Source organism: Anolis sagrei, chromosome 4 (genome assembly GCF_037176765.1).
Source record: "Anolis sagrei isolate rAnoSag1 chromosome 4, rAnoSag1.mat, whole genome shotgun sequence".
Classification (NCBI taxonomy): Eukaryota; Metazoa; Chordata; class Lepidosauria; order Squamata; family Dactyloidae; genus Anolis; species Anolis sagrei.
Window position 1 is genome coordinate 193,950,355 of NC_090024.1, and position 144,179 is coordinate 194,094,533.

The following is a 144,179-nucleotide window of genomic DNA, read 5'->3' on the forward strand; positions in this document are numbered from 1 at the left end:
TAGGCAAACTATAAATCCCAGCAAGTACAAACTATAAATCCCAGCAACTTCCAAATGTCAAGGCTGAAGCCTCTCGAGCCCCCCCCCCCCCCCCCGGCTACATGCCTGCTAGGCAAGGTTCAATTCCATTGTTGGTGGAGTTCAAAATGCTCTTTGATTGTAGGTGAACTATAAATCCCAGCAACTACAACTCCCAAATGACAAAATCAATTCCCCCGCAACCCGACCAGTATTCAAATTTGGTTGTCTTGGGTATTTGTACCAAATTTGGTCCAGAGAATGAAAATACATCCTGCATATCAGATATTTCCATGACGATTTATAACAGTAGCAAAATTACAGTTATGAAGTAGCAACGAAAATAATTTTATGTGTTGGGGGTCATCACAACATGAGGAACTGTATTAAGGGGTCATAGCATTAGGAAGGTGGAGAAACACTGTGTTAATAGAAATCAAAACAACTTTACCATCTGATGTCAATCTTTTGAAAGAAGAAGAAAAAGAAAACAGAAATCTATGTATAAGGACTTTATTATTAAATCTGCAGATAAAGGATCAGCAGTTATTATATTAAACACTGCTGACTACATTTCTGAAGGCTTCAGATTAACTAAATGGTGTAAAAACTTTGAAACTACTTCATAAAGATATCATAGAAGATATCAACAGGCGTATCACAAAAGCCACACCATGTATTAAAAAGAACATATTTGACATGGAAATAGCTGGTCTTGTCATCAATTGCAGATGATCTCCTGATGTTCACTTTTGTGGCTAGAGAGACATTAAATGGAAAAAAATGTTCAACAGTCCAGTGTCATAGATAGAATTGCAGATAAACCTAGAAAGCCTGATTTAAAATTCAAACAAGCTACACTCAACAGTTAATAATAGAGAAGGATCCAACAGTAGAGGACATCTGTGGACCTAGCTCTACACAGGTAAGTTTACCAATTTCACCTGTTATGAAATATGATGTTATGTTAAATAAGGGTTTTGATCTGATTCCACACACTGTTCTTCAGTTCTTAAACTCTGTCGCACTTTTTAAAATTAGATGAGCTCTACTCATTATATCACTACATTGGAAAACATATAGACATTTCATACCACTAAAATTACTTTTCTCTGCATTTCTACTTATTCTAAGCCAGATTTTAGACAATACTTTTTAAAAAGAATTAATATACATGATATGTTGAAGCCAACCATAACTAAGTAGTGAGTCCCCAAAGCATCTTCCAACCATTGCTCAGTTATGTCAGGCTTCAATGTGTCATTATAATCATTCTTAAAAGAAACTCTCCAAGTTCTCTTCTAGAGAAGCAATTAGAAATTCTGCATTTATAATGCATGTGCTCTAGCAGTTCAGACGTTATGTGGAAACTCATTGATTTTACATTTGATGGTAAAAAAATGTCATTGATATGGAATTTCTTTGGGGTGCGGGTGCTGTGTTGGACAACATCACCACACTTTATAATGTGCTTAGCCTGCACAGCCAAGATCAATATAAGCCCCTACTTCTTAATCACTAAAGGCTTGTTTACACAACCGAGTTTCAATGGTTGTTATCTGAGAGTTATTTCAGGGTTGTCAAACTGAGACGTCAGTCCCTGACTGCAACAGCATGGAATTTGCAGCCATTCTTGGCTCTCTTTATGGACCATAGATCCCATTCCCCTCCACACCCACCAGAGATAAACCCCATGATTGTATAGAGGTGTTTACTTAATCCTAGATGAAAGGGAGATAAGAAATTGGTCACTGGTCATCTTGCCAGTGTTTCAGCTCATTGTAGTTTCTTAAACACTGAATCAACATTTTACAATTAAAGACTGAAACAGGGGCTTTGAGGTTGGGGAGCAATTTCCTACCACTGGGACCCATGGGTTCATGCAGATTGCCAAAAACACTGAGAAATTCTATGTGAGGCAACATAATGACAAAGACATATTGGGTTTGAGTATAATCAGTCCCAAAGTCACAAACAAGATATGTTCTGTAGGTTTTAAGTTGAATTTGTATGTAAGTTGGAACAGGTACATTTTAAGTGTAACTCCAGCCAGAAAAAAAAGTATATTTTAGCTTTTTATAGCATAGCGAAGGGTTAACACCTCATGACATTTGTTTTGAGATCTGTGCCCTTGTTCAGAAGATTTCAGCTCACTTTCTGCCCCTGTGATAATTGTATTTTGAAAAAATTGGCTTCTTGTGGATTGGCGATAAAACTTCAGTAGAGACACCCTTTCCCCATGATAACTTTTCCAGGAATGAATTTCCCTTCCAAGGAGTAGATTTCTCTCACTTTTTGTTGTTTCACTCCTATTCTTAATTATGAGTTGTTTGTAAGTTGGTTGTTTGTAACTTGGGGATTCCCTGTATATTCTAAGAATAGGCAGAAGGTAAATATGGATGTATTGATAGATCACTGGGTAGTTTCAACTAGATCAGCAAGAATTTCTGACTCACTGTTTAACAGTATCAGTAACAAAGTGCCTCCCTTTACACTCTCAATTTACACTCTGAAATGAACAAAATGCATTCCTTTTCTGGATATGCATTGCAGTGTTCATGCTTGCTACTGCTCAGAAGATAGGAACTGGTAACACAAAGAACAATTCATTTTTTTCATACATGGAAAGATGATGACAACTTTCCTTTTTATACTGTAACATGAATTTTACAAACTCAATTCATGTGACTTCTCTGATTTTTGATTTTTTTTTTTAATCAGTGAGAATGTTGTGTGAACAGTGTTCTGATAGTTATTTGAAAAGAGTCAAATATGTGGGTGTAGTTGTGGGAGAAAGATTTATTTTTATGGCCCACTGGAAAGAAATCATTCTGTAGTACATTCATAACCACTTCCACACAACTGATCATTTAGTCTGAACATGGTCAATAATTCTTTCTGAAGGCTGAAGGCACTTCAAAAGCAGTATTTCTGGTTGTCAGTTTCACACAATGGTCTCACTTCCGTCTCTGACCAAACAGGATTTGCAGGTGATTTATACTGTTTAAAAACATAGCACAGCTTTTTAGATCATCAATTATAGTAGGTAAAATAAAAAATTGTATGGAGACCATAAAAAGCAAAATGAACCCCTAGTTTCTAGGAAACTTGTTGTTTACCTCCACCTTTTTGTTGTGAGCCTTTCAAAGGCTGGGATCTTCTTGCTGCTTTTAAATGAAAGCTGCAAACTGGAAGCATTTCAAAGCATGTGGTTGTTTACCTTTTTTTTTGCTCTGAAGTGTGCATGAATAATAAATACTAATCTTTAATGAGAAGGACTAACCATTCTTCAGTGGGACTTCTGATATTGTCAGTGTTAGGCTATATAAATATGTGTTTATTTAAAATATTTATACCCTGCCTTTCTGTCTGACAACAGGGTCCCAATGTGACTGAGAAGAATGGAGGATGAATAAGGCACTATAAGCTTATCTAAAAAGAAGAGGTACATTATGAGGGCTATGTGGGAATGATGATGGAGTCAGCACTCAGTCCTTAGATGATGTAGATTCTCACATTACTGTAATCACTCAATGTCACATAGGGCTGTGGGCATTTGAATGTGAGGAAACTATTCACTCCAGAAAAAATGGAGCAAGTCTGGACTGCCTAGATAGGGATGGAAGACGAATTTGCCACTGCCTCTATAATTATTCATATGGCAAGTGAAGTTCTGGTAAGCAATGTGATGGGGCAGGGGTTAGAGTAGACAGACATAGGATCTCTATGGGGCAAGGCTCTTCTTACATTGTTATGGCCCAGAGTAAATTACATTACATGCTCTCCATCTCTGGGTAGCCCTAAGCCAATGCATTATCCAACTCATCCTACATTTTTCATATGCCACAAGATCATTGCCAAATGGCTCCAAGCTGAGAACCTTTTCACTCAATTTAATGAAGTGAAAGTCCCTCAGGCCCTTTCATGGGATGTTTTTGCTGTCAACAGGGTAGGCTCTCCTGCTGTCTCAATGCCATGAATTTAAAAGTGCATTATGTAGCAGACATTCTAAAGCTTTAGCCCTCATGCAGACTAATGAATATTCTTATAAAGCTGTATTAAAGCCATGTTTTAAAAATGAGTCCTTACTGAAATAGCCTAGCCAATGAGACCACCTACTGGAACACATCTGGTCTGTGCTGACATAACTTGCAAAGCTCAGAAATAGAAAATACACTAAAATGAGAGAAGCTTAAGGATCTATCATGGTTAATTTTCATCACAGCTCTTTCCTTTGGAGGAAACAGGTCATCTGTGGTCTGCTGAAACGGTTTTGTCTCAGTAAGGTAAATCAATTTATCTGAAAGCACTGAAGCCTCAAATTATGGACACACGATGATGAAATGAACCCCTTAATTAGTTTTCCCCAGATCAGGTTGCTGCCAAAAGTGCTGAGGTTTTTGCTTCAGGGAAATAACCCAAAATAAATAGAGAATCTTATGTTCTGGCTGAGAACCATTCACAATAGGCTCTGATGAACTGCATAGGATGATTATACTCTTTGAGGATTTCAGGCTCTTAGAAAAATAATATGCATTTTCATTATGAAATTTAATCCCATTTTAAAACTTGTCACTAAAATGTTCTTGCTCATGGAACTATATATTTTCAACTTATGTGACTAACATTACACTATTCATAAATCAATTAGCACTAGCTAAGTTATGGTCTTCTGCAGTAGTTCAAATGAGAAGAGGAAAAGAGTTGAGATGAAAATGTAAACATAAGTAACACAGTATATTTTTTAGGACACTTTGGTTGGTTTTCAAGCTCTGAATAACTTGTATGTGGATAATAGAAGACAAAAGAGAACGGAACAAATCCTATGAAAAGTTTCAAAGTTTGTGCCTTTCGGTTGTCATAAAAGGGTTACTACCACATGAAAGGATTACTACCATATAAAATACAGTTTGATTCTAAGATATTTTGCTGCCTGAAGCAGAGCATTAAGTGGTGTTTCATCCTCATTCTAGGATAAACATTTTATGGTTATAATCCTGTAACCTACACTGTAAAATTGCAAACTTACATGATTAGTCTACACAAGGTCTTTACTCCACTTTCTCCTTTTTAAAAAAATATCTTGCCACTGAGTTCAAGGCAAGAATGTGACATATATTTAAAAGAAAGAACGCAAAACCCAGGTAGCTCAATTTCAAGATGTATTCTACTCCCAGTAGCACCCCATGTGTTTTGTTTTATTGAAAAGTGGAGTGGGACAGAGGTGTTGTTGTTACTATCTTTGCCAACACACACATTCAGCAACATGATACTGCCCCCAGGGGGTTTGTGGTGGTGGTGCGAAATGCAACCATCACCTTTGGAAGTTGCTTTCTCCTGCTTGGTATACTTAAATGGGAATAATTATAAACCTAACTGAAATAATAGGATTTACTTCTGAGTACACATGTATAGGGATGTACTCTGAAAACTATGGTGCACCGTTTAGACATCAATGTCTTCCTTAATCAGATTCATTTCTACCACCCAAAGCACTTTGTATTATTTTGCTACATGGTAGGACCAGTCCTGATCAGATACAGTGACAGTCATAATTTCCACTTACAGACTCTTGAAATTGATTTTAATTACTCTGAATGGATGAAAGTTGCTCTATTTCAGCAAGGTGTAGCCCTCTGGTGGTGCAAGGGGTTAAACCCTTGTGCCAGCAGGACTGCTGACCAATAGGTCAACAGTTTGAATTTGGGGAGAGTCGGTTGAGCTCCCTCTGTCAGCTCCAGCTCCCCATGCAGGGATATGAGAAAAGCCTCCCACAAGGATGGTAAAACATCAAAACATCCCGATGTCCCCTGGGTAATGTCCTTGCAGACAGCCAATTCTCTCACATCAGAAGCAACTTGCAGTTTCTCAAGTTGCTCCTGACACATACCAAAAAAAAAGCATGGTGAATTATGTTGCTGCAAGGTGGTCATCCTCAGACACTTAAGCTACTTAATTGTATTATACATCACTACAATGTGAAGCTGATACCACATATGTAGTTGTATAGCTCAGCTAAAGTCACTTTGCAAAAGTAGATATACTCACGTCCATATGACATAATTATAACACTCTGATTCTACTTTTGCGGCTAAAGCTGCATTACTTGAGATCCTAGGATTTGTAGTTTGGTGAGCCGCTGATCTCTCTCACACAGATTTCTAAAAACCTACCTTTAAATTGCACATTTCAGGATTCCACAGTATGGAGTTGTGAATGTTTAAGTGGAGTGATGATACTGTAGCTGTTCCATGTGAATGAGAATCCTAGCAAAACCGAACAAATAGCCTACTGCCATTTGTTACATGGTCTTGTTCTGCCCAAACTACTAGATATTTTAATGCAAGTCCTTGCAGATGTATAGCAGTCCTCAAAATGGAAAAGTCACCTAAATAAACACCTTTCTTCAAAAGCATAATCATATTGGTATTTCTGAAGTTACAACTGTCTCTGCCATAACTAATTTAGGATGACAGGTTGTATGCTACAAAATATTAGGCAAACAGAATATTAATGCTTTTTATTACAAATGCACACACAAACCAAGAAACACTGATATATGTCAGATGACAAAAAGTGATCAAAAAGTAATGCCATTTCAACAGGCTATTATAAGCAAAATAATATTGTATTAGCTGTAGTGGTTAGCATTTTTTCTTGTAGTCCTCCTTTGCATGTTGCCCTTTGCTTTTATGATAATATAGGTAAATCTAGCTCAATTGCAAGACAGGGATAGAATCAATGCTTCTTAGGCTACTTGATGATTGTAGAGAACTAGCCATTTCCCCTTCCGCATGTGCCAGGGACTTGCTTTATATTTGAGTCTGTTGGGTACAATTGTTTTTTTCTTTCTTTCCCAGAAACTTACTAGGAAAGAAAGGAGATGCCTAAAGGACTTGTACAAGTTCATGGACCTTCACTTTGAGCAATAATACGCTAAATTACAGAAAGCTTCAGAGCTTGGAAAACACATTTAAAAAAGTAATTCACATTACAATGTTAGAAATGTGAATCTTTTTTACACATTGTGATGAGAGGAGAAAAGGCAGCACAATTATTACTTGTTAGTTTCTCTTGCTTTTATAGAGCCAACAGAGAAAACAGCATAAATCCTGGGGGAAAAAATCCACTCAAAATGTCAAGAAAAATGCCCATAAAAGGAAACTTCACAAAGTTACTAGAAAAAAATGTTACTTGTTACCCTAAAACAACAGCAATAACAGACACACCATTTAATTCCCATTCATTATGTTACTTTTGGAGTGCTTACATCTTTGTCACTAAAAATATTAATTTTCACAAGATAGCCTATTATCTCTAGGATATGATCTGTCCATAACTCATAGCAAGGAACAGATAACACATTTTCTCACTGGGATTGTTGTTATATTTGTCTGGGACTATGATGCAGAATGCAAAACTTTATCCAAAAATCTAATTATGTCTAGCTGAAATGTACTGTATTAGGAATTTAATTTTGAAAGAGAAGGAACATCCAGAAGATTTAAATTCTTTGCTATTTCTCTCTTTTTTTTCCTTTGCAGATTTGGGAAGAACACTTGCGAGGAGAAGGTGGGTTATCAGATGAACTGAAATGGATTCTTTTTGTTCCTTACTTTCATCATGTACCCTCCAGTTAGGGAGACACCCTAACTGGGATGAGATTGTTTTATTTCTCCTATTTGTATAGAATTGTGCGGAGAGTATTTTGGTCTCAATTCTATACACCAAGGAGGTGTATGTTGGCTCCCAAATGTTATGCTCCAGCTCAGACAGTATCGAAATGGTGATGGAAATGTTTTACAGCAATATCAGGTGTTGGACTGGATGGCCCATGAGGTCTCTTCCAACTCTATGATTCTATGAGGCACTGGTGCTTTTGGCAGAGAAGGCTCAAGGCCTTGTAATGCTACAAATCCCAGGATTTCATAGCATTGAGCCATGGCAGTTAATGCGGCCTCAAACTGCCTCAATTCTACAATGAAGACGCCCCCCATGAAACACCCATGTATTTCGTGTTTAGGTTTCAATCTCAACTCGCTCTCAATAGGTAAATATTCCCAAACCGGAAGGAAGCCTAATTCCCCAACCCTTCTGGCCTCCGAGGCCTTTGGGGGTAAGGGATGCTTCCACCTGATACAAAGTACAAAGACAGGGCTGGTAGTGGTGGGAGGCGGCGGCGGCGGCGTCCCCATGGCAACGGGATGACTGACGTGATCCGCTGCGAGGGGTCCAAAGGAGGCGCATCCTCCTCCTCCTCCCGCCTCCTCCCCTGCAAAGCCGCAGCCCAGTGCAGCACCATTCCCCTATTGACAGCTCCTGGGAAGAGAGGAAGGGAGGGGGCCTGGAGGAGGAGGAGGAGCTGGAGGAGAAGGCGGGGCCGAGAGGAGCCCCCGGCCAACCGAGCCTGGGAATGGCGCGAGGGGCTCGACCGCCGCTGGCTCTCCAGATCGGGCTCACCTCCTGATTGGCCGGGCCCGGCTGTCAATCCCCGCATCCAAGCCGGCTCGCTGGGGTTGGGTGGGTGAGGCGGAGGGCTCTGCTCTGGAAGCTCCGGGCTCAAGAGAGGCACAAGCCAAGCCGGCCAGATCGCCAGCCAGACAAGCAGCTGCCGGACCTATTCAGAGGGAGAACCCAGGGAGAGAGACATGCACTCATCGGAAGGGAATCTGCAGCCCCGCCAGGCGCTGAGAGCAGGCTGGCTCTTGAGCTTCCCTAACCAGTGAGTAGAGGCATGGGAGGGAAGGGGCCCTGCGTAGATGCATGTCAATAACACCCCCAAAGACCACCACGGGCACCTCTTGTGGCTTGAGTTTGGGTTGGGGCCCGGGAGGGACTCACTATGACAGTGGCTAGAGCTGGAAGAGACCTCAAAGGTCATTTGACACCATCAAAGCCCTCCCGACAGATAGCCATCCAGCCTGTGCTTAAAAATCTCCAGGAGAGGAGACTCCAGCACCCTCCCAGGCAGCACATTCCACTTATTGGCTTAGATGGGGTGTTCTTTCCTGCCATTGGAATCCCACCCAATGCAACCAGTTTCTTCTCTGCCTAGCTTCTTCTCTGCCCAGCTTCTTCCTCCGGTCTGCTTCTCTGTGCATTTCACAGCTCGATGTTTGGGTGGGAACCCGGGAGGGATTCATTATGACATTGGTTAGAGCTGGAAGAGGCCCCAAAGGACATTTGACACCATCAAAGCCCTCCCAACAGATGGCCATCCAGCCTGTGCTTAAAAACCTCCAGGAAAGGAGACTCCAGCTCCCTCCCAGGCAGCACATTCCACTTATTGGCTTAGGTGGGATCTTCTTTCCTGCCATTGGAATCCCACCCAATGTAACCAGTTGGGATGGAGGCTTCTTCTCTGCCCAGCTCCTTCCTCCGGCCTGGTTTTCTGTGCATTTCACAGCTCGAAGTTTGGGTGGGAGCCTGGGAAGGAGTCATGACATTGGCTAGAGCTGGAAGAGACCCCAAAGGACATTTGACACCATCAAAGCCCTCCCAGCAGATGGCCATCCAGCCTGTGCTTTAAAGCCTCCAGGAAAGGCGACTCCAGCATCCTCCCAAGCAGCACATTTCACTTATTGGCTTAGGTGGGATCTCCTTTCCTGCCATTTGAATCCAGTGCAATACAGCCAGTTTGGATAGAGGCTTCTTCTCTGCCCAGCGTTTCCCACTAGTCTGCTTTTCTGTGTATTTCACAGAATTTCACAGCCCTCTCTAAGCAGGCTATGTGTGTTTTTCTTCTTCTTCCACCTTTCTCTCCCCTTCCCCCCTTCCTTCCTTCCTCTCCTTCATTTTGGCTGCTTTCAAGGGTCAAGAGAACCGGCTCGACCTGCCCCCCAGCATGAAGAGGTGCAAATCGGATGAGCTGCAGCAGCCGGAGGAAGACCCCACTGGGGCCGAAGATGCCCCCATCCTGCCCACCATGGATGCCAAGCCTGGGGATGCAGCGGCCGGCCAGTCAGATTCGGGGGCCTCCAATCCCAACCCACCAACCCATCCTGTCACCCGGAGCAAACCTCCTGATCTAAAGGTCAGCTTCTTTGCAATTCCCCGGCTTCTTGGCAGGGGGTTGGACTGGATGGCCCATGAGAATCCAACTCTGTGATTCTATGATTCCATGATTCTATGTCTACCTGTTCTGCTTTTCCTTGGAAAATTGCTTGTTGCTATTGTTGTTGATGCTGCTGCCTCGAGACAGATGCCTAACTGTCAAGTGGGAAAGGATTGAATTATTTAACGGCATCAATATTCTGCAAAAACGCCACAGGTCTCACATATTCAAGGAGCACCAATCAACCCTCTCTTTGCATTATATCCAACTGCCAAAAAAAATTCCTGGTATTTGATCTTCTTATGAATGTAGACCAGCATGGGTGAACTTGGGCCCTCCCTCCAAGTGTTTTAGACTTCAACTCCCACCATTCTTAACAGACTTAAGTGGATGGGGGGGGGGGGGGGGGAAGGACCTGAGGCTGTTAGGAATGGCGGGAGTTGAAGTCCAAAACACCTGAAGGGAGGGGCCAAGTTTGCCCAGGCCTGATGTAAACTCACAGTTAACCTTAACCAGAACTCAAGCAACATGGAACAGTAAGTAGACATTTCCAGCAGCCCCAGGTGGCATAGCCGATTAAACCGCTGAGCTGCTGATCTTGCTGAACAAAAGGTTGGTGCTTTGAAGCCGGGGAGCTGAGTGAATTCTCACTGTTAGGCCCAGCTTCTACCAACCTAGCAGTTGGAAAACATGCAAATGTGACTAGATAAATAGGTACTGCTTTGGCAAAAAGGTAACAATGCTCCATGCAGTCATGCTGGCCGCATGACCTTGGAGGCAACTACAAACAATGCCAGCTCTTTGGCTTAGAAATGGAGGTGAACACCATCCCCCAGAGTTCCACATGACTAAACTTAATGTCAGGGGAAACCTTTATCTTTCATCCAGTGGTATTCTGCTTCCAAAATGTCATGGATCCCAGTGGAGTTCACATGAACTTGATCATCAACTATCATTTTCTGTGTATAAACACTCCATGCCCAGTAATATGTTATGGGGTACTGGATAATTAATAATAGCGAGGTATTAGACATACAAATAATTCAATATCTCTGAGAAACGTGGGTTCATCAAGAGATGGCTTATTTGATTATAAGGGATGGTTCTATATCTTATTTCTCCAAAGCATGTGATGCTAAATAGTTAGAGATATAATACTGGATATAAAGTATTGGGGTGAACCAGAAGGGATACACATAAATTTATTTGTTGTAGGGCCAATACAAAAAACATACTTTATTTGTAACCTGCCCTAACTCCCCAAGGGTATGATTTGATTTTTTTCCCCTCTTACACTCCTCAACAGAGCCACATGTTTATAAAATATGCTCAAATAAATCTTAGGTAAAGGCAAAGGTTTCCCATGACATTAAGTATATTCGTGTCCAACTCTGGGAGGTGGTGCTCATCTCCATTTCTAGACCAAAGAGCAGGCGTTGTCCGTAGACACTTCCAAGGTCATGTGGCAAGCATGACAGCATGGAGTGCTGTTACCTTCCTGCAGAAGTGGTACCTATTGCTCTACACACATTTGCATATTTTCGAACATGTTTTGTAGCCCAGAGTACCAGCTTCAGTTAGTGCATCTGCTGGTTGGCAGAAGTTGGGGCTAACAGTGGGAGCTCACCCTGCTCCCCAGATTTGAACCGCCAGCCTTTTGATCAGCAAGTTCAGCAGCTCAGCAGTTTAGTTCGTATTCCCAACTAAAATGTAAAACATAAATAAATAAAGCAAAATATGTTTCACTTGCAGGGGTTTATATTAAGGGTCTTTGACAAGCAAATTCTGTATGGAGGTCATATTCTGTATGGAGGTTCAGGAGTTTCCCAGTATTCCCATTGGCCTTCTTGTATACAGTCAGTCATTTAGCTTCTGTAAAAACAGTGATGTTTCTTAACCTCTTTGGTAGAGTCAAAGTGCATAAATGGACTAGAGGTGTGCCTGGGTTCGTAAGTTAGAACATAATGTTTTTATAAGTTTGGGAGAAACTTTTTTTCTGAAGTGATTAGAAAGGGTCTTTTGTAAACCTGAAGAAGGTTTTCCCTGTTGCTTTTTTAGGCCACAGGTTTGTTTGTTTGTATTTCGGCTAGTAATTTCCCTGGACTTGTTTGAGAAGCTACAGGACTGCAGGCTGATTTTTGCTCAGTGTTTGTTCTTGTCAGTGACCTCAGTTGGAGAATGTGTTCTAACAGAAAGAATTCTGCAGAGACAGCTCAGAAGGTGAGCAGATTTTGGTCTTGGCAGTCCTTTTTGCAATTCTGCACAAATCTCCTTCTACAGCCATTCTGAGGACCTGTAGCTTCAGACGTGGACGACAAAGGAGAGCACCATCAAATTAAAATATACAAAAGATATACTTGACTCCCACCTTAAGAAATTAGCTTTGTTTCTGCTATAATTCCCAGCATGCTTGCCCTGCATTTGGCTCCTATGCTGTGTGCTACTACTTCTCCTGCATTTCTTCAACTTGCCTCTATGTTAGCACTTATTTACTCCTTCACGTCAAGTGATTGGGCCTGCACAAGTTAAACACTCTTTCTTTTGGGCTTCCTTTTCATTCTCTCTACTTTTCTCTTTTGACATTTCCAGGTATATGTGATTATTGCAGCTTTGAAAACCTCTGAATCATGTCTCTTTCTAAATCAGTAAGATATGCAACATTATTTTATATTGGCGCCCCATGCTCTGCATAGCTTCTAAAACTCTCAGTGGTGGTGAACGTGCATTATGCTTTTATGATTCATATTCAGTCCTTGGCATGTAAAGATTCTGATAGCAGATGATGTAAAATATGTCTCTCTATGTGAGACTCTGGAGAGCAGACTGTAAAGAATTTGATGGACAAACCGACTGACAACATGGTAGAGTTTTATATTTGTATAATAGTCAATCATACTTAACAGACATTTTCTTCAGTGTAATTCCACTCCTGCTCTCCAAATTGGTATGGCTCTTATTAAATCTGCAACTATCCAAGTATTTGGCTGCAGTGGGTCTTTCTTGAAATATAGACAGGTTGAAGAGCACTTATGCTCCAAGCCTAACCTGTTGAATACCCTGTAGTAACCCACTGCAGCAGGCAGTAAGTAGATCAACAAAGAATGTTCATCTCCCCTAATAGGATTAAATGCATGTGCAATGGAGGGAAGGCCCCTTCTCATTCCTCCAGGAAGCTTTTGTGTGCGACTACAAGGCAAGCACACAAATATAACCAATGGCGGAGAGGGGTGAAAATAATAGTTTTAGAAAAGAGTATTCAGTCAATTCCATTGCATTTATTTTTAATGTTTCTGGTAGGTGCAACAGGCATTGCTACATTTCAGGAGCATGAGCAAACTTAATTAGCAATAGACACAAAATGTTCCATGGTTTAAGGGAAAACAGTAGGAACAATTTTCCAGTTTTAGTATTTGTCTGGAATCCTAATAATCATTTCTCCTTTCTTGAAATGAATAAAATAAACTACAACTGGTTTTCCCCCTTTAAATTAACCTAATTAAATGCTAATATGTGTAAAAATGTTCTTGTCTGCTATTGACAAAACAACAGTGAGTAATAACAATCAGCATTTAGAAATAACAGCACTTTAGTACAAGTGGTGCCTTTTGTCTTTTGGCTATGTTGTGCAAAAATGAAGGAGCATCTGTGGTCTCCATTTTGTAGTATGAAACACTAATGCAGCAGCAAAGCAAGAAACACAGATGGCTATCATTCCTTGTATTCAGAAGAACTGCACAGGCTTACACTAACTAGAAAGAGAACCTGAAATACCAAAGGCTCAACTGTGTCATACAGGAATCAATTATTAATACCGGTGATTTTCTCTATAGTCAGTAAAGTAATTGCACAGTAACACAAGGCCCCTGTTTATATAGCTGTTGATTCACACAGATCTGGACTTTTAAAAATTGGACTTCCTTGCTGAAGTTATGGCTTCTAAACTGTGAGGGTTGGCAGTCTAGATACAAGAGAACAGCAGGTAAGCACATCTTGGGAGCAGCATAAACTCCACTGAAACAACAAGATTAATGGTTTTACACAGCCAGACTTAACCCAAGCTACTTTCCTCTTTAGAAATTAACCTGTTGTCCATTGCTGTATCATTTATCATTGATGCATTAATTTGTTTGTTTATATCGCTATAGCCCCCAGCCCTCCAAGGTAGTTAACAGTAAAAGATCTTCAATTTCCAGAAGCAGATGGGTCAAATAAAAGATGGAGGGCAATCAAAATGAGAACTTCAATTCTGCTTAATATTTTCTCTTCCTCACTGTAGAAACAAGACCTAAAGACAAAACATATAGCTTCCGAGAGTATAAGTCTGAAAGAGTTTGCCTGTGTTTTACTTGGGCATCATTGAGATTGCAGAGTAACTATCATTCCCAAGAGATGTCAATGGAAGAAGAGAAACAACAAATTTCCATTGTGCCCCATGATTCTCTAGGTTTGGGCTGAACTCTTAAATCTGAGTTGCTTGTAGACTGTGCATTCTCACTTATTTTTTCCCTCAAGACTATCATATTTTAGATTTAAGATTGATTCCTTTTTTGTGAGTACATATTTGACATGGTAGATTTATATATGAGACCCCGTGTGGTGTAGCATTTTAAGCAATGGGCTACGACTGAAGAATAGAGTTCAAATTACTGCTTGAGCAACGAAATCCTCTGGGTGACCTTGGGCAAGTCACACTCACAGCCTCAGAGGAAGGCAAAGACAAACCCTCTCTAAACAAAGCTTGCCTAGACTTTAAAGCTTGCCTTGGCTTTAAGGGACCTAAGTCTGAAACTACTTGAAGACACACAACAAAAACAAGATTTATAAATGTATTTTATATATACCTGTCAGGCAGCACTCAGCATTTTCCCAGAAAGCTATTCAGAAGCATAAAGCCGAGTATATATCAAGAAGATATACAATTTCTGATCAAAAGTGAAGAAACCACCAAACCTAGAAAATGATCAGCATTATTTTTGAATGTGTCTTTGTACCATTTTTATAGATAATTATGCAAATGTCTTGAACTTTTGAAGGATTTTAACAAAGATTTATTTTAACATTTCATCATGTATCAACAAGATATTAGGCATGCAGTTGCATGGTTGGACAATGATGTAGTGATAACTTCATACATGTGGCCATTCTTCTTGACAATTCCCATAGTCATATCCCATTTCCACAAATGAATCTAGCTGTATTGATCCACAACCGTGAATTGCTTCTATTAGTTTTTGTATTGGCTGGTAGCTACAGGTATTTTGTAATACTAGAAAAACCAAGCTGCTCCAAAATATTTCGTATTGTAACCAATATAGTTCATAATATAATCCTGCTGGGAAAATGCATCCCTCAAACTACTGTGAAAATTGCACCTAAGTTCAGAGAGGATAAAGAAGTCTGATCAGATGGCTGCTGTTGCTGCTGCTGCTGTTGTTGTATCTTTTATGACATAGGATGACTCTTAAGGAAAACTTATTGTGGAATTTGCTAGCCAGGATTTTTTCAGAGGACAGTTTTCATTAGCCTTCTAAATGAGCTGGAACTGTCCAAGGCCACCCAATGAGTTTTCATGGCTGAGCAGGGATTTGAACCAGTGGTTCTCAACCTGTGGGTCTCCAGATGTTTTGGCCCTCAACTCCCAGAAATTCTAACAGCTGGTAAACTAACCAGGAGTTGTAAGCCAAAACATCCAGGGACCCACAGGTTGAGAACCACTGCAATAAACTGAAGTGGAATCCTAACAAGGCAAAGGCTTGGTGAATCAGTAGTCCTTGGATCCAGGAACTGGTAAACACCTATTCTGGACTGGGTTGGACTCCCCCTGAAGGAGTAGGTGGGAATGTAGCTTGGGAGTACTCTTAAATCAATTTCTGTCACTAGGGATCCCAGCAGACTTTGTAGCCCAGAATGCCAGCTTCAGTTTATGCATCTGCCGTGGCTTTTCCTGAACTGAGATAACCTAGCCACAGTGGCAACCACCTGATTGAAATGACTGTATTGTGCACTTTGAGGGGCTGTCCTTGAAGACAACTTGGAAGAGCAACTTGCACAAAATGTAGCAGCTCAACTGATGACTGGAGTACCATATAGACAGTGTTAACAATAAAATATATACTTATTTATTATTTACTGTTTATTTACCATATTTGTATCACACCTTTCTCAACCCTGAAGGGGACTAAAGGTGGCCTTTCAAAGGCAACAATTCAATGCTGCATGGATGCATATATCAACGAATAAACAAAGCATTAAAACCAACCAATTAAAACATAACATTAAAAAAACAATTAAAATCACATAATCCAGGTCATACTTCCAAGTCATTTAATGCAAAATATTTTTAAAATATTTGCTTCTAGCCCAAAAACTTAGAACAACCCGTTTTTAAAAATAATTCTTTGACTGCTGTTTTTTCTCTGTATTATTTTATAGTTAGATAGTTAAAAGAGTTGTTCTCTTTTTGAAGTATGTTTTTAATTAGGTGGAAGTTTCCAGCACAGGTGTTGTCTTTATCGTCATCATTAACCTATCTGTAAAAAGCAATCCGTCTTTCAACATTCCTCTTTCAATGTGGTGTATTTCATTCTGAAGGACAAACCAACCTCACCTCTGTTTGGGTTTGTCATGGCTAAAAATTTCAATTGTGGAGATTGTGTACTAAAGTTTTCTGGAATCAGGGTATGTATTCCCTGGAAATGAACAGCCTTTGACTTTCAATATTCCAAAATATGCAGTGAATTTAGCCGTATTCATGTTTTTCTGATAAGCAACGGATTGACTACAGAGCAAACAGAAACTTGGATTAAAGAGGCCTTTAGCAAAAGAGGAGGGGGAGGGGGAGGGGGGGGAGGGGGGAGGGGGGAGGGGGGAGGGGGGAGGGGGGAGGAAGTCAGTACAAAACTGAGTTGTTTGGTTTGCCAGAGTTTGTCAGAGTTGCGACCCTGGCATATGTCTGATCTGCCATCTTCTTTAACTGCCTTTGTATGAGAAGATCTCTCATACAAAGAACCCATGAGTATTAAAATGGGAGTACTTTTCATATACTACAGCTTGTAGAAAGCTCATTTATCTTTTTTTCTTATGCCTGTAGATTGTAAAGTAATAAGCAGTTGTGTTGAGCAGCTATTTGTGTTTTAATAGGACCTCTTAAAGGATGCTCCCAGTCAAACATATGCTGAACCAGTTACACATTTCTTCTAGCTGAATTAGTAACAGTAATTTCTTCACATCAGATAATACAGGTTGTGATTGAGGATGCATTGATAGAGAAAAGAGCAAGTAAAGAGCAAATCGGCCGTAAGCAGTCTTTGTGACTTTTAATTTCTCTGTCTTTGTGGGTTAGAGTGAAAGTGGGTTGTGGTAGTAGGCATTACCCTTTTGTGTTTCTTTAATTTTGTCCTTATCCTTTATTACCTTGCTTTATTTCCTATGATTCTTCATCTTTCTGCTCCCCCCCCCCCTTTTTGTGTTTTCTTCACTACCTGTTGGTTAGTTCCAACTAGAGTAGGCCGATTGAATCAGTAACTGAATTGTAATGCAACACATAGGTAAAATCCATCAATGTAATAGGTCTGTTCTCATGAGGAGTAACAACAGAATGTAGGTTTGTCTTTTTGGATTGCTTGTTTTGCTTTCTTACCTTTTTCTTTACATTTGTACTTACATCCTACTCCCCTGCAGCTTTTGTGACCTTTAGAAAAAGTATGAGGCCGTATCATATGGACACCTGCATGTGTGCATATGTAAATAAGATGTGCTGAACAATCCTTTGTGAGCATAGTAGGACTAAGCCCCACTTTATTTAATGAGGATACCCCTGTGTGAGCAGTGATAATAATGCATTTGTATAAAGGACAGGTGAAGGAAGACATTTATGTGTGTACATGGAAACGGGGAAATAAGGCTAGGAAAAGGTAAAAGAGAATAGACCTGCATTTCTTATAGGTGAGTAAAAGATATTTCAGCATGTGTGGCTTGTTATGCTCTGTGTTCCTTTGTATCTAGCATTCCACGAGGATTAAGTTCGATCAGGTGTCAGTTTCAAATTTCATTGTAGTTCAGAAGTGTAGCTATGATTCGCTCTTCCTGAGTCTATTATAGATCCTTTTTAAAAAGATAGTGGCAATATATTTATAAATTTATACAACAGAGTTTGGGTTTTGGTGGAATAGAGAAATGTGGGTTCAAATTGTGTGGTAGAAAGCAGATCCCACCTTTGTCTTTTGACAATGTTGCTTACACTTTAGTCTTCCTTTGCTTTTTTCCCCTGCGAACTAGATTTATGTTGGAGCAACCACCTGCCAGATCAAAGGAGCAGTTTTGTGTTGTAGTGCTGTTCGCTCTCCCTTGTTTTCTGTCCAACCAGCTGCCACTGCATTTTGCCTATTCTAACCTGTCCAAGAATAGGTCTTGAACACATCAATGTAAGCTGTCCCATTATTGGGTGTGTGTATATGTTTTCTAGACATTTGCAGAATTATGTTGATATCATGAATTATGCAGGGTTTTCTTAAGCAAGAATACTTGGAGGTGGTTTTGCTCGTTCCTTCCTCTGAAAGAGGGGTTCCCAACCTGTGATCCGTGAACCATCAGTTGTCCGCAAGAACTAAAATATAGTCAATGGTGTCACCATTACTACACTGCTGCAACGAGAGTGACTGGTCTCGTGAAACCCTCTTATAGTGTCGAGGATTATTAAACATGTTTTTCTGTGGGTGAGCACATGGTGATTACTGGATGGCATATATGTTCTGTATCAGAAACTAGAGCTGATGTGGTCTATTCAATGCAGTTTTCTGAATCAGCACCCCAAATAACCAAACCAAATCTAAAGTTGAACAAAAACCGATTTGTAATCCCTTTGGTGCTAATGTTGGCGAATGGTCCTTGTTGAAAGTGGTCCCTAGTCAAAAAAAGTTTGGGAAACACTGCTCAAAAATATAGCCTACACCATCTGGAATTCATTGGTAATTGTCAATCAAAATACTTACCAGGCCTGACCCTGCTTAGCTTTCAAGATCAGGAAGCCCTTTCTGCATTTAGAATATTTAGGCTGGATGTTCCTTTAACTGGCAGCTTTGAAGACTGAATATGGATCCAGAGTCTTGGAAAGTTGAAAAAGTAAATAATTACAATTATAGTCCCAATTACTCCCCTGTGTAGTTGTGGTTGAAAAGTAATCTTTTTCTCCCTCACTATTCAGAAGTAACTAAAATAGTTTACCCCACCCCCAAAATCATAGTACTCCAGCCTGGGGGTCCATAGTAGAAAACACAGCAACACACTGAGGCCTCATATGTCATGTAGCTATAAAACAGTTACAGTTCATTAGTCTGAAGTGATCCCACATTATGTTGCCATCATGTAATTTAATTATTATAGGACACAATGAAGTAACTAAATAAAAGTAGTTATACCTGGCTGTGCCTTACATTGTCACATATGCTTCTATTACAGTATCATTTAGGAACCCCCATTCACAATGAATAAAATTGGGTTCAATCTGCTTTTTGGGTAACAAAATATATTAATATATATAAAAAAGGTTTTGATGTTCTGCTGCCATATTTGCATAGATGAAGAAGAGTGTGTTGATCTGTATGTACACTGCATGTGAAAGTAAAAGTGTGGTATTGTATATATTATCCCCCCTTCAAGTACCAGTTCAGTTCATCTTTTTGTGAGTGAGCCTTTCATAAGGGAAATGGACCAGGAAGAGTGTCTGGCAAGAAGCAACAGCAGATGAATGGCCTCATTCTGCCTGAGATGTGCTGAATGGCTGGCAGTTATGTGCTCACCAACAAGATGCCTTAATGAAATATATATATATATATATATCAAGTCACTTTATTATCAAGAAAGGGGGGGGGGGGTTAAAGCCCTGTGGAGAACCGTTTCCTAACTGTCGGGCTTTTTACTGATTAACAATCAATATGGGGTTTTGGCAATGTTCTTTATAACATCTAAGTACGATATCATTTTTCAAGCAGCATGTTGAAATTTCTTCAACTAAATATGTGCATGGAATCACTGTAGGGTGCTTCATGGTTTTTCCACTAAGGCATACATACAATGCTTCTACAAAGCAAACAGCTGTTTCCATCTTCAAGCAAGCTGATGCTCCTATCTATCTATCTATCTATCTATCTATCTATCTATTTCCCCACATACTTCTCCAAAAGATATTATTCATGCCTTGGAGTAAGCAGCTTCTAGAAAGGAAACAAGCATTCCCAGTATGTTAGCTAATTTTGTTAAAAACAGGAATAATTTAAAGCAGGGTTGAGATGTTATTAAACTGCAACATTCCCAGCATTTCTCACTGTTGCCCATGCTGGCTGGGGCTGCTGGGATTTGCAATCACAGTCATACAGTTCTCACCCCATGTTTAAAATGAGTGCAACTTAGACTGTTTGGGAGCCCCCCCCCCCCCCCAGTAGCACAGTGGGTTAAACCGCTGTGCTGCTGAACTTGTCGACTGAAAGGTCGCAGGTTTGAATCCAGGGAGTGGCGTGAGCTCCCGCCATTAGCCCCAACTTCTGCCAACCTCACAGTTCAAAAACATGCAAATGTGAGTAGATCAATAGGTACCACTCTGGCAAGAAGGTAACGGTGCTCCATGCAGTCATGCAGGCCACATGACCTTGGAGATGTCTACGGACAACGCCTGCTCTTTGGCTTAGAAATAGAGATGAGCACCAACCCCCAGAGTCAGACATGACTGGACTTAATGTCAGGGGAAAACCTTTACCTTTTTACCTAAAGACTGTCTGAGGATGATCACTATTTGTCTCTGAGCAATTATTTCACCCGTTTTGCCTCCAGATAAATGGAGAGGCTTTCTCACCTAATGAAAGCAGAAGTCAGGTTAATCCTAGCTGTGTTTAGTTTAAGACAAGTTAAAGTGGCTTGGTTGTCAGTATGGATGGAAATATGGCGGTGTTTTAACTGTCACTCTAGCAGTAGCTGGTGAATGATATATAGTGAAATCAGAAGCTGCTATTTTGACTAAGGAGGGGGAAAGCCTAAACACTGTGACTGGCAGCATCATGAATCTTTGATGGAGGCACATGTCAAATGAGGACTATATAGGTATATAGACAAGTTTTTAGTTTTCTGAATTTTTAAAAAGTAATTGCCATATTTACAAGAAAATAAACTGAAAAGCAAATAATTATTTTTAATGCAATTATAATGACAGTTTACACTCTTTGAGGCACTGGAATTGTAATAGTTAATTAATTTTGAAGTTTACATTCCAAGCTTTCATTTCTCATTATCTACTGCCTGACATTTTGAAACTGGAAATGGTCAGATACCCAATCACACTTTGTAATTATAGCACTATCATTCTATTAATTGTGCCATGATTACATCCTGTGGAATCCTGGGATAAGTTGTTTGATTAAGTACTGGAGCTCTCTGGCTAAACATTATACATATTCATTTCTAAATTGCATATCCCAGGAATATAGTCATAGCCTTTTAGGTAGAATCATAATGTTGTGACTGTGTAGTTGATAACAAGGAAGTCCTTTGATATGACCTCTCTTACTCCATTTTGCAAGCTGTTGTCTGGGGACAGAATAAAGTCTTGTATCCAAAGTGAGAGCCATTTAAAACAGGCAGAAATCATGTGATCCTCAAGATGTTGTTGGGTTGCAACCCCCAATGTTTCTGAGATTTGACTGTATTGGTGGGAATTGTGGTCCAACATTGGAAGGGACATATGATTCCCACACTTGATATAGATCAAGAAGCTTGAGCAACATGTTTCCATGTCACAGGTTAGCACTGGCAATCTTACAACATGTTTTCTTTTAGTTTCTTTAGTCATATAGAAACATAGTCTTTTCCATATTTTTTTCTTTTGCATGTGCACTCTCAGTTTGTAATAAACAGAAATGGTAATGCTTTAGATCAGGTGTCCTCAAACTAAGGCCCAAGGGCCAGATACGGCCCTCCAAGGTTATTTACCCGGCCCTTGCTCAGGGTCAACCTAAGTCTGAAATGACTTGAAAGCACACAACAACAACAACAACAACAACAACAACAACAACCCTATCTCATCAGCCAAAAGCAGGCCCACAATTCCTATTAAAATACTAATAAGTTTATATTTGTTTAAATTGTTCTTCATTTTAATTATTGTATTGTTTTTAAGTGGGTTTTTTTTTTGCACTACAAATAAGATATGTGCAGTGTTCATAGGAATTCATTCATGTTTTTTTCAAATTATAATCCGGCCTTCCAACAGTTTGAGGGACTGTGACCTGGCCCTCTCTTTAAGAAGTTTGAGGACTCCTGCTTTAGATAGTAAAATCATTTTGTTTGGCAAGAAGGTGTATTCTTCAAAATATGTCCTTAACTGTAACAGAGTATTGATTGTGTCCCTTTCAGATCCCTTGCTCCTTTTTATTTTAGCTTAGTTTTGCAAACTTCCAATTCTTTTATATAACTGTGAGCCACGTATAACTGTAGTGCATTGTAGTGTGATGTCAGAATTCTTTGCAAGCTGAGCCCTTAGATTTTGTGCTGTGGGGGGAAAATCCCTCCTATTAAAATCATGGGTTCAGACATTTCTCCAGTGTAGTAATAGCATAGTTGTTAATCCTATTTTCACTCGCTGATGAGGGCCAAACTAGATGTATGTTCCATTATAAAGCTACTGAGTTTATTTTAAAGTTAATTTTAGGTGAGGGAGGGAACGTTTCAGTGGGGCTGCAGCACTGAATACATGTACATTAAATTCAGATGTTTTATGTGTTTTAGGTGCTTTGAATGCAATTTTCCTGCTTCTTGGCAGGGGGTTGGACTGGATGGCCCATGAGGTCTCTTCCAACTCTATGATTCTATGTTCACATTTTATTTTAGTTATAATTCTTGATAGATTATGTTTTTATTAAAGTTATATATGTCATGTTTAAGCTGTCCTTTTATGTGGGGTTATTCTGGGTTATTACGTTTGTACTTATTGCTATTGAGACATTGAATGTTTGCCTTTTTGTTTGTTGGGATCCGCCCTGAGTCCCCCTGGGGAGATAGGGTGGAATATAAATAAGGATGATTATGATTATTATTGAGGAGTAATCTTTTTTCTGCCTTAGACCTATTGAAAAAACTCTCCCTCCACCACTGGGTTTTTTTATAAAATGAAGAGGAAGTGTTTTTTATTGGTGCTGGAGACCACGAATAGCTCACAATCTGAGGAGGGAGAACTGGAAGTTTGTCTTGTCCAAACTAACTGAGTTTTTACTTTGTTCCTGATGGCAATATCAGAAGCAGAGGTAACTAAGGTGAAACTAAGGTGATGCCTAAGCATGAGTCTAGTGTGGTTTGTTATGAACTGAAGTCAATTTAACTTCCACTTATGACATCCCTGTGAATGAAAGACCTCCAAGTCATGCTATGATCTTGCAGACTCAGGGCTGTTGCTTCTGTCACTGAGTAATGCACACACACACACACACACACACACACAGAGAGACTGTGATCTTCCACTTTTCCTTCTACCTCATTGTCTTTTCTAGTGAGTTATGTCTTCTCATGATATGGAGAAAGTACTATAGCCTCAGTTACAGACTTGAATGTATCTCATGTCACCCTCAGTGTTGTTTCTCATCTTGAAAATTGGAACAGTGGTATACTTCACGTGTCTGTTGTAAATTACATGCTAAGTAAAATAGTGTGGGTGAGATTGGAGGGAGTCCAGAAAGAAAGCCAGCTAATTCTAAATTGGCTTCAGACTCTTCTAAAGTCTTAAATTGTGCTACTCTGTACTCACTTTCTGTCCATTGCATTCTGTCCACTTCCCAAATTGATCTGACTGCAGCAGAAAGGACTTGACATAGGGTTGAGCTAAATTCTATGGAATGTAGTTCTTATTTAGACTAAGATCAGCCTCTAGGATAAGAGTGTCAAATTCATTTTTACCCAAGGCTACATCGGATTTTTTGGTTGCCTTCAAAGAGGCATTTGTAGTTCTAAGATTGTATAAAATTTAACTACATTGCCCTGGCATTGAAAGCTTCATGAGCCACATAAAATAACGCATTGGGCTGGATTCTTCTGCAGGGCTTGCATTTGACACATATTATCTAGGGAATTTGTGGCTCCAGATATAAAATGAAATACAATTCTCAGTATTCTGAAGCATTTACCATGTTGGTTGGTAATGAAAAAGTTGGGCCACAGCTTCTCCACTGTACTCTCAATACGGCTCCCACTTCCAGAGACCACTGTGACTCATACCATCAAAGCCTGGGTGTGGAGGGTATTGCCATTGAATTATGGGAGGCAGATAACCGTTGTGGGAGGCAGACAACCGTTGCTTGATTTGGGGTTTTATGAACGGTCCTATTTGAAAATGGACAACTATGTGGCTGAACTACAACTCCCATCAGTCTGGGTCTATTCCTCCTAAATTCTACAAGTATTCAAAGTTGGCCATGTTGGGTATGCACGCTAAGTGTAGTACAGATCCATCGTTGGTTGGGTTCACAGTGCTGTGTGGAAGTTAGTGAATTATAACTCCTGAAATTCAAGTACAATTCCAACCAAACCCTGCCAGTATTCAAAGTTGGCCATGTTGGGTAGTCATGCCAAGATTGGTCCAGATTCATCACCAGTTGGATTCACAACACTTTTTGGATGGGAGTGAACAATGCCTCCCATGATTCAATGGCAATACCCTCCACACCCAGGCTTTGATGGTGTGAGTCACAGTGTTCTCTGGAAGTGGGAGCCAATAGGAAATGGACCAAAAACATACTCCCCCGCATACATATAAATATACATACATACATACGTTCACGTTTATCAGATAGATAGAAGATAGAAAGAAGAAAGATAGATAGAGGTTAGATTCAACATGATATAGTAGTTTGGAAAGGCCCTTTTATTGGATCATGCATCTGGAAATCAGGGTTCAAATTCCTACTCAGAGGAAGGCAAAGGTAAAACGTCTCTGAGCAAATCTTACCAAGAAAACACATGGTTTGCCTCAAGATTACCATAAGATAGAATGATTTGACGGCACACAACAACAACCATAATCTTTCTCCTTGTTTCTGATCACCATGGATTAGAGCTCTGTTCTATTAGGCCAAAAGTTATCTGGGATGGAATTCTGCTTCTTTAAATGGCCAACTAGTTGTTCATATGAGTCCCCAACAATAGTAGATTCCTTCTTTTGTTCCCTAGCGGTTGCTTTTCAGAGGTATGTAATCCTAGTGGTGGATAGTAGCTATAATAACTAGTGCACACTGACTAGTAACTATACTTAATAGCCTAGCATAGATTAACTATGTTCAGTGTGATGATTTTACTTCCCTTGAAGATTAGTTGCTCAAGCCTTCTAACAACTTTGGTTGCATCTTTTGTTGTTCATCCTTTTTTCTGTTTGTTGTGTGGAACTATATATAATTTACAAAACCACATCATTGCCTGTTTGGTTCTTGGAACAGAAGAAGGTTAAATGTGGTGCTTGTCTTTTTGTGATCCTGGTGATGATAACCAGTGTGCAGTAGGGCCTAGACTTAGAATGGGCTTGAATTAAAAAGATCTAGTTTCAAACATCCCTTAACAATTGCACTGGAAAAGCCTTTTACCTGAGTCTATTCCAAATCAGTATATGTTTACATATCACTACTATATTTCTTGGGACACTTAACAAATTAGAATAATATTCCAGAGATTTTGAAGCTAAAAGAACGTACTATTTAATATTTCTTTCCAATTACATAAGTGAAAATATGCTATAAGGGTAAGGGTGAGGAGAAACGAGTCTTCATTCTCAAGGTTCTTTGGAAAATAGGATTTATACATCAATTTTTGAGGCTATTTCTGTATCTTTCAAAATGCTACTTATTTCTAGAAATGCTCACGTTTTTATTGCAGCAGCTCTGTCTCCAGTCCCACAAAGTCCAGCTGTATTTTTTATTTTTAGTCACATATTTCCAGTCTGCATGGTGTAACAACAAATATTGTAAACTGGATTGTAAAGACGATGAAGGGCTTGAAATAGATGAAAGTGGGATCAAATTTGTTATGCATTTTCATCTTCCACAGTCTCTAAAGACATTGTAGAGGCTGAGTCATGTCTTTCACATTTAAAAGGTATGATTTCCAAATATAAATTGTACAAGTGCAATGCTTCTAACCATCAGTAATGTGTCAGCTAACATCTTCATCAAAACAATACCAAATTAGGTTAATTAACAGCCATCTGACTTCTATTACATTTTGAATTTAACACAAACATATGAAGTACTTTCTATCCTCACCTTATCAGACAGAAGACCCCTTCTCCCATCCTTCAAAATCTGCAAAGAAAAATCCTTCTGAAGAAGCCACACACAAAACTCTACATTAAAATGTTGTGTGAACTGTCATATACTTTATTTAGCTCAGTTTCAGACCACTGAATCTGCTTGGTTTCTATTCAAGGGAGACTGTTTTGGGATTTTATTTCAGTAGAGAGTAGAAGCCTACTGTCAAGATATGTTTCTGCCTTCCCTTTTGGGACAATAGTAGTTTGAATCTGATAGGTTATCCTTTTTAAAAAAAAAAATGTAAAGGTTAGAATGTCCAGAGTTCAAGCTCCTGCGTGGTACGCTTAAATATTATGCCCTGGAGGAAGGGTAATGTATTGCTTTTCAGTTGCGGAAGGACATGGTCAAGGTGAGCCAAGGTCCCAATGGTTTATCTGAATATATTTTCTGTCAGGTAGTGTGAGCTGAAACAGCTTGAGCTCTGGAATGGCTGGATTACTGACTGCCCTGCATAGTCATTTAACAGCCGCCATCTGACTTGTTACAATGGAGTTTGTCTCCTGTCTTGTATGACTGGTGATAGATATAGTGCACGGGTGTTGATGCTGTAACATGTCCTTTGGATTTCAGGCACCATGATGCAGTGTTTTGGAGCAGGCCCCCAGTAACAATGCACACTTGTTGGATAGACAAAGACATTTTGCTGCCTCTCACAACCACCATTCTACATACAAAATCCAATCAGATTTTACATGAACTCTGGTCACAGTACAACAATCATGACAAATCTGTGGTTGACAGTATGTCCCCCATCAGCATCTGCTACCTGAGACAGCTGCCTCATTCTGTCTAGGAGTGAAGTTGCTCCTCTCAATGGATATCACAACCAAACACTTAACCATTTTTGCCATTTCCAGTTGCTGCAGAACAAGTAGCAAATATTACTACTTTGTATTACAATTTGGATTTAATAAGAAAAGTGGAATGTGAATAAATTAACTTAGCAAACTAACAAATGCAACAGTATGCAACTCTGCCCAATCAGTTGCTTTCTATGACTAAGAGACTCCTACAGCTCCTAGACGGCAGCACTGAATTGACATCAGCAGGTGCATACAAGAAGCCATGAGCAAAACTAATTTTTCATAAAATCAATTTTATTGAGATTGAGAATGCACTGACATTTTGTTGCATGCAGCGTGTGGCATTAAGATGCCTTGAAAACCATATGGTTAATTATGCTCTTTCCATTTGGTCAAATGCTTATCTTTTTAGAATTCAAATTGGAACCCATAGTCATGAGTCTGGCAATACAAAAGTAAATTTGGTGTAGGAGGGGCAAATGTGTTGCTCATGTGTGACTCGCTTCTTCAGATCTTCTGTGAATCTTTCATGGTGTTAGACCACTGATGGCTTGTTGGAAACTACAACCTTCTTCAAACCTTCTCTAGTAATGTTTATCTATGATCCTGTTGCTTACTGTTTGTATGTATGTTCTGGTATGCAGCTTCCTTTAATCCAGTGGTTCTCAACCTGTGGGCCACGGCCCAGCAGTGGGCCACAAGAACAAAACTCTGGTCCACGAACTTTCTTCCTCTTCATTTATTTTATTTCCACTCCTTTCTGCTGAGCTGAGCACCCCCCCCCCCTTTTTTTTGGTACTAATGTTGGAGAGTGGTCCCTGGTAAAAGTGGTCCCTGAGCAAAGTGGATCCTGGTCAAGTGGTCCCTAGTCAAAGCAGTTCTTGGTCAAAGTGGACCCTGGTTAAATAAAAGGTTTGGAACCACTGCTTTAATCTATAGTTCCAGAGAAGTTATGAAAGGGCTACAGACTGCATGATCACTTCAGACTACAGCAGACTGCAGACAGACTATAGACTACTTTAGACTTCAGACCACATGTTTGCTGTTTTGTTGTAAGAGATGTCCTGGCCAGATGGCACAAATAATTATCTCAAACATATCTGAAACTGGAACTTTCTTCTGGGCCTTATAGTTTATTAACTGTGGCCCTGTGTTGATCAATTCTTTTGAAAATTCAGAAACCAGAGTCTGACAACCCTGTGCTTGATGCTTAGTGCTTAAATTCTATTTAGATGTGCGTATTTTCCTTGGTTCATTTAGTGATTACATTTACATATGTTTGCATGTGGGTAATTAGATTATTTCTAAAACATTTTGCCTAGTTCCTTTGCTTTGTAATAATGTACTTTTGTTGTGACAGGAATGTTCTTAGAAAGTTGCATTGCCTCCGAGAAGAAAATGGGGAATGTTGCTTTTAATATGATGCTTACCACCTGCAGTTTTTATAAGCACTTGTAAAAAGCTGCTGTATGATTAATCAGGGCCACCTTTTAAACCTTAATTGGCTAGACTGCTTAATTTTTAAAAAAGTGTAATTAACTAATTATATGTTGCAGCCCTAAAGAAAAAGGTTTCTTTCTTGGCAAGACTGTGGCTTCTCGTGCAAAAGCCTCTCACGCTTGTAGTCAGTGGTGATTGGGTTAACTATGAGTAGCATGTGGAGAAAGAAGGACTCTTGCATCTCAGTGGCACTAAATACACTACACTGAAATCAATAGAATATATCTCATCCGAGCATATGAGAATGTGCTTGTAACACAGAGCAATGCCTATATCCTTAGTCTTCAGCCTCTTTATGTGTTATGCTTTAAAATAATTGTTGCACATTAGCAAACATTCATGTGTTAATGTATCTGTCATAGCACATGAATACTTGAAAAGTATTGAGGGGTACTTCCAGGGGGGTAAAATCAAAGCAAAATTCCACACAACCAATAGAGAACTGAGCCTGTTCAGCAAACTTGGAATGCCTTTTGTTGGGCCAAGATTGGAATTGAGTATTCTAGAGAAAAACACAGGTAGCCAATTGGACAGAATAAGTAGGAGCACTTGACAACATTTTGTTGAAAAACTCACTGCATAGGAGTAAGTCTTATTAAAACTGGGGTTACCTGCAGCTATTTCTTCCAGTGGGTTTAGTTGTGTTTTGATACAATCAGTGTTAGCTATGGTTAGATGTATAGCACTTCTTTTTCAGTCAAGATTCTTATTATAATCGCAAAGGACTTTCTCTTTCAAATAAGGTTATAAGGGCTTTGTTTTGGTTTTTAAAAAATACTGATATTTTTAAACTCATGTTTGTAGCGATGGAATGATTTTTCACTGCTGATGCTGCAGCTGCCAAGATTTTTTTTATTGTGTAAAAGTTAACAAATTCGATTTCATGTACATGTATACTTTGTTTGCCTGACCTCCAGTGGTCAGAATATATACAAATCCTGTTTTTAAAGTGCTTTGTTGTTCCATCGTATAAATCAAATGTTGCCACCTGGACATACATGCCATACTATCCAACATTTTACAGGCAAAAATGTTACAGTGTGGTCAAGATGGCAAGACCTATTGATGAAAAAGAACATACAAGCTAGGAGAGATGGGCAGCAGTTTGCTTTTGTCTGATTCCGTGGAGAAAAGAAATGTTTCTCTCCACTCTGCTGAGTTAACTGAGTGCTTACTACATTTGGACTTTGATCTTGGTTTATAGCAATTAAATTAACTAAGAACAAAGAGGAAAAGTGGGAGGAAAAGAGAAAAACTGCGACATTTTAAAAGAAGCTGAAAAAGTGAAATGACTGAGGATTAATTGGGACATTTTAACATGGACAGTTGGTATTATGTATTATGGGAAACTGCTGTAGTAAAATCACTTAATCATAGAATCAGAGAATCATAGAGTTGGAGGAGACTATCCAGTCTACCCCCTGCCAAGAAGCAGGAAAATCGCATTCAAAGCACTCCCAACAGATGGCCATTCAACGTCTGCTCAAAAGCCTCCAAAGAAGAAGCCTCCACCACACTCCAGGGCTGTGACTTTACCATGACCATGTCAGACATGTGAATATTAAAACTTAGTAGATCCAAAGCAAAGCCATCATCATCTATAACAGAGATGGGGCAACTTTCTAACTTGGCGGCCGCATGGTGGGCCAGAGCAGGGTGGATGGACCAGGAGCAAGGAGGGGGGGGGTCCTTCCAAAGTCCCTTACCTGCCCTTTCCTCTCCTTCCTCTTCTTTCGGAGGCAGAAAGTGAAGAAAAGACAGGAAATGTTTGGATCCTGAAATGGTTAGCCTTGGTCAGGATGAGATGGTGAATGGGAGAAAAAAAGTATATCCATTAGACCCTGTCTTACCTACTCCTGATATAGAATCCTAGAGCTGGAAGAGACTCCCAAGGGCCATCTAGCCCAACCCCCTGCCATGCAAGAAGGCACAATCAAAGCACTATCAATAGCTTTTTATCCGCTCTGGGAAACAAGGTCAATTGACTGGATGTTGGTGGGAAAATGTTCCTGCTGTGTATCTAGATATTACTGGGATGCAGCTAGCAGCCTTCCTCACCATTGACAATGCTAGTTGCTGGGAGCTGCAATCCAAAAACACATGGAAGACTGCATGATTCCCACCACTGGCTGGATGAACATTTAGCATGAATGAATAGGGCTGTTCTGTTGTTTTTCAGATGTCTCCTGTCAAAATTGTCAGCTAGTCTCCATTTGTCTTGTTATGTCCGTCTTCATTGCCCTGAATGGAAACATTGAGATAAAGTGAGCCACGGTATGCTGCAGTGAAAATAGCCTATTTTTCTTTTCCTGTCCTAGCTTCTGTTTTAATGTTTTCTTTTGGTTATTTTTAAAGTGTGGGAACTGTGCATTCCGTTTCCCAGGAGTCTTTTTTAAGGGCAAATGAGAAATCTAAATATGTTCTGTACAATGATGGAAGAAATCTGTGGGTTTTTGTAGTTCTTATCTCTCTACCTTACGTATACTCTGTTTCCATAGAGACTCTATAAATAGATTAAACTTCAAATCATTATGGCCCAAAGCAGCCGCTCAGTACAGTAGGATGGGCTTATTTTGGGTAGTACATTTCACAGGTAAGCATCCCTAGCATGCTCATAGTATTTTCATTGATTGGCTAATGGGAAAAGTTGAGAATATTTGCCCTCCTATGGTGTAAATTAATCGCAGGTATAATTACCAATTAATAAAATGAGGCCCAGGGATTGGAGTACTGGTAGGATTGGGAAGACTTGAGGTTCCTTTACACAATATGATAATAGAGGAAAGGTTCTTTACTTTCAATTAAGCTTTGGGATATTGGCAAGAGTTTGAATTGTCAGTTAAATGTAATGGCTATTCTGATGCATGTAAAATGCTTCTGTCCTTATTCTCTAGTGAGATAAATTTTGGATTGTGATCCAATCTCTCAGAAAAGATATAAATTACCTGAAAAGAGGTCACAGAGATTCAGGAAGAGCTCAAAGGTTCTCTTATCCTGAGGGAAGGATTCCATGAGAAGGATCATAACTCAGAGTTTATAGTACATGCTTTGCATGCCGAAAGGTTTCGCTGCTGCCAGCCGAAGGAAGCTATCTGGACCAAAGGTTTGGCCTCAAAAAAAATCAAGTGGAGTTTTATATTTATATGAAAACATATACATGTCAAATGGGTTAAATTTACCCAGGGGAAGAACTGTGTTGTGTTTGTATTTATATAATATTTTTATCTCAACTTTCCTTCAGCCATACAGCCAGGATCACATTGAGGTATTGACCAGAACCAGAGTCACTTCCAGAAAGGCCCTATATCCCAGGATCTGATCCCAGGTTTTCTATTTATCCCTGATTATCTGGCAGTATAGACTAATGTAATCCAGTTTAAAACAGAAAACCTGGGATCAGGGCCTGTCTGGAAGGGCGGGCCCCTAGACATCAATGTTTGTATCTTGTTTGCCTCCAATGAAGTATGCCCCTCAATCTTCACAGCAATGTTATAAGGTTCATTAGGCTGATAGAATGGCTCACGGTTTACTTGGTTAGCTTCACTGCTGAGTGAAGGTGTGGATTTGTATCTCTCAAGTCCCAGTCTAACAAATTTACCATCACATCAGACTTTCTTTGTAAACTACTCTTAACTAGTTTCAACTAATATGTAGTGGTATAATCTTTCATACATAGATATACTAGAATGGGCTAAACATTGGCTTTTCTTGTTCAGAGGGGAGGGTTGTGTAAGATTCAAAAGCAGGACACCTGTTCACTCACAAAGCATAAGCGTGTAAGACAGATTTATCTATCACTAGCTGTGCCCTGCCACGCGTTGCTGTGGCCTATAGTAAAACTTATCAAAGTTGAGGTAGATATCTGGACTATTATGAAAGAGAGGTACCTATCTATTCCTTCCCCCTTTTCCTCCCCCTTTCTCTCCTTTCTTCCTTCTCTACCTCTTTCTTTCTTTCACTACTTGGTTTCATCCTTCTCTCTTTCCTTCATTCCCTCCCCCTTTCTTCCTTTGCCAATCTTCCCTCTTTCTCTCCTTCTTTCCCTCCTTCCTTCCTTCCCTCCCATCTTTCCTTCTCCTCTTCTTTCTCTATCTCTTTCCTTCCTTCTCCCTTTTTCTTTCTTTTCTGCTGTCTCTCTTTTCTTTCCTTCCATCTTTCCTTTTCTTTCCTTTTCTTCTTCCTTCTTTCTCTAACTTTCCTTCCTTCCCCCTTTTTCTTTACCTCCCTTTCTCTTTCTTCCTTCTTTCCTTCCTTCCTGTCTTTCCTAGATTTTGACAGGGCGGGAAGGGGCGGGGTGGGGTTTGGAGGTGGCGTGAAGTAAAAGGAGGTAAGATTGGGGTGGGGGAGTGTTGGAGCATGGGGTTGTGTGTGTGTGTGTGCAGCGGCGGGGGGAGTGATGGAGCGTGGGGTTGCGTGTGTGTGTGCGGCGGCGGGGGGGAGTGATGGAGCGTGGGGTTGTGTGTGTGTGTGCGGCGGCGGGGAGAGTGGGGTTGCGTGTGTGCGTGCGGTGGCGGGGGGAGTGATGGAGCGTGGGGTTGCGTGTGTGTGTGCGGCGGCGGGGGGAGTGGGGTTGCGTGTGTGCGTGCGGCAGCGGGGGAAGTGATGGAGTGTGGGGTTGCGTGTGTGTGTGCGGTGGCGGGGGAGTGGGGTTGCGTGTGTGTGCGTGGCGGCGGGGGGAGTGATGGAGTGTGGGGTTGTGTGTGTATGTGCGGCAGGGGTGTGTGTGTGTGCGGGAAGCGGCGCGGCGGGGCTTGGAGTGGGCATGGTTTCCGCAGAGGGAACGTTGGCCGGAAGGGCATGTGCGCACGCCAGGGAACTTGCGGCTGGGCGCCAATGCGCATGCTCAGTTGTTTTGCCGTTTTGTGAGTGTGTTGTTGTGTTGTTTTTCATTTTGAGTAGATACGTTTGTACCTTGTGGGTTGTGTTATGGGCATGAGAATTTTGGTTAAGTTTCGTTGGGGTTTTTTTTGAGTTTTGTTTTTTTGCCGTTTTGAGTGTGTTGTTGTGTTGTTTTTCATTTTGAGTAATATGTTTGTACCTTGTGGGTTGTGTTATGAGCATGGGAATTTTGGTTAAGTTTCGTTTTTTTTTTAGAGTTTTATCCTTTTGCCGTTTTGTGAGTGTGTTGTTGTGTTGTTTTTCATTTTGAGTAGATATGTTTGTACCTTGTGGGTTGTGTTATGGGCATGGGAATTTTGGTTAAGTTTCGTTGGTTTTTTTTTTAGTTTTAGTCTTTTGCCGTTTTGTGAGTGTGTTGTTGTGTTGTTTTTCATTTTGAGTAGATATGTTTGTACCTTGTGGGTTGTGTTATGGGCATGGGAATTTTGGTTAAGTTTCGTTGGTTTTTTTTTTAGTTTTATTCTTTTGCCGTTTTGTGAGTGTGTTGTTGTGTTGTTTTTCATTTTGAGTAGATATGTTTGTACCTTGTGGGTTGTGTTATGGGCATGGGAATTTTGGTTAAGTTTCGTTGGGGGATTTTTGAGTTTTGTTGTTTTGCCTTTTTGTGAGTGTGTTGTTGTGTTGTTTTTCATTTTGAGTAGATATGTTTGTACCTTGTGGGTTGTGTTATGGGCATGGGAATTTTGGTTAAGTTTCGTTGGGGGGTTTTTGAGTTTTGTTTCCTCGTTGGATGCCCCTAACAAATTTATATATATAGATAGAGAAAGACGTTAGTAACATAAGCTTTTGTAGACTGGGTCTACTTCATGAGATGCATAGAGTGAAGAGCCTATGGACAAATATTTATACCCATGGGTGACCAGGTTGTGTGTGTGAATTGTAACAGAAGTGCAATGTTTGTGGGTATGTTGAAGTTCAGTTTTTAAGATGGACGTGAGATACAAAGATGGGAAGAAGGATAATGCCTAAAGTGAAGATGAGTAAGAGTCATATGGCTGGTGGAGGGAGTTCCTTTCCTGTCTTTAAACTATCTGTGATACATTAGTCTTGAGTATAAGTCTTGTCTTGATAGCTTTTTGTGTATATATATTTGATATGGTGTAGCTTGAAGAATGCTTGTTGTAATTCCATCCATTTGACATTCATGTCTTATGTCTTGTCACCTCATCACTATATCTACAGGTTTTGCATTTCTGTTATAGTTAACATATACACTTGCCCACATTCATGGTAGTTTTAAAATAGTTTAGCATTGTTAGCAGCTTTGAGTCTCTTTTATGAGAGGAAAGCAGGATATTATTATTATTATTATTATTATTATTATTATTATTATTATTATTTGAAACACAATAAGATGAGTCCACAGCAGACAAGATCACTCTGCTGGCTGTTGTATTGGATCACACGTCGGACACTTCCCAAGTGTCTAGGACTGTGTGATGTATCGGAGAATAATGAGTGCAGATTCCAGTAAGGTGGCCTTCTGCAGCTGGCAGATGGTAATTTTGTTAGTGCTGATTGTGTTTAAGTGCAGGCCAAGGTCTTTAAGCACTGCACCCAGTGTGCCAATCATCACTGGGACCACCTTTACTGGCTTGTGCCATAGTCTTTGCAGTTCGATCCTCATATCGTGTCAGCTTTTCCAGATGTTTCTATTATTATTATTATTATTATTATTATTATTATTATTATTATTGTTATTGTCATTATTATTATTTTACTGACACAAAAGCACAGTTATGTCACAGCAAACGAGATCTATATACTGGATTATTATTATTATTATTATTATTATGATACACAACAAGATTAGTACACAGCAAACATGTCGATTCAGACTAACACGGAGATGACTTTGAATCAGGCCCGTAGCCAGGATTTTGTTTTTTTTTGGGGGGGGGGGGGGCTAAAAAAATTTCAGGGGGAGTTTCGGGAGGGGCTGAGTTTCGGGGGGGGGGCTGAGTCTGAGTGAAAGAGGGTCTAGCCTAGCAAATCTTTTGTATCGTTACCCCAATACCCCCATGCATATGGGATATATTGAGTATGGTGATCAGATCATGATATGAATAAACATAACAGTTTAAATAATGCACCAGTAAGGCCTTTTTGCGAACCACCATGAGAATTTCGGGGGGGGGGGGGGGGCTCAAGCCCCCCAAGCCCCCCCCCCCCCCCCCCCCCCGGCTACATGCCTGCTTTGAATTAAACCATCATAGATATTCTGATAGGAAAAAAACACTTGCATCTTGTTTCTGAAAATCCTCTTTTGCTGCAGTGGTGCCAACAGTGACAAATGTGCTGCATATCAAATTGGTTCAAGTGACTGGGAAGTGGAGTCCAGCCAACCAGCTATCTGTTTGCCAGGTCCCCATTTTCCTTGGGAGAGGAAGACATGCCTGAATAGAGTGAGAGGGTAGTATGATATGACCTTTAAATGGCATATTGTGGAATCGCATCTGAATCTGCACATACTGATATGTTGATTTATGCATGTTATTGAGAGCACAGGATTCCAGTTCAGTTGCACAGTGATTTTGTTGCTGCATTTGTTATGAGGATGCAGCATCATGGTGGTAGGCTCACAGGTGTGAGGAATAAAGGAAAGGATTTGGTAGGATGTTGTAATTTATTTGTTTTGCTAGTTATTGTAATATTTGTTTTTGTCTGTTACTTGTATACAATAAAACTACAAATTTACACACACACACACACAAAGACTTCTAACAGTGAAGAGCCTTGGATCTAGCTTTACTCTCTTTTTGTATTCTTTGTCCAGATCTGAAGGCAAATGCATGTCTGTTCAGCAGAACATACCCTGTACTTTGTTTCTGAACCCTGGACAGATTTTGCTTTGCTTCACATTCCTGTACTTATTTCTCTTTTTGCTCCTGTCCTTTTTTGTTAACCTTGTTTGCTGGCAAAGTATACATGGTTAATTTCATCATGTTTCTATTCTGTTTGACCTTCACATGCACCTATTTGTCTTCATAGAAGACCCTGCAAGGAAGTGCTAGGCCCAATTAACATGTGACCTGAGATGCTAGATCAGGATGACTATTTTTGCACCATCAGTGGATTCCTAAATTCCTGGACTGCTCTCTTGCATAGACACATGAATTTAATTAGAAGAGAGTGCTGATGAACAATTATTATCAGTGGTTTGATTAGGTGACATTTTCCTAAATGCTTTTCAAATTGCAGCTCCTGTTCTGTAACCATTTGTCAGATTGGTGACACAAGAGGAGGCCTCTATTGTAGGGTTTTTAGTTATTGATGGCTTCCTATTAACCAGACTTAATATGGGTTGTTAATAATGAAAGAGCATTTCAGGTTAATCTTTCCACAAGAAAGGCAGGCTTTAAGATGCATCAACAAGATCCTTAACCCCTTGGAGAATCACATTTACAGAATTTTCTGACTTCATACTTCAAACAATCTGAACCCATTGCCCATTCCATGCATTTTACAAAGGCAATTAGAACATATTTCCTCACAGTTTGTTCATGAGTAAATTCCATGTATTTCTTATGAATTGGCTAAGGCCTTTGATTTTCTCCATATAAAATAGTTATCACTTGGATTGGAAAATAATTTATTGCTTAGGATATCAGATCAATGTTTAGGACAACAGTTTAGATTCTCTAACCAAACCATATTTCATAGTCCCCATAAACTGATGAATAGATCATAGGTCACCTGTGTTCACAAGGTAGTTCAGGATGGAAGCAAAAATTACAGGAGTTATGGGCTGGACTGTTAGAATTTACCTTATTTCTCTCCTTCTCAGAGATCAATTGACATAATTCTCCATATGTCTTGTGTAGAGGCTTAGAACAATCAAACTAGGACTTCATATGAGACTGTCCCAGCTGGTCAAGTTGTGGGTGATGCAAGGGAAATTTGTTCTTTCACAATCAGTCTGGGTACTTTCAAGTGACCACTTCATCTGACATAATGACATCTGACATCAAAATGATCTTTCTGTTGGGACAATTCACTATTTGAGTGCTTTGCTTTCCTAGTCATTACTTCATAATTTTCATTTGGTTACAACTGTCTATGTTGAAGTAAACTCCTTCTAGAAGTCATCAGTGGTGAAAACTGTTGCCATTATGAGCAGAATTTAAACCAGTCAATAGAATTCTAAGATGCTAATATTGAATTTTTAAGCAAAAGAATGATAATGCATTTTTGTCTGGTTTTAGGTGAGGATGTGATCCCAGAACAGCCTTGGTTGCTGTGATAGACAGCTGCTCTAATGAAAGACAGAAAGTGTCACCTTTCCAGATCTTTCTAAGTTTCTCAGTGGCTTCTGAAACCACTGCTCATGGTATTTGATGAATTAGTTCTGTCACATAGTAGTGAGAGGCACTAGGTTAAATTAATAAGGCCAGTTTCAGAGTAGCAGCGGGGACCCTTGTCATTGATCTGTGGCCATTAAACTGTGGGATGCAGAATTCTACTTGTCTCCCGTACTGTTCAGTGTCTGTATGAATCCATCGGGAGAAGTCAGTAGGAGTTTTCTGGTTTAGTGTTACCATCTAGTTCCCCTTTTCATCAGAGATGACTGGGGCTATGCAAGTGCTAAAGTAATTCCTGTATGCTATATTGGACTGGGTGAGGCCAAATAAACTGAAGCTGAATCCTGATAAAATTGAGACTCAGTGGCTTGGTGAATTAGATAAGCAACCTGCCCTAAAGGGAGAAGGTATATAGTTTGCGTGTTCTCATACTTTGTTAGGGAGACCCAGAAGTAGTCTATAGCTCAGAAAACCTGGGGATATGTTTAACTGATTTGCCAGATATGGCCTTTCCTGGACATGTATAATTTACCCATAGTAGTTAATGCACTGGTACTTTCTGACTTGTGTAGTGTACTCTTATGTGAATCTGCCCTTGAAGATGACCTAGAAGCTGGAGTAATACAACATATAGCACCTAAATTGCTGAAGAGAACATCTTTCAGGAACTACATGATGCTGATTTTAAAGAAATTACACAGGTTGTCAGTATGAATTTGAATTTGGGGTACTTGTGATGGGATCTAAAATCCTTCATTGCTTCAGTCTCAGAAGGAAGACTTCTGTCTATATCAGTGGTTCTCAACCTGTGGATCACCAGATGTTTTGGCCTTCAACTCCCAGAAATCCTAACAACTGGTAAACTGGATGGGATTTCTGGGAATTGTAGGCCAAAACACCTGGGGATCCACAGTTTGAGAACCAATGGTCTGTATACTCCTGCCAGAGGACAGAGATCTGCTGCAAGGACCTATTTTGTTTTCCATTAATGAAAGCAATGCAGTATGTGAGGACTCAATTGTGATGCCTCAGATGTGGAATGCTATCACCTTAGAAACCTAATAGCACTGACATTGGCTTTATTTCAGCACCAAAATTAAAGCATCACTTTTTATTAAACCTTTTCAGAGAACTAACAATTTTATCTGGTTTATGCATGTGCTAGCTTTAACTTTTTAAAATATTACATAATTATTTTAAAGTATAACATTTTTACTGGTTTAAAATACAAATTGGTTTAAACTGCTTAATTGAATGCAATTGTAAACTTGCACTGACATCTTTGGATATGGGGTGGAATTTCTTTTCATGTCAGGAGTGACTTGAGAAACTGCAAGTTGCTTCTGGTGTGAAAGAATTGGCCATCTGCAAGGACATTGACCAGGGGACACCCAGATGATTGATGTTTTACCATGACTGTGGGAGGCTTCTCTCATGTCCCCACAGAAGAAGCTAGAGCTCGAAAGACAGGAGATTGCTCTGTTCCCTAGATTTGAACCACCGACCTGTTGGTTGACCAGTCCTGCTGGTACAAGAGTTTAACCCATTGTGCCACCAGGGGCTCCTATAGGATGGGATATAAATATTTTAATTAAAAATGTTTTCTGGTAACCCATGGTATATGCCAAGCCTAGTCAATAGTAAGTGCATAATTTGGACAATCCATTCATGCTTCATATTACTTTGGAAATATCAGTGTATCACAACCAAAGCCATAAACCACTAAAGCTCCTAAGACTCCAAAGAAAGGAAAATCTCCTACTTGCCCACTAACCACTTTTAACAATGCATTTTGTGAAGTAAGCTATGGTCTGCTTTTGTACTTATACATGGGATTTGGTTACATTGCCTTTAGTTTGTCTAATCTTCATTCTGGCAAGGCTTGCTTGTGTATCTGTAACCTTATCTTGGCTGGCAGTTTGACATAAACAGCAGACCATACTGCTGTGAGGGTACTAAAGTGGTGGCAAAAATGTATGCTCACTGAAGCCACTCAAAGAGGAAAATCCAGTTACAGAGTAGCAAGAACTAATTACATGTAGCTGACATATATATCAACCAGTAGTTTTAAAGGAATATCCCTTATTAAACCTTTTAAAATGAAGAATGTATCAGCTTTATGGTGTGCTGCTGCAAACTGCAAAGTGTTACCAGCAAAAAGTAACTATAGTACCAGTGTCCTCTGCCAATCCAATCATATTTGAAACTGTAGATTTTGCAACTCATGGGGATCGAATGTTGCCTGCAATACAATGCTTCAGATGACGCACAGGAATAATGAATGCTTATGCTTTAGATCCTTGCCACAGTATGATAAATATTTCTCCCTAGAGGATAAGCAGTATTGTCACAATTGTTCCTTCTGGTGTTAAATGGCAACAATTAATTGTAGTCATTAGACATTTTACAACCTACATAGCTATCACTTGTACCCACCATCATCTCTGCCCTCTTTGATGAAGGTGCCCTGACAACAGTTCTTGCTTTGAGCTAGGCTTTCTCTGGAAGTAAAACTATATATCATATTATCTTAGCATTGATGAATGCTAATCATTGTGTAGACAGGACATTCCAGGCATTCATCAATACTAAGAGCTGGCAGTCCCTAGGTTTGTGGTGCTGCAATGCAAAAATTGTAACCAGATTGCAATGTGTGGGTGAACCTGGACTTCAAAAGAGCTATTCCATTTGGCAGTAACAGAAACTGTGGTTATAGAATTATGACATTTTTATGAGCTACTCTTCTCTTTTCTGTTATGTATCATCTGTTTTGTGCACAAGATAAATCCTGTTTAGCCCCTTTTATTATCACTTTCCCCAATATTTTGTGTCTTTTTCTCCATGCAGAAGATACAACAGCTGTCTGAGGGATCTATGTTTGGCCATGGCCTTAAACATCTGTTTCATAGCCGCAGACGGTCTCGAGAACGGGAGCACTCCAGTCCCCAGGACTCATCACAGCAGCACCAGCACCAGCACCATCACGGCATGTCTGACCATGATTCCCCTGACGAAAAAGAGCGTTCACCTGAGATGCACCGTGTTTCCTATGCTATGTCGCTCCATGATCTCCCAGCTCGACCAACTGCTTTCAATAGAGTGTTACAACAGATACGCTCTCGTCCTTCCATCAAGAGAGGAACAAGCTTGCATAGTGGCAGTCGTCGAGCAAAGAGTAGCTCCTTAGAACCCCAGAAAAGCAGCCCACACCTGGTTCGCAAGGCCCCCCAAGATAGCAGCCTGACAGCAATACTGCATCAACATCAAGGCCGGCCAAGATCCTCATCCACGACAGACACAACTGTCCTTATGGCTGAAAGTGGGAATGTATATTTCCTCACAGAAGAGTCAGAATGCCTCGGTGACAAGGTAGGGTTGAATTCAGCTTTAACAGGGATATACTGCCTTTACAAAGAAGATCAAATTCACATTGCAAAATTTTATCCCATTAGCAATGCCAATGTATGGCTTCCTTGCCAGTGGAACTCAGAATCCACTCCAAGTTTAGTTGGATTTTTAACAGAGCTAAATTGCTGAACTTACTTGGGGAATAGGGTTTAGTACCTTAGACAAGTGTTTTTAAAAAGTGGAGTAGATTCACAATCCAGATGCCATTACCCACTGTGTGTCTTTTGTTTGATGGGGCCCTGGAATCTGAGAACTTGCAGCATCCATCTTTATATAGGGATTTAAAGCAAATCAATCTGATTGCATGGTAATAACCATAATATCTGCAAGGAGCACCTCTTGTGCTAAGAAGAAGAGGCTCCTCATAACTCAGGTAGGAAACGGCAAGGTTGTTCAAGAATATTAGAAAGTTGTCTTCTGAAATAATGACTGAAAATACACTGCATCTCATATCTCCTGTCAAGAAAATGATTCAAAGACGACTGGATTATCATCCCCATCCCTGGTCAATGTATGATCAAGTATCCAGTTACATGAGTCATGGATGGGATGTTACAAAACAGAACACTTTTGCCTTTCTAGGACATAATTACATTCATTACATTCATTAATTAATTACATTAATTAAATAAATTGCTTTAAAGAAAAGTAATATGGTACCAAAACAGTAGCAACAGGAGAACAGGGAACTGGAAAGACTTATCATCTTTCATACCCAGTTATAGTTCTGTGTCAGTTACTTTTCTGTGGCCTATGGATTTGAGGTGCAGATGTAGGAACAGAATTTCTACTGACTTATTTATTTATTTATTTTACAGTATTTATATTCTGCCCTTCTTACCCCACAGGAGACTCAGGGTGGATTACAATGCACATATACATGGCAAACATTCAATGCTATTTAGATATACAACATATATAGACAGACACAGAGGCAATTTAACTTTCCAGATTTTTCTGGCTTCATGAGGGTATGCTCTGTTCCAGCCACAGGGAGAACTGCCGCTTCACCGTCCATTTGTGACCCCGGGTCTTTTGACAGAGTACTTCCTCCTTCTGCACACTGCTGGAAGGTTTGATGGCATCGTAAATTAGTTAAATTAGCCTCCCCACATAAAGCGCTACCTACATTTCCTACTTGACAGATGCAACTGTGTTTCAGGCTGCATAGGTCAACAGCAAGCTAGGCTGTTAATGGCAAGGAGCTTACTCTGACTTGGGCTGGCTTTGAACTCATGACATCTCGGTCAGTAGTGATTTAATGCATCTGGCTACTAACTAACTGTGCCACAGCCTGAGTATATTCATTCCTTCTTTTTATCTCTTGGTAAACTGCAGTATTCTGTACAGATGTTAATAATCCATACTGAGAAGCTAGTTTTTCACAGTTGATTTCCTGTCTTGAAGTCTGTTGAGAATTTCCAAAGAGACATGCTTGCCAAGACCCTTAAAAAAAAATCACGATATACATAGCACCTCTGCATAGCTTGTCTTCTCACCAGAACAACTCTGAGGGAGATATTTTTTTAAAGAAAGTAATTATCTGTATTTGTGAGCTGAATTCTAATGCTGGGTAAGTGTCCCATCTTTATAGAGGAAAACATGTTATTTTTGGTGCCTGGAGGATGGCTGGACACATTTCTAGGTGAAATGAAGGTGGTGGATGTGCCTATGAATAATCTGAATGAGGGGATTTGGAGGAGTTGTGAGGAGCTTTGCAGATTCTAAATAAGTGCTTTCATATTTACTAAGCACTTCCCACTAGACTTGTATATCTCCTGGTTCCATTGGGGACAGCAAGATCAGGATAATCCTATACTAAAGTACTTTTTCTATAAGATGCAAGGCTTGTTGCTTTGTGAGCTTCTTTATACAGTTACAGCAACAGCTTGAAGTGGAGGTTCTTGGAGCTTCCCACAGGGAGGTGTTTGGATATTGCTCCTTCAATCATCCAGGCATTTCCCTTGTAATGGGAGAAGTGCATTTTTGGATGGAGGGCACACCACAAAGAGGTGAAAAAAGTGATGGGGAAATCCTATTAAATATTTATGTGTTTCATCCAGAAGTCATTGTAATATTTGGGAACTATTTTTCTACCTATGGCAAGTTTAGGACCCATGAATGGAGCCAAGTGCCTTTCTTTAAATCACTCATATGATGTCACAAACATTGACCTGTTGTAACAACATTTTATGACAATGCTGCTCCAGTGGACCTTTGGAATAGCCACTTTCAGGGGACTTCTCAGCACGTTTACATACATCATATTTATGCCAGTATCTCTGAGAAATGCTGTTTTTCAGAATTCCTGACAAGAACTCAGTAACCATAAGCAAACAACATCTTGGAGTTTCCTAAGATAGTGCTGGGATGAGAGATCTTAGATAAAGTGAAGATCTAGTGCAGTAGTAACATTGCAAGAAAAATGGATCATGTACTCATTATTCATTTACTGTTGTATGCCTTCAAGTTGTTTCCGACTTATGGTGACCTTAAGGCAAAACACAGGCAAGATTTGTTCAGAGGGGGTTTGCCTTTTCCTTCCTGTCAGGTTTAGAGAGTGTGGCTTGCTCAGGGTCACCCAGTGGGATTTGAACCCATCTCCACAGTCAATTCCAACACTCAAACTACTACACTTTCTGTCGCCTCATAGTGACTTGTTATTAAGGACACCATATATAATGTAAAAGGACTTTCTGTTTCAGAATTTGTATAGGGTTGCTTTTTTAAAAAATAGGGTTGCTTTTTAAAAAAAAAATCACCTCTGTTCTATTTTTCCTGAAGAACCCGGGCTACCAAGTTATAGAGCCCTGATTTGCTGTGACTTTGCTTTAAAGATTTTCTTTCTTCTTTTGTACTTATCTCCTCTTAGTGTCAGAAGTAGAACCAAAAAATCTTGCTGCATGATTTTCTCTAGTTTTGCATCTCACAAAACCAACAGCTATGTCTCTCTGGGGACATGGGGAGTAAGTATCAGGACTGTAGAGCTCAGGGCTGCTGCCAAAGTGAGTCTGAACTTGGAAAGCTGTCAAGGGTGGCAGCTTGCATATGTGCCTGGGAGGGATACAGAAAGGCGAGAGCTGCAATTTTAGCTGACTGTTTTGAAGATGGAAAAGCCAGGTGCCTGACAGATAAAGTTCATGTAACCCATTCTTGTTATTGTTCATTGCTGTTGTTAAAGTCGCTGAGTGCTCGGGTCAAAATCAAAGCCCTATTGTGTGCTGCATCACAAATGTTCCATTTCATGGTTATAAGATGCTTCTTGGTGACTTACAGGTTTATCTTTAATAACTGGGTGGCAGATGTGCAATCTTCCTTTTCAGTAATCTTTGGCCCACTCCGTATGGCCAGAGCACTTTTAGGGTCAGGTTATTTTAGAATTGTTTTAATATGTTTTTGAAGTAATTAAATGGAACTACTGCTTACCTTGCATATAAAATATGGGGATGGGGCACAGTAGGGATTGTCGTGTAAGGCTCTTTATCAGAGGTTTTCTTAGGAGAGAAATCGACTAAGCTAAGAGATGCTTATAATCTGATTTAGTTAATGTAATCAATCCAGTGATGTTTGAGGGGAGAGACTGAAATTAAGAAGTGGGATTAGAATTAACTGGATTTTCCTGGGTGAAAAGAAAAGGGCGGTGTTTTGAATTCCATTCCAGACTGTTACTCAGTAATCATGCTATTGAAGCTGCGTTTGGGCTGCTTTTCACGATAAATTAAAGATAATTTGTTCATGTTACTCTATGGAAGTAATTCTGTAAACAACTAAAGTTTGGGATGTATGTTTTTAAGAAGGATCCTTGTCAGCATCTGGTGTATGACCCCCCCCCCCCCCCAAACACACCTTTTTTAAAAGGTCATATCTCTATAATAAGTACACCAGAGTCTCACTTATCCAACATAAAGGGGCTGGGATACCGTTGGATAAGCGAAAATGTTGGATACTAAGGAGGGATTAAGGAAAAACATCAAATTACATTATGATTTTACAAATTAAGCATCAAAACATCATGTTTTATAACAAATAGACAGAAAAAGCAGTTCATTACATGGTAACATTATGTAGTAATTACTGTATTACTGTTTCAATTAAAATATTGGAACAGCTGTGGATCCAGGCGAGAGGCAAACTGCATTGGATAATACAGAACGTTGGATGAGCGAAGGCTGGATGAGCAAGACTCTACTAGAATATGGATAAGGTGTATAAAACCTGCATATTTAAAGATTGCTGGCCAACTGTCCTATGAAGAATAAACACACACAATTACAGGAAACTCTCTGACCATCTTTAGTGACATGTGACCGTAGTCCTGCCAGATTGTCAAAATAGCAATAAGGGATAGTTGAATTCATGATGTTTGGGGTTGATAATCAGACAACAGTTATTATAAGCTTGCATTCTACCAAAATAGCCAATTAAATACTTTGCCATTCTACTGAAATAACCAATACTTTGCCATGTATTTCTCTTTACAGTTCACATATTGGCCACATTCATAATTTTCCATCTATACTATAAATGCATGCATAAGACAAGGACAGGTATTGGTGCCAAAACTATGGATTTTAATATGACCCGTGGATAAATTGAAAGAAAAACGTACTAGCATCACCTAAGAGGGGGGGGGGGGGTAGTTATCTATGGCTGCCACTACCATTTTCCCCTCCAGAAATTCAAAAAGGCTTTCAGTTTTTTTTATGAGTGATTCCAATGATTGTGTGACACATAAAGTGGTCCTTCTTGCCTGAGATCCAAAAAATAATAAAGAAATAGCAAGATCAAATTGCCATGGAGGTTCAAAGTATTAACTCAATCTACAACTCCCCATGATACCATAGCATTGCACCATGACAGTTGAAGTGGTGTCAAACTATATTAATTCTATACTCTATGCACTCTATTTTGGGGACCCTGGAAAGACCTGTGCTTGTCCAATAATGAGACATGTTAGGAAGCTGCAGCCCTGCTGTAATTTGTGAGCAGTTTCTGCTTAACATACAAATATTCAATGTCTCTAGCAGGTTTTCAAAGTGTCCTGAAATTGACAATATACAGATAAGCATGTGTCCCATCTATATAAGTGGTTATTTTATTACAGTCTAATATTTGGCTGCTTAAGTGCAAACTTGTGTAATATGCAACATACGGAGCTATTGAGGCAAGAAGGTGAGTATGAAATTAACTACTCAGTTAAGTTAGGCTTACCACAGAGTAGGCAACTTTGGTGGGTGCATGGGTTAGTTTTCTACCCAGGATTAGAGTTCCATGATATGATATTATCCAGACCCTACTGATGATATGACAGCTAATCTTTAAATGTCTGAAAGATGTCCCATAGAAGTTGGAGCAAGCTCCTTCAAAAACTATAACAAGAACCATTGAGTTCAAATTACCAAAAAGAGCTAGTCCATCTGAATATTAAGAATATTAAGAACTTTTTTAATGGTAAGAGCTGTTTGACAATAAAATAGACAGCTTTGGAGGTTGGTGTACTCTCCTTTGGGGGGATGTCTTCAAATTAAGGCTGGATGTCAATCTCTGGATTATTCCTACATGGTAGGAGGTTGAACTGGATGCCCCTTGTGGTCCTTTCCAACTCTATTATTCTATGAACTGCTAAAAAAACCAAAAGCTGAAGTGCTTGTAAGTCTACTTTTGACTTTGAAAAATGATATTTTCCTATGTTAATAAGTAAAGTTAAACAAAATTCACAAGTGAGCAATGCTGGCCCACCAAAATACAGAAACTATGTAAGAAAAGTGATGATGTTAAACAGTGTTTGTGTGGGGAGAGAGATGTGGCTGGGTTAAAATGTGAACTTCCCTCCCCAAAGCAATCAAGATACTTACTTCTTACTTTTGTGCCAGAAAATTTGCAGACTGGGTAATCTGAGTGTATTGGAGGCAGCTTACAGCCCTAGGGTCACACATTAAGTTTAATCTGAAATTGGTTTTCAAAAACACTCTCCAGTAATTGACTCAAAATGTTGACTACATCTAATCAATCTTTATTCCCTTACCTATATTGACTTGAGCAATAGCTTGTTAGGCCATGACCATATATGGGGGAAATGACTCCTTGGCTCCCACACTCGTGACCTCTGTGACCAAGATGGGTTAGATGATGGACATGAGCAGAGCTTTTCTTGCTTGAAAGGGAGCAAAAGGTCTTGGGTGACAGGCTCCTGTTCCACACTGATACCATTTGGGAGCACAGCGACCTCCTGGCAACCTCAGTTATACGTTCAGAAGAAAAGAACCCAAAGGAGAGAGACAGACAGATCACGACAGGCTGCAATTATTCTTTAAGTGGTTGTAATGAATTTCTTTCTGCATCAAGCTTAACATGAAACATGAGCTTGATCCTTTTTGTTGCTTGATGAGGTAATGGAAACAATCGCACTTGCATTTTTCTTCTCTTGTTTCAGTTGCCATTTGGCAAACAGCAATGTCTTACAAAGCCAACATGCAATAACACATGATACTCATCATTAGAGGGATACAAGGAAAAGACTGATTATAACCATCTATCTGGCACAGGCCAGTGTGCAATCTTTGGTTTGGGTTTTTTAAAAGAGAAAAATACACCATGATGCTGTTTGAAATTTATTTATTTATTTCATTTTTATGCCACTTTTCTCACCCGGGGGGGGGGGGGGGGGACGACGACGACGATGGACTCAAAGCAGTTCACAATGGCAAAATTCAGTGCCTCACATATAAAATACATTACATATCAAATCAAACAACATATGACTGTAGATTTAAACCATTAAAACTATAATTATGTTTAAAAGGATATGCAGCTAATTTTAGGTCCATTTCAACAACATGGCATTCTTCCAGAAAGGTCCAAGGCATAGTGCATATTGCCCCTCTATGCAAATACTTATTGCATTTATATTTGAGAGATTTTGTTTCCAGAGGGAATAGAACAAAATGGTACTCCGACCTGTATACAAAAATCAATAGGACTGGCAGTCAGATCTTTTTTTCAAAATGGCGAATGAGACCACATCTTGCATAATGGATCGAGCCAACTTAACACAGAACAATGTCCTGCTTCTCTTTCCCAGATTCAGGTGCCTTGAGTTACTGCCTTCCTTAGCCTAAAAGTAGGCTGTTATTATGTGCATTCAAGTTGCCTTATGACAATCCTGTCCTAGGACTTTCTTAAGATTTATTTAGGGGAGGTTTACTATTGCCTTCTTCTATCTAAAGCTGGCAACTACTAACCAGATGAACTTTTCATCGGCTGCCCTATGACTGTGGAACAACCTGCCGGAAGAACTCTGACAGCTAAATGAGCTCTTGGAATTTTTAAACCATGTAAAGACCCATCTCTTCCAGCAGGCCTACCCAGACAGTCTTTAAACATGGATTTTAAGTGTCATTTGTTTGATCTCTGTTTTGTGTATTTTAGTATGGAGATACATTTTGGTGTATAACTTTTGTGGAGGTACATTTTAGTGTGTGTATTTCTGCTGTGCTGATGTATTTTAATTGTTTTTCAACCTGCCTCAAGCCATGAGGAGAGGCAGGTAAGAAATAAGTTTTTTTTTTTACTGATACAAAAACACAGTATGTCACAGCAAATGAGATATATATGCTGGATTTCATATCACAAAATCACAAGTCGAACACTTCCTAAGCGTCTAGGACTGTGTGATGTATTTTTGAATGATGTATGCAGATCCAAGTAAGGTGGCTTTTGCAGTTGACAGATCATGATTTTGTCAATGTTTATTGTTTCCAAATGCTGGCTGAGATTATTATTATTATTATTATTATTATTATTATTATTAAAGCTAAGAAAGTATGTCTTGCCAAGGCCACCAGTGGTTTTCTGTGACTGAACCTTAGCCTCTCAGAGTCTTTTGAACCTTTCGGTTTTTAAAAAGCAGGTTGAAAATAGATCTTGTATTCACAGAATCCCTCCTTCACATGTGCACAAACCAACCAACCCACAGTTGTGGAATTGTATTATCTTTTTGTAGAATTTGATGGTTGATCCACAGTGGGATTAGTTTTGGCATCCTGAATATCACACTTATCCTGTGGGAAGGTTTAAATCTACAAGTCCACCTAATGATGATGTAGTGCAAATTTAAATTCTTACTGTACCAGCCAACAATTTTATCTGGTAATTCTTTGCTTTGCTTTGCTTTTGGCATGTTGTCAGGTTCTTATCCTGTCTCCAGGGCTTATGTTGTAGTCTTTCCAGATGTCATTCTTATGATACCATGCTAATAGTTTCACCATATAGATTGTTAGTAGCTGGAAAATGCATATAATTGAACTGAGTCAAATGCTATCATATGGCAAAACAGCTGAAGCACAGTCAGGAGCCAAAGGCCAGGATGTTGTGTTCTACCCCATCCAGGAGAAAATAGGTCAGTGGGTCTAGTATCTGTTATCAAAACAGTGATGGGTGAACACAAGTTGCAGTGGGTGAACATTAGACCGATGGGTGAACACAAGTTGCAATGGGTGAACATTAGACCAATGGGAAACCTAGAATATAATAAGAACAATCCTATTAACCTACGCTAACTAAATATTGTTGCTTTTAAATAGCATTAGTTGATATTGCATTATAGAATAAGATTAATATGGATCAAAGAAAGTAAACATAGATTTTGACATGGCAACAGGTTGATGTTGCCATTTCTCACAATATCTCTAGTGTGCTACAAAGTGATACGATACTATATCATTCCCTCAATAAATGGTCTTAGCATGAGACAGAGCATTCTGTTCTGTGAGCTCCATTGTAATTGTGACAACTATCCATCAAGCAAAAGCATCAGTAAAGCAGCTTAAAATAACACAATCCTCCCCCCATCCCCCAGTGAATAATTAAGCCTGCAACAGGTAAAGTTAGAGCTTTTCCTCCTGTGAATCATTCTTAGGAACCTGGAAAGAAACCACTTCAAAGCTGGTTCTATAAAGACAAATAACTGTGATCCAAACCTTTACTTTGTTATATTTTTCTGCAAACCCAGAAATGAAACTCTTCTTTTGATATCAAAGTCCAGATCTCCTTGATCAATGAGGGCTTTAGTTCTTCTATTAGAAGGTAGATGGATGTAAATGCCTGTACATACAGACATGTATACATGTTCTTATGAAAATGTAGAACAAAATGGGGTTATGTTGGAGCAATTTGTTTGAAAGTCTTTGAGGACTTCAGTGTCATTCAGGAACAATATACATTAACTAATGTAAAGCCAGACATAGTTATTCTTACTCTGTTCTTCCATTTGTGCTGCTGCTTCTGTTTCTATGTGTCTTCAGATCAACTTCAAATTATGGCAAGCCTAACATATATGCTTTTTTGGTGATATTTATTCAGAGGAAGTTCTCCTCTCAAACCTGCACATTGGAATATACATGAACTAATTTATCTCTAAATTATATGTCAAATATTTGTGCATACCTGTCCAGTTATATCCTAGAACTCACACACAGTCTGCAACATTAAAGATGGATCATGGTTGGGTCTTAGTGCCATAAATAAAAGGCTGTTAACTTTCTACTGCTGCCTTTCCCCTCACTGTTTATGACTTGAAAGACTATGCTTCCCGTTCTCAATGCAGTGTGCAGTGACCTTGGCTGACCTAGTTGACTGAGAAGAGGTTGCAGCAGTAAAGAAATCTGATTCTACCTCTTTTTCTCCCCTGAGAGGAATTTATTTCATTCACTTTATAGAGCTTTTCTTTATCTGCTGGTGCTTAAGCTTAATACACCACATGAAATTGCATGTTCTGGGCAGTATCCCTTGAGAATATACTTTCTATATTTGCTTATGAGTTGGGGAACAGGTAGGTTTCAATGATTGGACTATTGATCCCATAATGAAGAATGATGAAGGATGGTTGGAGTTGAAGTCTAAAAACATCTGGCAGGCCACCTGTTCCTCACCTTTGTTTTAGGGAAAGGAGGAACAAATGTTGTTCACAAAAATTGAGGAATGGGCAGTAAGCATATTTCAAACACATAAAATCTTGAAACAAGTTGGTAGCTTTTGTGGAAATGTATTAAGAGACAGGATTACATCAATGGGAGAAGATTACAAAAAATGATACAGGAAAATCATAATGTACCGATCTGGTTGTGCTTTTATGTATTAATAGTTTCATTTTAGCTCCAACTATACTGTAAAAGGAAGAGGGGCAGACCAAGGGCAAAATGGATGGATGGTATCCTTGAAGTGACTGGCTTGACTCTGAAGGAGCTGTGGGTGGCAATGGACAGGGAGCTCAGGTGTGGGCTAGTCCATAAGGTCACAAAAAGTCGGAAACGACTGAACAAATAAACAACAACATACTGTTAATATAAACCATTTGATAAATCAGGGCAACAACTTACAGCAATCAGTTTTTGACATGAGACATTCTTAAATTCATTAATTACTGGTATATTTTTCCTGCCAAGGAAGGAGAGAAGCATTTGTGGCATTTTCTGTATCATAGCCAAAATAACTTGATCGATCTTTGATAGTGGGTGCTTGCTTTATATTGGGCTGAAAAGATGTTTTGTGCCAATTTAAGAGTGCCAGAAAAAAAAGGCTTGTCATCTCATCCTGCATTTGGGCAGTGATGCTCTATGGCAAATTAAGGCACTGGTGAGTCAAAGGAGGATTTAACCATCATCAGGCCCTGATGTGTTGTGAGGATGAACCCAGAGTGGGCCCCTTCTATTTTTGTAGTGCTCAGAGGCTCAACAAGGGGGGGCTTTCTTTCCTTATAGAGAGAAATTGGTTTCAGAAATTGCCATTGACATAGAATGAGGACGGGGACAGGATGCCTCATAGTGTGGTAAACGTTACATATATCTATAGAATAAGTACAATTCATATGATTTTGCTGGATTAGGTTTTGGACTCCTCAGAATCTGCTACCTGGATGTAAGGATATTCCTTGTGTTTATTTCCCTCCCACTTGTTTGATCAAAAACTATGCCTGCTGTGTAAGGGAGATAGCTAATTTATGTCTGATTTTGGACAGTCTGAAAGTAGTGAATGTCTTTTCAGTTTATCAAAACACAATTTTCCGGCAAATTGAAATAACCAATTGCAAACTCTCATCCACATTAATATGTCATGGGAATGTCTGATCCCATGGAAGAGGACATCTTTATGTTATTGCTAAAAGTATGGTTTCTGTGACATGCAAGAAGCTGATGGAGAATCTCAAGGACTGCCTGTCTGCTCAGTTGAAGCACATATTATTATAATTTAAGTCAGTATATAGGTTGATAGTATTTCAAGCAAGTAAAGTCTGGTAGAAGCAAGTGCTGTTCAACAGGATAAAGAGGTTCTGAGTTCTTAAACAGTTCAAAATCAATGATTAAACCACATGCTACAGCTCTTTTTGAAGAAATGGGGAAACAAAAACGTTGCTTTCAGCCCATTAGAGTTCACCATTTTATTACATGTCTTTTATATGTTTTGTTTTGGGCAGCATAAGAGAAACTACTTCCCAGTCCATGAATGCAAATTAATTGTTCACTGGGTTTAGATGGTGAAAAACGACTGAAATATATTTGAAAGCAGAGAATAAGTGTGGGAGGTATATTGTGATGATAGGGTTATACTGTTGAAAGAACAGAAAATGGGAGGTTCTTCTTAAAATTGTATCAGATGCTATAGGATATATCATTCTAATTTATCCATCTTGCATAAATGCATATAGCTAGAGACAAACTACTCAAGGCAGGGATCAGTAGCCCTAGGCAGCTTATGAGTCATTAGTTGCTGGTCTGCAAGAATAAAGAATAAAGAAATAATCATAGCCAATGGGCACAAATATTATACTGGTGAGTTAGAATTATGTCTAGGTGTTTGTAGCTGCTTTGAGTCTCCTTCAGGAGAGATAAATCAAAGTATAAATAAATATAATACATAATAAATAAATAAATAAAGTAAGTAAGTAGTGGCAAGTCATAGCAGGGACAAATTTAGATGGATAAATACTCAGATTTGTTACGAAGCAGTGCTTCTTATGCAGCCTGACATGGAAAAGCAAGCCTTTATCTCTGAATGTGCTTAGGATGATTACCACATATCTATAGCATTGACTTCCTCATTGGCTAAAACAGTGAAGCAACTTTTGGACTTCCTGCATACATGTGGATATGCAGAATGTGTTTTGTTCTAATGCTAAATGCAGAGATGTCAGAGAGGAATTAGAAGGCATGTCTCCATTTTATCTCCATGTCTTCAATATGTGTGTGGCTAGAATGATTATTAAGATCAGAATTGACAGATATCAGAGCCTCACATTGAATCTTAGTTTTAGTGAGTCAGCTGCAAAGGAGAGGTAAAAGTGCAAAATCTCCAAGTTGGATGGGCTCAGTTCTTGGTAAAATAAAAGGGGTAGGAGCAAATCTCCATCCTAGCTAACACAGGAGGAGTTTGCTACAATTTCCAAGGATTAATTGATTGGTTGCTGCAAATTGCAGTATCTTTTTCTACATATTTACTTAGTTAGATTCCTATGTAGTGCCAGAGTTTACCCTCCATCTGTCTTCTAGCTTGAAGCAGGTAGGCTAGATTTAAGATTCCTTATTCCAAATTTCTGATCTGGAAATATCCCTTTAGCTGAGATTTCTGTCTTATTTTCCAAATACGTTCTCTTTGTGTTTTCAGTGACAAGCTGGGAACAACTGTGGTTGATACCAAATGTATAATCCTCACTGGGGTTGTCTTTAGAGCCTGACACTCCTAAACAGAAATGCCTCATTATGCTTTAAACAGATAAGAAACACAAGTTTTGAACTGATCACAGATCGAATAAAGCCAAACAAACAAACAAGCAGAGATTGCATACAAAAGGCAGTGTTGATGAGGAGGCTGTCTAAGGCAGCCCATTTAGCAAGGTCATGAGAGAGCAGCAAGTTGTTAGTTATGCTGTTTTACTGCCAAGGTTGCCGTGGCATCTTCTGCCTCATGTGGCTTTGGGTACTCTGCACTTTGACACTGATGAGTGAAGCACCATTTTCTGCTCCACTTCAGAGCACAATATCTTTGGCTAGCTTGGGAAGAAAGGGGAAAAGTCTTTCAAAAAGTCAGCTTTTGGATAACATATCTTTCTCTACTGAAATTGCTGTTAGTTCCAAGTCTGAGAGATAAATATGAAGAGAGATGAGAGGAGTGTCTATGTTGCCCATCTGCAGAATGTTTCTGGACTGAAGTGGCCTCCCCACTGCAATAAAACGTATTCTATTTCTACTTAAATTACAATAATTTGTTCTCAATTTGAATCTGTCTATAAATAAGTTAGTATGTGCAGTTTTAATGCAAATCTACATGCTCTTTTCAGGAGGCATGTCCTTGTTTTGGCGATCTTAAAGTAGTGAGGCATTCATAAGGGAAATCATGCAGGATTCAGGCTCCTCAGTGTTTCAACTGTAAAAAGAAATATCCTGAACAGGACCTGGAACAAGATAGTTGGCTTGGAGTAAGATGTACTACTTTCTACTTTGCAGCAATCTTTTTAAAGCAAAGATTCTTCCGAATCTTCAAGGACAGCTCCACATAAAGCACACTTTCATTATTCAAATTTATGTAGAGTGGTTTCCAAATGATGCTGGTGAACACCAGATCTTTTAGAAAGAGTGTAACCCTCCCATCTAAACAATGCAATATTCGCCCTGTGTGGTCTTGTATTTACAAAACCTAAACAGTGATGTTTTGACAGGATTACCCTTTAATTTGTTAAAACAGAGATGGCCAAGACAAATTTTCTCAGGGAAAGCAGTCATGGGGTGAGCAGATGACACCACTCTGATGGCTGATATGCAGATGACACCACTCTGATGGCTGAAAGTGAGGAGGAGCTGAGGAGCCTTCTAATCAAGGTGAAAGAAGAAAGCGCAAAAGCTGGGTTGCAGCTAAACATCAAAAAAACCAAGATCATGGCAACAAGAATGATTGACAACTGGAAAATAGAGGGAGAAAATGTGGAGGCCGTGACAGACTTTGTATTTCTAGGCGCAAAGGTTACTGCAGATGCAGACTGTGGCCAAGAAATCAGAAGACACTTACTTCTTGGGAGGAGAGCAATGTCCAGTCTTGATAAAATAGTAAAGAGTAGAGACATCACACTGGCAACAAAGATCCGCCTAGTCAAAGCCATGGTATTCCCTGTAGTAACCTACGGATGTGAGAGCTGGACCTTAGGGAAGGCTGAGCGAAGGAAGATCAATGCTTTTGAACTGTGCTGCTGGAGGAAAATTCTGAGAGTGCCTTGGACTGCGAGAAGATCCAACCAGTCCATCCTCCAGGAAATAAAGCCTGACTGCTCATTGGAGGGAAGGATACTAGAGACAAAGTTGAAGTACTTTGGCCACATCATGAGGAGACAGCAAAGCTTAGAGAAGACAATTATGCTGGGGAAAGTGGAAGGCAAAAGGAAGAGGGGCCAACCAAGGGCAAGATGGATGGATGGCATCCTTGAAGTGACTGGACTGACCTTGAAGGAGCTGGGGGTGGTGACGGCCGACAGGGAGCTCTGGCGTGGGCTGGTCCATGAGGTCACGAAGAGTCGGAGACGACTGAACAAATGAACAACAACAACAAAAGATGTTTGCTTTTTCTCTGCTTTTTTTTTCTTGTGAGTATGCTGCAAGTGATGGGATCATTGTCTCTTCATATCCATCAGTTCTAGTTAAGGTGGGACCCCAATTTACCAAGGATCTTTTCTAATTGTATCTTTCCCCAGCTGCCCAGGTTTTGGGAAGGAGGTGATACCTGGAGTTAGAATCCTTTCTAGATCTGACATTCCCGAGTTGGATTTTCCAGTGAGAATTTGTCCAGTATTTTCTATTATAATGGCACTGACTCTTCAAAGTGTTAGGAAGGAATGGCATTTGCTTATAGTCCTTGTTGGTCATCTATCCAAGTGCTAACCATACCTGATCTCAATCAGCATCCAGAATGAGTGTTTTTATTGCAATATAGCAGTATCCACAAGGGTGTTCGGGTTGATCTCAAGATTACCCAATATACTCATGTCTAAGTCTAGAAGGTTTTGCCAAAAAATCCACCACTGAAATCTGGGTTGACTTATGCATGGATCAGTGTGAGTACAGGCAGTCCCCACATTATGAATAAGATGGGTTCTGTAGGTTTGTTCTTAAGTTGAATTCGTAAGTCGGAGTAGGTACATTTTTTTAACAGTAACTATAGCCATATAAATATATATGTTTGGATAGCCTAGGGAAGTGTTAAACCCCACGTGGTATTGATTTTGCTGTCTGTGCCACTGTTCAGAAGATTTCATCTCATTTTCTGACTCTGTGATAATTGCATTTTGAAAAATTTGGCTTGTAGTGGAAGCAAGGATTGGAGAGAAAGTTTCATTGGAGGCACTCGTTCCCCATGATAACTCTTTCAGGAGTGAATTTCCCTCCTGAGGGGTAGATTTCTCTCACTTTCTGCTGTCTCACCCCTGTTCTTAACAAGGAGTCATTTGTAAGTCAGATATTTGTAATTTGGGGACTGCCTGTACTGTACTTTAACTCTTATGGGGAAAAAGGAATCATTTCCTTCTCTGAGTATGGTGGTGAAAGGCAAAAGCTTATTTCACTGCAAGAGAACCTAAAAGAAGCACCAATTCCGTCTGCTCTTTCTGCCACATTGCCACTTCAGGACTTTTTGAATGTCCAGGTGGGGAAATGGTCTTTGTGACCAGGGACTGTAGCTCCCTCCCCCCCCCCCCCTGGTTGCTTAGGTGCCTTCTCCTCTCTATGGAATTGCTCTCAACTTATCCACAGGTCATATCAAAATGTCACCAAAAGATTACCTCCAAAGCCTGCTCTCGACTTGTACATGAAGTCGATTTATCGATGGGCATGTATGTCACATGCATATATCTAAGATTACTTCTTCTCTTGGTCATGTAGATGCTGTTGTAGATGTGATTACATGAAAATACAGGTTGCAGAAATTTACTTCTCTGCCCTGTTACATGTATGTATCTATTGATTGAACCCATTATATTCTACAATTTGTATGCTACACTAATGGTGATAAGAAGAAAAACCCCGAGTTTCTTGCGTAATGACTTAAGTGTAAGAGCTAGATTAATCTCTTATATAATTGCCTTCGTAAGCACTTTGTTGAGTTGCTGATATTTGTAATTAAACCTCTGCCGCTTGCTTTATCCCAAGCCATTTCAGACGGTTTCATCCTTCAACTTTAGTTCTGTTGAGTCAGCTCTCCCTCTGCTGGTGGTAAATGCTACAGTTATTTTTTATGCTTTGGTTTCACTAATTGTGCTGAATAGGTGATAGAAAGCAAACAAGATGATGTCTTGACCTGTTAATTGACTCCAATATTTAATCTGGTCGGTAACTAGATAAATGTAAATGAGACATTTATTTCTTGAAATAATAGGATAAATTTTAAGCTGTATGGAAATTCCTGTGCCAATAGTACAATTGAATGAAAACAATAGGCAGCTTCAGCTCTATATGGCATTGATTCTCCTCCAATTTTAATTTTTCTTCTATTCTGCAATATAAATAAGTTTCCATTCTTTACCATAGTCTGATGATTACCTAGTGGAAAGATGCGAACACAACGATGGACAGGGTATAGGGATTTTATCTTTGAAGATCCCCACCGCTATCGCCAATTGTACAGATGTGGATGTTATGGAGGGAATTTACCTCAGGCCTCAATTGTGTAGAAGAGTATATTATGGAGGAGGCCAATTATTGTTTGTAAATTAAGGTAACTGCCACCAACGTGAGGTATTTGAGGTACCACCGATGAGCACTGGCTCTACAGACGCAGATTAGTTGAGATGAGACGGTTTTCAACAAAAGATAAGTTTATTGTGTACAAAGCTTATGGTTGCAGGCTGTTAAATAACTTATGGAACTTTGAATATCACGTGGTTTATAATACAGTCCACTCTTCCAGATAACACAGCTTGTGGCTAACTTTCACTGAGGTGAAGCTCTCTAGTGAACAATGTTTCACTACTATAAATAGCCTTTCAGTTTGATCTTCCCTCAATCACATCTCTGATCTCTAGTCCTTCCTTAACTAGGGATCTTAACTAGGCTTAACTAGGCTTCCTTTAGTCTTCTTTGACTAAAGAATCTGGCCAGGTTTCACACACAAGCCTCTCTCTCTCAGGCCTTTCCCAGCCTCCCTCTCTCTCTCTCTCTCTCTCTCTCTCTCTCTCTGCTTTTTTTTAAAAAATGCACCAAACGTTTCCTGCCTGGCTCTGCCCACTTCTCCCTCTCATGAGCTAGCCAGCCTCGTCTCCTTGGTAATGCTCACTGTGGATTCAAACCAGATGACTCCAGTTTTAGCTACTGTTACAACACAAATACATACTTTAACAGTTAAACACAAACATAATAACAATGACTTCTGCACACCTTGTTTTGTACCTTTTACTACATCCTTATGCTGAAATTAGCCAAGATATGAAATAACTTGGAAATAACTAATGTAAGGCGTATATATATATATATATGAAATATGAAATATGAAATATGAAATCCAGGAAGATCTACAGGTAGTTAACATAATGCAATATCAGGGAGTTTTGTGCAATGCATTTTAAAGGTAAAGTTATGAAGAATGCGGAATGACATGTCTTGTTGAAGACTCAACATGACTTCCAAAAAGGTGTCCTAAGGGTTTTTTTTAAAAAAGGGGGTTTTGCAGAAAGTCAACAAACATTTGGCTGCCAGACATTACCTAATTGGATTTTCAGAATTCTTTTGATGAAGTTCCTCAACAAAACTTTCTGAAAATACTTAGAATACATAGGATAATAGCAAATGTGATATAATGATTAGTTTTGTATTGCACTCTTGGAGATCCAGGTCTAGTCCCCAAAAAACCATGAAACTCATAGGGTCTCTTGTGCTGTTTGCTTGCTGGCTGCCTCGGAGGGTTGTTGTGTGGATAAAATAGGAGGGAAATGAGCTCTGGATTGTTCCTTGGGACTATTGGAAGAAAGGCGTGATAATGGTGTTAACAAATAAATAGGAAGAGAGGTTGTACTTCAATATCTGGTTAAAAAAAAGAACACGCTCAACAGGAATAAACTATTTCATTTGTATACAACCTTGCATAATATAGTACGTAGATCACAGTACTACCTTCATACAGGATACATTCATTTACTTTGTGCAGATATGTGAAAATAAGGATAAAAGAAAACCCTATTAATGTCAATAGGACAAATGACAGAAGTACCAAGAAAAGAGTGTGGCTCAGGCATGGGCCATCTTCAGCCCTCTATGTGTTTTGGACTCCAACTTCCACAATTCCTAACAGCCAGTAGGCTGTTGGGAATTATGCGAGTTGGAGTCCAAAACACCTGGAGGGCCGAAGTTAGTCCATGCCTGGTGTAGCTTGTACAGGAAGCCCTAAGTGAATAGGTCAGACTGTGAATATGTGAAACCATGTATATCGACTCAGCAGGTATGGGGGCAATGTTAACTAATGTGCTGATGCTAACTAATGTGATGACAAAAAAACAGGTGTGACTAATGAGCTGGCCAAATTTTTCCCCTTACATTATTCTGTAAAAAAAGCCCAATATAGATAGACAACATTATATCCATTATATCTACACGAGAAGCAACTTGCAGTTTCTCTAGTTGCTCCTGACATGAAAAACAACATCCATATAATTATGGCATTTTTTAAAGGGAAGAGGCGACATGTCCTTCTATTGCAGGAGCAATTAAGCTACGTTTGTCATTATGTTAATGCAGAATCTGTCATTTGAGATTCAGTATACAGATAACAATCAATCAGAGATGCATTGATATGATCCTCTCTATGTTGTGTGACTGAGGATAGGATTAACTCACAGCAGATCACATCACTAGTCTGTGAAATGGGATATCTTTTATTTGATGGCACCTGAAACCTATGCTTTGAAAATCCTTTGTGAATGCATTCCAACTTTGGGCATCTCTGCACTCTAGAGGGGATTTTGTATTCAGTGAGAAGAGGAGACTGGAGACTGGGTTTCAGCATCAGCAACTGGGGCTCTTTTGAGATCAGATAGCATGGTGTTTCCATCCGAGGCCAGCAGGTGATGCTGCTGCCTATAAGAAAAAATGGAGTAGGGCTTGTGATGGTGATGGTGGGAATACAGATTTCCCATTGGTACATCAGACCACTGCTGGGTTGCTGAGGCATCTGCCTTGCCTAGGAAGGGTGGCGCTGTGCAGAGAGCCCGGCGATGGGAGTGCTCAGAAAGGGGTGGGGAGCATTTTCATTATCTCACTAATCTCGCCCTTGGTGACCTGCCAGCCTTTCCTGGAAGAGAATGACAGAAGGGGATTATTTGAGACGGAATCACCCATCTCTCTAGGCAGCTGCAAGGGGAGGAGGGAGGGATAGGAATGATTGGTGCTCCACTCAAAGGCCCTTAATCCCCATGAGCTGTCGCTCAGGCTAGATGGCTTGCAGGCGCCGCCAGATTAACAAATGTCCTGTCCTGTGGGGTTGGAGGGGCTGGTCTCTATGGCTGAAGTAAGATTTCTCACTCTGCCTTTGGGAGAAAGGTTGCTGTATGTTGGCAGCCCCAACAGGATTTGTCAATGGTGGTGCCACAGGAGCAAAGGATAGGACACCACCTGGGATTGTTCAGCCTACCTGACTCCACGAGATGGTTCATACCCAGGTGAGTCCTCATTTTGTACCTCCACTCTGAGCTGTAGCTGATGTCATTGAAGTGCATTGTTCAAGCTTTGGAATGTGCACCAGGGATGAGATAGACAACAATAGAGCAGGGAGTTGAAAAGTGGAACAAAGAGATAGCTGATCATGATCAGGTGAGAAATTGTTAGAGTAAAATGTGCTGGTTGAATTCCAAGCTGAGCAGTGTGTTGTTTTGAGGGTAGAATAAGCTTTTTAAAAAAATGGAATTAGAACAAAAATAAAAATTCAGAATGAATTCATTGAGTTCATGCCACTTGGAAAAGCACAATGCTTCACCAGCATTATTTGTCAGGGTATATGCAGATGTTGGGATGCTTTGAGGGCTGAAATGGAGGCCCCCATGGCCTCTCGTTTTGTTTTGTTTTTTTGCAGCCCACTGAGACAGCATGTGGGAAGAGCGATGCTCCCTGTGATGTGGGTGCTCTGGGAGTGTAGGATGACTGCACCTGTGATGAGACTGGCTGTGCTCTCCTGCGGGTGGAGGAGGCAGAGCAGCTGTGCTGATCTATTTACAGTATTTGCCTGGCTCTGAAGGGAGCGAGCCAGTGAGCTCTGGCTTCATGTCCTAGATTTTTTTTAATTAAAAAAATCCCTTCTTTTTGCTTCTGCTCAAATGAAGAGGGCCTGAAGGGGGATTATAATGCAATGCCACCTGCAGACTGTGCTGCAGCTACAGCATCCTAGGAAGCTCTTGAAATCACTGATGGGAGTTGTAAGGCAGCTTGAACACTTAGGGAGTTTAAACAATTGTAACAGCCTTTCTGTGTCTCTAGCTCAGCATTCTGTCTTATAGGAATCGCTCAAGTGTAGTATCATAGGACCATAGAGCTGGAAGAGACCACAAGGGCCATCCAGTCCAACCCCGTGCCATGCAAGAATACACAACCAAGGGAAGCTCACAAGAATGGCAGGTTTGTAATAGTCATCCCTTATTGTTTGTCCTTAGCGTCTTGTAATTAGTGGGATACTTTGGCATATGAAGATTCCATTTTTAGCAGGGATGAGAGCCCCCTTTTCCCAGGAGGACTGATGACTGACAGGTCAGCGGTTTAAATCCAGGGAGAGGGGGTTGAGCTCCCTCTGTCAGCTCCAGCTCCCCAAGCAGGGACATGAGAGAAGCCTCCCACAAGAATGAAAAAATATCAAAAACATCCTGGTGTTCCTGGGCAGTGTCCTTGCTGATGGCCAATTTTCTCACACCAGAAGCGACTTGCAGTTTCTCAAGTCGCTCCTGACATGAAAAAGAATTTTTAGCAGTGATGAGAAATTTAAAGAACCTGAATTCTAGAAAAGCAGCCCACCCCAATACAGGAATGTCATTAAGAATGGGCAATCTGTTTTCCTCCCCATGAAGACCAGAATAGGGTAATAAGGCATACTCACATCTTCTGTAAGTTATTAGACTAGCTTGCTCCCAAAATCGTCTGTCAAAATTTGACTCCTAAAACAATGAACCTTTTCAGGAATTATCAATCTGAAGTGTACTAAATAATTATTTTGCAATTGCTTTCATGATACAAAGACTGTTAATTTCAGCTGGATGATGATGATGATTTTTATGATTTTAATGCAATGTATTGTGTTATAGTTGTTTTGTAAAAACGTATTTGCAAGTTGCTGTTTGTGTACGACTTTAGGTAATTTCTGATGTATGGCAAACCTATCATGACTTTTGTTGGGCAAAATTGTTCAGAGGAAGTTCGCCTTTCTCTGAGGCTGAGAGTGTGTAACTATTTCAAGATCACCTAGTGATTTTCAGTGTTTGAGTGGGGGATATGTACCCCAGTCTCTCAAACAACTAAACAACACTGGCTGTATAACCTGCAAGTAATCCACATTAATAATTCCTTGCCAGCCAATGTTGAACCTTCCCACCTTGAAAACAGTCTGAGGAGCCAGGACTTGGGCCATGGCATGATCTATGCCACTTAGCAAGTGCCACAATGCTTCTTGCCATGCTCTTGATTCTTTAAACACATTCCCTTACTGTCATATATCCTTTTCTCTCAGAGATGAAGTGGTAACAGGGGTAGCACAGTCCTAAGACTGTGTATATTTGTTTTCGGATTTCCTGTCGGTTTATGGTTAGAGATTGTTTTGCCAGTTCCTAGTATTTGTTGTCAATCTCCCATCCAAGTACTAACCAAGTCTGACTCTGCTTAGCTTACATGATCAGTTGGGATCTGGTGACTTCAGGGTATTTAGGCATTGTTAAGACTATGTTAACATATAACAGGTAAATTATTTTCTATCCATTTCATTGCCGCTGGTTGTTTTTTAGAGTGATTTTTTTCTCCCTTCTCTCAGACTTCTTTGATTCTTGTTTAAGTCTGCTTTTTTCCAAAAAACAAAAAACAAAAACACAAACAACACTAGAAATAAAAAAAATTGGAAACAAAGGCAAACAACAACAAATGTTGGGAAGAACTAACACTGGACCCATGGTTTCTATATGGATTCCCTCCCCTCGCTCCAATATGTTGCCATTTATTTTTAAAAGAAAGAAAAATACAGTATAGCTAAATAAGACTGACTGTGCCATGAGGTAGGATGAGGTTATACTATCTCAGACCTCAGATACTGATTTTCATAAAGGCTTAGCAAACTATTATTGAGTGTATTGCTGATACATTTTCATTACCTGGCACTTGTGGAATTTTCTACCTCTTGTGCCAAAATAACTTGGCTGGCTTTTGGTACTGTGAACCTTGACTGTGGCCCCATTTGTAATACCAAATTAATAACCTGGTATTCTGCTTGTAACTGTTATTGTTCCATGCTATGGAATCTTGGGATTTGCAGCTCAGCATTTAGAATTGTTTGCCAGAGAGCTCTTTGTCTCATCAAGCTACAAATCCGAGGCTTCTATAGGATGTTAGCTATAGAATCATAGTGCTATTATTCTAGTGTGACCAGACCCTTTCGTAGGTGTGTGTGTACATGGGAGTAATACCTACTACTCTGTATCAGGCAGCAAATTGTCTTGGGCTCTTCCTGATCTAGATATGTCATGTGTCATCTCCTTTAGTCCTTCTAAAACATTTCATTTCATTTTCCTGCATGTTGCTTAGCTTGACTTACTTGATAGCACAAAGTTGCTTTAACAGAAAGGACAGCAACGACCATATCTCTCACTCTCCCTGCCTTTTCCTTTGCTCAAAGCATTGTCTCCATGCTTTAAAGAGTCTTCTGCCATTAGACATACCAGCAGCACAGCCGTTTCGGATTCTGGACAACTTTTGAATTCTTTGGAGTTTCTATAGCTTGATGGTCATGGTCCAGATTTAAATAGTACGGCTGGGAAGGAGATGTCACCAGTTACCTCATGAGAAGTACAACTGGCTGGATTCCATCTTAGGCCTTCTCTCCAGAATGTTTCATAAAAACTCACGATGATTGCCACATACATGTGTCCCACATCTAGCAATGGAATACAATCACATTGCCTCTAGGGTGAAGCATGGTGTTTTATTTTGGTTGGTTTAAGCAGAAGAGAGTACGATCATGTTGCATTCTTTGTTTGCGTCAACCAAATCTATTTACAAAGTCATCAACAAGAAAAGAAGAACAGAAAAATCAGGCTGGAAAATAGAGTGATAAAAACACAAACTCATAAAACTTTTGTTACAGAGTTTTATCCTTTATTACTCATTCTATAGTAAGTTTTTTTTTGAAAAAATGTTACACTCTTTAGGTAGATTCAATGCAATTATGTATCCATTTGTTTTTCTGCATCCCACCCTATATCAGGAGATCTCAGAGAGCCTCACAAATAACATTAAACCAGATTAAACAAGCTAAAAACATATTAAAATCATAGAAGGGTCATCCAATCAAATTCCAGCCATGGAGGAATACATAATCAAAGTGTACATGACAGATGGCCATCCATCTCCAAAGCTGCAAAAGCGGAAGACTCTATTATACTTTGAAGCAACATATTCCACTATAATGTAGTTTTCACTCTCAGGAAGTTCTTTCAAATGAGTAGATATAATCTCTTTTTCTATAGTTTGAATCTATTGCTCCCTATCCTAGTAGAAAATAAGCTACTTCATCTTTAATATTATATCCTTTCAGATATTTAATCATGTCCCTTGTCACATCTCACCCTCCTCTTCTCCAAGCTAAACAAAACCCACATCTCATAAGGCATGGTTTCCAGACATTTGATCATTTTCCTCACCTTGCTCTGGATACGTTCCAGCTTGTGAATATCCTTCTTGAATTGTGGTACCCAAAACTGGACACAGTATTCCAAATAAGGTCTGACCAAAGCAGAATAGAAAGGGACTGTGACTTCCCTTGATCTATACATTATTATCTTATTGATGCAGCTTAGGTTTGCATTGGTTTGATTAACTTCTGCATCACACTATCCACTAATGTTCAGCTTGTAGTCTACTAAGACTATGAAGGTCTCTTACACATATTCTGTTACCCAGCCAGATATCACCCATCCTATATCTGTGTGCCTAATTGTAGTAATTTACATTTCTCCCTGGGGAAAGAAACAAAATGACATCATGTGCATCATCATCATCATCATCATCATCATCATCATCATTAAATTTATTTATACCCCATTTTTCTTCCTTTGGAGACTCAAGGTGACTAACAATCCCATACTTTAGTCAAGTTTAGAAAGCTCAATGCAAACATTTTAATACAATTAAATAGTACAGTGTGGTAAAACAGATTAAAATATATAATAAATGCACTTAAAATAGCCTTTAAAACTCACATTCCTGCCCCCCCCCCCCCCATCCCACCTCCAACCTCCAACCTCCCCAAAGCCTGCTCCTTATCCTTCTCTAAATGCCTGCTGGCAGAAGAAGATCTTAACCTGCCTGTGGAAGGCCAGCAGGCATGGGGCCATCCTAGTCTCTCTTGGGAGATAGTTCCACAGTCGGGGGGCAGCCATCAAGGTCCTTCAGCTCCCTTACTCAGAACCTTATAGTCCTTTCTGATATCCTGAAGGCTATGCATTGAAGTGTCATTGATTTCCACTTGGATCGAAGGGAAGTAGGTGGGGTTGATGACTTTTGTTCGCTTCTGTATTACAATAGGCAGCAAAGTGCAAGATAATACAACAAGTTGAAAATGGTAAAATATGTTTAAAATGACATAACTGCTAACTAAAATTACAAATAACTATAAATAAGGCCCAGACACTTTATAAAATAGCTAGTTTTTAATTTAGTGCCTAAATGATAACGGTATTGATTCCAGTCAGGTCTCCAGAAGGAGAGCATTCTACTGTTAGGGTGGTGCAGCTGAGAAGGCTCTCTACTATGTCCTAATATAGTATATTGCCCTCTGATGAGAAATGGAGGAACCCCCCCCCCCCCCCAAGCAGATCATAATCCTCAGGAAAACACATGTCAGGAGAGGCGCTCCCTTAAGTATCAAGGCCCCAAGTATAAGGCTTTTGGTCTAAGCACCTTGAATTTAGACCAAAAATGTCAGTACAGTTTTTCTAAGTCAGCTTTTAAAGTCTGACATTATATGCTGTCGAGCTGCAGACAAATTCCAAGTCTTCTTCAAGGGCAGCTTCACCTGAAGCCATCGAAATAAAATGAATCCCTTCAAAACAGTACCTCCTCCTCCATATAACAAAGCAGCTCCAGTACAATGCCTTCGGGCTGAGAGTGGCGGTTAACAAATGCAAATAATAATAATAATAATAATAATAATAATAATAATAATAATAATGCCATAAACAATAGTATCAAAAGCCACTGGGAGATCTGGGAAGATCAACAAGGTCAAACTCCCTCTCTTTCCTTCTGGGGCAGTTTGCCAACCTGACCAACTAAGGCTATTTCAGTGGCATATCCTGGCCTGAAATTAGACTGCAATGGATCCAGTGATTTCCTCCAAGTATATCCAACTTTTTACATGCTCAAGAACCTTACCCCACAATGGAATATTTCCAATAGGTTAGTATTGCTTTAAAAAAAATATTACTAGCACACAAATATTATATACAATACATTTTAAAAGAATATATATGGAAAAGGGAAAAGAAGTGAAATAGGGAAAATATAGTGATATAAAGAGAGAGAAAGAAAAAAGGGGGATGAGAAAAAAGTGTGTAAAAAGTATTGGGGGTATATTGATTTCCATCTACTTTGTGGTGTAGTCCTTTCAAAAATTCAGAAGAAAACAAATAGCACTATGTCCTTTCTCTTCTCTACATCCACTTTCTATCTGTCTATTTTATGAACAACTACTTTCTTGTAGTTTCTTTCTAGCTTATATTATTATTTTCATTTTTATTCATTTCAGTTACTCTTTCATTGGTTGCCAGTCGATTTGAGTTTTTGGTGTTCCTTGGTGGGTTGATAGCAAGTGTGTGAGTCTATCCATATTCATAATCTTCGTTATTTTGATTAGCTAATTTTTTTATCAAGGGTGTTTCTTTAACTCTCCAATTTCTGGTGTATACTATCTTTGTCGCTGTGACTAGATAGTTAAATAAAATCTCATTGTTTCTTTCTTTTTCTAAGTCTAGCATTCCCAAAAGAAAATACTTAGGATCCATTTTTATTTTTATTTCTAACACTTTTTGTATTTCATAAATTTCTCTCCAGTATTTTTTAGCAATTTCACACATCCACCATGCGTGGAAAAACATGCCTATCTGATTTCCACATTTCCAGCATTTATTTGATGCATTCTTGTAACATTTGGAAAGTTTTTTGTGGAGTGATGTACCAATAGATTAGTACTTCTTATATAGCTCTCTGTTTAGGGAGGTCCTTTTCAGGGGCACACCACTGCGTCCTTCAAAAGAACGGTATCTCCATCTGATGTAATAGTGCATCTATCACCCCTTGGGCTCACCATATCAATCCACCTCTCCTAGATTTTATCAGTCAAGGAGGACAAGGGTCAAGCTTACATGTGGCAAGTTAAACTGCTTCAGGCATCTTGTCCACATCATCAGGCCTGAAATAACTGAAACTGATCCCATAAAAACCAACCAGGCCTCGGTGTACTGGACACTTTGCTAAGATCAGTAGTAAATGTGGTGTCAAGTTCTGAGTGAATGCGAGCAACATTTTGGGGTATCTGACAATTTTTTTATAACTGGTAAATGTAAAGGTCTCTTATTTCTAGCATTGCCATAAGTTGAAATAGATTTGACTGCAGTTAACAAAAACAACAACATTAACATAGGGTGCATATCTGAGATCCCCGGGACCATATCCCAAATGATTCCCAACTACTGGGAAAAATCCTACTCGTCGGGAGCTGAAATGCAATCCAAAAGGTCTAAAATGACTTTTAGCCTGCATCACTGCTTCACAACAGTCACAACACACAGCCTTTACTGTTTTATCCCATATCCTGTCCAAGATGACATACCATTACAAATCTCTGTGTAAATAATACGGTAAGACCCCCATATCCAAGAGGATATGGTTCTGGACGGACTGAGGTTTTCTGAAATAGGAGATAGAACTGAACATAATTAAATTAATGTAATTCCAGTCCCAGCATGACATACAGTTGTGTTGGAGGACTGCGTTATCCTCTCTAGGAATTTTCTACCTTCTCCAATTCAACTCTGTGGTAAGATATGCTATAGAGTTGCCTGGAGACCCTAGCAGATTCCTAGAGAGAGCATTTTTTCTGTGGGTTCAGGTAAGTGAAACCATGGATATGGGTTCCACAGTTGCAAAGGTTATTGCTTATTGGTGGGTTTTCTTAATTGGGAAACCAATCAATCTGCATTTATATGTCCGTTTTGATTTGGAATTCCTGTATGGAAATATTGTAAATAGAAGTCTGCCCTTTTCATGTAATCATTTGAAGCACTTTTCAATAAAAAAGGCTCCTACAATAGATTCCAAAGCTATCCATTGATAAGAAAGTGTATAGAAAATGAAAGCATTGCTTCATACACGGGCCAGTTAGATTAGAAGCAATTGAAGTCAAGAAAGAATCCAAAGTATCCAATTGCTTACCAGACCCAGTAGATTGGTCTTGCTTCCCAACCTTCCAGTTCAGCCTATTAGAATGAATGACATCAATCCCATTTCTGATTAAAATAGGTAACAGCAGATGGCAATCAGATTTCATGTTTCTTTGTGGCTTGTACTAGTAAACCATATTTTAATTTGCCTGCTCAGCTGCTAATCATCTCATACTCTCTGGCCAGAGGTGCAGTGGGTTAAAGTGCTGAGCTGCTGAACTTGCTAACCAAAAGGTCACAGGTTCGAATGTGGGGAGAGGCGTGAGCTCTTACTGTTAACCTTAGCTTCTGCCAACCTAGCAGTTTGAGAACATGCAAATATGCGTAGATCAATAGGTACTGCTCCGGTAGGATGGTAACTGCGCTCTATGCAGTCATGCCGGCCACATAACCTTGGAGGTGTTTATGGACAGCGCTGGCTCTTCAGCTTAGAAATGGAGATGAGCACCACTCCACAGAGTCGGACATGACTGGGCTTAATGTCAGGGAAAAACCTTTACCTTTACCTTTACCTAAGATCCTAGTGAATGCTAGTGGAATGGAAATCACATTGGTGTAGCTCAGAGGTGTAGCTGTATTCTGCTTCACCCCAGAAATTTTCCTTCAGTGCCTACATTTCTAGCATTCCAGAGATACTGAAAATTGTTCACACTTACAACTCATATTTGCTATGTTTATTTTTCCTTGATAACCTTGCCTGCCCCCCCCCCCTCTCTTTTGGATGATTAAGCTATATTTCTAAATGCTCAACTGAAGTTTTTACCCTGGAATGTGAGCAGCAAAATGTCAAATGCTATGGTTGATTGACATAGTGGGATCCAGCCGTTTCCATCTTCACTCAAAATTCTCTGATATGCTAGAACTTCAGTGTCTTAAAATAGATGTTCTTTTCATTTTAACACACAGTTACCTTCATTTCTGCAACTCTTGAACTCCAAACGTGCCTGCCTTTTCTTTTTAAATCACTTGCATAGCTCAGAAACCAGACTAGGCTTCTAAGACAGTGAAAGATTGTGTAGGTTTTTGTTGTCACGATTGCTGAAACATGACCTTTCCCTTACTTCTGCTAGGTTATAATGTGATAGTCTGAAGTGTTTGTGGGGTCTCTCTGTATGTTAAAAGAGACTGTGAACTGGTTCCATATGTTTCCTAGGTACCTCATAGCCTTGAAAATCCTAGTGTGCTTTCAATGAGCTATCTGTGCTTCAGAGTCAGGCTTCTCATTTCAGAAGATCTGGCAGCATTTGCTGCTTCTGACAAGGCATTTTCGGTTTGGCTGGGATGTAGGTGCAGTCGTGGCTCCTTTCCCCATGGCAGTTGGCTTCTGGCAGTGTAGGGTTTCAGGAGTTTGCTGCCCCATGTCCTTTTAAAGACGAGGTTACTCAGAACATGTCAGAGTCAACAACTGTTCAGGGAATTACAAAGTGCCTTAGAGATGTGAAGGGTCTGGGCAGTAAGCTCTTCAAACCCCACACAGAAACCAGACTGATTAATTGGAAGAGAGAAGATTTGAAGCTGCAAAAGGAGATAGTGGTGAAGGCAACAGACTACCCCAGGGACTATTTTGAAGGACAAACAGAAATATCCAAAAATGGATGAACTTTTGGACTAAGAATCCTGATTATCAAGACTTCATCAACTCTGAAAGTATCCTTTATATTATCTTTCTTTTTAGTTTGGAGATAGAAACTTAATCTGAGTTTTCTTTTACTCTCTTCCAGGCAGAGGAAATTTGTAGCAGTATGTCAGTGTGTATCACAAGATTTTTAGCTGTTTTAGAAGTTAGCAGTTGGATTAATGGTTAGTGAGAGGTTGACTAATGTCTGGGATTTGAAAGACAACCACCACCACCCCCCGCCAAGAACCTTAATAATTATAATACATTTTATATTTTATCTCTCTTTTCAAGGCTCAAGGTGGGGTGCAACATTGTGTTAAAATACAATAGATGACTAAAAACATAAAATTATTTGAAACACATAGATCAAAAACACATAAGCATAAGATTAAAGCACACATTAAAGCCACCTATAACTATACAATGTCAATGCTTTGAAAGAAACATTGGCCATTGATTGTATACTTCCTATGTGTGTAAGGTATATATGAAACCAATACATTTCATGCTTGGATTTGGGATCTCCAAGATATACAAATGCAAGTATTTCAAAATATGAAGCAATCCAATATCAATAAAACTTCAGGTCCTAAGCATTTTGGATGAGGGATACCCAACCTGGTTATATTGATTATATGGGGAGGCCAACAGGAGAGTTATCTGGATTCAAAGGATGAAATAATAGAATTGTGAGTTCTCCCTGCTAATTCTTCGTTTCACACTATAGTAAGATCAGATCTAGCATTCCTTAATCCCGTCTAGGACTGGGTTAGGAAAAATATTGGTAATAGTCTTTAATATCAATGTATTTCTTTATGCACATTGGCAATTCAATAGGTTGAGGGAAATGATTTTGCTTTACATTTAATAATTTTATTGTTGATAATACAAGCTAATAGTTGTAGAGGAGTCTTGACGTTTTTAAATATTTCATGTCCATTACTATAGTACATTTTTCTCCTCTATGTAATTTTATTCAAAGAGTTGCATAATGTATTATCAAAGGCTTTCATGGCCGGAATGACTGGGTTGTTGTGAGTTTTCTGGGCTGTATGACCATGTTCCAGAAGCATTCTCTTCTGACATCAGGAGAAAATGCTTCTGGAACATGGCCATACAGCCCGGAAAACTCACAACAACCCAGTTGCATAATCAGTAGAAAGAAATGCATTGCTAGGTAAAAAGCTGTAAAACCTACTTCATAAAGACTGCCTTTACCCCAACAAGAATAGATACACATTTTATAGTGAATATATATCTAAGACAGCCCTGTATTTCAGTACTTGTCACAGTAACCCTTTGTGATAGACGTCTGACATTCTCATCACAGAATGAGCAGATGGTGAATTGGAACAGCTTGCTTAATGTACCTAGCAAGTGTGTGATATTTGAACCCAGGAAGTTCCATCTCACAGTCTTAAAATGATTAGGCGATGCCATCTCTAAAAACCTCAAAATATGAACAAAATCAAATGTTAGAGGATGCTATTTTTTAATACATTTTCCTTAGTTATTAGTTACTACCAAAAGCAGTAACATCATTAGTTTTGTGGGGCTATATTTCACATCCATGCATACCATGTCTGTCTGGTTTAGGACAACAGCTCTGGAATTCCATCTTCAATTCCTTTGATACCTAAGCACATTTGGACTTTTTCTTGTATCTGCAACTATTGTCAGTGAATAGTCTTTGACATTCATTCAAATTAGCTAACAAAAAGGAAACAGAGCAGTTTGTTTGCTTTCGCCCCTCCAGGTTGTTTGAAAAAAGAAACCATGCCACGCATCTTGTATTATATAAACAGTCAGTACTTCCATTAGAAAGAGTGAAAAGGCTACCTCAGGCAGCAGGAATTATGAATTGGAGAGGAATGACATAGTGTTTAAAGGTAAAGTTATGAGTGTCAATTGCTCCTAAGCTGACATTCTTCTGTCATGGGTTTTGAGCAAAGATGTCCCTTTGCCTTTATTAAAGTAATATGCATGTGCTAACTCTGTATAGTAGTCTCTGTATGGTAGAATTAAGGTGGAGGAGGGGGTCTTTGTTTCTGACTATCCAGTGTGTTGGGCTAGTCGCCTGGCTGGGGGACAATGCCTGGCTCGAGAGCAGTATGTGTGAAAAAGATCTTGGAGTCCTCGTGGACAGCAAGTTAAACATGAGCCAACAATGTCATGTGGCGAGATTTTGGCCTGCATCAATAGGAGCGTAGTGTCTAGATCTAGGGAAGTAATGCTACCCCTCTATTATGCCTTGGTTAGACCACACCTGGAATATTGTGTCCAATTCTGGGCACCACAACTGAAGACAAACTGGAATGTGTCCAGAGGAGGGTGACTAAAACGATCAAGGGTCTGGAGAAAAAGCCCTATGCAGAGTGGTTTAAAGAGCTGGGCATGTTTAGCCTGAAGAAGAGAAGGCTGAGAGGAGACATGATAGCCATGTATAAATATGTGAGAGGAAGTCACAGGGATGAGGGAGCAAGCTTGTTTTCTGCTTCCTTGGAGACTAGGACGCGGAGCAATGGCTTCAAACTACAAGAGAGGAGATTCTATCTGAACATTAGGAAGAACTTCCTGACTGTGAGAGCTGTTCAGCAGTGGAACTCTGTGCCCCGGAGTGTGGTGGAGGCTCCTTCTTTGGAGGCTTTTAAACAGAGGCTGGATGGCCATCTGTCAGGGGTGCTTTGAATGCAATATTCCTGCTTCTTGGCAGGGGGTTGGACTGGGTGGCCCATGAGGTCTCTTCCAACTCTATGATTCTATGATTCTAGTCCACAGGAAATAGAAATAACAGACTTTGATTCTCAGGTTGGATGTGTTCTACATTTGATATGGGTTTTTTTCATATTCAGTCAAATGCACGTGAAATGCTGTGAGACAGTTGGGCAGGAATATGAAGGCCAGTTGATATTCAAATGGTGACAAAATTGCAACAGTCTTATGTGTGAGTGCATCAGTTATGGACAGGGATCATTGTATTTTAAGTTTTCATACAGATGGAAGGACAGAGGTGAGAGATGGTCGATGGCCTGTACATATGACCATAGTGAAAAATGTCACGAACATGATTTTGTCTTTGAATCTTGTATTACCTTTAACTCAGAAAATCAAATGTGGACAAAACTGACCACATATTTTCTCTTTTTTATTTTCAAAATGATTGTAAATGGTGCTATACAAAATTATACAAAAATTCAAAGTATTGTCCATTAGTAACATCTGTCATTAATGGACCACATATTTTCTGCATGATTTTATAACAACCATAAACCTGTATTGTCGAAGGCTTTCATGGCTGGAATCACTAGGTTCTTGTGGGTTTTTTCGGGCTATAGAGCCATGTTCTAGAGGCATTTCTCCTGACGTTTCGCCTGCATCTATGGCAAGCATCCTCAGAGGTAGTGAGGTCTGTTGGAATTAGGACAATGGGATATATAAACCCATTGTCCTAATTCCAACAGACCTCACTACCTCTGAGGATGCTTGCCATAGATGCAGGAGAAACGTCAGGAGAAATGCCTCTAGAACATGGCTCTATAGCCCGAAAAAACCCACAAGAACCTAACCATAAACCTGATTTGTTTTCATTTTAGTCCTGATAGAAAGAAGAGTGCTCTGATCATACTTTGTAGTTCCATAGCGTCAAGAAAAGCAAAAATTGGACTAGTTTCCCATGAAACCCAAGGGACAGCTCCTGCAGGAAATATAGTTCTTGGAAAAAAGAATCTTGACAGATTTTGTAAGGAAAATCCTGAGAGAACAATAGATTCCAATGAACTCTTCCTTTTCCTGCTCCTTTCATCTTTGTTCTACATGTAGCCTTGTCTATTTGAAATTGGTAAATGTGAGTGGGGTAGGGAAATGGATGAATTATAGATTAAAACCTGAAATCTCAGTGCTGACTTTTCTTGGGTAGGCTGATCAAAAGCTTGATCTCCACAAGAAGGAAGGAAGAGGCTAACCACCAGTGACAGTTTAATTATTCATTTCTCCAATTCAAGATTTTGCATGAATTGGTTCACAGCCAACTCCAGGGATTTAAGGATTGTGGCAGGAACAGCTTTGTTCTCTTATTAGCTAAAAATCTATTGAAAAATAATCATCCTTAATGTACATCAGTTATCCTGTATGTTGGGACAGTTTGGATGGCTAAGCAGGCTTGTAAAGAGGCATCTGTCATCATCTAAACAAATAGGGAGCCATGTATAAAATGCAGTGCACACCCACCTTTCCTGGCTGTAGATGGGTTACAAATTGTGTATGTGCAGGTGAACTAATAAAAATACTGATAATGTATTTGCAAGGCTGGTTACATGTATAAGTATATGATCTTGTATAGGTGGCATATGAAATCATTCAGTTGGGGTTTATATTCTCTTGGGATGGTTTTGTTCTGCTACATCTTTCTCCCTGGCCTTATTGTGTGTCTGTGGCTAAATGACTTTTTGGGAACATGTAAAACATGTTTTTTAATTATGAGTGTCCCAGATGGAAATATCTTTGATTCACATTCTATAATTCTGGTCACTGTCAGAGCTGTCATTTAGATTTCCAGGTCAACGTCTGAGTAGGTTATGGCTTGTGAGGCATCTCTGTGGCTGGCAGAGGCTGAAATGGTCTATCCAGACTATCTTGCTAACTTCCCATGCCAAGCAATGATCTCATGTGCTTCTAACCACAGGAAGCTGACCAGCAGTGTGACTGATATAATCAGGGTGGAAAGGCAGATGAGCATTTCATGAAAAATATTCAATGATTTCAACCTTCTGCAACTACAATATAAAGGGATGTTGATTTGCCTGCAGATTCAAGGTTGCCATGTTTTTCCAGTAGAACTGAGCTGAGCACACCCATAATGGTGTGTCACCTCCAGGATTTTCTCTAGGATGCAAAAGTTTTAAATTGGTTTATCCTAAATCCCAATCACGGAACAGCAAACCTTCATGCTTGCTGGCCTATCAGGGTTTGTGAATTTGCAAAAATGAATTACTGTTTTGTCATCCTAGAGTTTAGGAATTATATCTTTTTTCTGTGTTAACCATATGTTCACATGTCAGTGGACTCTGATGTTGATAATGAATTGCTGTTATGCTTTTGTTTGAATTCACAGGAGCAGGCATCAGCCACTCGGGCTATTTATTAAAATGACCCATAAATGTCAATTTTGTTTTGCTCAGTAAAGTAATCCAACCAATCAGCCTTTTTGAGGGAGGTGCCAAGGAATTTGAAAGCCACAGAATATAAGCAACAACAAAAGAAACCATTTTAAAGCTATACAGACAGCACAAACGCAATAAATACAAAACCGATGATTATAGGCCATAAACACAAATAATGGTGGAGCAAACAACTAACAAAGAATCCTGGCTCTTTGTTAGTTAGTTTGTTCCACCATTATTTGTGTTTATGCTTGCATTGTAGAAACTTGGAGGTGTATGGCTGCCAACCAAAAAAGATATTTCACCATTGTCATGGGAAGAAAAGCTTGGTTCCATTTTGCTAATGAGAAACAAAGAGACTAATTAAAATAGCCTGCCCAAGGTCACTTTATTTTTTCTTGATGAAGTGCTGAGCAAAACTTTCTGTATTTTGTAGTTTGCATTTTGATGGCAAGAGGTTATCCAGCAAGAATGAAGCTCTCAAAACAAGTACAGTATAAAACAATCAGCTGGAAATCTCATATAGTTGATCAGTTCAACATTTGTCCCCTATCAATATATCTGGAGCTTGCAGGCTTCATTTCATAGGCAAAGATGCATACTACTTTTGTTCCTTGGTTCCTAGGCATAAAGCTTTGGAAGTAGGAATAATTATTTTTCTTTGGTTGATATATCATCCTGCACACTAGAAGGAGAGTATTCAAATTGCCAATGAGTACATGAGCAGGAGCTGTGTTTTCAGAATTTTAATCCAAAGCATGATGGGGTGTCATATTCACTTCATATTCATGTGAACTGCTCTTAGAATCACATTTTGGAATGGGACAGACATGTTGAGGCAGTTTTTCCTTCTCAAGCAGGATGCTCTTATTTGAAACAGTGCATTTGTGTGCCATCTTAAACACATGTACTGTTATTTTATTTATGATTTGTTTATTTATAAACAATATCTATACCCTGGCCAAGGAGCTTAGGGTGCCCTGCTATACAATAAATTTCAGAAAATAATAAAGAATACTAATTTAAACTACTAAAAACACATTAAATTATCTATCACTTCAAACCAGATAACTTAAAGCTGTAGCAGACAAAGTACAAGTTGAGCATGTACTTTAACTACTTCTGGTCCCAAACATTTCAGATAAGGGATTTTCAATCTGTAATTTAAAATAATGCTGATCATAACACATGTGTAAATGGAATACCATCAACTGTGCCCTAAATGCTTTTATTTAAAAATACATATTTTTATTTTGTGCTGGCAGTTTTGACTGCAGCCAGGCCTCTGAAGGGAGGGTATTTCACCACTGGGTTGGCAGTACAGAGAAGGTCCTTTTTAATGTCCTCATCCAATGGAGTGCCCTATCCCTATCACTAAAACAGAGACAGGGATCCACCCCAAGCTCTTGGAATGAAACTACAGAGAGCTCCAAAAGGTTTGTTTTTGAATAAAAAGCTTGCAATTTTAATTGTTTGTCACATTTTGTTGCCTATGGATGCACAGAGACATTATATCAGGGATGTTGTATAAGATCTTCCTAGGTTTCTCTCTTCTTCTGTGTCACAGTTTTTTTGTCTGTTACTCTGTTTCCAAGAAGGAGATGGAAACTAGTGTTTGACTGAAACTCATGGCAATTGGTAATATTAGTTCACTGAATGCAACTGCAAGAAAAAAGGGAAAGGAAGCAAGCACCAAGGGGACAGAATAGTTTCTTCCTGGGCCTTGCATGTTCTCTGTTCCTCTGGGTTCACTTCACATTGTTCTCTGCAACATTAGCCAAGGCTTATTGTATTTGGCTGTTGGTTGAGACGTCCAAGTTCGGCAGGAGCAGCCTCAACACATATGCATTCATCTTTTGTTTTTAATGGATCGTATTCCTCTCACACATCTACCCAGGCTTGTAGTCCTTAACTCCATTCATGACAGGTGGAAACGAAGGTGACTTTATTTCTGCAAAGACTTCAAGTGGGGATTCTTACCAAAGGTGCGCCTTATGCCAGAAATGCTCCCTTCTGAAACTGACTCCTGTCCAGGGAAAAAGATATTGCTGCTCAATTCATTATTGGGAGTATTTGTAAGTACAGCTCTCCTCCCCCCCCCCCCCCTTGGATAAAACTGTGTGTTTAAGGAACAGTAGTCAGTTCAGCGACAATTTGAAGTGGAATATGCTGGTGCAACTGGATTTACAAGATTCTGCAGAACAGCATTATTCAGTATTATAAACCAGTATTCTAATTCTTAGACCAGATGAGCCAGCCTTGAAGAAAAAATAGTACCGATAATAAAAGTGTGATTGTGATTGAAAGATATAGATCTTTGGATTTGTCATGACTATGGCCCCGGTCCTAAGTTAATTGCATTTTATATATCAGTTTGGCAGCTGCTCTGATTAAACTAAACCATTGTCATTTTTAATCCCAATACTTGTCTGAGATGTGTCCATCTCAGATGAGACTCTGCTACAGCATTTGCAAGTCTTCAAATCAAATAGAAGTATTTAAACTTCTAAATACATTTGTAGTGTAAAATGAGACTCAGCTTAGTTTTGACACTTACTAATCCACTTTAAATCTAGTTTCCGCCTCTTGCAAAATTCTGGGCTTTGTAGTTTAGTGAGGCTGTTGGAGTCTATATTTTCTGACACTCTGATGATTTGGGTTAATCTTTACCCTTTGTAACAGACTTCGGTGTTCTCAGCAAGCCTGTGGGTTCTCGTTTCTTTTCACTGGAAAGCATGCCTTAAGCACACTGTCTGAGTTTTAAGACTTCATTACATGCAAGATTCCCACCTCCTTATTTACACTTCTAGAAAAGTTAATAGATGAAGTATCATGGATCCCTCGTGCCACTTTGTCTGTGAAGGGTTTCAGAAGAACGGGGAAATGAGGAAATTGTGTTCACAGAAATGGAAAATGAGGTGAGATCTTCTTAACAAGGGAACAGACAGCAAAACAAACAGGACAGGGGTGTTAACCCTTCCCTATGCTATCCAAAGCTTACACATTCTGTTTGGATTCATGATAGGAAAGTATGGGAGGGTGCCCCCCAAACATTATTTTATAATTATATTTTGATTAAATATAGTTAAGTTACTTCACTGCCAGTAAGAGCTGTGTCTGCAACAATTGAGGTTACTGTGTTGAGCCCATATTAGAGTTAAGCTGCCTTAAGATTGACTGTCTGTTGCTTGACACCATAAGACAACTTGGCAGGTCTGTTTATAGTCCTGTTTGGACTATAAACCCTGTAAATCACAGGCAACATGTTCAGCAAAACCAATGGTCAATGAAGATGGGAGCTGTAATCAAGGCATTGAGCAATGGCAGGCAATGATTGGGGGTTTAGCAACTGCATTGGTATTGCCAGGGGACTTTTGAGGGCTGAACCTCCTGGTGGCATTCCCAATCTTGACTTATGTTGTCACCTGTTAGGGTGGATGGTGGTAATTTCCCCATGCAACCCTTTTCCAACAAGACACCAAAAATTCAACTTTTGGGTGCTTCCCTTTGGGGAAAAAAGATCTTATCTGTGTCTAATCATGGAGAAAATTCCTTCATGCCCACTTCCAGGGTCATTTGGAAGCTTCTTGAGAGAAAACCTTTTTATCCCCTGGGAGCCACATGCGGTTTGTGGGTGGCACTTCTCATTCTCTGGTCTGTTATGGAGAATCTGGGAGTGTTACACCTACTTTTCTGGACCCACAGTCTACAAAAATATGGCTGGAATAGTATTTGAAAATTTAAATCATACACTAAGAGGCCTTTGACATCCTATTTTTGTCCTTTTTTTAAAAAAAAGGGGGGGGATATTTGGGAGGTGGGGGTGGGGGAGAGAGCAACTGCACATATATCCTTGGTGATTCATATAGCTTATGGATCACATACATAGTTTCTACTCTGAATTTAAAAGCTGACAGATTGCCCATTTTTATTCTGAAAACAAAGCTCACCTGCATAAAAACCAAACAGATTCTTCCAGATCATATGTGTCACTGTCTACAGTGGGAACCTGTATTCAATATTTTCCAGGTGTCCTAATTTGGCAAGAGCAATCTTAATTAGTCCTCTGTTTTCCCATTTTTCAGCTGCTTCTGGAATTTTCCATTTTCTTTCTCCTTCTCTCACCTTTCCCCTTTTTCTTTGCTTATTTGAACTGCTACAGTTTGAGTGCAAAATTGAGTTTGGGCTCAATAAAGTCATTGAGGAAAGGCAGCATCGTTCCTTTTCCAGTAGGCTCAGGCAAAAGCACAATGTTGCAGTCCCACCTAGCTTGAATGTTTTTCCTAATTCATAAGTTTTGCCACCTTGGCCACACTTCTATGTTGCTTGGCCACACTTGTCCAATTTTTATATGTGACATTTTCTCTATACACTACACTATAGTGGATTTTTATAATTTATTTTTATAGATTCTCATCATTTAAACATGTAAGGATTTGTAGAGAGATGCTCAGCATTTCTCAGCTTTTGATGCTGCAATAGACATAATAAATCAGTATTACCAGGTAACATTTGCTATGGTTTATTTTGTTATTTTGGTTTGGATGTGGATCTTGTACTGAATGTATTTATAGTTATGGTAGAACTCAATTTGCTCCCATCAAAACCAAGTTGAATTCTGTTTTTCCACCACCATCATCAAATGTATTCAGTGAGTTTTTGTAAAATATAACTTTTAATTTACTTCAATTCCTGTATGGGTTTTGTTAATCATAAAAGAGGAGAAAAATGTGCTAATCCCTCTTTCAAATCCATTTCAGGTTTACTATGATTACAAAATAGCTTTGCCCTTAAAAAAAACTTCTGACAACTGGATTTCCATTTTTGTTGATGAAAACAGTAAAATGGATTGATTTCTTTTAAGGTTGCTGCAAGCTAGACATTAAATCAAAATTTGCATTTTAAAATGATGAATGGCTTTAGACTGGCTTGGGAAATAATCTTAATGATTGAAGGTTGTTGTTTTTTTAAAATGGAATACCCATTTTCACATATATGTAAATCTTGATACTCAAGTCTAAACACAAAATTTATTTGTTTCATATACATCATAGACACATCACCTGAAAATAATTTATGCAACCTATAAGTCTATAGTCTTCAAAAAATAAATTCCTAGCATCATAAACTTTTGTAAATTCCAGTCCACTTGCATCTGATTAAGCGGACTGGAATCGATAAAAGCTTTTCCTAGAATTTTCTCTTTCTCTAGTCTATCTCAAGGGTGTTACAAATTTCCTTTGCATCTTTTTAATATTTGCCTGAACTTGATTTTTTGAACCAGTGTTTTGTATTAATAGGTTGCACAAAGAAAGATAAAAGCCATGGGTGTGTGTATTTTTCATGGTCTGTAGAGTGCCGTGCAGTTTTGGACTGATGTGAAGGGTTTCATGTCCACCCCTGGACTACTGCTTCTCCTCCCCCTCTCTCCTACTCCAACTCTGTGGTGACCAAAATCCTACTGAAGAGGACTGTCCAGTCCCATACAACAGGTTTTTAGAGTATATAAAATAGATGGAGAAAGTGGGAAGAGTCACTTCAGTTAACTGGTTCTACTAATGGATGCAGTTTTATCAGCAGAACCTTTTCAAAGCTTGTCATATATAGGAATTTAGTAAATTATTGTGGATGTAATTTTTAACCATATTTCATCTCATAATAGTCACCATTGCATAATAATCACAACTCCTTTTGGGGGGTCCAGAATTCCTCGCATAATAGTTGCAGCCTTAGTTCACACCTGCCCAATTACCTCTCTCCTCTCCTCTCTCCTTGCTAAAACAACCCTCCATAAGTTTCACGGCAAGCGTTACAGGGCCTCCTTTGGCTGTCAGCAGCTGAGGGAAGTCTTGAAGCTCTTGCCAGGTGGTTCGCAGGTGGCTCTGCAACTATGGCTTTTCTCTCAGCTGATAGTTGAGGAAAACCCCATAGCTGCAAAAAGATTTCCTTGCATAATAGTCACACTCCATTTTTTTTCTCAGAAAAAGGGGGAAAGTGTGACTATTATGAAATAGGGTATTTTGAATTCTGATATTATTTTACTATTTTTATTTTAATGCTTGCCTGTGAGCCATTTCAGGGTTTTATTGGTTGAAACATGAATGCAGGGTGAATAGTTTTTGTGAATAAGCAAGAACACTCATATTCATAAGCCAAAGAGACACTGCTTCACATAATCCTCAAATTCTACTAAAGTTGGGAGTATGTTTGCTCAGATATAACCTGCCACCTTCTATTTCGGCAAGTATTTTTGCCTGGTAAACACTTAGCCTCAGGGATCCTTGCTCATTTATTCAATAATGCTCAAGTTTACTTTGGCTGGCAGTATGTTTTTATGTCTGGCCTTTCATGAAACACAATGCTGTGTCAATCATTGCCTCATCATGGAATCACATGGCTACACTAATCTCAGAATTAGTGATTTTAATGTTCTTAAATGTCTATGTGCTGGATTGTGGTCTAGATTATTATAACTGGGGTTCCAAGTATTCTCATCAGGGAATTGCTTTAATGTTATTGGAGCATTAAAATGCTTTGGGAAACCTTTTGTGAAGGGCAATGAGATCTGTCTCAGCAAGTGTTCAGCACTTCTATATCTCTCTAATTTAGAAAAGTCTTGTGGTCCAGCACTTTGGGGAGCATGTTTATAAAAGTTATTTTCTTATTGGCTGCAGATGGAAAACCAAGATTGCTATCCAGTCAGAGCTCAATCTTAAGATTAAAAGAGCTTTATCCCATGAAATCCCATTACTTTGCTGAGGTTTGAGTACTATTCCCTTTAGTTTGATTACATAACTGTGAGGTTTGCTCCCATTTGTATGTCTGCTGTGTGTTCCTTTGTTCAAAATAAAATTAGTTTTCTTCATATTGTGCAGATGAGCTTTATGGGCCTTAACTTTCCCCAAAACACTGAAGGTCTATATAGCTGTATGTGGTTTTGTCTCCTCATTCCTGCCCTGGAAAATTCAAGCTTCAGAGTCCTGCATCATGAGCTCAGCCCACTGAAACCAAATGAGGATTTGGTCTCATTTGTTACATGAAAGAAAAAAGCTTCTCCTGGCCTGTGCAGATTACTTTGCCCAGGGGTGTTTATACAAGCATCTGAAAGTGCTGAGAATATTCATATTTCTCACTGATGCTAATGGATGTTGAAGGCTCTTAGTACCTTGTAGGATTAAGACAGTTAAAAGAGCTGCCTCAGCATTCCTCTCACTGCCGTACTGAAGGTTAGCTGCAACTCTTCTCAAAAGCAAAGAGCTGTATGCTACTTTCTGCCTCAACCCTTCGACACATACATGCAAATTGTTGGGCAATCCACCAACCTTTCTCCTAAAATACCTGCAAGTACCAGGCAACTACACAGTCCTGCACATGCCTCGTTGACCCACATTCTCGCCTCTGCCCTTCCATTTCTTACATACTGCAATCCCCACCTTAATTTCATTTCATTTTTTTCACATTTTCTTTTACTTCTTATACATCTCAGACACACACTTTCAATTTTTTGTGCTTTCTGCAGTCTGTGAAAAGTTCCCCAGCTTTCTCTGGCATCCTTGGTCAGATCACCTAGATTTCTTTAGAGCTCCTATTCATCTTGCTCATCTCACTCTTCCCAGAGTAAGATACAAGGGTGCACAAAACATCTGGCAGGCTATCAAATGCTAATCAAGGTGGCCAATTGAAACATTCACACCTAGCTCCAACAGACAAGAATTCTTTCTCCCACCCTGGACCTTCCACAGATATATAAACCCAATTTTCCTAGTTTCCAACAAACCTCACAACCTCTGAGGATGCTTGCCACAGATGTAGGTGAAATGTCAGGAGAGAATGCTTCTAGAACATGGCCATAGAGCCCGAAAAACCTACAACAACCTGGTGATTCTGGCCATGACAGCTTTCGACAATACATTGAACATTTTTAAACATTGGCAAAAGTAGTGAGAATTCCTCTGGTCATTTATTCCCCATGGATACTCTTGTCTACCTTTTGCCCAATTGTGTTGTGGAGTGGAGTTCTCCATGTGAGAGAGTTAAGATGGGGGAACAAATAATAACACTGGAGAAAAAATATTGCCCTGTCACTTGCTACATCAGGGATTTAAAAGCATGCTGGGAATGTCCAGGTTGTTTCCTAGCAATACAACCAACTATGCAATTCTGCATCTTTTGGATCCTCTCCACTCCCCTGAGTTTACTGTGAGCACTCTCCTTTGCAGTTTCATCCCAGTATTCCTTTTCTCAAGCTCAGGGATCTGGTATTGATAGCCCTCCCCCCCCCCCAAAAACTGTGTATCTGTTATTGCTGCTACCTATCCTAGCTTCTCTTCCCATGCACCTTGGTCCATAGACCTCAGGGTGGAGATACTGGTTTGCTCTGAAGCCAGCACTTCTTTGAGAAATACACCCTAGAACTTCCCTCCACGATTCTGCAAAAGTGAATCCAGAAGCCCATTTTATGTTATATTGGTATGAATCTTTGAACCCAGTCCTATACAGTCAGCATTCTGTGTCCATGGATTCTACATCTGTGGATTCAACCATCCATGGTGTGAAATTTTAAATTCGCCAAAAGCAAACTTTGATTTTGCCATTTAATATAAAGAATAACATTTCGCTATGCCATTGTACATAACAGTAATTGAGTGTCTACAGATCTGAGCGGTTCTGGAGCCAAACCTCCCACAGTATACTGTATATACTTGAGTATAAGCTGAGTTTTTAAGCCCCTTTTTTAGGCTGAAAAAGTCCCCTCGAGTCAAGGGTTTTTATTATTTTACTTGTTGTTGTTGTTGTTTTCATTACATCATTATTTTTCTCTCTTTATTATTGGAAGGATACATTAGCACATTTACATCGAAGAAGGTTAGAATAATGATTTAATCAGAGTTGGACAGTCTTATCTAACAGTTTTATGTACATATGCAAAAACATTTCACCTATTGCCTCAATTAATGTAATTTTATTGGTATCTATTTTTATTTTGAAACATACCAGTAGCTGTTGTATTTCCCACCCTTGGCTTATACTCGAGTCAATACGTTTCCCCATTTTTTGTAGTAAAATCAGGTTGGCTTCTACTCGAGTATATACAGTATGTGTGTACTGTTAAAAGTCAGAATTTGTACACATAATGAATGCATCACCAGTATAGCCAGAATTGGATAATTACCATAATTTCTACTTATCTTCCTAACTAATAGCATGGGCGAATATATAGGGAAAGCTTATGTGTGTGTGAAAAGAAAAACACAGTTGCTTGGATTAAATCCTGCCTTGTAGCACACATACACACAACTGCCTCTGTTCAGGTCTCTCATCCAAGCGGATTGGGTTTTCTTAGGCACTTGACCTTATTTGACCTTTTTGCTTGTGTCAGCAATAACTTTGCCTGACTCATTTTGCCATACTAACAGCTTTGGGGGTGCACTTCCTCCCACGGATATGGCTTGCTGCAGGAACATACAGACTCATACAGTTCAGACTTTCTCTGCTACTTCAATATCATCAAGTCAGGCTGTGCAAATTGCTTCTTTTTGTGTGTTAATTGAGGAAGCCTATCACCTCCCTGCGGAGTTTTGTTGACATGGTAGGCACAGAAAATGTATTTTTAGCGATTTCCAAGGTCTTTTTCTGACTTGTATATTAATATTCAGCAATCATGCCATCCTGTTCTTCCTTCATCCGAGCAAATAATATCCTTTCCCCTTTTCCTTTTCCTCTCTGGACAATTATCCATTCCTTTGGAGGCAACCTTTACAAGTCGTGATGCCATAGAATGGGTCCGGCGTGGCTCATGCTGTGTGGTAATAACTGGATTCAGTCCTTTTGTAAAAAGTGTTCCCTGGACAGAGCTACGTGTTGCATGTGATTCCATGACTCACTCGGAGGATTATTTTTTTAAAAGTGCAGTTGCATGAGCAACAGGAGGAGAAGAGGGGTTTCTTAATCCCTTTCTCTCAGCCTGTCTCTTGCCACTGCTGCTTTTAAAACCAACTGTGGAAAAGACAGATGCTTTCTCTCATCTACAGAACAATAGAAAACCACAAATGTGCAAAAATCCCTTGAAATTGCAGCTTCATCACTTACATTCGGTAAACACCAAATGAAAAAAGTCTGCAAAGTTGCAGTTTCCAAAGGGTCTTTACAAGCAACACCATATATATAGTGTGTGTGTGTGTGTTGTGTGTTGTGTGTGTGTGTGTGTGTGTGTGTGGTATGTGTATGTGTACACCTACTTACATTTTACCTTTATTTGTGGTGGCCATACAATGTGAAAAAACAAATTGAAGTCATAGATGATTGGGAACAGGGTGTGTGGGGGAAGGGGACTAACGATATATTTACAGTCTTGTAATTCTTAAACCATGATCTTGGAGCAGAATTGTTTATTAGCTTTCATTTATATGGGGCTTTTAAAAGGAAACAAGGATAATTGGTAATCTATGGAAGCTGAAGTTTTTTTTAGAAACAATGATAATTGGTAATCTATAGAAGCTGCATAAGCAAGGAGGGGTGGATTCAATCCTGTATGGAGCTGACCATGGGTAAAGTTCACCTAGTGAATAGTTTTAGGCTCTATAAAGCAAAGGAGTATCCAAACCAGTGGCACCACGAAGGGTAGGCTGTTTCAATGCACTATTGAGAGAAGCCAGAAGCTTAGCCTAAGGTTATACCGCAAAATGCAGATCCACTTGTGTAAAAACCCAAGAGGTCTGTCACATAATATGGATTTTGTGTGCTACATGATGTAGATTATTTTCATTGCATCCATGAAACAGAGCCTTGAACAGTTACTTTATTGGACTACAGTTCCCAGCATCCTGGAGTTGTAGTACAGAAAGTAACGTTTCCAAACTCTACTGTGTAATTAAAGTGCTTTGACAGGGAACCTGGCATAATTCCTCTGAAGCTTTCCCTCTCTTCCCCTCTTTCTCTTTTTTTCCCTCTGACCCTGAAGCATATTTTCCGATTTTACTTGCTTCAGCATATGATATCAGTAGCAGTCAGCTCAGAAGTCTCTTAATTTGGAAATTTAGTGTTGGTCTCAAATGGAAATTTTAATCCTACACCATCCGATAGGCTACAACCTCCCTAGCTCTGCTCTTTAAAAAAACCCTAGTTGGTAAATATTACATAGATATTACCACCACTACAAACATGGGTTACTTTAGATACAAAATGTTTCTTCTTTCCTCTCCTGTTTCCCAATAGCAGTTTCGCCATTTCCAGAAAGGTTACATTCTGTCCCTTAGAAAAGGGGAACCAAGAGACCCTGTATGTGTGCACTTCACGGAAACAATTTCAGGCACTTCTCTGATGAGTGGTGAAGTTTCCTCTTTCAGCTTTGTGAGGTTTGCTGCTAATTGTAAAGAAGTTCATATGGGTGGGGTGGGGGATCCGTCTCCTGCAGGTTTCGGTTGAGTTCCTTCCAGATGATAAAAGATGAGATGAAACTTCCCTCTCTCTTCTGGGTCCCGGAAAGCACCAAGAGCAACAGGGAAACTAGGAATAGGTTGGCAGGCAGTATTTGTCAAATCTGCAGTTCTTTGGTTGTTGACTTTTTTTTAAAAAAAAAGTGCTGATCTAATAAGGCTGTGACAAGTTTGTGGTTGCACTGTATGATGATGTCTGTGGGTTGTTTTTCCCCCTCTCTCTGCTTGCCTCTGTCACCCAGCAAAACACATCAGTAGGATGTCTGTATCAGAAAGATAAGCATAGCCCAGGCAGATCCTCTGTAATGTTTTGGACAGCTTTGGCACTGTTTCCCTGTATCTGTCCTTTGCCAGAGAAAAGAAACCACTATTTCCTCGTGGTTTTTCTTTGCCGTAACTCAGGAGTGAGACTTAAACTACTATGAGAAAGAAGAGAGTGCTGGAACTGGATGAACAATGTAAGGTATGATGTAAAATTCATTTGGCTTGGACTTTTGAGTAAAGCTGTCAGATATATCATAATTTTCTTAAAATCAGTGGAATCTGAGGAACAGTTAGCAACATGGGTAAACTATTTGGGACAGAGAGTCAGTGAAATCACTAAGCTGAGCACTAGACCCAGCACAATCTCATAGTTTCTATGCCTCTCCAGTACTTGTGTGACCTTGGATAGATGCTTTAAGATAAAGTTTTATCAAGTGGGGTGAGCAACTGTTGTGAAGTAGGAGCAAAATATCCGTTGGCTTCCTTTCCAAGTGGGCCACAACAATTCAAATAACAGTGTGATTTCGAGCATTTCCATTGCTAAATTGTCTTTCTTTTGTTTTGTTTTTTTATTATATTGTTTATGCTTTTAAACAGAATTTAACTTTGTTAGTAGTTTAACTAGTTTTAATTTTTATACTTTTTACTGAAGTTTGTTTTATCTATATCTGACTTGTAACTGCTTTGAGTCTCAAAGTGGTGAAAAACTTGGGTAGAAATACAATAACATGGATTTGCAAGAAGAGTTGTCATGTAACTTCATAGTTTCTTATCTTATAGTGGAGTTAAATCACTATTATGCTTTAAGTGTCATGGGATAAGCTTTAAATCCATGTGAATGTGATAGTATTCATCCATTCATCCTCAATCAGGGCGGGAAATATTATTAGAACAAAATCTGTATTAAGGGTGGGAAATCTTTAGCATTCCAGATGACACATTTGACCATACTGTGTGTAGGAATTGTAGGCCCAAATTGCTGGACTGATGCATATTCCTCCATCCTCCATTCCTCTACCCTATGATAGTCTGCAAAGATGCTAATATGAGATCTTCATGGTCATGGTCATGATAAGCTATTGATTCTTGTCTGCCTTCAGGGATGTACTCACATGAACAATACATGAGGTTGTAAAGGTTGTAAAGGAGAGATTGGGTTATGACAATTGGCCATGCTTTAACAGCTACACGTGGAAACAAAAATGTATGATCAAAGGGTGTGAAGTATATTTAAATGTTGTCTTCCCTGCACCTACTCATTTTGAGTTGCTGAACAAGATTATATATTTACCAGTTAAATAAGTTAGGTGGAGTCCACATGGTTGTGACAATAAATAGTACCATCATGATCATTGGGATTGCTATATCTGATCATCCAATTTAGACATGAACTGGCCCGTGGCCCGTAGGAAGCTTCACTGGGACGACACTGTAGTGACAGTCTTCACAGAGCCTTGGGCACTGGGGAATCTGCCATGAAAAGAGAATGCTATTAGATTAGACAACTTCATGCTAAATATGCTTAACTTTTGTAATCTCGTAATTTTAAGCCCAAAATCACTCACATATCACTTCAATGTAATTATTTGCATAGAAAAATCAATATGTAATGGGTATTTAATATTCTGCATTTCAAATGTAAGAGTGGTAGATATATATTATGATTTATGGTAACTGGGGAGCACAATACCTAGATTCTGATGTAGACTTTCCATGCATATCAGGCCAATGGCAAACAAGCATTTTGGGTTTTTTAAAACTTCCTTAACTGTAACCTGAATATAATTAGCAGCTTTCCATCATTCCTGTGTTGAAAGATAGCCAGAAGAATTGCTTTTTTCTTAGGCAAAACTGGGACACTACAGAACATTAACTTCAAAACTATATCCTCAGGTTCTTCCTGGACTTTTCACTTCCTGTGATAGATGTGGTTAACATTTATTAGTGAAGGGGCTGAATTCCAATTTGGAAAGGATGTGGGACCTGCATGCCAACAATGAGAAGGGCTGCGGACATGAGGTGGAGACAGGGACAGAGTAGGCAGGGACAAAGCTAAGTAGGTAGGTTTTGTATGCTACTTAGTATACAAAACCTGTGTTAGAATCATCAAATTGGAGGAGAACACAAGGGCCATCCAGTTCAACCTCTTGCCATGCAGGAACACACAAGCAAAGTAGTCCTGACAAATAGCCATCCAACCTCCATTTTAAAACTTCCAGAAAAGCACACTCCACCACACTCCAGAGCAGCCTATCCCACTGTCAAACAGCTCTTACTGTCAGAAAGTTTTGCCTAATGTTAGTAGTGGAATCTCTTTTCATTTAGTTCAGATCTGTTATTAAAAATCGCGAAAGCATCAGGAAACACACTTTTCCCCATTTCACTATGATATCCTTTCAGATATTTAAACATGGCTATCATGTCCCTTCTTAACATTCTTTTCTTCAAGCTAAACATACTCAAGTTTATACATGTCTACTCAGAGGTAAACCCAATGTAAAACCTTGGTTTAGTTCAGTTTTCTGCCCTGTAAGCCACAGTAAGGCCAGTATGGTGTAGTGGTTTGAAAGGATCTGAAGATCAGAGTTCAAACCCCATGGAAACCCATTGGGCCACATGCGCTCAGCTTCAGGAAAGCAAAGGCAAACCCCCTCTCAATAATTCTTCCCAAGAAAGCCCTTTGATAAGTTGGAAACAACTTGAATGCACACAACTCACACTCACAACAGCAGCACAGTTCCATGCAGGATATTAAAAATTAAAGTGTCTTTCAGCAACCTCTTTTCTCTGACAGCTCATGTGTGATAAGAGTAGAAGAAGCTTGTGGACATGGAGAAACCACTGTGGATATCTCATGCCTGTCGTATTGCTTTACATAAGGCTAGAATAAAGTTTAGCTCTTAGGCTGGATCTATACTGCTATAAAATCCAGTTTACGATCCCAACTTGTCTGATTTGAATTGGATTATATGAGTCTACACCGCCATATAATCCAGTTCAAAGCAGATAATCTGAATTCAGAAACTGGATTATATGGCAGTGTAGATGAGGCCTTACCTTCATTGAGGCATATGATCAAGCTATTGCTAATCCTTGAATTTTCTTCTGTTCAGTCGTTCTGTAGAGGAATAACAGGTTAAAGCATTGTTTCTCAACCTGGGGGGGTTGGGACCCCTGGGGGGTGGGGTCACCAGGGGATTTCAGAGGGGTCACCAAAGACTATCAGAAAACCCATATTTCTGATGGTCTTGGGAATGCCTTTGGCATAGTCGTGAACTACATCTCCCCTAAATCAATGTCAGTTCATCCCAAATCCCTCCAGTATTTTCTGTTGGTCATGGGGGTCTCTGTATGGGAAGTTTGGCCCAATTCTATCATATGTGAGGTTCAGGATGCTCTTTCATTTTAGGGGAACTATACATCCCAGCAAGTACAACTCCCAAATGTCTAGGTCTATTTTTCCCAAACTCTACCAGTGTTCACATTTGGGCATATTGAATTTGTGCCAAGTTTGGTCCATATCTATCATTGCTTTTCTCCACAGTGCTCTCTGGATATAGGTGAATTCCAACTCTAAAACTCAAGGTCAATGCCCACCAAACCCTTCCAGTATTTTCTTTTGGTCGTGGGAGTTCTGTTGGCCAAATTTGGTTCAATTCCATCACTGGTGGAATTCAGAATGCTCTTTGACTGTGGGTGAACTATAAATCCCAGCAACTACAACTCCCAAATGACAAAATCAATCCCACCCCCCACCCCCCACCTCATCTCACCAGTGTTCAAATTTGGGCGTATTGGGTATTTGTGCCCAATTTATCCAGTGAATGAAAATACATCCTGCATATCAGATATTTTCATTACGATTCATAACAGTAGCAAAACTACAGTTATGAAGTAGCAACAAAAATGATTTTATGGTTGGAGGTCACCACAACATGAGAAACTGTATTAAGGGGTTGGAGCATTAGGAATGTTGAGAACCACTAGGTTAAAGGTGCAATATCCAAATACTGCTCTTTGTTGTTATTTCCCTTCAAGTCATTTATAACTTACATCGGTCCCAAAGTGGACCTATCATGGAATATTCTTGACAAAATTTGCCAAAGAGTTTTGCCTGTCCTTCTGGGGTTGAGATAGTGTGACTTGCTCAATCAGAAAAATCATGATTTTCAAATTTTCTAGTCCAGCGCTCCAAAACTCTACCAACACAAATATTTCTACCACCAAAACCCTTGCAGACTTCTACATTTTGCATTTAAAGATGACATACCTTTTCACATTTCATGATATAACTGCTAAATATTTCCTTCTAGCCATTAGAATAATGGACCATTGAATTAGAATATTGTGACTGAAGTCAAAGTTAATACACCTCTTTAAGCCTGAATCTTCTGAAATTCTGCTAGCTTTCGACTTGTTTGTTTATTAAGCTGCTTGACATGTTTGTGTGATTGTAACAGTGATTATGCTTCATTTCATAATTCTGTGATGCAATTAAGTTTTTATTTTGTTTTCAAAAGAAGAAAAAAACTCAGATAACTATTAAAAAGGGGAAAAAGAAGGGAAAGATGGGAAACAAAGTATAGGGAGGAAGTAAGGTAAACAAGAAAAAAATTCCAACTATGTTTCCAATTTTCTAAATGAAAAGGAATATATATATATATATATATATATATATATATATATATATGTGTGTGTGTGTGTGTGTGTGTGTGTGTATATATATATATACACACACACACATACATACATATACATATATGTATGTATGTATGTATGTATGATATTCTGATGTATGGTACTCCTTCAGAGAATCTCAAAAATGCATCAGTATTGAGAGTTTAGTACATTTTCTCAATTAAGTGTTTGAAAACCAAATTACTGATCAGTAAAAGGCTGATTTGCTGATAGTCGTTTTAGCCTTATTCTCTGATTCTCGTCTTATATCAGTGCGGTTAGTAGTTCATCTCTAGTTCTGCTTTCAGTGCAATCTTTGTTTGTTCATTATTCTTAGATTAACTATAAGTTAAAAAGTATCTGTTTTTACTCATGCATTTCTGCTCTCTTTCTTCTCTTCCTCTTTGTCCCTCAACAGTTGGATAAAGGGGATGTGAGCCAACTCAGCCTGCCTTCCAATACAAGCCATGGTGACGCTGATGGCAATATTTGCCTTGACGTCCCAGATGGCAATCCAGATCCGCAGAGGACAAAGGCTGCCATTGACCATTTGCACCAGAAGATCCTCAAAATTACTGAGCAGATCAAGATTGAGCAGGAGGCCCGAGATGACAATGTGGCTGAGTACCTGAAACTGGCTAACAATGCTGACAAGCAACAAGCCTCACGTATCAAGCAGGTCTTTGAGAAGAAGAATCAGAAGTCAGCCCAGACTATTGCTCAGTTGCATAAGAAACTTGAGCATTACCACAGGAAGCTAAAGGAAATTGAACAAAATGGACCTTCACGACAACCCAAAGATGTCTTCCGGGACATGCACCAGGGTCTCAAAGATGTAGGGGCCAATGTCCGCTCCAGTATCAGTGGTTTTGGAGGTGGTGTAGTGGAGGGCGTCAAGGGTGGACTGTCAGGCCTTTCTCAGGCCACACACACAGCTGTGGTTTCCAAGCCCCGTGAGTTTGCAAGCTTGATCCGCAACAAATTTGGCAGTGCCGATAATATTGCCCACTTAAAGGACACTCTGGATGATGGGCACCCTGAAGAGACCTCACGGACTCTAAGTGGCAGTGCTACCCTGGTGTCTAGCCCCAAATACGGTAGTGATGATGAGTGCTCTAGTGCCACTTCTGGCTCAGCAGCAGGTAGCAACTCTGGGGCGGGTCCTGGTGGCTTGGGCAGTCCCAAGTCTAACACTTTGGACACTCACCACTATAATTTTGAGACCATCATAGAAGAACTGAGAGATATTAAGGACATTCAGTCACATCTTGAGGACTCCATGGAAGACCTCAAGGCCCAACTGCAACGAGACTATACGTACATGACTCAGTGTTTGCAGGAGGAACGCTACAGGTAAGATTTGTTGAATGAGGTTATGTTTCTCTCAGATATGAACCTGACAGTCTTCATGTCATATCTTTTAGTCTTAGAGTTTGGAGCTGAATGCACTGTCCTTTCATTACAGGCAGTCCCCGAGTTACAAACATTCGATTTACAAATGACTCATAGTTAAGAATGGGGGTGAGACAATAGGAAGTGAGAGAAATCTATTTCTAGGAAGGGAAATTCACTTCTGAAAAAATTGTCATGGGGAAAAGGTGTATCCACTGAAGCTTTATAATAATCCTTGTTTCCACAAAAAGTCATTTTTTTTCAAAATACAATTATTACAGGGCAGAGGGTGAGATGAAATCTTCTGAACAAGGGCACAGACAGCAAAACAAACACCATAGGGGTGTTAAACCTTCCTTGTGCTATCCAAAACGTATTTATGTGCATGTGGGTGTAGGTATGGGTATGTGTGTGTGTAGAGTTACACTTAAAAAATTTACCTGTTCCAACTTACACACAACTTCAACTTAAAAACAAAACAAACCTATATTGTTGGTAACTTGGAGACTGCCTGTACTTACAATATCATTCCTGCTTTGTAGAACAATAGATGAAGACACTGGTAAAAGGTTGAGGAATACCCTGTGATTAGGGTTGCCTTAAGTTGAAAATGACTTGAAGGCACAAAATAATATTTTAACTGTATGCATGCTTGTCAAGGAAATAGATTTAAATCAGTCATTCAAGTGAGTTTTTTTTCTTGATGAATTAAATCATCCTGCCTATCTATCACAAGCTTTGGAAGAATCTGCTGGAATTTCCTGCCTGAATATTCTCTTTCAGAAGAAAATGATCTGTTGCCTATTATAAGTCACAAGAGGAAATGCATTCTTGGCTAAATATTCAATTCAGCTTCTTACCCAAATCCTATCAATAGGAAGTTCTGAGGTGGAGTCTCAAGGATGCTTTTCATTTGGAGCTTTGTTAAAGTTACAGCAAATACACAAAGAAAGCATTGTTCTGTAGATGAATTTTATGAGAAGGAACCCCCGTAGTCCAGACCTGATGAACTGCTCAATGGAGGTGCAATTCGTGTTGTTCTCTCAAAGCAGCAGATCTAAAATCTTTTAGCAGTGTCTTACACTCCTGACCACCTGTCACCTTTGGCTTGCTAATCTAGGGCCACCTTTCTCTACCTGGTGCCAGATATTTTAGGCTCTGGCTCATATCAGCTTCAGACAGCATATCCAGTGATCAGGGACATTGGGAATTGTAGTGGGGCCAGCCCTTCCCCAGCCAACCTATTTTCAGTAGTCTGTATGGCAGAGTACAAAATGTAAGGCCCCCTATCTATTGCTGGCTTGCAGTTATCACCAGCCTTATCAACCTAGTCAATAGTGAGGGATGATGGACACTCTAGTCCAGGGGTCCTCAAACTAAGGCCCGGGGGCTAGATATGGCCCTCCAAGGTCATTTACCCGGCCCTTGCTCAGGGTCAATCTAAGTCTGAAATGACTTGAAAACACACAACAACAACAACAACAACAACAACAACAATCCTATCTCTTCAACCAAAAGCAAGCCCACACTTCCCTCTGAAATACTAATAAGTTTATATTTGTTAAAATTGTTCATTTTAATTATTGTATTGTTTTTGTACTACAAATGAGATATGTGGAGTGTGCATAGGAATTCATTCTTGTTTTTTTCAAATTATAATCCGGCCCTCCAACAGTTTGAGGGACTGTGACCTGGCCCTCTGTTTAAAAAGTTTGAGGAACCCTGCTCTAGTCAAACAACATTTGGAAAGCTACACATTCTCCACCTCTGCTGTCTGGTCTCCAAGTGCACAAGGAGTGCCTGTATCTAATGAAGCAGAGTCATCCATTAAAGCTTATGCCAAATAAACATTAATAAGTATGTGAAGTGCTATAAAATTCTTTGCTGTTTCTGTAGCAGCAGTATTAACAGGCTGCTCCCTTGGAAATCTGTATTCAGTGAGAGACTATGTATATATAATGTATTTGTGCATAGGGACTGTGAACCTGGTCTAGTGTAGTGTTATGTTAATCAAAGTGGTGGTCCATGAATTGGTCTAGTCCAGGCATGGGCAAACTTCGCCCCTCCAGATGTTTCAGACTTCAAGACCCACAAGTTGGAGTTGTGGGAGCTGAAGTCCAAAACACCTGGAGGGCCAAAGTTTGCCCATGCCTGGGGTAGTCCATGAACTCTTAGCTGTTGGTCCATGCTGAGTTTTCAGGAAAGAAAGAAGTAATAATTGCCAAGAAGCACAAATCTGAAGTCAATGTCTGACATGCTAGGGAAAAAACCCTGACATTCCCCCATATCAAATAGATTTAGAAGCACTGGTGTAGAGAACCTCTAGATATGGCCAAGAGGCTTCCTACCACAAACCTCTTATCCCTACATTTAAATGTATATACTGTATGTAGTTCTTTCTACATATATAATTATATGAAGTGCTGTGATGTAGTAGCTCTGTGTTCAGCTTTATACTGGATACTCATTGTATCTTTCACTAGTGTTAGAATTTTTCGCAGATCTTTTCCACCAGAAAGCTGGAAAATATCCTGAAATAGCCTGGAAATCACTTATCAGTGACAGCAGGGATGGAAATAAAACTCTTTGTTCTAAGATACAGAAAGTCTTCAGAAAAGAGATCTGTGCCTCCTGTATTCATTTGTTTTTCCATCCACCCACTCCTGTCCCTTTGAGAGGCTGGGAAAGATTAAACTGCAATTGAATGGCACTGGTCCCCACAGAATGCATTTGGCCATCTCTGTTTAGTAAAAGCATTTTAGTATCATTCTGTCACTCAGTCTTGTATAGATAAACTTTCAAATAGCATTACAAAACCTTCGTAACATAAAAAGTAAGTAGAATAAAAGAGTAAATAAAATTGCATGTAAAAATTTGGGAAATAAGAAGAAATTCACGTGGTGCTAATGAGATGCTCACTTTTTAAATGATGAGGTAGATGCTAAGTGAATCTCTCTGGGGAAAGCATTATTCAGCTTTGGGCCACCACTAAGAAGGCCTGCTTCCCTGTAATTGCTTATCTGCCCTCATATTGTAAGGGCATCCCCAGGAGACTTTTTCCTGATCATAGTGTGATGTTTCACTTCTATAGGTACATGAATAGGATTAGTTTCTTAACATATCTTTTGTCATCTCTCCCTCTCGCTAAGCTGCTTTTATTTTATTTTTCATAATGAAAGAGCCTACAAATGTGTTTAATACCCAAGTAAGTCTTCAGTACCAGCTTAAGTTTTTAAACCGTTTTTAAAAACAGACCCATATGTAACATATTACAATAGTCCAGCCAGGAGGTTACCAAGGGAGGAGGGAGCAGGCTTGTTTTCTGCTTCCCTGGAGACTTGGACATGGAACAATGGCTTCAAACTACAAGAGAGGAGATTCCATCTGAACATAAGGAAGAACTTCCTGACTGTGAGAGCCATTCAGCAGTGGAACTCTCTGCCCCGGAGTGTGATGGAGGCTCCTTCTTTGGAAGCTTTTAAACAGAGGCTGGATGGCCATCTGTCAGGGGTGATTTGAATGCAATATTCCTGCTTCTTGGCAGGGGGTTGGACTGGATGGCCCATGAGGTCTCTTCCAACTCTTTGATTCTTTGAAGGCTTGGATGACTTGAAGCTATTTTCTTATTCTCCTTGGTATTTAAAAGAGAAAATGTTACAAAGCGTTGAACTATTGGTGAAATTACTGAATTCGGTTCCTCTTTTCTGCTATTTTTAAGTTCCCATTTGCCTATGAGCAGAAGACTGTGTCTTATAAAGTATCATCAGACATTTTAGCAGTTCCTAGCCTTTTAGCTGTACAGTTTATAATTTCTATGTGCCTGTTACATGCATCCCTGTAAAGTGCTAGTAACACTTTACTCATATGATGAAATGCGCTTTAGTCTGCAAATGCTTATGTAAAAAATGAGTTAGTCTTTTTAAGGTGCCATGAGATCCTTTATTGCAGTTTTGTGTGATTATATTATAATGTTTGTCTGGGATTTGAGTAACACAAGAGTCATCCTATCAGTATCGCTCCATAAATCTGCTCTAAAACAGAAAAGTTACCTTCTTATTCATCAATTTTTTTCCAGTGGCCCGACTATGTCTTCATCCAGGCCCTGAGTCCATCTGTTCCCACTTCTGCTTTCTCACTCTGAAAGGGAAAGCTTAGAATTTGTACTATGTCAGAAGAATGTGTTATACTGTGAGCTGCTATTAGCTGGTCTGTGCTGAAAAGTGCAGTAAAAATATAGGCAGTCTTAGAGTTACAAACATCCGACTTACATATGACTCATAGTTAAGGATGAGAAAGTGAGAGAAATTTTACCCCTCAGAAGGGAAATTAACTTCTGAAGGAGTTATCATGGGGCTGTCTCCATTGAAACTGTATCACCAATCCTTGTTTCTACAGCAAACCACATTTAGAGTTACACTTTTTAAATGTTCCTGGTCCGATTTACAAACAAATTTGACTTACGAACAAGCCTACAGAACCTATTTTGTTCATATCTTGAGGACTGCCTATATATAGACAAACACACTAACTATCCAGGATTTTTACCCTGTCGGTTTGCTCATTTAAGTTATCATTCAGCTCCAAACAAAGCTAGAGATGAAGCCAGCTTCTGCACTGATGGTTTCATTAATATTTTCCCAATCTCTATAATTCCTTGCCAACTAGCTTTGAACTTTTGACAACAAGGAGGCCAGGGAATTCAACATGAGCATCCTCCCAAATGAGAAAAAAATGTGCTTTTAAAACTAGTGCAAAGTTGTATTGATATGTGAAATACTTCCAGTGCTGGTCAGAACAGTTCATGTCATATTGTCTCAGAAATAACTGTTGATTTTCAGAGTAACATTCAGAGTTATGGAATCACTCATCTCATGCCTTGCTCCATACCAGCCATCCCATCCCCCAAATATTATCTTCAGCTCTCCCTTGAGCCCTTCCCCTTAACCGTCATTAGCAGCTGTTCATGAGGTAGGGGAGATGTGTTTCTTCTCCCTCCACAAAATAATTTGAAAGACTTGGTAGTCCCTGGAATATGTGTTTCCAAGAATTTCTCCCTCAGGAAGGGCTCATGAGAGAAGCTGGAGAAAATGTTGGCTCCACTGTTTCTTGTTGATAAATGTCAGAAGAACAGTGGGCTGTTAGGTTGGGGAATGAAGGAATTTCTCTCTGTCTCAAATTTTGATTTGTGTCACAAGATGGACTATAGAAGGCAACTGAACTGGATATTAAACCTTAAACCTTATTTTCAGAATGGTGACTGAAAACATTCTCCTAGTTTTGAAGTGGTCACATAGCATATACAGAGCAGTATTCATCTACAAAGATGAAGAGCTGAGGATGGCTGCTTTGACTGTCAAAACCTGCTGACTGAAGCAGTTACTTTGCTCTGTTTTATGTTATTGTTAGCCCTGAGCTAGCCTCTCATTTGTGTCTTAGCACTACAAGCCCAGATAATACTAGGCTTCACTAGCATCTCTAGTTCAGAGTTGTCACCTAGTATTTGTCTTCTCCCTCTTTCTTACTGGACAGATATGAACGCCTCGAAGAGCAGCTGAATGACCTAACGGAGCTTCACCAGAATGAGATGACCAATCTAAAGCAGGAGTTGGCCAGCATGGAGGAGAAGGTGGCCTACCAGTCCTATGAGAGGGCCAGGGACATTCAGGTATGAAGAATACATAGGATGCTTGAGTAGTTGATCTGAGAGCTCCCAGACATTCACCCATCTGTTATTCATTAATTTGATATAACTACTCTCCCATCCATTTATCTATACATCACTTTATTTATATTACACCTTTCTCTCAAACTCAAGGCTTTCTGCCAGACTGGAACAGAGCTCAGGACAACTGACATGCACATTTTATACAGGGCTGTACTAAGAACCAGGCTTTTAGCACTTGAACTATGTTGTAAGCCTCTAGATGATGACCTGAGTGTGGATGATTTTGGTGGCTGAGAAAAGAGGGAGATAAAAGATGATCTTTGTCCCAGGAGAAGAGAAATGAGGCTGAAAATAAGAGCTCCTCTGTGGAATATAGCTTTAGATCAGTTGTGAGGGTTTTTTTTGTATTGCACGTCTCATGATTCAAAATATTGGGAAGAGGAGGTAAATGTTTTTATCCTTCCTTTAGAGCAGAGTATGTCGGCTGCAGTGTGTAGGTGTGCAAACGTAAGAAGAAACCTCAGTGTCTATGTGAAATAAACAATAAATCACACATTTTAAAAATATAAATGGAAGGTTTTCATGATATATGCTGTGACGTCATACATTTTGTTATTACATTTTATGTATGTGTTTGTATCTTTTATAAGGGCTTAGTTTAACCTCTGGTTGCTAGTAAAACTAAATTATTGTGTCTCTAAATGATGCATGACTAAAAAGTGTGTCACTAACATGAAATGTTTGGAAAGCTCTGCTTTAGAGCACCAGTCTTCAGTTATTTCTTCCTGCTTAAGTCTTCCTGTTTCTTGGCAGGAGGTTGGAATGGATGGCCCATGAGGTCTCTTCCAACTCTCTGATTCTATGATCTTTTCCTTTCTGTCCCCATACTGAACAAAGTAGTAGAGGTTCTGAGTGTCAGATAGGCTTTTCATAACTTGAACATGTCAGAGATGGTACGTGGGACCCACTATATACAGAGTATGTGTTCTGAGGGTACCTTAATACTGGACAGTACTGAATTTGTAGATAATGGTAAACCAGATGGATCAATATAAGGCAGCTGCTTACATTTCTGTTAACGCCATGCACATTTTAATGCTCTTTCCCTTAAAGAATGACAAAGATGTAAAAGATGGAGGCTATTTTAACACAGGCTTCCTTTGCCTTTCAACAACAGGGATTGGTCCCAATTCAGATTAACTTGAACTCAAACTTAAAGATGACATTCAAGCCAGGAAACGAGATACAATGTAGTGTAAAATCTCCTTTGAGATGAACTGATCCTCAAGGCTGCAACTCAGCAACTTTGCTCCTCCCTCTACAGGGAAATATGGTCAGCTAGGTCAGCACTGTCCTCTTGCCTTTTCTGCTTAGGGGAGAGAGAGGCAAAATAGTGAAGATGTGGTATTTAGGCTTTTGCAATTTGTTCAAAAGGCATGCTGTTTTGGGGTCCATTTTCTAACCCCTCATTCTGTTTACCAGGAAGTTACACAAATTGGGAGGAGTGTTGCCGTTTTCATTCGGCAAAGATTCGGCCTATTGGCTACAATGGGAAAATTTAAAGGCTTAGTCCTCAGTCGTTTTAAGGCCTATCTGCATGAAAGCTACCTCAGTTTTAGACCCCATTTATAACTGCAGGTCTGCCAAGTTTCAGAAAAATTCACCAATCTACCGATTTTTTAGAATTATTTTAGGTTTTTATCATAACATTTTTAAAATAAGACGAACTGAAAGAGGGTTCTGGGAATTGTAGTCACCTGTTGTGTCCATTCTCAGCCAATCAGAGCATGGATACAACCAACTCCCATCATGCTCTGAGAAGACCCCATAGACTTTTCAATGCCAGCTCCAAGCGAGTGCTCCTGGGAAACCAAGTTCCAGCAGGGCCCTCTCTGGAGGAGGAGCCTGGGGAACCTTTCCAAAAGAAATGGTCACTTTGTTCCCGGGGAGGGAGAAAAGACACTACAGGTAATCCCATCTTCTCCAGGAATCCTGTGGTAGACTCCTGCCTCAGATATATTACAGACTTAACTCCATCCTCTCCAGTAGCCGATAAATCCAGCTCTCTCGATCCATTTTGCTTAGCTTTTTTGGTTTTCTCCTCTCCATTCTGTTTTTGGAGATTACACAAAATGGACCACTGAATATTGCAAATCACTTTCAGTCAAACTGATCTAGGCCCAAGCTTAGTGGTTATGAGGCATTCCAAAGGGGCAGGATGTTGCGGAAGGAAGTTCCACAGTCTGGATCGGGAATCCTAGCAGACCAGAATAGGTCCATGGGTTTCTTGGAGTTTTTGTAGGAATGCTTTCATCAACTGCAACAAGAACAAAAAAAATGCCACAGTAATATGGTGCATCTGATGAAGTCGGTTGAAAATTTGTGTCAAATAAAATCTCAGTCTGTAAAATGCTATAATATTTCTTGTTTTTATAGTCTCTCCTGAAACTGACTGTTTGACCATCAATCATGAGGATAACAGTAACTTTTTTTACTGAAATAAGTTTGGGTTCATTAGATTTCATAATACTATAGCAAAAGCTGAATCAAAGAGTGTTGCAGTTCTGATCCGGTTTATTTAGCAACTCAGAGAATGCTGGAAATAAATTAGGTCTACTGAGTTTTTGTTTATTGTCCCATCCAGCATCTGGCCCTCAATGTACTCCACCATTGGACTATTGTAAGAAATATCCACTTTCATGTATATAGTGCATGCATTAATTCTGAAAGACAAAGGTATTCCCGGTCTATGAAGTCTTCTTCTGCCCCCGTGTGGCAATGTGAGAAACATTATAGAGACTGAATTTGATGCTAAGAAATGAGAATAGAAAAGAAGACAAGATACTTAAATAGATGACACAGTTGGTACTTATACTTGTATCAAATGTTTTGAAGAAGTCACCAATACTTTAATGGAGCTTTCATTAATCTTCTCTGAAGTTAGAGCTATTTGATTATTGCAAAATATCCTTATCGTTTAGCTGTACATAAGGGCTGCATGATGGCACAGGCTAACTTTTAGCAAATCCAACACTACTAACATCTGTGTGATCCATCCTGCAAGGTGTCTGTCATTTTTTCTTTCCATTAAAGTTGTGTTCCCATATCACACCCTTTATGTATTGTTTTCATGAGAGTGGTGGGATTGCTCTGGTGCAGAAGAAGTGAAGAGCATATTGATGGGTGACATGACTGCAGTCTTAAATAGTTCAAGGCCTATCACAAAGATAAGTGAGCAGACTGGTTCTCTGCTGCTTCAGAAGGTAGAACCAGGTCTAATGGTTTTAAGTTATAGAGGAGTAGATTTTGATTGAATGTAAAAAGGAACCTCTTGACAATAAGAGCATTCAGCCATAGAACTGTTTGTCTAGAGGGGCAATTAGGGCCTCCTCCTCTTAAGGTCTTCAAAAAGACAGTTACCTGTTGGGGAGACTTTGGCTGGAGTTCCTGCATTGAGCAGGGGGGTGGACTAAATGGCCCATGATGCCCCTTCCAACTCTGTGATTCTATCACTCTGTAAACTTCCTTTAGTTTTTAATGTACAGCACATCAGTTTCAGTGACTGTGATGAAGGAGATGAATTTGCATGGTGTAAAAGGCAGCCCCTTTATAGTTTCACTTGGATGCAGATACACACAAACACACGCACAATATGGATTTTCTACAGAAACATCATATATACACATGGATTCCTGTCTAGATTGACAACTATTTCCTTCATTTCAGTAATTTTACAATTCCTGGTGTTTTTACTAGGTATTAACACAAACATGAAGAGATCACATTTGATAAGAAATTTGGAGATAGTCATATTGCTCAATTTGGTGTTGCATCTTCTATTTTCTTCATTTGTGGAGGTCACTGATGAGATAAGGGAGAGGACCATTCTTGACCCCTTTGGGAGACATTAGAGTGAACATAAACTGGGTGTCACAGTTTTGCAGCATCCTTAGCTTGTTTTCCTTCTATTTGTGCTTAAACAGCAGAAAGCTGGCAGTCTTTGGACAAGAGAGCTGTACCTGCAACCATCACAAGGATATAGAAAGCAGCATTGTAATAAGTTGGACTTGGTCATTTAGCCTTGTTAATTCAACCTTCATTTATAGAATTCCTTTCTGGGGTTTCAGAGAGATATTTTTTTATATATCTTCTCTTACCTTTCTTGCTATTTTACACATTGGAACTCAGTGCCCTCAGTATGGTACTTGCATTCAGAAGATGCACTCCAGCATTGAACTCTGATATTCAGCCCATACTTGAGTTACCTTTAACCTCTTTCTGTTTCTGCTGCAGGAGGCTGTGGAATCCTGCCTGACTCGGGTCACCAAGTTGGAACTTCAGCAGCAGCAGCAACAGGTGGTGCAGCTGGAAGGGGTGGAAAATGCCAATGCCCGGGCTCTGCTGGGCAAATTCATCAACGTCATTTTGGCCTTGATGGCTGTGCTCCTGGTCTTTGTCTCCACCATTGCCAATTTCATCACACCTCTGATGAAGACCCGCATGCGTCTCCTGAGCACCACCCTTCTGGTGCTTTTTCTCTTCCTTATCTGGAAGCACTGGGACTCCATCACCTATCTCCTGGAACACGTGTTACTCCCCAGCTGATTCCTCTGACAACCATGCACCAGGGCTGAAGGGTGTCTGTTTTTTCTTTCTTTCAGAGATGAAGAGAAAATGAGGAGTCTCATTTTATTTCTTTTTGTCCTCTTGGAGTATGTAATCCTCACTTGCTTCTCCTGCACATCAGCCTTTATTCACCTCCAATGTCATCTCAGCCATAGGGAGTGTGAGTTGCATAGTGCTTGTGAGAGGTCAAATAACTCACTCTTCTGGGATGCCTTTGCAAAGGATATCAAGAAAGGCAAAGGAAGCCTGTGTTTAAAAAGCCTCAATCTCTTACATCTTTGTCATTCTTTAAAGTAGGCAAAGTAAGGGCAGATGGCCAAGCTTTGAATACAGAGAAATGAGGCTGCTTTTATAGCGGTTGCTTGGATGGTGTATTTTTCTGCCTGAGAAGGATGGTGAAGAATGTATTTCCAGATAAAATTGGAAGTCAAAGGTTCAACACTGAAAGTGAACTTTTATTCCTTCTTTTTTAGTCAACTCTGCCCCTAAGGATCATGCACAGAGTTCAAGGAGTAGAATGTACATATCACACCAGCTTATCCAAGTCACGTGGATACTTAACCTTCCATTCCTTCAGAACGGTTGATATGCCAGTAGGAAAGCTGGGCATCTTATTGCGATGGGTTTGTCAACCTCACTGGTTGCTTTGACAATTAATGTCCAATGGAGGCCGGATGTAAGAAGAAAGCATCTACCATTCTGGTGCAAACTCAACATTTTTGGTTGGCTTTGTTTTCTTTCTTCTTTTTGTTTGAGATCTTCAGGGACTTATAAGAAATTCAGACATTGCATCTGCGAATCTTACAATCGTGTGCGTGTGCGTGTTAATTTATTGATTTCACAAGTCTGTTTCTTTGTTTTGAATCAAATGTTGGATAAAAATAGAATATAACTGCCTTCACATCTCCTGTGTCTTTAGAGAAAATGGAAGGCAAGAGGTCTTTAAAATGTCTGAATCATCCAAAATTAGAATTTGTATTTGAATATGGCAATGTCTCATCAAATTATACTAGCAGAGAACATGGCTATTATTTATTTTTCCATCCCTGTGTACTGGAGTAATGTTTCAAATAGAGCTCATGAAGTGTATGAACAAATCAATCAATGGAGTGTTTTTTTTTCACAAAACAGAAAGCCACTGATAACTTTCAGCTCTTAAGGTTCCTCATATACAGGTTTTTAAAAAAATGAAGGCATCCATTCACACTACTGATTGTTCTCAACATTTTATCGTAGAACTGCCAGAATGTGGCACATTTCACAGGCTGTAAATGAAATTATCTAGACAAGGAATTCATGCTTGATGGTACAGTGGTATTTGCAAAAGAATAATTACTCTTTTCTAGGAAAAGAGAGACTTGATTGTAAGTTGAACTCATGGCTGTTGTAAGGTAGAAGCGAATTGTGTGTTTCAGTACAACACAACCTTGATCTTCTTCTGTAGCAGACTGAATTGACAAGAGCCTTGTGGTGATGGAGTGGGCAGATTTGTTTTGCTGCATGTGTGTATTTCTAGGGTTCCATTTTTATTGCTAAGTGTTGCTAAAAACAACATTCATGCAACTACAAACCAGGCATAGCAGCTAGAAGGACTGAAAGAAGTTTTCCTTCAAACCTTGCTAGTTAACTTACATACAGGGTAGGTTTTTCTTTCTTTTTTAAAAAATATGAGTTGGTTTTTTAAAAAAGTTTTTCACCTGCAAATTGAGGTTACACAACACCAAGTCAGATTTTACTGTCTCATAGTACCATGCATTTAGATTTAGAAGTACCATGATTGTTCAATTATTCATTGAAGAGAACCCTGGTTAGATTCTGAACTGTTTATGGGCCCTTCCACACAGCCCTATATCCCAGAATATCAAGGCAGAAAATCCCACAATATCTGCTTTGAACTGAGTTATCTGAGTCCACACTTGGATAAGTGGGATTTTCTGCCTTGATATTCTGGGATATAGGGCTGTGTGGAAGGGCCCAAAGAGACAGAAAAGAAAAGGAGGCGCTGAACTCCCCTGAGCATATGCACTTTATGACACTTTAATCTCCTGTAAATGTCTGCAGTGTAAGATCCTAGAATCCAGATTTTGTCCACTTACATTGAGGTCAGAGAAATGGTGGAGAAAGAATATTGACAAATTCAGCTACAATCTGCAAAACTACAATAGAAGAAATGCTATATGCTGAGATTCTGCCTTTTTTAAAGGCTAAGTAACCTTATGCATTGGACAGAGCAATGACCTCTTTCTCTGCTTTCTGTAACCCACATTTAGTTTTTCTTTTTGTTATGTAAAACATTTTTGGTTTTTGAAGTATATGATCTATATGGAACAATTGCAGGCAAAGTTGCTTTTTTCAGATCTAAGCATCTACTCTTGACCCTGAGAGCCTGAACCTAAAAGTGCAGAGATTACTCAAGCCTAAAGTGGTTGAGGCCAAAGCCTGGGAAAGTTACTGTTTTGGGATGCAACTCCCATAATTCCCAGTTGGTATGCTGGCTGGGAGTCCAAAAAGTAGCTTTTCCATGCCCTGATGTGAACCTTAGTAGGACCAACATCTGCAATATTATCATGGAATGCTGGTCTGGATTTCCTCTCTAGAATACATTGCCTTTTCCTAAGGAGGCCTTGGTAATTCCATCATGTGTAAGCAAAAATCTGTGACCTGCCTTTAAATAACCTATGGAGATGTGAAGAACTCAACCTTTCTTTTATGTGTGTATCTATTTATTTTATATATTTTTTCCTAAAGAGTTCAAAAAATGACATACCTTTCCTAATCAGTTCCTGTTGGAGCTGGTTTTGTAGCGTAATGTGCATGTATAATTTATTTAATAATGTCAGGATGAATGTTGAATGAGTTAGCAAAGAACTCTCAGTGAATTAAAAAAAACTATTCCACATGAAATAAAAGAGGTTTTGGCCACAATTCATGGTGAGAAGTGTAACTCTGTGCAGGACTGGAACTTTCAGCTTTAGTTCTGACCTTGTATTATTTTTATCCATCTCCCTGTCACCAAGAACAGGTTGCAGAGGCTGTTTGCTGCAGTAAGGTTGTTTTGTAATTTTTGTGTGTGTCAGGAGTGACTTGAGAAACTGCAAGTCGCTTCTGGTGTGAGAGAATTGGCCATCTGCAAGGACATTGCCCAGGGGACACCTGGATGTTTTACAATCCTGTGGGAGGCTTTTTTTCATGTCCCCACATGAGGACATGGAACTGACTGACGGGAGCTCATCCTGCTCCCCGGTTTCAAATGGCCAACCTTTCAATCAGCAGTCCTGCCGGCACATGGGTTTAACCCATTGCGCCACCGGGGCTACAGTTTTGCAATGGAGGGATGCAAATCTGGGGGGAAGGAGAACAGCTAGAACCTGGAAGAATTTGTATCAAATGGCAACAATTCCCAGTATCCTTCAGGCCGCATAGCAACAGAATTCTGAGAAATGTAGAACAAAAAGTAATATCTCAAAACCCCAGGTAAAGTAACTACTTTTCAAAACTTTGCCAAAAAAGATATGGAGCTAAAGGAAAATTCTCATTCATGTTTTCAACATAAGGAGGCGAGAGCATAGCCCAAATAGGAGTCTTATTTTGAATATTGTACTTTTTCATGCTCGTACATTTCCACCCGCAACCACTCCCCTCACAAATGTTTATGGCACTGGATATTTTTGAAGAAGATTTTCAAGTATAGCCCGTGAGATGAAGAATTAATGACTTTCTCAATCTTAAGGACTCCAGAAGTAAACAATGGTAACTGTCCTTTGTGGCCTTATGGTTTATATGTATCAATATAAATTAAACTAAAATGGCATACTATTTCATACCTTACCCCATTACTCATCTCTTACCTTAACACAAACAGAGTGGCATATGGCCACATTCTAAGTTTCCTTGGAAACCTGATCTGAAATTAGTTTAAGATTGTTTCATGCCACAGTCATATTAATTTTGTCTATATATCTGTTTGGAAGATTCTCATGCCCACAACTGCAACATTAAAGGGAAGATTTTACCTTTCATGAAGTGGTGCATTCCCCTTCACCACCATTTCAGCAGAAAGAATGTTGGATCATCCTCTTAACTCATCATTGGAGTTCATTGACACATGAGCATTGCAATCATATATGGCAGTTGTTCATTACAGCACGAAAGAAATTTATTATTGAATTAGCTTTTAGTGGTTCCATGTCCACTGTCTGTAGAACTGCAGATTTTACAGTGATAAGTATCTAGCCAATGTGGCAGATCTGAATTGGCAATATTGTGGTCTTCTCTCATAGAAGAAAGCCAAGGTCGCCCCTATTGGCATAATCGTCTTCTAATACTGTTTGACTGTATTTATTATGTATGCTTGAATCTTGTCCTGCTCCCATCTCATGGTATTAAATCTATTACCCTTTGGGAAACACATACAGAGGAAGCTCTGGTTTCATTTCACTATATTTTTCCATTTACTTTTTTCAAATAAAAAGAATTTTAAAACACTGGCAAAAGAAAAGTCGTTCATTTTAATTCATGTGGGGACACTATTCTCGAAGAAGAAGGGGACACTCTTTAGCGAAGTCCATAACAGTGGATCAGATGATTGAGTGTATTCCACCTGTTAGGTGGTTGGGGAAAAGCAGTTTCCTTGTAGCACAGAAAAAAAATGAGTTTCTGGACCACAGCCAAGCAAAGTTACCTTTTGGACTGCAGCACTCAGAATCCTCTATCTGGGAATTGTAGTCAAAATGATAACTTTTCCAAGCCTCAGAACGCAGGACAGAGAGTGAAACTTGTCTCTCATCAGAGTTTTTCCTACAGAAAAAATAGCTACTGGTAAGTCTGAAGCTGCTTGTAATTCAATTGAACCTTTGATTCTAGGTGTTGTGATCATGTTCGTTGGGGGATTCTGGAAGTTATAATCCAAACAAGTTTTGTTGTGGGCCTTTAGGATAATTTGATAGTTAAGACTGCAGAACAAGAAAGCAGCTGAGAAAAACTTCCAGGTGGTCAGGAGACAATGGTCAGACTGTCCTTTATTCTTCCCCGAGATCAATGAAAGCAATAAAAATCATCTGCTTATTCAGCTTCTATAATGTGTTGAAAAGTATTGCATTGAGTCCCTAACATTAACGATGTGGAACAATCATGGCAGCAGCCTCTAATGCTGAAGGAATGGAGGAAAAAAGGTGTCCTCTATGTGCAAGTCTTATAACCTGAGGGGGAATTTCAGTGTCGTTGGGGCTCCCCTCCTAGAAGCATCCAACATCAGTAGCTTTGGTGTATGTAGCACAGGTTACACCGGACAATTCAGCCCAACTGGGCTGAATGGAGATGGGTACCTGGGCAATTATGGCTTTATTTTTATTTTTGCCACATCCTGGCCTGGTGTAGCCACTGGAAGATAATGAGCGGTGAAAAATTGCTTCCCATTCCCACCAAAGTTGTAGGCTGTTCACATTAGAAGTGGCCTTTGCTTAGCTGCAGAAATCACAGTTCACACAAAATTGGGCAGAAAACAGAAGAGATTTCTGCTGCTTTGAATCTGTTCAAAGTTCCTAGGAGAAAACAACAATTTTCCTGATATTCACCAATCCTTTGACCTCTACTCATTCACTGCCCAGCAATCCAATGAGCTGCCTTGTCCAGAAAAGTTCCCTCTTTGTCACTTCTGTGGCATTATTTCCCTCATATCCCTCCTTCTCACTCCCACTTAAAACCTTCATGTTAGATTATTTATTTATTTATTTATTTGTTTGTTTGTTTATTTATTTATTTGCAGTATTTATATTCCACCCTTCTGACCTCGCAGGAGACTTGGGGCGGATTACAATGCACATATACATGGCAAACATTCAATGCCATTTGGATATAAACATATATAGACAGACACAGAGGCATTTAACATTCCAGCTTTTCCAGCTTCATGAGGGTATGCTCAATTCCAGCCACAGGGGGAGATGCCACTTCACCGTCCACTTGTGACACCGAGTCCTTTGATGGAGTACTTCCTCATTCTTCTGCACACTGCTGAAAGATTTTTTATGGCGTCATAAATTAGTTAAATTAGCCTCCCCGCATAAATCAATACCTAAATTTACTACTTGACAGATGCAACTGTCTTTTGGGCTGCATAGGTCAACAGCAAGCTAGACTATTAATGGTTGGGAGCTTACTCTGACCAGGGCTGACTTCGATCCCATGACCTCTCAGTCAGTAATGATTAAATGCAGCTGGCTACTAACTAGCTGCACCACAGACCAGTTATTTCTTAGTAGTACTAACTCAATGACATCCTGACATGCTAAGACAAGAAGAGAGATATATCAAGAGTCAATGTGATATATTCTCTGGAAGACGGAGCCAGAGTGGGAGTACAGTGGGAAAAGCACGGATTATTTATAAAGCAGCAGAAAATGTTAAGATCTTTTATTGCCCAGGTTGGATTTAATTTCATTGCACTTGGATAAAGAACAACACTCTACAGGTTGAGTATTCCTTATCCGAAATACTTAGGACCAGAGTGTTTTGGATTTTGGATGTTTTCAGATTTTAAAATACCCATATTTGCATATATGCACATAATGAGATCTCTTGGAGATGGGAGCCAAGTCTAAACTAAAAAAAATCATATTTCATATAAAACGTATAACACGTGGGACTTCATTGCATGATGCTGCTATCCTGCACTATCTGCATGATCAAGGATAGCAGCAATTTACCTGCATAGTAACCATCAGTATCATTTGCTGCTAGGACAGAGTAGGAGAAGAGGACAACCCTGACCTCTCATGTCACCAGTATCCCTGCACAGAAATAGCTGAGATCATTGCACCAAGTAGGTTGTGGCACTGGCGTGATCACGAACTGCTCATAGGTTTTGCTCATCAACAACAGTGGACAACTTTATCACAGGGAGTCGTGTGTCATGTGATAGGTGACAATCCTTGCTTCTTTCCCAGTTTACTACCTTCATGTGATAGGTCATTTTTAAATTAAATATTTAAGGTAATTTTAAATGCAACATTTTAAAATTTTGTGCATGAAAGTTGGTGTATGAAATCAAAGATGTCATTATCTCAGCCACCATGTGGATGATTTTGGAGTACATCAGATTTCAAAATCCCAGATAAGGAATATTCAACCTGTATTATGAACTACAAACCCAAAGAGCAAATTGATTTGGGTGTCTTCAAAATGTAAGTATGCATTTTCATTCAGTTAGTTTGCAAATATGGAGGAATCCATGATCACTCCTAAGATTTTTTCGCCATTCCAAAGGTATCCTTGTAGGGATAGCTGTGCATCTTTTCAAACAATTTGATCCAATACTTAGGTTTTGGGTGCCACTGGATGCCATTCACCATCAGAACAACCATTAGGAAGTTTTCTTCCACACAGTCAATGCTCCATTGAAATGAAAGGGAGCAGCAAAGAGAAAATACTGAAATGTTCCCCTCATTCTTTCCAGATAGTGGAAATAGGATTTGAGGCACTCTACTTGATGTTACAAATGGGGAATCTTCTTCAACAGTAGGGTTACCAGGTCTCAGAGCACTAGCTGAAGTATCAGGATGATATCACATTAGTATTATAAAACGGAGGCACTCGTGTCCCTATCACCCAGTTTGTTCCTGCAGAATTCTGGGAAACATAGTTTAGGGAAGCCGAGGACCTCTCTAGTTGACAATTCCAAAGGCCCTGCCCTAAATTACATTTCCCAGTATTCTGCAGGAGCAATGGAAATGATAGGGAAACAAGCACTTCTGCTTTATAACGCTTAATGTGATATCATCTATAGTGAATTGCTACGCTTCTCTGAGTCTCCAGGTGGAGAGTTAATCTCACAGTGAGACAAGGAAGAGGAGGACATTTTATTTTGTATGTGAAATAGTTTGACAGCCTGGGCACATATTGTCATACATTCCCACCACAGTATCATCAATACAGTGTATTGTTAAAAGCCTAGTCCTCCAGAACAAACAGTTCTCAATGGTTTGTTGAAAGATAAATGTAACCTGCCTACAGAAGGACAGTACTTGGGGGGGGGGGGGAGCAACTGAGAGGGTAAATGGGGGAGGGATGGAGAGAAGGACCTGCCCTGAATATCTCAAAACATGAACAGGTTCATATGGGAGAATAAATTCCTCCAAATATCATAGACCCGCCAAGCAATGAGCTTGATGGGTCAAAACCACCACTTCAAATTGTGCTTAGAAAGAGAGAGGCAGCTAGTGAAGCTGTTGCAAGAGAAAGTTATATGCTTCCTGTAACCAACTCTGGTCAACAATCTGGTTGTAGCTGTTTTGCTGAGCTGAAATTTCCAAGCTGTCTGAAACTGCTCCTGTCCCATAGCCAGAATTCCCTGGATCGAAATAACCCATCTCAAACAGGAATTCATGGCACTAGGAAGCCAATAGACATACTCCTGTACCCTGCCCAGAAATGAAAGTGGTCAGTACTTGTCCAATACAGTGGAATTCAAGGAGGGCATTCTCAAAAAGATTTTAGCAAGGCACAGGTCATTCCCTCACTCAGCCAGAAAGATCATTGTATGCTGATATGCTGATGCCTTAAGCCTGACTTTCAAAAAGGGCAGCCTCATATGGATCAAAATTCAAAGGAATACAGGATAGCTCCCCAACCTCATTCTGAAAGAAATCTGCAACTTTCAGAAATATTCTTTAACTTCCATAAACTTAATGGACCTCTTCAGGCAAGGGATATGATGCATATACATGAATGAAATCATTAAAAATGTGCGGCCCCTTGATGAACTGGGAAGCCCTGGCCCTTGAGTGCTCTAACTGGAGGTTAGCTGTGACTAGCAGTGCTGCAGAATTCAAAGAGGCATGAATGGAGGGTGAAAGGGAGAAACGTGCCAAGAGGAAGGCACGTCAAGTCAACCCTGACCAGGACCACCTTCCATCTGGAAACCGATGTCCTCACTGTGGGAGAATATGCAGATCAAGAATAGGGCTCCACAGTCAGCTATGGATGGACCCACCACCAAGACACTACATGTGGAAGACCATCATCCTCGAGCTACAAGGGATTGCCTAAGTAGGTAAGTAAGTAATCTGATATGCAGGATGTATTTTCATTCACTGGACCAAATTTGGCTCAAATACCTAGTACGCCCAAATTTGAACATTGGTGGGGTGGGGAATTGATTTTGTCATTTGGGAGTTGTAGTTGCTGGGATTTATAGTTCACTTAGAATCAAAGAGCATTCTGAACCCTACCAATGATAGAATTGAGCGAATCTTCCCACACAGATCCCACATGACCAACAGAAAATACTGTGTTTTCTGGTGGTCTTTGGCAACCACTCTGACACCCCCTCACGACCACCCAGGGGTTTCGACTCCCAGGTTGAGAAATGCTGCTTTAGACATAGCATACAAGTTCTTGGTGTTTATAAGGTTGTAAAGTGGGCTTTAAATCCATCTTTAAATCTCTTTTCCTGTCCACCAACATTCCATTTTCTGTTCTTGAGTTCAGAATAGAGTAACTGCTCTGGGAGATGGTGATCGGGCATTTGGACAACGTGGCCAGTCCAGCAGAGTTGATGGCGGAGGAGCATCACTTCAGTGCTGGTGGTCCTTGCTTCTTCCAGCACGCTGACATTTGTCTGCCTTCCCAAGGGATTTGCAGGATTTTTTGGAGGCAGCACTGATGGAATTGTTCCAGGAGTTGTGCGTGATGATATTTACATTACAATTCATCATAGCAGCAGAATTACAGTTCTGAAGTAGCAACAAAAATAATGTTATGGTTGGGGATCACCACAACAAGAAGAACTGTGTTAAGGGGTTGCAATATTAGGAAGGTTGAGAAACACTGGTCTAAAGAGAAGCATTTAGAGAGATCAAAGCACATTTCAAGACGGTAATGCCTATATCTGGATAATCATATATAGGTTGGCATTGTATTAGCAAAATGAGCATTACACAGATCATATATGCAAGGTTAATTATTTAGAAGACTGCAGTGGGTGAATTCTGCTGACAGTAGAGGAAGAAAAGTTGCACACACAGCAAAGTTGTCCATTGCAGTTGTGCATTTTTCATTACTCGTCATACAATGTCTACTATGCAACAGCACCTAGACATTTGTATATGTTGCCCAAAGCTGCTATTCTGCATAGGTTTGTATGGTCCTGGTGCAGCATATCTCCATATGCGAATATTTACAGCATGCTGAAGGGATATTGGGTTGCAGACACAGAGTGACTTTGTGGGATGGTGGTGGGTCACAGTACTGACCTAGTTCCTTAGCTGGTGTCAACTTGGAAAAGATTTCTGAAATTAGAGCACCTGCCAAATTGACTATACCGCTGGAAGGAATATAGAGTAGCATGCATATACGTCTAATACTTGTTCAGGGAAGTCAGCTGCTTCATCTTGTCTCCTAAGAGTTCTGCAATGATCAGAGAAAGTTCACATGCCAGAATCTGCTTTCCCGCACAAATAATTGAAGCACAAGAACAAGTGTGATGACAAATAGAGAACCCGAGCAAGGTTAAACCTGATCTTGTGGCACACTGTTTGACTACAAAAGACTTGGCTGTAGCCAGACTCTTTAGAAATGCCTCTGCATGAAGCTTAGGCTGAGATAGGAGCTGCCATGTTTAGCAAGTTTAGCTCTCAGGTTTATAGAACTAAAAATAACAGCTTGGAGAAGCCATGCCCTCCATGTTTGGGTTAGCTTCCTGTTGCAAGGCATAAGCATGGTCATCAGTATTGCACGTGTACTTTGCAGAAATATGTTCTTTCCTTCTTCTGAAAGTACATATAGGGAGTGTTTTTCCATAGGATGTCAGCTAGTTCAGGCTACAAAGAGCACCAGAAAAATATGGGGTTATATCTACATGGAACACTCAAAATTTTATCTCTCCTTGAAAAGAAGGCTGAGAGGAGACATTATGGCCATGTATTAATATGTGAGGGGAAGTCACAGGGAAGAGGGAGCAAGCTTGTTTTCTGCTGCCCTGGAAACTAGAATGTGGAACAATGGCTTCAAACTACAGGAAAGTAGATTCCACCTGAACATTATGAAGAACTTCCTAACCATGAGAGCTGTTCAGCAGTGGAACTCTCTGACCCAGAGTCTGGTGGAGGCTTCTTCTTTGGAGGCTTTTAAACAGAGGCTGGATGGCCATCTGTCGGAGGGTGCTTTGAATGTTATTTTCCTGTTTTTGTCACGGGTTTGGACTGGATGACCCACAAGGTCACTTCCAACTCTATGATTCTGTGATTTTATGATTTTCTAAAGTGCAAATTAAAAAGGATTCTAATTGTATCACTTCTTTTGTGGGCTTATACTAATCACTTGACAGTATCACAGCACTGAACCAGATGGAAGACCTAAGAAATGAGGAGAGTTGTTGAACTACAGCTGTCAGAATTCCACAGCCAGTAATGATCAGCGGACATGCTAGCTGAAGGATCCTGGGAGATGTAATCCAAAAGAGTAATCTTTCCCAACCCTAACAATGTCTATGGTGATTATTGAACTCTGAAGCTCATGCACAGTAAGGAACACTACATATTTCACACTAAAGAAAACACCTGAAAGCTAGCAATTCCAAGAATCCTGGTTCTACATTTGACCCACCATATTTGTGGGTTTGACCTTTTCAAGTTTCATTCACAGATTTAATTAAAATGTTATCTTTAGTAATTTAATAAGTGGTTTTAATGTTTGATATGTTTTTTATGCTTGGTTTTAATGTATGTGTTTATTTTGTCTGATGTATAATTGTATGGCATCGAATTGTGCCTTATATGTAAGGCACAATTCAGGGTGAGAAGGGCGGGATATAAATATGACCAATAAATAAATAGTCTGACTCTATTGTGAATTTTTGCTGGAGTTAATAACTTTACTTACACCGGAGGACCTAGACCACTTCTGTGGTCAATGTCCAATGGAGGTTGACTATAGAGTCATGCTGGTGGGCCTACAAATTCGTCAAGAGGTGTAATCTCTTGAAGACTGAAAAGATGACAGTTTGTTAATTTGTGGTTTTTCACTTTCATAGTCCTGTATCACTGATCACAGCAGATGTGAAGGGCCAATTGTGATTAAATTGGTTCTCAACTGGCATAAATTTACTCAACTATTTTCATCAGATTAGCTATAAGTAATAATTAACGGAGCTTAATATCTTCCTGCTTTTCTGGTCATGAGGACTCATCTCAGGTTTGGGTTTTACATTATTTCCCCTGTATTTTTGCAAGAACATACGAAATTATTCTTTGGTTGGTTAAGAAAACTATTTGCAAGGGTTAGAATGGAAAGGAGATTTGCACCAGTAACAATGTGTTGTTTCTTGTCATTAAATCTGTATACAAAAACTAAATCCAGTAAACAATCGCAATCTGAAAGTTCACAATTTGAAATTACCAACACATTTCTGCTCTTTATATCACTCTAACAAGAATGGTTATATGGCTATATGGCCATGTTCTAGAAGCATTATCTCCTGACGTTTTGCCTGCATCTATGGCAAGCATCCCTTCCATTTCCAATCTAGGTAGTATAATTCAGTAAGAGTGCTGCTAAAGTCACCCTGTTAGAGAGTAATCCTGTCTTTTGAACAGTGGTTGCTGTGTGTGTCATAAAATATCCATTTCAATCTCAGTCAGGCTTGGGGATAAACTAAAATAAACATTAACCAACTGTCTGCAGCACTGATTGGAAGGCTCAGGAACAATCCAGATCTAGAAATTCTTGCCTGCATGCAAAAGCCTTCTGCTAGTTCAGAAAATAGCAAGTGATGAAATTATTCTCAAGTTACAACTTAGGAGAGCCAAGAGGTTCATATAAGGAAGTTATTGACAGATGGAAATTTTCCTCTCTAGTGTTGGCTATTGAGATTCCCCCCTGCTGGCTCCCTTTATTGAGAAATTATCTGTGTGCTGAGATGCAGTCTGAAATTTTCACTTTCAGTTTTCAAACAGCCCTCTTTTGGCCTTGAAATAGTCCAGGGACTCCAGAAAATGGCAAAAAATGCCCTCAAGCCCACTATATATAGAAGGGGGGGGGGGAGAATCCTGTAGCCATTTAAAAAATAGCTCATAGGCCACACTTTATCCACCTATGCTTTCAAGTTTGGGAACACATTCCCCTTAGGCCTCTTCCACACAGCCAGATAAAATCCAGATTATTGGCTTTGAACGGGATTGCATGGCAGTGTAGGCTCAGATAATCCAGTTCAAAGCAGATAATGTGAATTATCTGCTTTGATAATCTGAATTATATGGCAGTGTAGAAGGGGCCTTAGTAGCATAAATGAACAAACGCAATACCCATTAAACTATGTAGCTTCTAAATTTTACTTATTTTGATGTGACCAAACCAGATATCTGGTATACAGCTCTATGCAAGTCCTAAGATTAATATGTATGTAATAGTATTAGCAGTGTTAGCATACATAGGTGTAGGTTCTCAGACCATTTACTTGTTGTGTTGTTGTTCGTTGTTGTTCATTCATTCAGTCGTCTCCGACTCTTCGTGACCTCATGGACCAGCCCACGCCAGAGCTCCCTGTCGGCCGTTACCACCCCCAGCTCCTTCAAGGTCAGTCCAGTCACTTCAAGGATGCTAACCATCCATCTTGCCTTTGGTTGGCCCCTCTTCCTTTTGCCTTCCACTTTCCCCAGCATAATTGTCTTCTCTAGGCTTTCCTGTCTCCTCATGATGTGGCCAAAGTACTTCAACTTTGTCTCTAGTATTCTTCCCTCCAATGAGCAGTCGGGCTTTATTTCCTGGAGAATGGACTGGTTGGATCTTCTCGCAGTCCACGGCACTCGCAGAACTTTCCTCCAACACCACAGTTCAAAAGCATCGGTCTTCCTTCGCTCAGCCTTCCCTAAGGTCCAGCTCTCACATCCGTAGGTGACTACAGGGAATACCATGGCTTTGACTAGGCAATGTATCTTTGTTGCCAGTCTGATGTCTCTACTCTTTACTATTTTATCGAGACTGGACACTGCTCTCCCCCCAAGAAGTAAGCGTCTTCTGATTTCCTGGCCACAGTCTGCATCTGCAGTAATCTTTGCGCCTAGAAATACAAAGTCTGTCACGGCCTCCACATTTTCTCCCTCTATTTTCCAGTTGTCAATCATTCTTGTTGCCATAATCTTGGTTTTTTTGATGTTTAGCTGCAACCCAGCTTTTGCACTTTCTTCTTTCACCTTGATTAGAAGGCTCCTTAGCTCCTCCTCGCTTTCAGCCATCAGAGTGGTGTCATCTGTATATCTGAGGTTGTTAATGTTTCTTCCAGCAATTTTCACCCCAGTTTTGCATTCATCAAGCCCCGCACATCGCATGATGTGTTCTGCATACAAGTTTAAAAGGTTGGGTGAGAGGATGCAGCCTTGCCGTACGCCTTTCCCAATCTTGAACCAGTCTGTTGTTCCGTGGTCAGTTCTTACTGTTGCTACTTGGTCCTTGTACAGATTCCTCAGGAGAGAGACAAGGTGGCTTGGGATGCCCATCCCACCAAGAACTTGCCACAATTTATTATGATCCACACAGTCAAAGGCTTTAGAATAGACAATGAAGCAGAAATAGATGTTTTTCTGAAACTCCCTGCCTTTCTCCATTATCCAGCGGATATTGGCAATCTGGTCTCTCGTTCCTCTGCCTTTTCTAAACCCAGCTTGAACATCTGGCAACTCTCGCTCCATGTATTGCTGGAGTCTTCCTTGCAGGATCTTGAGCATTACCTTAGTGGCATGAGAAATAAGGGCCACTGTACAGAAGTTTGAGCAGTCTTTCGCATTTCCCTTTTTTGGTATGGGGATATAAGTTGATTTTTTCCAGTCTGATGGCCATTCTTGTGTTTTCAATATTTGCTGGCATATGGCATGCATCATCTTGACAGCATCATCTTTTAAGATTTTAAACAGTTCAGCTGGGATCCCGTCGTCTCCTGCTGCCTTGTTGTTAGAAATGCTTCTTAAGGCCCATTCAACCACACTCCTCAGGATATCTGGTTCTAATTCATTCACCACACCGTCAAAGCTATCCTCGATATTATTATCCTTCCTATACAGATCTTCTGTATAGTCTCACCACCTTCTCTTGATCTCTTCAGCTTCTGTTAGGTCCCTGCCATCATTGTTTCTTATCATACCAATTTTTGCCTGAAATTTACCTCCAATGCTTCTAATTTTCTGGAAGAGGTCTCTTGTCCTTCCTATTCTGTTGTCTTCTTCCACTTCCAAGCATTGCTTATTTAAAAATAGTTCCTTATCTCTTCTGGCTAACCTCTGGAATTGTGCATTTAACTGGGCATATCTCCCCTTATCACTGTTTCCTTTTGCTTTCCTCCTTTCTTGGGCTACTTCCAGTGTCTCAGCAGACAACCATTTTGCCTTCTTGGTTTTCTTTTTCTTTGGGACGTACTTTGTTGCCACCTCCTGAACAATGTCTCGGACTTCTGTCCATAGTTCTTCTGGGATTCTGTTTACTAAATCTAGTCCTTCAAATCTGTTCTTCACTTTCACTGTATATTCGCTAGGAATGTTAGTGAGATCATATCTAACTGGTCTGTGTATTTTCCCTGATTTCTTTAGTTTTATTCTAAATTGGGCAATAAGAAGTTCGTGATCTGAGCTACAGTCAGCCACAGGTCTTGTTTTCACCGACTGGATGGATGTCCGCCACCTTTGGCTGCAAAGGATGTAGTCAATCTGATTTCGGTGTTGACCACCTGGTGAGGTCCATGTATAAAGTTGTTTTTTAGGTTGTTGGAAGAGAGTATTCGTTATACACAGCGAGTTTTCCTGGCAAAATTCTATCAGCCTGCGTCCCGCTTCATTTTGATCTCCCAGACCATGCTTGCCTGTGATCCCAGTTGTCATTTGACTTCCCACCTTGGCATTCCAGTCTCCTGTAATGAAAATAATGTCTCTTTTTGGTGTATTATCCAGTAGGTCCTGCAGATCCTCATAGAACTGATCTACTTCTGCTTCTTCAGCAGCTATGGTTGGGGTGTATATTTGGATCACTGTAATGTTGAAAGGCTTTCCTTGCACTTGAATTAAGATCATTCTGTCATTTTTTGGGTTGTATTCAAGTGAATTTCTTATTAATTATGAAGGCTACTCCATTTCTTCTATGTTCCTCTTGTCCGCAGTAGTAGATCTTGTTGTACATAATATGTATTTAGGAGGTGGTGTAGGAATTCTGCATTGTTCATCTTACAACAGTATACACTGCATACATACATGCTCATAAAGACCTAAGAATTATTTTGTAGTTGTTACACAAGAGCCAGGTGTTTGTTTTTGACTGCTATTTTGGTCTCATATTTTGGCTCTGAAAGCTCAGGGTGTGGAAGATTTCTGTCCTGGCAACCTTAGATATAACCTGTGTCAACTCAGCATACGCCAGCTCGAGTCAACTTGAACAATATTCTATTTTTGCACCATCTATACACCAGTTCTACAAACATAGCATAAGAGCTGCTCTGAGGACATAGACACTTTGGGGATATGAAGGCTTTATGCAACCATTTGCTTTCCAAACATGCACTAGTCAATGGGCAATGGTTCACCTTGATCTCCCATAAGAACAAATGGCTGCTACTTATGATTGCGACTCAAACTGGGTATTTTTGTCTATGCTCATACACTTTGAATATTGACTCAGAAGGAACCACAGTGCTATCTCCAAGTACAGGGATATTAGTATCACTGTTACTTAAAGGAAAAGGTAGAGGTATTTATTTATTTACTATGCTTCTATACCGCCATTCTCAGCCCGAGGGCGACTCATGGCAGTTTACAAAACGGCACAATTCAATGCCCATAACAGTACAAAAATAATTAAAACATTAACAACATTTAACACAGGTAAAAAATTCATTACAATTTACATCACAATGTGGAAATTTGCTTTGACATATTTATTTACTTCATTTCTATCCTGCACTTCTCACCCCTCAGGGGACTTAGAGCCGCATACATCTAGACAACAATTCAATGCCTCATTATACAAAAACCATATAAAACATAACATAACATCATTAGAAACAATAAGCATATAAATACCATTTAACACTGTTAAACATATTAAACCATAATAATGCCACAAACAAATAACACATTGTACCAATCCTGCCTCCCCCTTCCCCAGTCATGATTCTAAGGCAGTCAGGGCCTGAGTCTGTAAGGATCCAGTCCCCAGGAGCTGAGGTCAAAGGCAGCCTGCAGCAAACTAACACTGCCCTTTCCTCCAAGCTCCATGCCGCTGATGTTCTTTGCTGTCTTGGATAGTGTTGTATGACTGGGCACCCCCCAGAGTCCTCTGGTGGGTAAAGGTTTTCCCCTGATAAGTCCTGTCGTGTCTGACTCTGGGGGTTGGTACTCATCTCCATTTCTAAGTGGAAGAGCTGGCATTGTCCATAGACACCTCCAAGGTCATGTAGCCGGCATGACTACATGGAATGCTGCTATCTTCTCGCCGGAGGAGTACCTATTGATCTACTCACATTGGCATGTTTTCGAACTGCTAGGTTGGCAGAAGCTGGGGCTAACAGCAGGAGCTCACGCTGCTCCCCATATTCAACCCTGCGACCTTTTGATCAGCAAGTTTAGCAGCTCAGCAATTTAACCCACTGCACCACTGGGGGAGAGGGGGTCCTGTTACTCAAAAGAAACCCAAGAATATTTGGAAAGAAGCTGTTTGACCTGGCTAGTTTGTTTTCTAAGGATAGAGAGCAGAACAACCATTATCCTGAAGCAGGATCTCTGTTGAGCACAGGTTTGGGATAGACCTCCGCAAGCATGAATTAGGCCACCATTGTAAGGTAGGGAAACTTCATATTTTGGGCCTCATGCATCTCTCAGCTCCTTATTTCGTTCCCTCTCCCAACTCAAAGTGAGTGATAAGGTGAATAAAAAATAACCTCACATGCCCCTTCTACACTGCCATATAAAATCTAGATTATCTGTTTTAAACTGGATTATATTGACAGTGTAGAATCATATAATCCAGTTCAAATCAGAAAATGGGGGTTATCTGATTTGATAATCTTGTTTATATGGCAGTGTAGAAGGGGCCACAGTTGCTCAAATAATGTTCCCCAATACCAAAGTATGATAATTTGGATTTATTTTACCCCCCCCCCCAAATGATTTTTTAAAATTAAAGGCGATAGAATCATAGCGTTGGAAGAGTAATCCAGTCTAACATCCAGCCATAAACCAGTGTAGAAGGGGCTTCATATGCTACCTCATAGCACAGGCCAGTTTTTCCATCATACGCCACTTCCTCTCCACTTTCAGCACAGAGCCCATTAGATACTTCCGACTGGGTTCTGTACTGAAAGAGGAGAGGAAACTGCACCTGCCACTGTCGCGGCAACATGGGTAGCTTCCTGTGTTGACTTCTCAGCAATGGGGGGAAGACGGACAGCGATTGTTCCCCCCATGTGATGGAGGTAATGGTAAGGCAAGTGGTGCGGGGTATGGAGTGATAGGTTCTCCACGCCCCTCATCAGGAGCCCTTGAATTTGTCATGTTGCGTGGCAAATCCATTTGCCTTTGTGATGAGGTCCATAATCTCGTTCAAATCAGATAATGTGGATTATCTGTTTTGATAATCTGGATTATATGGCAATGTAAAAGTCGCCTTAGTTTTACCTCTATTTTGTGCCAGCATTAGTCAACGGGTAAGAAAGGTCCAATCGGGCATTATTGGAGAACACTGTTTGGGTTTATAAGAACTGAAACAAATATGTATGACATCTATGACAAATAGGCATGCCTGCATGTGCATGTGTGTGTTTGTGAGGAAATTCAGTGGCAGATGGTAAGTCAGAGGGTAGAAATGCAGTAATGGCTGCATGTTGTGTACTTCTGTTGTTAAGCGAGACATAGGTCACTGGCTCTATACTGGGAGCATCTTAATTGTCGTATCACCATACTTGGAAAATTCAGTGGATGCTTTGTTCACTGAGATATCATCTCAAACTGAAGTCATAGGAGAAGGATGGTTAGTTGGATATATTTCAAAATCCTGCTTTTGGAGACTGAAAACCTGTTTCAAATCAAAAGCTAATTGCCAATGTTATCCACTAGAGGACAGCATGTTTCCAGTTTTCAGCCCCAATGTACCTTAAATAAAAAGTATTGGATTCTTTGAAAACAAGTGTAGGACAAGTGTGTGAGGGTTGGTAAATGTGTATAAGCAGAATAAGTAGAAGCTTTGCCACAGTATTTAAACCAAGGAATATTCTGCTGTATAATAAAATGTCACTCAGGCTTGTAAAAGAAGTAACAGTATCTTTACTTTAGTTCAAAGGTTCAAACATGGTAACAATATATACATTGGTCTCTTTGAATTCAGGCAGGGAACAGAGGAATAAAATAGCCCTTTTAAATAGTCTTCAAACTAAGCCCCATGCCTTAAGATGATCAGTCTTTAAGATAGTTGGCAGCCAGCACTTTCTCTTCACTGTCCAAAGTGAGAACATAAGGCAGAATGACAGTTCGAACCGTTGGCCTCAGCAGCTATCCAGCCAATCAGAACCCTGATCCTTGGCACACTCAGCCAATCAGCTGCTGATATATCCTTCTCTCTAGTTAACCCACCATATCATGCTGTCATTTTTCAAATCCTAACAAAGTGAAAATGTATTTTAATGGCATTGTTTGCATTTCTTGTTTGATGTCAGAAAACAACAGCTTTAATTCAAAGTGCATTACAGTTTTTATTGTGACTTGCCATTGTTGTTATGCGTGTGCCTTCAAGTTGTTTCTGATTTATACCACACTGGCCTTTTGTAGCTTGCCATTGTGAAGTTGAGCCAATCCAGAAATGAGAACTATCTATGTGGGCTTTCAAAAATAAGGCTACTTTTTTATTTCACTCTTTCTCCCCCATTCTTCTTTCTCCTTGCCTTGTGAGCAGCTGGGAGAAGGAAAACTGTTCTTGCCTGAGGTTTGAATTGTCACTTGCAGAGGGCTTTTGAAACAAAGTTGAGGGTTGCAGTTTACGTCTTCCTGCTGTGCATAGAGATAGAAAAATGTATGCATAAAGATCCGTATGCAAGGTAAAACTTTTTAAGCAGAAGGACAGTTCATAGTCCTTCAGACTGTTAGCGGGCCAAACTATAGTTTGAAAAAAAATACATGAATGAATTCCTATGCACACTGCACATATCTTAATTGTAGTGCAAAAAAAAAAAATCCAATACAAAGAGCAATACAATTTTTAAAATGAAGAAGAATTCTAACCAACACAAACTTACCAGTATTTTATGGGAAGTGTGGCCTGCTTTTGACTGATGAAATAGTCAAGTTAATTAGGGTTATTGTTGTTATTGGGTTTATATATCTGTGGAATGACCAGGGTGGTACAAAGAACTCTTGTCTGCTGGAGCTAGGTGTGAATGTTTCAACTGACCACCTTGATTAGCATTTGATGGCCTGGCAGTTTGTTGAGAGGTGATTACAAAATATTCCCCCAGGCACTAACAAGCCACACTAAAAAACTACCAGGCCATCAAATGTATATATATAAACCCAATTTTCCTAGTTCCAACGGACCTCGCTACCTCTTAGGATACTTGCCATAGATGCAGGGGAAACATCAGGAGAGAATGCCTCTAGAACATGGCCGTATAGCCCGAAAAAACCTACAACAACCAAATTATTATTATTATTATTATTATTATTATTATTATTATTATTATTTGGCCAAAATAAAACCATAAGTAACACCAAGCCACTTCCAGTTTCACTGTGGCAGCATAATGCAGTTTACTTTGTGAAAAATGGTGCTTGCACAGCTGCCCATTCCTGGTTCATACTATAGACATCAGTATTAGATGGGTCAGTGGTCTAAAAATGGCAGCTAACCCTCTGCTATCTACCTTTCTCATCGGCTTTTAAAACTTCTTAGTGTCTCTCTCTTCTCATTTTCCCCTTTCATCTGTCATTATGTCAATTGCTGCAAACAGAATTCAGACTGCAGAAGTAATTTGCACTCAGTTGAATCAACAGGAAGGAGAGGAGAAGAATCTTGTTCCTTGATTAGCTTCACTGCCCCCCCCCCCAAATTCCTAAACTTAGTACCTATATTTCCGAATTTCTCTGATTAAAGCAGTAATTTTGTATTATCTTCCTCATTAATCATTTTGCTCTCTTGTTGCATGACCATATCCTTTTGATCCAAATCTAATGTTTCTCTGGCCCCTTCTACTCTGCCATATAAAATCCAGATTAATTGCTTTGAATTGGATTATATGACAGTGTAGACTCATATAATCTATTTCAAAACAGACAATGTGGATTATCTGATTTGATAATCTGGATTATAAGGCAGTATAGAAGGGGTCTCTGCCACACAGGTCCCTGATATCATCTGTGAAATGTTTGAGGGCATACTAGGGGCACCCAAAGAATAGCATTTCCTTGTGCATACCATAGTGCTGTAGGGGATAAAAAGTGAAGATGTGTAGGAAGGGCCATTTGTAAGAGAATTAACCCCTTGTTAAGATGGACAGTTGCACATCCTTCAGTGTTTGACAGATGAAAACCAAGACACGTGTGGGAAAGCAATGTCAGAGCGCAGACAAAATGGCAAAAGTTATCAGTGAGGAAGAACAGAAAAGCTAGGAGAAATGCAGCAGCTTTTGACTTGAGTCTATTGGGAAAGGTAAAATCTCCTCTGCCCTCTGCTGACTTAACGGAGTAAACACTATATTTGGATTTTGAACTCATTTTTTAGAAACAGAAGTAAGCTGAGGACAAAGGGGGAAACTGGGAGGAGAGAGAAATCTGTACAGAAAGCTGATCAGAAAGTGGGCAGCAGAGTATTAATCGAGATTGTCCCTCCCAAAGCAAAACTGTTGGAGGTAATGAGGTTATGCTTAGGACTTCCAGACCACACCAAGACTTAGAATCTTTGGGCCCTTCCACACAGCCATGTAACCCAGAATAGCAAGGCAGAAAATCACACAATATATTATTTGAACTGGATTATCTGAGTCCACACTGCCATATATCCCAGTACAAAGCAGAAAATGTGGGATTTTAGTCAGCTGTGTGAAAGGGGCCTTGTTGGAAGTGACCGCAAAGGTTATCTGGTTCAACCCCTGCCATGCAGGAATACCCAACTAAAGCACTCATGAAAGATGCCAACCTAATCTGTAATTAAATATCTCCAAAGATGGAGAGTCAATCACCCCTTGAGGTAATCTATTTCATGGTTGAGGAGCTCGTAAAATAAAGACAATCTTCCTAATATCTAGGTGAAACCACTTTTCTTGTAGTTTTAATCCACTGGTTCATGGCTAGTCTCCCTAACAACAGAAAACAAGCTGTCTCTATCTTCTACATCAGTGGTTCCCAACCTTTTTTTGACCAGGGCCCACTTGACCAACCCACTTTGACCAGGGCCCACTTGACCAAGGCCCACTTTAACCAGGGCCCACTTGACCAGGGCCCACTTTGACCAGGGCCTACTTGACCAGGGACCACTTGACCAGGACCCACTTTAATCAGGAACCACTTGACTGGAGACCACTTTGACCAGGGACCATTCTCCAACATTAGTTCCAAAAAGGGCAGGGCTGGTCAGCTTTGCGGAAAGGAGCAGAAATAAAAGAAAGAAATAAATAAAGAGGAAGGAGGTTCACGACACAGCAGAACCACTGTTCTACATGATACCCCTTTAGATATTTAAATATAGCTTTCATGTCACCTCTCAGGGCCCTTCCACACAGCCATATAACTCAGAACATCAAGGCAAATAATCCACAATATCTGCTTTGAAGTAGATTGAGTGCCATATAATCCAGTTCAATGGGGATTTTATACAGCTGTGTATGAGGGACCTCTACCTTCTCTTCTCCAAGCTAAACATATCCAACCCCCTAAGCTCTTCCTGATAAGGCTTGGTTTCCAGACCTTTGATTATTTTTTGAACATTTTAAAGTTATGTCTTAAGAGATTGAGCCTGTTCTTAACTGAAGCCTAGGGACACGAGCGAATCTCTCTTACAATAATAGTATGTATTCTGATTTATTTTGTTTTTACTAAAGCTGTACTGAATTCAGAAGGGCTTACTCCCAAGTCAGCATGCTCAGGAATGCAACATAAGAGGCTTTCTCTGTGTTAGCAGTTTATCACATAATAGAATGTGTTTTTGGTTTATCCCTCACCCCCAGACTGCCCCTGGTGTGATATTTTTGCCATTTTGACAGACATCCTAATAGCTCCCAAATGATACATTCATTCAAAAAACTAAATTAAATGAATTACAATATTTTCTGAGCAATTGTATTTAAGAACTGGAATGTTTTGCATATCTGAAGGAAAACCATAGTTAGACAATACATTCCATACTATTTTGACCATTATTAATTATACTAAATGTCTTTTGACCAGAAGCTGGCCACTTGGATTGCCTGTGGTGTCGCTGTAAGAAGGTCCTCTGTTGTGCATGTGGCAGAGCTCAGGCTACACTGTCATAAGTGGTCTGTGGTTTGCTTTTTTCTGCACACTCAACTTTGTGTTTTTAAGTACATTATAACTGTACCCTCAATTCACTTCTGACATGATAAATAACCATTATTAATTACTATTGTGATTTAATTAACAACAAAAAATAATGTGACATTTTGTGTCATCCATTTCTTAAACAAAAATGGTGTTAGATCTTGATTTAATAACTTTCTCTTTTTACAATGATGTGCCATTTTGGAAATGATGTGCCATTTTGGAAATGGAGAAACCCATGCAGTGGTTTGCTTAAATATGTTAAAGTTACCTGGAGCATCGATCACAAAACCTGATATTTATTAAAATATTTGTATAGCTTCAAAGGATATAGAGCAAAACTAAAAATGCATGTACAGGGGAAAAAACGCCTTTTGCAGTTGGTATGTTGAAGAAATACAAAGAAGCTATGAGCTTCAAAATGTCTTTTGTTTAAGAAATGGATGGCCACAGCAAAAGCGGTGATGCCTTTGCTGACGTGGGCAACTTATTTCCTCAGCCTTCCCCTGCCATGTCTGGCATATGGGCAGAGAACAGATGGCATACCAGAGACTGCGCACACAAGAAGAGCTGAGGGGTGCTTGCTCCACCCTTCAGAGGCCGGTGCTCTGGTTCATTGTTTCCATTCCATTCGTCCTGAGAACAATTCTTCCTGCTCCCGTGTGTGTCTCGGGTCTTCTTAATGACTTGCATTCCCAGTAGCTGGAGCTGGCTCAGCAGGGTGCATTGGCTCACAACAGCCCCCCTTTGTCTCTGTGGCACGAGGAGAAGGGAGGCTTTTACGTCACCCTGGGTGGAATTCCTTAATGCCATTCAGGCCTGTGTTGCTAATTGCACCTTATGTAATAGCTGCAGCTGGGGGCCCATTGCTCCATTGAAAAAGGGATAAGTCAGAGTGACAGGGGCCAGGCTCTCAGCAAGGAGCAGGGGCTGTCGGGAAGCAGGAGAGGCTTTCCTCACAGTGATGCTGAATGGCAAGAAGGGGGCAAGGATATGCTGCAAGGTCCCCATTATCCCAGCCCACTGAATGGGGGTAATGGGGCTTTGCACCCCAACCCCTGCACCTCTCACACTTGGGCATTTGGCCTCCAGGCTCCAAGGTGGCTGGAAAAGCCAGGAGGGGACAACTTTCCTCTGTTTCTGTCAGCAGCAGCTGGTTATAAATGCAAATCTGTGAAGAAGGGTCGGACCTGGGATGCCCTACGCTCCTCTCCTGCTGTGGGGAGTTTTGCAAAAGGGGACGGGAAAACTAATACAGGAGTTGACACAGGGGTTCCCAGGGGCCTGTTGCTGAAAACAGGAGCATTGAAGAAGAGCTCAATGGGATCAGGCCAGACAAACACATTCCAAGGTTTTTGAACAATGGAGAAACCCCAGGCAGTGAGAAGAATAGTGAGCCAAAAGGCCTGGAAAATGTGAAAAGTGGTCTGTAATGAAGGAGTCGTTCCTCAGTATTGTTACAGCATTTGGTCCAACATCTTCTATCTGTTCAGTCAGACAATTCTGCTGTCTGAGAAGAATTTGTGGATTATTATTATTATTATTATTATTATTATTATTAGAAACACAACAAGATGAGTCCACAGCAAACAAGATCATTCTGCTGGCTGTTGTATTGGATCACACGTCAGACACTTCCCAAGTGTCTAGGACTGTGTGATGTATCAGTGAATAATGCATGCAGATCCCCAGTAAGGTGGCCTTTTGCAGCTGGCAGATGGTAATATTGTTAGCACCAATTGTGTTTAAGTGCAAGCCATTGTATTTAAATGCTGATCATCACTGGAACCACCTTTACTGGCTTGTGCCAGAGTCTTTGCAGTTCAATCTTTAAATCCTTGTTGTTGTTGTTGTTGTTGAATACAACTCTCAGAAACCCACAGAAATTTCACCTATGCTAGTTGGGGAATTCTAGGAGCTGTATATCAAAATCCTTGACTGCTGATGCTAAGTAGCCCTTTGGAACTTGTAGCTCCTAAAAGTAATGTTTCCAGGCTTGGGCTATATTGACTACTCAATACCGTCATTCAGGCAAGAGAGAATGTGTACAGAACAAATGAAATCACTTGACATTGTTATAACTGTTGTCAGTTCTTGGTTTTTATCTTTAATCTTTAGTATTAATTTCTCCTGTATTTCTTCTTAGTTTACATGATTTATTTGCATTTCTGATTATTTTATTATTATTTTATTTCAATGCCACCTTTCTTCCAGAGTGTAATGTAGGGCCAGGCATGTAGCCGGAAAGGGGGGGGGGGCTTGAGGGGCTTCAGCCCCCCTCCCCCGAAATTCTCATGGTGGTCCCCGAGAAGGCCTTACTGGTACATTATTGAAACTGTTATGTTTATTCATATCATGATCTGATCACCATGCTCAAGAAATGCTGCAGCCTTAATTCTGTTTATGATATAACACAAAGGTTACAGCAAAAATATAAATATCTCCTTGTTAGGAGCTTGACACAAAGCCTTATTGTCATCTGATACAAATAAAATACATTTGCTTAAAACCTCCTGGGCCTTCACTGCATTTTTCCTTTAGTTTGTCTGAGCAAGATGCCTTGGAAAAGCATGTTCAGATATTCATGTGCTCCAGCATGCCCAAAGTCAGCATTTCTGGTAGACCTCAGTTATTACTGCACCAGTTCCCAGTTCTTGCAGGTGAGTTTAGATCAAGGCGGTTGCCCTCTACATTCTCACATGGATCAAAGGAATTACTCCCCTCTTTTCCCTCAGAAATCTGCCATGTAAAAGCAGTCATGCTACAGAACCTGTTTCAGTCTTACCAGGGACAAGTGTCACCTCGGTTGCAGGCACCTGTGAATTACCATAGCTAAGCATGTTAGACACACTCCTCTGAGAGACCAGCCAAACTTGTTTTGCCATTAACAAAACAAATTTTAGGCCCAACAGGACATACACAAAAGTGCCACAGGTAACATGTGCTCCAAGCATACCTACTAATAAATCTAACATCCTTAAATCTAATGTGAACAAGAAAACCTCTCAAAGAGAACGCCCATTTATAGCACCTGGTTGCCTTCACATTCTTTGAGATTTTCTGCTAACATATTTTAACATATTGTCTAATTTCTTAGTGATTTCTATAAATTTTCATTAGACAGGTCTTAAAAGTAAGCATCACACCTGAACAGGATTGCAGATCAACTTTTGAGACTTTTAATAAGTGTGTTCATATACACATAACTACTGTTTTATTCTTATCCCTAGCTTTGGAGTGAGTATAGCTTTAGTGGTCAATGGTTAGGAGCATGACATAGTCCATTGCTAATTGATATTTCTCAATTTAAGTGAGGGGTGGAGACACGTTACATCCAGGCTGCTTTCTAAAGCATGGGGTTGCCCCATGAGATTTCAGCTTAGAGGCTGTCAGAGGAATGAGTCAAAGGGCCATCAATCAGAGTGAGTTCAAGGCATTTTGCAACTTTAGGTAGAACAGGAAAATGTACCTCACCCTTCTCCACAAAGACAAGGTAAACAATTTTGGCTCATGAGACAGGAAATCTCACAAGCACCATTTCACCTTCCTGACTGTTAACAATACAATAACACATTAAATAAACTAACAGTTGTCTGCTCTTTCATGGCACTCTAAATTAACAATCTGTGGCAAATGCCTCACTTTGCTTAGTGGTAGGGCCACACTGGTCCTCTGTTAGTTAGTGATAGGAAATGAGGCGTATGCTGAGGTGCTGATTTGAACTTGGTTTATGATGCTAGGGTGCTATTGTTAACTGATATCAAGTCAATTTTGCTATGATTGAGAGACCTCCAAGCCACCCTAACATGAATAGCTCTTCTTAGGTCCTGCAGACTCAGGCCCTTAGCTTCCTTGATTGAGTCTATCCATCTGGAATGTGGTCTTCCTCTCTTCCTATTGCCTTCTAATTTACCAAACATTATTGTCTTTTGGAGTGAATCATGTCTGCTCACAATATGGTAAAAGTACTATAGTCTCAGTTAGTCATCTTGACTTCCAGGGAGAGCTGGTTTGCACTAAGATTCATTTAATAATGATTATAATGATGATGATGATGATGATGATGATGATTTATTTATATCCCACTCCCTCTCCCGGAAGGGATTCAGGGTGGCTTACAGCAAATAACAGTTAAAACAATACAAAAATGCATAGGTCAAATTAACATAACTTAAAATAGAACAATTTATTGGTCTTTTTTTTTTTTTTTGGTAGTCAAGGGTATATCTAGCACCACATTTCACCCATTATATGGTCAGTGTAGCGTCATATAGTTAATTATAGTTAGTTTTATAATGTTTTATCATGTAGTGTTCTTGTTAAAGGAGTATTATAGATTTTATATGTATTGTTTTTATGTGTTTGAATGTGTTAGCCGCTCAATGAGGGAGAGAGGGTGGGATATAAAATAAAGTAAATGAATAAATAAAATAAAAATAGTTCAATTCAGTGAAGCTATTTAGCCGTGTAGATGAGGCCTCAGTTAAACAGAACTCAGGTAATCAGAACTCTCAAAAAACCAGCAAAGAAAAAAAAATCAAAGAAATAATACCTCAAACAAAAATGCTATTTTTGTAGTGCTGTAAACAGTAAATCTGTGCCACATTAAGTGGGTTTTGTATTTATTTGTCTTAATTTGCTTTTAATTACTTTATTTCAATATTAATTAAAAGTTTTGGTATGGTATACTTTAGGGTATAGTAATAGTTAGGGCTGTTTTTAATAGTTCTCGGGCCACCAAAAACTAAATTTATCCAGCATCTATGAATTCTCATGGGGGACAATTAACAGAGGCTGAAACTATGTTGGTCCCAACATTATATGTTAAGTGTAGACACATAAAATGCAGTGCAAACTGTAGGTGGAATCAGTTGTCAAACATGGATGTTTTGTTGCCACAAACTTATTTTCCATCTTCATAGCTATGATTCTGCATCTTGCTGATGGGAAGCTTTCCAATGGTGTGGAAATAACCTATCGGACAGATGTGAAGCTATTAACCTTAGCAGACTGAAAGCCAAAAACCAAGGTCACAACAATGTCTGTTATACAACCTCTATATGCGAATGTAGTCTGTGCTCACTCAGAAGAAGATCTCCAAGCCACTTTAAACACCTTTGCAGAAGCATACAAAAAGCTTGGCCTCTCCCTGAACATGGAGAAAACCAAAGTGTTCTACCAACAGGCACCAACCAATCCCTCTGCAATGCCAGAAATTCATCTTAATGCTGTAATGTTGGAAAATGTTGATAATTTCCACTACCTTGGCAGCCACCTCCTCACAAAAGCCAATATTGACACTGAAATACAACACCATATGGACTCTGCGAGTGCAGCATTTTCCCGAATTAAGCAGAGAGTGTTTGAAGATTGGGACATTCATAGGGATACCAAGATGTTTGCTTATAAAGCTAATGCTATTCTCTTTCTACCTCTATTTCACATCTGCAAAACATGGACCATTTTTAAACATCACTCTCAACTTCTAGAATGATTCCATCAGCATTGCCTTCAAAAAATCCTGCAAATCTCTTGGGAAAACAGGCAGACAAATGTAAGCATGCAGGAAGAAGCTAAGACCACCAGCACTGAAGTGATGATCTTCCGCCATCAACTCCACTGGACTGGTCACATTGTCCAAATGCCTGATCACCGTCTCTCAAAACAAGGTACTTTATTCTCGGCTCAAGAATGGAAAACAGAATGTTGGTGGACAGGAAAAGAGATTTAAAGATGTGCTTAAAGCTTACCTTATAAAGACACCGAGAACTGGGAAGCCCTTGCCCTAGAGCATTCTAACTGGAGTTCAGCTGTTACCAACAGTGCAATAGAATTCAAAGGGGCTGCCTTCCATCTGGAAACCTATGTCCACATTGTGAAAGAACTTGCAGATCAAGAATAAGCCTTTACAGTCACCTATGGACACACTGCCAAGACTCTATACTTGGAAGGCAATCATACTTGGCTGCAATTGATAGCCCATGATGTTGATGATGACAACCTGAGAGTGCATGTCTAGTCTGAAAATCTATTCTATTATTCCTCACTTACTACCTTATAGTTGAAATGTAAATTCGTTATGACCGTGTCAAAAAAATCAGCTAGGATCGGGGCGGGGGGGGGGGGATACATTACACATTAGGTTTCTAATTATTTGTTACTTCTAAGCTGCAGTTATTTAAATCTGGTGAGCTAATTTTTACACTGGGAACCATTTTTAATCCCACCATGCACCATGCACTGGGGAAAAAAAGCTTTGTTCTAAGACGTTCTGCATTGGCTCCCAAATACAACAATCTGCACTGCATAGAATACATTACACATAACTAAATTTTTAATTATTTGTTACTTCTAAGCTGCAATTATTTAAATCTGGTGAGCTAATTTTTACATTGGGAACCATTTTTAATCCCACCATGCACTGGGGGAAAAAAAGCTTTGTTCTAAGACATTCTGCTCCCAAATACAACGATCTGCATAGTGCTTGATGGAGCAGAGGTATATATCTGCAGAAATCCTTATGCTATAATAACAGAAGGTGACATATGGCTCTTTAGTTGTGTCACAACAGATTACACTGGCGGAATTTGTCCCCAAACACTACTGGATCCACATTGCTGGTTTTGGCATTGGGGAGTTGGCCCTGGGTTATGTAACCATGAGGTGGCGAGGTAATAGAGCTGATCTCCCTGGAGGGTTTGCTGAACATTGGCAGAGGTATCTTCCCACACTTTAGCTCTTTGATGACAAGATATTTTGTTTATAAGATCTCGTTGGAGGGAAATGCAGATATGGAATGCATGATGAAGAAATATCTTCTGGTTCCACTTGAGAAGTGTTTTTAATATAGAAGGGTGCCCACAGTTCCTCTTCGCAAAACCAGACTTTCTGCAGAACTTTCTGCAAAAGGAAGTAGATCAGATGATACGATAAGGCAGTTGCAATTTAGTGCTCAGCAAGTGCAAAGCAATTACTATGGAAGTGCTGACACAGGGTTGAGAGGAACTATTTGTCTGTCATCATCATATTTCTTTCACTTATTTAATAGAATAAAAACCAGACAAAACAGAGAGGCAGTGAACAGCCTTGATCCTACAACCATCAGGCCCAACCCTATGGGAAGTTTTGAGAAGACAGAGGAAGTTGTGTCGAATACCGAGGGGGGAAATGATGAAATGAATTGAAATAAGTTTATTCATAATTGGACTTAGATTTACCAGAATGAGTTGAGAATCAGTGCCCATAAGCCATATATGGGCACCAAAGTCTTTTCATGGTCCTCTGAAAACAATAACATTTGTTTTCTCTGATTTGTCAAAAATGATACAAGTGATTATATTTCTGGAAGACACAGTTCTATTCTTAAACCTGCACCTTTGTTGTCATCATATTAAGCCTATGAGTGAGAGACTGCTGTGAGTCCAGGTCGTTGACAGCCTGCTTGGATCTTGAGAACTCAGGGCTAGGACTTCCTTTATTGAAGCAATCTGTCTGCAATGCAAACTTCCACTTTTTCCTATTGTCTTCCACTTTCTTATTTTCTAATGAGTTATGTCACCTTAGAATATGCCCCAATTATAACAGCCTCAAAGTTCTTTTGCCTTCATGAAAGGTCAGGCAAGATTTGTTCTCGCATCCATTTATTTGTCTTTTCAGCAGTCCATCATTGTATCCATTGTCCATTGGCATGTCCTTACCAGACAACTGCTGAATCAAGTGACAAAGGTCTGTTCCCCAGTCAATAAGGGCACAATGGGTTGATATTTTCACCTGCCTTCCATGTGTAAACTCTGGTGTGACAACTAGAAGCAGAATGCTTGTCACAGTTCCTCTTTGCATTGGAGATTGCTCATGGGAGGATGTTGAATGATCAGTCCACTTTTAATCCTTCTTTTAATCAACATGGAAATAGATCCTCATCATTCCCATTGCTCAAGGAGGCGGATGCTTTTACAAAGCAGGACTAGGCAGTGCTTTTACGATCCCCACATATTCACTATATTATCGAATATCTAGATTCATTAATACAAATCAGTTACAAATGTACAACTTTGGGAGCCCTTCCACACAGCCCTATATCCCAGAATATCAAGCCAGAAAATCCCATGCTATATGCTTTTAACTGGGTTATCTGAGTCCATAGTCTAATAATGTGGAATTTCCTGCCTTGATATTCTGGGATATAGGGCTGTTTGGAAGGGCCCTAGGCTTTGTCCTTGTGAGATTGTGAATCCTAGCTGAACTTATTTGCCTTTAAGACTCCACAGAATTTTGTTCTCATTTTATTATAAGCTCCCAATAACCTTAGAGCAAGTGACAAGGGGGATAATCCATTGCTGAGCTGAGTTGTTGTATTAAACATTTCTTTACTGCCACAGCTTGCCAATTGGAAGTCAGACAGCATTGTGGAGTTCCCAAATGCCAGCAATTCCCCTGCTTCCTCCTTCACTCTCTAGCCAGCTTTGTCTCGGGTGTACTTTGTTCGTAAAAAGAAAGAGCTGGTACTAAGAACAGCATGCTTAGCATTCCATGGCTGTTTCTGGGGGAAATTTCACCTGACAAATATTCAGTCACCCTTCAGGTCAAAATGTCTGGAAGGAAAAGGACTTCAGCAACACTAGATTCAGTTACAAAAATAAGCTTGATAAGTCGCTTGATGTGGCCTTCCTCAACAAATCAGATGGATCATTTGTTTTCATATGGCACTGTTCCAATACAAAGTGTTATCAAAGGCTTTCACAGCTGGAATTACTGGGTTGCTGTGAGTTTTTCAGGCTGTATGGACATGTTCCAAAATCATTCTCTCCTGATGTTTCGCCACATCTGTGGCTGGCATTCTCAGAAGTTGTGAGGTCTGTTGTCCAGGGTGAGATAAAGAACTCTTGTCTGTTTGAGACACCTGTGAATGTTGCAATTAGCCACCTTGATTATCATTGAATGGACTTGCAGCTTCAAAGCGTGGCTGATTCCTGCCTGGGGGATCCTTTGTTGGGAAGTGTTAGCTGGTCCTTATTGCTTCATGTCAGGAATTCCTCTGTTTTGTTTTTTTTAGTGTTCCTCTTTATTTACTGTCCTGATTTTAGAGGGGTTTTTTAAAATACTGGTAGCCAGATTTTGTTCATTTTCATAGTTTCCATCCTTTCTGTTGAAATTGTCCACATGTTTGTGGATTTCAATGGCTTCTCTGTGTATTCTGACATGATGATTGTTAGAGTGATCCAGCATTTCTGTGTTCTCAAATAATATGCCATGTCCAGGTTGGTCCATCAGGTGCTCTGCTATGGCTGACTTCTCTGTTTGAAAAGATAAACTGCAATTCCTAGATGTCCTAGTCATCCGCAAACCCAATTCACAATTGGGCCACATAGTTTATAGAAAACCTACATGGATAAACTACATAAAAACTCCAACCATTACCCACATCAAAAAAGAAACAAATTAAAGCCCTGGCAGACTTTAAAAAAAGAATCTGCAAAGCACACCTCCTCCAAGGTGATCTGAACTACCTAAACTGGGCTCTACAGGCCAATGGATACTCTGCTGCAAACATCAGAAGAGCTGCAATACCAAGAACAAGCCATGAGAATAAAGACAAAGACCCACCCAAAGGAAAAGTGTTCTTGCCATACATCAAGGAAACCACTAACAGCATAGGGAAGCTGATGAAGAAACACAACCTACAAACTATCTACAGACCCACTAGGAAAATTCAACAGATGCTACATTCAACAAAGGACAAGAGGGATCTTCTTACCTCTTCAGGAGTCTACCGTATATCATGCAGCTGTGGACAAGTCTACATAGGGACCACCAAACACAGAAACACCCAAACACGAATCAAGGAACATGAAAGGCACTGCAGACTGCTTCAACCAGAGAAGTCAGCCATAGCAGAGCACCTGATGAACCAACCTGGACACAGCATATTATTTGAGAACACAATAATGCTGGACTACTCTAACAACCACCATGTCAGACTACATAGAAAAGCCACTGAAATCCACAAACATGTAGCTACAACAGCAGATAGAAATCATAATTATCGTTTAACTGGAAAATGAGTGGATAGCTAATGAGAAAGTGCAAATGTGTTAATTTTTAAGAAATTAAAAATTCAATTGCATTTCCTGCGAAAGGTAGATATATCAAGCTGTGTTCATTTTAAATTGAGGTTTAAATCTGCACTGCATTGGTACATGAAAGTCTTGTCAGCATAAAAGTGAAACACCACATTTGTCATTTGACTTTTTCTTCCTTTCTCTTTTGAGTTGTGAAGAAAAAGAAAACCCCATTTTTTTCTCCACCCCACCCATCCTTTTTCAACCTCTCTTACTATCCCATCTCTTTAGACATGTACCTTTTATTTTATAGAGTTCCATGCAAATCCCTGTAAATTTTCCATTGTTAAGCCTTTTAAGATTCAATTTCCTAGGACGGATTAGGAAACTTTATATTGAGTTTGGTTCATAGAATCATAGAGTTGGACTGGATAGCCCACATGAGCTATCCAGTTCAACCACCTGCCATGCAGGAAAAGCACAATCAAAGCACCCCCAACAGATGGCCATTTGCCAGAGGACCAACTGAATGTAATACAGAGGCACATAAGCTACCCTACCACTTGTGAGCCAACTCTTATAATTTCCCAGTTCTAATGGATTATAAAAAAGATCTAATGTTGCAAAACTCCAGGAACCAAGGGAGCAATGTAAAGTCTTTGAATAATTAAATTTTCATAATTAAAATTAGTGTCAAAATTCCAATTTAAACAATCACTGTTTTAAAAATAAATTTAAATATTTGTCCTTTTCCATTGACAAACTTCTCCCTTAATTCAGAATTGAGTTTATTTCAGTTCATAAATTTACATTGCTGCTAGAAATACAATGCTTCTCAATGTAGTAGGAAAGACGAGGTGCCCTGCCTACTTTCCAGTCTGCTATCGAGGTTCTAAGAGCTCTTAGCAACTTCTCCTTTTTTTTTTAATGTTTCTCTTTAATCAGTGCTCTGAAATGGGAAGCCCTTTAAACAAAAGATGTGTTCAGTCATTAACATCTTTACACAGAGAACTAAATAGACACATGGACCATAGATGAGGCACATCAGATAAGAAAGTGGCAAAGTGAGAGATGAAATCCCAGGAAGCTGAATTGCAGTGAGACAAGCTTTAGCAACAGTGAGTCATAATAGGGCTTTGGACAGTAGGTCCACAGAACCAAGCTACATGGTAATGGTAAGATCTAATTAAACCCTTAGCCTCTAGCAAAACCTGAGCATCTGGAAATGAAACAACTGTATATCATTTCTCTGTTTGCAAATGCCTTTAAATTCTTACATTCTCTTTGTTGTTTCTCTGTGTAAGCCTTGATAACTGCAAGTTCTTTCAGGTAGGGAGAGGCCCTGGTCTTGCATGTTGGGTGCCATAGGTATTCAGACATACAGTTGTGAGCAAAATATTATGGAATGATATTCAGCTCAGTGGTTATAATGTGAATTTGTTGGTCTGTGTTCAGTTGTCTGATTGTCTGTTGCTTGTGTAAATGTTCAGTGTGTTGTATCTTTTAGTTTATGGCATTTTGTATTTTGATACAACATTGAATGTTTGCCTCTCTATATGTTGTAAGCTGCCCTGAGTCTCCACTGGGGAGATAGGATGGATAGAAATTAAGTCTCTGTGTCATTCATTCAATTAATTTGCATCTTGAGCATCATATACATTTGCTTTATTTAACAGCAGTGCCTTGTTTTCCTTCCCTTTTGCTTTCTGCCACACAAAAAGTCCAAATGTTTTTTATTAATGCAACACATGGCCCATATAATGTGCTAGCTAGCTTTAATATTTGGAAAAGGAAAGCAGCCATGACGGAGGGTGAGGAGAGGAAGGCAGTGTCCCTGTACAATCGGATCTTTTTGCATCAAGTACTGTACAGTTTAACCTATTTTAAGTTTCATAACATCATTCCATTCAGTTTTAAAACCCCAAAGTGGCTTTAAACGATCAGTAATAACAGTCTCTGCCTTCAGTTTACAGTCTAAACTACACAACACAAAAGGAAAAGAAATTGGGAGTAAAGGGGACAAAAGCAAGCTGAGAATCTAGCTGTTCATAGTGACTGATTTATAATATCAAAACAGTTTAAAGAGAATAGGAGCTAAAGGTTGAGATGATGCAGCAGCTTGCATTATCTTTTCTTCCACTGCAGCCTGATGGAGTGACAACTTCCAGGTGGAGGGCTGGTCCTAAAATACTTTTTCCTATTTGGTGTACTGTCCTTGGTTTTGCTTTTGTTGAGTTTATTTGCTTAAGATTCAGCTTGATTAAAAGATCTGAGACAGTTTGACTGTTTCTAGTGCAAGAATTACCCTACTGTTACTTTCCAATCTAGTGTATAGTTAAGTGGTGAGGAAAGTGATGAGAGGAAAGATACTTCCAGGAAGATGGAAGGATTGCCAGATTACTCGGCCAGCTTGCCTAAGGAGAACAAAGGATGACCAAACAGTACTTCTGCCAGGAGCCCTTGGAAGTCTCATGATGGATGTACTGTTTCTGGATTCAGCTTTCCATGTCAAGCTGGACAAGGCTGTAAAATATAAACTATGTACCCTGGAGTTGTTCCACAAAATGAGATGAGCGCACACTGTTGTGTAAGCTTTTCAAGTGTATTATTTGATTCTTCACAGTAGACCTTCAAAGGCAAAAGAGGTATTTGGATCAAAGGGATAATACAAAAAAAAAAGAGATTACTTTCAATGCTATCTGTATAGAAAGGATAATTGGCTCACCCTGTCTCAAGTGTACATGGAAAGTTACAAAGAAAATGAAAACAACAACAATGGCTGCTGCTTTGCTCTGTGTACAACAGTGATTCTCAACCTGTGGGTCCCCAGATGCTTTGGCCTTCAACTCCCAGAAATCCTAACAGCTGGTAAACTGGCTGGGATTTCTGGAAGTTATTGGCCAAAACACCTGGGGACCTACAGGTTGAGAACCACTGGTCTACAAACTGGTTTTGACTCCATCTACAAAATGGTTATGGGAATGCATCGCAGAATCATTTTTACATCTGTGGGTTTAGGGGAAAAACCATAACTTTGCTCTTGCAGGACATAGTATCTGCTGCACTAGTGGACTGCTCTGAACATTTCTTCCCTGACCTGAAGGGCCCCAGATGTTTTGAACAACAACTACCAGTATAACCAATAGGAAAAAATATGGGAGTTGCAGTAATCTAGAAGAAAAATGACATATAGGCCTTTAGACTGGGGAAGACTGTTCTATTGCCAACAGCAATCACCAAGATTCTCTACAATCTGATATCATATGAGTTCACCACTCAGCAGAGCCAGAAAAAATTACATTTTGGACAACTCCACCAATCAATCTACCACCCAGTGAGTTTTAGTTTTAAAAATTATTAATGACTCCAAGCTCTAGTCCTAAGCAAGTAGACACTGATACACATTTGATGGCTTTAGCATTTCACATTTGTGACCCAGTAAAGCTTGACTCTTGATCTTCTGTCTGGATGGGCCCTGTCTGCCCCATCTTGCTTCTAACAAGCCTGTGCTAAGTTTGCTCAAGTAACCACCATGAAAATTCCCAAATGCTATTTTGCCTTGAGAAAAAGGATGAATAATTGGGATTGCCAAAACAATTCAAATACTCCCCATGCTTTGCATTCCCAGTCTGTGAAGTCTGGGCTTTTTATTATTCTATTCCTTTCTTTGCTTCTCTTTCCCTACACCTCATGTTCACACCTGCAGAACCGCAGAAGTGGGGAGGAGAAAACCATACAAAAGAAGAAGGCAATGGCATTCCAGCAGGCCTTGGGTGGCCACTGCAATTTACTCCTCATGAATATAAAAGAACCCACATTCTTTCCCAAGTTCAGGAGCAGAAGGGTTTTGTTTGCTTTCAGTTACTTTGGTAAGATTGGAATGAAAGACCTTCTTGCAGCAAGTCCAGGCTGGATGAGGAAGAGGAAGAAACCGGGGAAGGAAGGATGTGCAGGAGGGGGTGTTCCTGCAAAGGGATCACACATAATTTAGGAACAGACCAATGTTCCAAGGAGGTTTAGTGGAAAAATACGTAGGAACCCCTGGACATTCATCTAGGAATCTAAACCAAACCACAAGAGAGCATTTGGAGATGAGTTGGCAATTGCACTGTTTTATTTTATCCTGTTCATGCAGCTTAGGCCATGTCTACAAATAATGTAGACTCAGCTCTTTGCCACTGTGGGGAGTCCACATGACATATGGCTGGATTTGCAGCAGAAGTGCTGCATCCAGCCATTAATTTGGGTCAGGGAGAAACAGGATTTACTTCAAAGCCTCCAGGAAGCTTCAGAATGATCCTGGAGTTTTGGAAGTGTGGACAGCTGGATTGGGCTGGATCCAGCTTGATCCACTGTCCATATGTCCAATGGACTCATCACGGCCTCACCAGCCATAAGCAGCTCCCTCACAGAGCCTTTGCTGGTGATGTTGCATCTGGTCGGCCATACCATCAGGAAACTCAATATCATCAGCAATCATCTGGCAGGGAGCTGTTTGTGACTGGTTGTCTGGGTTTTCAAAGGACTTCATCAGGACATCTTGAGAGCTTTTCCCCTGGACTAATTGGACAATTCCACCTCCTGATATCATCAGCATGCCATCACAGAAGCACCTGGGATAACTGCACTAAATAAATTGTGGCACAGTGGTGCAATCTGGTGCAAATACCTGTCAATAACTGGGGATATCTCATTGAGAGGGAGGTGACAGACCAGCAAAGGCTATTGCGTAGCACTGTGTGATAGGATGACAATCTTGCTTTTATGTCGGTTTGCCACCTGTGTGCAACAAAGTCGTAGAATGACAAACCAGATATAGTAGTACCTACTTTCACCAGAAGGAGGTCATTTGTAAAGCTGTTAAAGAGAGACTGTGTTGTCATAAAAATATCTTGCATTACTGCAGGGATAGTTCACTAGAATATTTGTTGCTTGGAAAACTTATTTCTAAGTCCCATTCCAACCTACTATGAGATATGTAGAAATGCTCAGAAGGATCAGGAAAATCCAGGCAGGAAAGCTGTTATTCAAAAAAAGATAACTTTCCCTATAACGAAATCATGTTACTTTGATCTTTTAAACAGAAATTCAACAACATCACTGGCAGCAAGCCCTTAAAAGGAGCCAGGAATTTCTTTCAACTCCTATTATCTCCAAGTGTACAAGTATGCCTCATTCCTCTTTAAAAGAAATTTTGGTACCAGGAGCAGAAATAATATGGAAAGCATATGGGAAAGCTTCTACTCCACAAAAACAGTTCAGCATGTTTCAGCAAACATTTGATAATGTACTCATTAATATTTTGATTAAATGTGGACTATATGAGAACAGTGTCAGAGGGATGCATAATAGATTGGAAAATCATGCCCAAAGAGTCATCACTAATGCCCGTGCTTCAGAATGGAAGAAGGTCTTGAATGGGGTGTCTCAGGGTTCTGTATTAGGATGATTATTCTTCAACATTTTTATCAATGACTTAGATCTTAGAGTGGAGAAATCCCTATCACTTTTGCGGATGATACTGGAAGGGTAAGTTTGGAAGATAGAAACAGAATTTTAAAAATACCTTGATGAAGTATGAAAAACAAAATGCATGTGGAAAGGTTGAAGGAGATGGGCATGTTCAGTCTGGTGAAGAGAAGCTTATTGGGTGATATTACTGCAGTGTTTAAATACCTCAAGGACTGTCGCAGAGTGGGAGGAGAAGATTTGCTCTGTTACCCTAACTACAGGCCTAACTATTTTATGTTACAGGAGGGCAGCTTTCAAGTGTTTGTTAGACAGAGCCTCCTGACTGTAAGAATGGTTCAGCAATGAGACTAACTGCACAGAGAGATACTTTCTCTATATGTCTTCAAAAAGAGGCTGGATAGCTACCTGTTGGGATTCTTAAGCTGAAGATCTTGCAGTAAACAAGAGGTCAGATTCAATAACCCGCGGGGCTGCTTAGAATCTATGGTTCTGTTTCCACATATTGTTTGGGGAAATGCTCAGCAGGAACTGCAAATGTTTTTTGCCAATGTTTCTAGCATGGTTATAGTATTTATAACCAGAGAAGATATGAAAGAGTTAACATTGTCATAATTGTGGCTGAAACTGTTCCAACAGCTAGCACATGTAGGGATTTGCCTTTTCAAAATGCAGATTCACAGGACCTCTCTCTGCTTGCCTGTCTGTCCACCATGCTTCGGCGCATGTGACTGATGTGCTGTGACGTGCCTTTTGTGCTGTGGGACTGGCTTAAAGAATTACAGATGGTCCCTGGCTAATGCCACTGAAAACCCTCCTGTAATCACTAGCATCTGTCTTAGAGAGAAATGAGACACATTATCCCTTTACAGCTATTTACAAGAGGCAACCAGGAAGGGTGAGATCCCTTTGAGATGCACCTGCCTAACTACACACACCATCTTGGTTTCTATCCTCCCATCTTTAAGCCAGCTGGAGCAAGTGCTGCCAGATTCAAAACAACAGATTTTTTTCAGACATTTAAATCTCTCACCCAGGCTTTGTATACCTCGCCTGCTCCTCCACTGGCTTTGTTGGCCACCATTTGCCATTTCCCCTGCAAGCATGGCATATCTGACAGATCCTTGATCACTTACAGAAGATCAAAGATGGAGGAATTATTAAGCAGAGTAGAAAATAGTTACTCTCCCTCCAGCTTGCCCACTGGAGCCTTGCAAGAATTAGGCTTCTGAGTTTTGAATTCTGCAGTCCAAAAACAACTTTCCTGCTTGGTTGGACTCTGAAGTCCACAAAAG

General features: G+C 39.9%; 1 protein-coding gene across 5 annotated transcripts; it reads left to right on the plus strand.

Moving 5' to 3' along the window:
- The first annotated feature begins 8,506 nt into the window (after nt 1-8,506).
- TMCC2 (transmembrane and coiled-coil domain family 2) lies at nt 8,507-108,260 on the plus strand. 5 transcript variants are annotated; one of them, XM_060772921.2, is made up of 6 exons: nt 8,507-8,740; nt 9,830-10,051; nt 40,754-41,275; nt 92,586-93,520; nt 99,089-99,224; nt 103,518-108,260. In XM_060772921.2, the coding sequence occupies exons 2-6, from the start codon at nt 9,863-9,865 to the stop codon at nt 103,827-103,829; spliced, it is 2,094 nt and encodes a 697-aa protein (XP_060628904.1). In that variant the 5' UTR covers nt 8,507-8,740; nt 9,830-9,862; the 3' UTR covers nt 103,830-108,260. The 5 variants fall into 5 exon arrangements, with proteins under 5 accessions (XP_060628904.1, XP_060628906.1, XP_060628908.1 ...); XM_060772923.2 differs by lacking the exons at nt 8,507-8,740; nt 9,830-10,051; nt 40,754-41,275 and adding exons at nt 60,503-60,992; nt 61,824-61,941; XM_060772922.2 differs by lacking the exons at nt 8,507-8,740; nt 9,830-10,051; nt 40,754-41,275 and adding exons at nt 70,434-70,661; nt 77,719-77,866.
- Nucleotides 108,261-144,179: the final 35,919 nt, after the last annotated feature.

Excerpts from the sequence above, each read along its gene's own strand:
- TMCC2 (XM_060772921.2), top strand. The coding sequence starts at position 9,863 with ATGAAGAGGTGCAAATCGGATGAGCTGCAGCAGCCGGAGGAAGACCCC. Across the intron at positions 41,276-92,585 it reads CAGAATGCCTCGGTGACAAG|TTGGATAAAGGGGATGTGAG; the intron begins GTAGGGTTGAAT and ends GTCCCTCAACAG. Across the intron at positions 99,225-103,517 it reads AGAGGGCCAGGGACATTCAG|GAGGCTGTGGAATCCTGCCT; the intron begins GTATGAAGAATA and ends TTTCTGCTGCAG.